At 35.9% G+C, this 141,850-nt stretch overlaps 15 protein-coding genes, 1 non-coding gene and 2 pseudogenes across 19 annotated transcripts in view; 8 read left to right on the top strand and 10 right to left on the bottom strand.

Moving 5' to 3' along the window:
* Positions 1-2,844, top strand: part of LOC132186918 (isoflavone 3'-O-methyltransferase 4) — a 4,115-nt gene extending 1,271 nt beyond the window's left edge. The window contains exons 2-4 of the mRNA XM_088517385.1: positions 165-475; positions 1,180-1,244; positions 2,304-2,844. Coding sequence (XP_088373511.1) covers positions 165-475; positions 1,180-1,244; positions 2,304-2,612 — 685 coding nt within the window. The 3' untranslated portion in view covers positions 2,613-2,844. The remainder of the gene's footprint in view (positions 1-164; positions 476-1,179; positions 1,245-2,303) is intronic.
* Positions 2,845-7,681: 4,837 nt separating this feature from the next.
* Positions 7,682-12,663, top strand: LOC132187765 (isoflavone 3'-O-methyltransferase 4-like; annotated as a pseudogene).
* A 4,456-nt stretch (positions 12,664-17,119) lies between these two features.
* On the top strand, positions 17,120-19,484 carry LOC132186624 (anthranilate N-methyltransferase pseudogene; annotated as a pseudogene).
* Positions 19,485-22,182: 2,698 nt separating this feature from the next.
* On the bottom strand, positions 22,183-23,753 carry PSI-P (photosystem I P subunit). The gene is made up of 6 exons (XM_059601603.2): positions 23,403-23,753; positions 23,073-23,176; positions 22,888-22,974; positions 22,723-22,785; positions 22,577-22,614; positions 22,183-22,456 (listed from the first exon to the last, which is right to left on the bottom strand). Exons 1-6 carry the CDS (start codon positions 23,569-23,571, stop codon positions 22,399-22,401), a joined length of 519 nt encoding a protein of 172 aa, XP_059457586.2. The 5' UTR covers positions 23,572-23,753; the 3' UTR covers positions 22,183-22,398.
* Positions 23,754-28,721: 4,968 nt separating this feature from the next.
* LOC132186892 (basic helix-loop-helix (bHLH) DNA-binding superfamily protein) lies at positions 28,722-31,216 on the bottom strand. The gene is made up of 4 exons (XM_059601004.2): positions 30,589-31,216; positions 29,724-30,269; positions 29,206-29,622; positions 28,722-29,041 (listed from the first exon to the last, which is right to left on the bottom strand). The coding sequence occupies exons 1-4, from the start codon at positions 30,688-30,690 to the stop codon at positions 28,958-28,960; spliced, it is 1,149 nt and encodes a 382-aa protein (XP_059456987.2). The 5' UTR covers positions 30,691-31,216; the 3' UTR covers positions 28,722-28,957.
* Positions 31,217-34,392: 3,176 nt separating this feature from the next.
* LOC132186931 (metal tolerance protein 1) lies at positions 34,393-39,131 on the bottom strand. 2 transcript variants are annotated; one of them, XM_059601052.2, is made up of 2 exons: positions 38,913-39,131; positions 34,393-35,890 (listed from the first exon to the last, which is right to left on the bottom strand). In XM_059601052.2, exon 2 carries the CDS (start codon positions 35,888-35,890, stop codon positions 34,586-34,588), a length of 1,305 nt encoding a protein of 434 aa, XP_059457035.2. In that variant the 5' UTR covers positions 38,913-39,131; the 3' UTR covers positions 34,393-34,585. The 2 variants fall into 2 exon arrangements, with proteins under 2 accessions (XP_059457035.2, XP_059457036.2); XM_059601053.2 differs by having other exon boundaries at positions 38,932-39,131.
* Positions 39,132-47,043: 7,912 nt separating this feature from the next.
* LOC132187537 (Late embryogenesis abundant (LEA) hydroxyproline-rich glycoprotein family) lies at positions 47,044-47,990 on the bottom strand. The gene has a single exon (XM_059601881.2). It carries the CDS (start codon positions 47,781-47,783, stop codon positions 47,175-47,177), a length of 609 nt encoding a protein of 202 aa, XP_059457864.1. The 5' UTR covers positions 47,784-47,990; the 3' UTR covers positions 47,044-47,174.
* A 3,560-nt stretch (positions 47,991-51,550) lies between these two features.
* On the bottom strand, positions 51,551-58,145 carry LOC132186708 (two-component response regulator-like APRR9). Its single transcript, XM_059600725.2, is given in 9 exon segments — positions 51,551-52,027; positions 52,030-52,098; positions 52,532-53,273; positions 54,098-54,503; positions 54,614-54,788; positions 55,140-55,292; positions 55,418-55,548; positions 55,648-55,809; positions 57,691-58,145. Coding segments are annotated over 9 exon segments (2,046 nt in total). The 5' UTR covers positions 57,854-58,145; the 3' UTR covers positions 51,551-51,982.
* Positions 58,146-63,762: 5,617 nt separating this feature from the next.
* Positions 63,763-65,787, bottom strand: LOC132186359 (RNA-binding (RRM/RBD/RNP motifs) family protein). Its single transcript, XM_059600293.2, has 4 exons — positions 65,291-65,787; positions 64,695-64,796; positions 64,300-64,605; positions 63,763-64,165 (listed from the first exon to the last, which is right to left on the bottom strand). The coding sequence occupies exons 1-4, from the start codon at positions 65,705-65,707 to the stop codon at positions 64,109-64,111; spliced, it is 882 nt and encodes a 293-aa protein (XP_059456276.2). The 5' UTR covers positions 65,708-65,787; the 3' UTR covers positions 63,763-64,108.
* Positions 65,788-65,841: 54 nt separating this feature from the next.
* On the top strand, positions 65,842-69,065 carry LOC132186358 (conserved oligomeric Golgi complex subunit 4). The gene is made up of 2 exons (XM_059600292.2): positions 65,842-67,545; positions 68,366-69,065. The coding sequence occupies exons 1-2, from the start codon at positions 65,914-65,916 to the stop codon at positions 68,993-68,995; spliced, it is 2,262 nt and encodes a 753-aa protein (XP_059456275.1). The 5' UTR covers positions 65,842-65,913; the 3' UTR covers positions 68,996-69,065.
* A 4,994-nt stretch (positions 69,066-74,059) lies between these two features.
* LOC132188266 (pyruvate dehydrogenase E1 alpha) lies at positions 74,060-76,995 on the bottom strand. Its single transcript, XM_059602686.2, has 3 exons — positions 76,537-76,995; positions 75,317-76,097; positions 74,060-74,592 (listed from the first exon to the last, which is right to left on the bottom strand). The coding sequence occupies exons 1-3, from the start codon at positions 76,777-76,779 to the stop codon at positions 74,315-74,317; spliced, it is 1,302 nt and encodes a 433-aa protein (XP_059458669.2). The 5' UTR covers positions 76,780-76,995; the 3' UTR covers positions 74,060-74,314.
* Positions 76,996-77,781: 786 nt separating this feature from the next.
* Positions 77,782-77,853, top strand: TRNAC-GCA (transfer RNA cysteine (anticodon GCA)). The gene has a single exon. It is a non-coding gene; the product is annotated as a tRNA-Cys (tRNA).
* Positions 77,854-78,205: 352 nt separating this feature from the next.
* SETH5 (transducin family protein / WD-40 repeat family protein) lies at positions 78,206-95,409 on the bottom strand. Of its 2 annotated transcripts, XM_059600208.2 has the most exons (19): positions 93,912-95,407; positions 91,376-91,687; positions 91,024-91,263; positions 90,807-90,927; positions 90,577-90,734; positions 89,771-90,404; positions 89,068-89,132; positions 88,882-88,983; positions 88,646-88,788; positions 84,455-84,510; positions 82,926-83,584; positions 82,626-82,816; positions 82,204-82,510; positions 81,056-81,343; positions 80,843-80,952; positions 79,943-80,276; positions 78,917-79,327; positions 78,578-78,815; positions 78,206-78,493 (listed from the first exon to the last, which is right to left on the bottom strand). In XM_059600208.2, exons 1-19 carry the CDS (start codon positions 95,337-95,339, stop codon positions 78,468-78,470), a joined length of 5,823 nt encoding a protein of 1,940 aa, XP_059456191.2. In that variant the 5' UTR covers positions 95,340-95,407; the 3' UTR covers positions 78,206-78,467. The 2 variants fall into 2 exon arrangements, with proteins under 2 accessions (XP_059456191.2, XP_059456192.2); XM_059600209.2 differs by lacking the exons at positions 78,206-78,493; positions 78,578-78,815; positions 79,943-80,276 and having other exon boundaries at positions 79,207-79,327; positions 93,912-95,409.
* A 1,382-nt stretch (positions 95,410-96,791) lies between these two features.
* LOC132186901 (granule-bound starch synthase 1, chloroplastic/amyloplastic) lies at positions 96,792-101,539 on the top strand. The gene is made up of 14 exons (XM_088517329.1): positions 96,792-97,081; positions 97,324-97,680; positions 97,790-97,870; positions 98,601-98,699; positions 98,906-98,995; positions 99,131-99,194; positions 99,364-99,464; positions 99,563-99,672; positions 99,764-100,007; positions 100,106-100,282; positions 100,375-100,566; positions 100,664-100,750; positions 100,862-100,990; positions 101,125-101,539. The coding sequence occupies exons 2-14, from the start codon at positions 97,342-97,344 to the stop codon at positions 101,239-101,241; spliced, it is 1,830 nt and encodes a 609-aa protein (XP_088373455.1). The 5' UTR covers positions 96,792-97,081; positions 97,324-97,341; the 3' UTR covers positions 101,242-101,539.
* Positions 101,540-101,779: 240 nt separating this feature from the next.
* Positions 101,780-103,183, bottom strand: LOC132186902 (uncharacterized). Its single transcript, XM_059601016.2, has 4 exons — positions 103,097-103,183; positions 102,856-102,933; positions 102,130-102,342; positions 101,780-102,032 (listed from the first exon to the last, which is right to left on the bottom strand). The coding sequence occupies exons 2-4, from the start codon at positions 102,922-102,924 to the stop codon at positions 101,979-101,981; spliced, it is 336 nt and encodes a 111-aa protein (XP_059456999.1). The 5' UTR covers positions 102,925-102,933; positions 103,097-103,183; the 3' UTR covers positions 101,780-101,978.
* Positions 103,184-104,438: 1,255 nt separating this feature from the next.
* EMB3101 (Tetratricopeptide repeat (TPR)-like superfamily protein) lies at positions 104,439-109,409 on the top strand. Its single transcript, XM_059602858.2, has 2 exons — positions 104,439-104,783; positions 107,772-109,409. The coding sequence occupies exon 2, from the start codon at positions 107,795-107,797 to the stop codon at positions 109,289-109,291; it is 1,497 nt and encodes a 498-aa protein (XP_059458841.1). The 5' UTR covers positions 104,439-104,783; positions 107,772-107,794; the 3' UTR covers positions 109,292-109,409.
* A 1,246-nt stretch (positions 109,410-110,655) lies between these two features.
* Positions 110,656-113,887, bottom strand: LOC132187507 (RNA-binding (RRM/RBD/RNP motifs) family protein). Of its 2 annotated transcripts, XM_059601843.2 has the most exons (7): positions 113,539-113,887; positions 112,701-112,883; positions 112,446-112,578; positions 111,930-112,038; positions 111,797-111,833; positions 111,453-111,705; positions 110,656-111,374 (listed from the first exon to the last, which is right to left on the bottom strand). In XM_059601843.2, exons 2-7 carry the CDS (start codon positions 112,881-112,883, stop codon positions 111,313-111,315), a joined length of 777 nt encoding a protein of 258 aa, XP_059457826.1. In that variant the 5' UTR covers positions 113,539-113,887; the 3' UTR covers positions 110,656-111,312. The 2 variants fall into 2 exon arrangements, with proteins under 2 accessions (XP_059457826.1, XP_059457825.1); XM_059601842.2 differs by lacking the exon at positions 113,539-113,887 and having other exon boundaries at positions 112,701-113,406.
* Positions 113,888-132,792: 18,905 nt separating this feature from the next.
* Positions 132,793-133,599, top strand: LOC132188564 (UvrABC system protein C). Its single transcript, XM_059603057.2, has one exon. The coding sequence runs from the start codon at positions 132,924-132,926 to the stop codon at positions 133,527-133,529; it is 606 nt and encodes a 201-aa protein (XP_059459040.1). The 5' UTR covers positions 132,793-132,923; the 3' UTR covers positions 133,530-133,599.
* Positions 133,600-141,850: the final 8,251 nt, after the last annotated feature.

Below are 141,850 nucleotides of genomic sequence, written 5' to 3'. Positions count from 1 at the left end.
AAGAAAAATTACTTGAATCCACAACACATTTGCCTCTATTAAGGGAAAACCCACGAACGAAATCATCATCTTCAGAGGACTTTGTCAGGAAACCAAACATTTATTAATTTTCCTTGATTTTACTCTAATAGTATTATGATATTATTCTCTAAATTGAATGTTAGGTCTCAAGTGAAGGATGCAGTTCTTGAAGGCGGAGTTCCATTTAACAGGGTCCATGGAATGCACGGCTATGAATACGCTAGCAGGGACCCTAGGTTCAGTCAAGTTTTCAACACAGCGATGTTCAACCACACTACCTTACTCGTTAAGAAGATGCTCGAGTCCTATGATGGTTTTGAGAATCTCAAGCAGATCGTTGACGTTGGTGGTGGAATAGGAGTGGCCCTTAGCTTAATCATTTCAAAATACCCCAAAATTAAGGGCATTAATTTCGACATGCCTCATGTTATACAACATGCCCCACCCTATCCTGGTATGTTGTCTGTTCATTAAGTACATTTTTTTTTTAAATAATATTGTTTAAGATATTGTGTTGTTTCTCCCAATGGTAATTTCTGAATTCGTTAAATTGCCTTATCAGATTTTGGGATTAAAATGATAAAAAAAATCGTTGGATATGCAATGAATCAAATGTTTTCCCACTTCAGCTGTTTTAAGTGCAGTTTGCCACATCTCTATTGTTCTGATGATATCTGCAGCCTTCATATTCTCAACGCCCATGTATGATTCAATTCCCCCCCCCCCCCCCCCCCCCAAAAGAAAAAAAAAACCTGTTTCTAAGTTAAAGTAGATGATCTCTTCAACCTTCATAATGTTAATTTCCAAGCAAGAAACAATGTTTTTATGTTGAAGTAGATAGGAGAGAGTGAGAGGGAGGGAGAGATGCCACAAAAAAACTTTTCTAAGTTTAAAGTAGATGGTCTCTGTAACCTTCATATTATCACTTCCCATGTACCATGTCATGCCACAAAAAAATAAAATGTTTTAAGTTATTAGAGAGAAGGCTAAAATCTTGTGGAGACTAATACTATGGAGGTTGATTAGCTAGATCCAGTTAACCAAATCTTACCATACATGAATTGCTAATGAATGGTTGTACTTTTGGGAGTCTAAACAGCTGTTCGCGATTGTTTGACAGAATCTGTAGATTAAAGGGGGTGTTAATTTATCTTGCAGGTGTAAAACATGTAGCTGGAGATATGTTCGAAAGTGTTCCAAAAGGAGATGCCATAATTTTGAAGGTAATTTTTCAATTTTGTATCTTTCTGGCATTGTTCCTTACATTTATTTTTGACTTGAGGTTCATTTTTTTCTTTCGCTTAGAAACATTTAGCAAATAAATTTGTAGCATGGAAAATGATTGTTTGACTGCCCATCTGATTGATGTTCTAATGGCATTACTGCAACAATGCAATAACGACGTCCTGTGTCTTTTAAGCACTATCAACAATTTCTGTAAACTTTGTTGAAACTACGCTTTTCAATATTGGTGATTGGCCCCATAATTTGAGAAAATTGTTTCACTTTTGTCTCTCACCATCTAAATTGGATCTTAAATACTGGAAATGAAAAAAATTATTGAAATCCTCGTTAACAGATTGGAAGGCATTGTTATAAAATTGGTGTTTGCATCTCTTATGGGTTTACCAGAATACTTTGGCAAGATTATTTATTGTTAGTAGGACTACCATTCGATTGTCAGGAACCAAAATGTCTCCCAAATACAATGTCTCCAGGATGTTTTCTCCTATCCTTGAGCTTGAAGAATGACTAATAACTACGTCACTTCTTTTTGTTACCCACATTTGAAGCTGAGAAAGATACGGAAGAGATATAAGAAACTTGGTTAATTTTTGCAAGCTGTTTAATCTTTTTTATTTTTTATTTTTCTACATACATGATGTTTATACTAAAGAAAAAAAAAAAAAAAAAAAAAAAAAAAAAAAAACTCTGCCTGTTTATCTCAAGGGTGGCATTCATGGGATTTGTTGTTTTGACATGATGGTATTTGGTTTGCTAGAATGGGGGAATGTGTGATAAAGGGGTATATTTATTCATCTTTCTCATTTTTGTAACATTTGAGCCTAATTTAGAGGTTGCACAAATTGAAAGTTCGGTGGAGACGTTGCTACAAAGTTGATACTCTAGGTGGTAAAGTATAATTTGCCTTTGATTTTTAACATTATTTTAATGCTTCTCAGCATTATATGCTTTGTCAATAATACTCTGTGCTTAAGAAAGGCGATAAATCTATTTTTTAGAATTCAAATACTAACCGTGAGATTATTTATCTTTGATAGTGGATACTCAATGATTGGGGCGACGATGACTGCGTGAAGATATTGAAGAACTGCTATAGCGCTCTTCCATATGATGGAAAGGTTCTTGCTATGGTGCAAGTTCTTCCAATTTATCCAGAGATTACCACTTATGCAAAGGTTAAATCCCTACTTGATATGCATATGATGATTCAAAAACCGGGAGGAAGGGAGCGACAGCAACATGAATTATTTGAATTGATATATGCAGCTGGATTTAAGAGCATTGGTTTCAATTGTCAAGTCTATAATACGTTTATTATGGAGTTCAACAAGAATGGTATCATATGATGAACACCCATATAGTAGTAAGGTGGTGTAGGGAATATACTTACACACTCTAGTAGCTCTTTTGCCTAATTACTGAGATAAGGCAGCCAATGCAGCTTCTGATGGCATTGTAATATCAGTATGCAGTTTCTGAAGGATTCCTCTTGTTTTTCAAATGGAAGTTGTGTTTAATTACGACTAAATATTACATGGGCTGGTTGAATTCTTTGCCAAGTTCAATTCGGCTTTCACACATTAGCAACTCAGCCGTATAAGTGGTTCAACATGTCATGGGCTTTGTTCCCACGTGAGAAATGTTTAAAGTGATTTATGATCCAATTTTATTATCAAATCTTGAATTTATTTTTTTAGCTCTGTTTCACACTCAATTTTGGCTTTCAATACTTTAAAATTTGGTATTTAATAACAAATTGTTCTTTTTTGAGTAATCTTTCCAAAGCATTCGGCATTGCCTTAATCCGAATTTTGAGCAAGTTATAGCCAAAACATTACGCACAATAAATTTTATTGCGGAGTTGTAGATCTAACTTCACCAATTTTTCTTCTTTATTTGCCAAACTCCTGGGGTACCTACAAAACATGAAAATCACATAATAAGATTAAATAAAATATAAAATAATCCTAACAAAGTATGAATTAAACATATAAAATACATACTGTGACGCGCACATCAGCAAGTACCGAGCTATATAGAACCTGTTCTTAAATGAACAACTTTGAGTTGTTGGATTTTTTTTTTTTTTTTTTTTTTGTGGAAGTCCACATGATGTTTTCAAAACTAGACGTTAACCCCATTTAAATGAAGTTAAAAGACGACGTCATCATCAATTTTTTAACAGTACATTATTAGAATTAATCTTCTATCAGGAGACTTAAGGTGGCCCACATGTCACATATATTATATGTATATAGTATATTATATATAGCTTTTATTAAACAAAAAACTTTGGATAATTAAAGTACTGTTAACTACTAAAGGTGAAAATGTGTTTTATTTTCACCAAGTGTTATCTCCCTTAATGGAACGAAGCAACGTAAGATAAATGGATAGGGGTATTCTTGGCCTATATAAAAGACAAGCCTGTGATATCCATTGATCACATCTTTAACGTGAAAAACATATAAGCCAAAAATCCTTATCTATAACTCTCCAACAAAGTGAGGGTTCTAGGATTGCGAATTGAGGGTTCTGGGATTGTGAATTCAGCAAACATTCAACAAGTATTCAATTCAAGTGTTTAAACAACAATGGCCAGAGGTTAGTATTTCTTTTATGTTTATATAATTTTCTCCCAAATTCTTACATACATATTATGTAGTTTTATTTTACAACTACATAATCTTATCTTATCTTATCTTATCTTATATATATAGTGGACCAATAATTAATAATCTAATGGAACAATAATTAAGCTTTGTCGGCTAAGTTAAGGTTGAAAAGAAGACGTACAACAAAGGAATAGAAAACTTGTGTCAAATCGAGAAGAATTATTTGAATCTACAGATTTTATTTTGTTTTATTACAGAAATAAATTGTTATATGGTTTAATTTTTTTTTTAATTTAAAAGTATAAATAGTATTATGTCATTTTAAACTTTTAAATAAAGTGACAATTAATACACTTATCTCTTTTTTAAAAAAAATCAAATCACTGATATTGCATTAGAAAAAATCAACTGGTCTGATGCTCTTCGTCATTCATTATTCATTTCAATTAAATATTTCACATGTTGAGTCTCGCTTATCAAAAATGGAGTTTGAGAAAGAGCTTTTGTGCTCTTGATCTTTTATCAATGAATTCCGAAAGATTCCCGTTTCAAAAAAAAAAAAAAAATTTGAGTCCATACATGAGAGTGAGTGTTAAAGTGTTGATTAAATTATTAAATAATTTCTTCCTATTAGCTTAAATTTTTAGGACAAATGACGATTTAACATATGTAAGAATTTAATGTCTCATACGACATAAAAAGACTATTAAACTCCAATGTTATAAGGTTATTTAACCATAATCCTATTAAAAGTTTAAAATGATTAATCACAAGTTCAATAGAGATTTTAATAGTTATATCATTATTAAAGGGACTAAAAAAAAATATAAGAGAGACTTATAGCATTACTCGGATGAATGGTGAATTCAAACTGATTTTTTTATATCGCATAGAAAATAAATAAATACTCCAAGCAGGAACACGTGAACCAAGTTGAAAAGGTTTGCTTTTTGTTGTTGTAATGTTTGTCATGAATCCTTGTGGGTCCTACGTAAAGATGAGAGAAAGACTTTCTTTTTTTCTTCTTTCTCTGGTTTTTTTTTGTTTTTTCGCATGGGCTGGTTGAATTCTTTGCCAAGTTCAATTCGGCTTTCACACATTAGCAACTCAGCCGTATAAGTGGTTCAACATGTCATGGGCTTTGTTCCCACGTGAGAAATGTATAAAGTGATTTATGATCCAATTTTATTATCAAATCTTGAATTTATATTTTAGCTCTGTTTCACACTCAATTTTGGCTTTCAATACATCAAAATTTGGTATTCAATGTGAAATAACAAATTGTTCTTCTTTGAGTAATCTTTCCAACGCATTCGGCATTGCCTTAATCCAAATTTTGAGCAACAAGTTATAGCCAAATCAGTACAATAAATTTTACTGCAGAGTTGTAGGATCTAATTTCACCAATTTTTCTTCTTTATTTGCCAAACTCTTGGGGTACCTACAAAAAATAAAAATCACATAATAAGATTAAATAAAATATAAAATAATCCTAACAAAGTATGAATTAAACATATAAAATACATACTATAATAATGCGCACATCAGCAAGAACCGAGCTATATAGAACCTGTGCTTAAATGACCAACTTTGAGTTGTTGGATTGTTTTTTTTTTTTTTTGTGGAAGTCCGCATGATGTTTTCAGAACTAGACGTTAACCCGTTAAACGAAGTTAAAATACGACGTCATCATCAATTTTTTAACAGTACATATTATGGGTTTTATTTTAGAGAAAAATATAAAATGGTCGCTCAAACTATCAGTCATTTGCAATTTAATCTCTCAATGTTCAAAATGTAATAAAGTAGCCCACCAAACTACCAATCAGTTGCAATTTGACCATTCCATTAGTCTGCACCGTTAAAATGGATGAAAAATGTAAAACGACGTCGTTTTAATGATGCTAAGTTACTAAAATGTCCTTTTTAGAAGAAAAAAAAAAGCCCACTGTTTTGCTTTCAAAAAAATCTCTTCCACGACAACCATATCAGACTTCCGTCCATACTGTTTCTCACTTCTTCGTTAGAATCCACTTCGTCTTCTTCATTACTTTAACAATGATTTACTTGCATGAACCGACCGTGGAAGCCCCTCTTCTTGAGTGCCTAGTGCGACGGTGAGAGCCACCACCATTGGAATAGTCTTGCGGCACATGTTGTCAGCCTCACAGGTTAGTTCACGAGCAAAAGTTGAGATTTTTGGGATCATAAATGGCTGGAAATTGTAGGGCACGTCCATCTGGGAAAGCAGGTGAAGAACAGCCTTATGCTAGGGAACCTTGCAATCCATTGGCATGGAATCCGATAGCTAAATACAGCTTAATTTTCATTTTCCTTCTTGAAACAGATTCATATCCATGTATTCATGTATTATAACTTACTTCAACGCATACTCCTTTGTTTGATTTGCTGCAGATTGGAACAGAGGGGGTGACCCAATGTCCAGTATTGCGTGGGGATACCTTCAAATACGAGTTTAAAGTTGATAGGGTAGGTGTTAGAGCCCTTGCAATTGGCTCTGTTTTTCCATTTTTGTTTGTTCCTTTGAATGTCACAGTTTCTGTCTTTGTTTCTCAATCTATGTTTTGGTCATGGGCAGCCTGAAACTTACCTGTACCACGCGCTCTATGGAATGCAAAGAGAAGCAGGGCTTTATGGATCAATCCGTGTTTCTGTTGCCGATGGAAAGACAGAATCATTTTCGTATGATTAGTTAGCACCGTTAGCATCCTTACATTTTGTCGTGGGATTTTGAAGTGGGTCCTGACGAAGAAGACGAAGTGAGGAACAGTTTGGATGGAAGTCTAATATGGTTGTCGTGGATTTTTTTAAAAGCAAAACGACAACGTTTAGTGGACCTTTTTTTAATTTAATTTTTTGTTTTTTTTAAAAAAAATGGCATTTTAGTAACTTAACCTCAACAAAACGACGTCGTTTTGCATTTTTCATCCATTTTGACGATGCTAACTAACGGAGTGGTCAAATTGCAACTAGTTGATAGTTTATGAGGCTACTTTATTACATTTTGAACATTAAGGGACTAAATTACAAATAACTGGTAGTTTGGAGGGCCATTTTATATTTTTCCCTTTATTTTACAACTGCATAATCTAATCTTATCTTATATATATAAGATAAGATTAGTGGACCCATGTCAAACTCAAACTTAAAGATTAGTGGATGCTAAAGATTTTCAAGCTCACCATTGTCCATGGGTATTAAACTTCTATTTTTATAAAAATTTATGATCCATTCAATGAAAAAATATTGATACAAAATTAAGAGATCTATTAATAGAAAAAGAAAATCAAATTAGAGATAATGAGTTAAATTTACGTAAAATGAAAGCAAATATATAATTAATGGAACAATAATTAAGCATTGTCGGCTAAGTTAAGGTTGAAAAAAAGACGTACAACAAAGGAATAGAAAACTTGTGTCAAATCGAGAAGAATTATTTGAATCTACAGATTTTATTTTGTTTTATTACAGAAATAAATTGTTATATGGTTTAATTTTTTTTTTTTTTTTAATTTAACAGTATAAATAGTATTACGTCATTTTAAACTTTTAAATAAAGTGACAATTAATAATACACTTATCTTTGTTTTTTGAAATCAAATCACTGATATTGCATTAATTAGAAAAAATCAACTGGTCTGATGCTCATTGCGTGGCAGAATTAGAACCACCTTCATACGTACGGCTTATAAATCGATAAATATTTGATTAAACTTGCAAATATCTAAACAAATATATATAGAGCAGACTAGCTTCCATCGTCACTCCAAGTTTCTATAATGGCTACCTCTCTAAAGAAATCGACTCCAAAAATTAATGAGAATGAAGATGAGAGCCTCACGTATGCACTACAGGTGGCGGGCTCCCTTGTGGTGCCCATGACCTTGCGATCGGCCTTGGAGCTTGGCGTTTTTGAAATTCTAGCAAAAGCGGGTCCGGGAGCCAAGCTCTCCCCTACACAAATTGTTCAACAGATGCCAACCAAGAACCCCGAGGCACCCACGATGTTGGACCGTATTCTGAGGATGCTGGCCACCCCACTCTCTGCTTGGTTGCTCTGTGGCTACTGATGACTCTGAATCTTTGCAGAGGCTTTATTTGTTTAGGGATGTGTCTAAACACTTCGTCTGCAACGAAGATGGTGTCTCTTTGGGACCTCTCATGGCCTTGATTCACGACAAGGTCGTCTTAGATAGCTGGTCTGTTTTCTATTTTCACCTCCACTTTTTCTTCTTTTCCCATCTTTTTCTGTTCATAATTAGTTTGTTTTCTTCTTTTGTTTATTTTTTTACCAAAAAAATAAAACTAACTAGTCGACGATCTTTCATCATATTGGTATAATGGACATGTGAATCCATCATTGAATTGGTAAAAGGTATGATTAGAAAATTGTTAGGAGAAAGATGTGTAACATGACTTTTCTTTAAAATAGGTGGACCAAATAAATTCAACATATATACTAACTATCCTTCCTAGTAGGTGAGATAAATTAACCGGGTCCTTCTCAATAAATTTTTTTTTTTTTTTTTTTTTCGGATAATGATACTGATCTCATTAAAAGATGAAAGTCAAAAGCATGACGTTTATACAACACAGAGCAACATAAAACTATGTCAAATCTTAACCAAAGCCAAGACTGCGACTTCACCAACCTGCTAACCTATGTCTAATGTTAAATCTTTCGATACTAGATCAGATCTGCTCCAAGCAGATTCTAACAAATACATAGGTGTAGCCCATAACTAAACCCCCACAACACAAGGCCAGGGGACTAACTCATATCCACAACCCAATAGGCCAAGACGCCTTATTAAAAGAAAAAAAAAAAAAAAAATTACCGCTAACCGATGTACAAATACATTTAAGTAATAGATTAACTTCGAGCAAACTAGATTTAGGGCATGGGTAGCTAAAAAACAATAACAAAATAGAAAAATAAATAAATAAAAACAAAATAAAATAAAATAAAATAAAATAAAAAACATCACAAGCAGCAGCGGAGGAGCACGGCATCGTAAACATCCCCAAGAAGATGCACCAAGGCTAATGAAGACAATCAGATCTAAGAAAGAGAAAATTAGATTTGGATCTAGATTTAGATTTACAACTTAGATCTAAAAATACACCCGCCAAAAACAGAAACCAGAGAAGACACCGAGCACTGCTGCCAAAGAAGGGGGAGGAGGGAAGATCTAGATCTAAATCTAGATCTTATCTCCTTAAAGCTTTCATTTTTTGTTGCTTGAAGGAAGAGAGGAGGAGATGGTTTCTAGAGAGAAGGCAGAGTCTCTCTCCGTTGAAACGGTTTTCTGAAAGATAACAATTTCAATTATAATTTCTCAATATTCGTCCTAATTAAGTGCCTTTCTCTCTCTCTCTCTCTCTCTCTCTATCTTTACTATAAGAAGTTAGTCTCGCCTAGAAAAAAAAAAAAAAAAAAAAAAAGTAGTTTATGGATAAATTAATGACAAAGTTTTCTTCCAAAATTGATTGGATAGGAATGACATAATTGGAATAAATTTTATTAAAATAGTATGTGGTCATCCAACTTTGCATTTGTTTCTTACATACAAAATAGACACATAGCATTTTTATAGATTGAGTTGGAAAAAATCTTTGTCCATGTATAAATATGCTGTTAAATTACCATTTGCCCCCCAAAAGCTTAAAATGATAGGAAAAAAGTAAATTTAATAATTTAATGAATACTTTACATCCCTTACGCGTGGGCTTAAAACCTCTTTTAATAGATGAGACTCAACACATGGAATATTTAATTTAAATGGGGTGAATTGATTGAATCAAGATTCGAACTCATGACCTCTAACTCTGATACCATGTTAAGCTTTTGGAACAAATGGTAATTTAAAATGATATCAGAGCCAGAAGTTCTAACTTCGAACGTTGTCTTCGTCATTTATTACTCATTTCAATTAAATATTCCACATATCTTCAAAAAAAAAAAAAAATTAAATATTCCACATGTTGAGTCTCACTTATCAAAAATGGAGTTTGAGTAAGAGCTTTTGTGCTCTTGATCTTTTATCAATGAATTCCGAAAGATTTTCGTCCAAACAAAAAAATGAATTTGAGTCCACACATGAGAGTGAGTGTTAAAGTGTTAATTAAATTATTAAATGATTTATTCCTATTAGCTTAAATTTTTAGGACAAGTGGCGATTTAACATATGTAAGAATTTAATGTCTCATACGACATAAAAAGACTATTAAACTCCAATGTTATAAGGTTATTTAATCCTAATCCTATTAAACTTATTAGGTTATTTAATCTATTTGTCAAATAAGAGAAGCGGTTTTTTTTTATCTATACCCTATAAATTTACACAAAATATATCCATAAGTTTGGTGTAACTAATTAAGATGGTTAAGTGAAAGAACCTGTTTTGTGGTGTTTATACTTTCAAAATATAATAAATCATGATAATTAAGATGTTAGAATCTATAGAATATTAAGTTTACATGTATCAGAGACTAAGTTGTAACTTTCATGAATTTCTATTGTACCAATATATTATTTTATACGTTCGTATATTCTTATGCAAATCTGTTATAGAATTTATTTGTAATTAATTATGGTATGACCTTTTGAATTTTTCAATTGTCACTGAGCCGATGTTCATGATTTTTGTGCGAACTGTAACATCTGTATACCCTATGATTTTAACGTGTTTGAAACTTATTACTATATAGAACTATTATTTTTATACCCTATAAAACATAAAGGTGAAAGATTTTTTATTTTTATTTTTTTTTTTTTGAGTGTTTTGTTTTTGTTTTTTGTTTTTTGTTTTTTTTTTTTAATTGGTGTTGCAAGTTTTTTTTTTAATTAATTAATTAGTGTTGCAAGTTGTTTGTTAATGTTTTGACTTTTTTAGTAGAAAGAAAAACAAAAAAAAAAAAAAAAATTAAGAGTGGATTATCAAACAATTTTTTTAAGCTAGTCCACTTGTTTCTGAAAATATTGCACAGTTATGCCTAAAGTACTGCTTTTGGTGTGTAAAGTTATCGGGGTGGGTTTTTTTTTTTTTTTTTTTTTTTGACATATCCGCACAAGAAAAGGATGAGAGGGGATTTGAACTAGTGACCTCCGCTTCATGAGGCATGGTCCACAGTCGATTAAGCTATCCATTGGGGACAGCAGTATGGTTATTAACCACTAATAATCATATAATCACATAGGCCAATTGCAGTTAGTGATTTTAATGGTAGGCAAAAGTAGTTAATAACTGTAAACCTATATATATATATATATATATATATATATATATAATAACAAACTACAATTATTTGTTCCGCCATTTAATGATTCAATAGATATTTTTGAGTTTAAATGTTTAAATCCATCACATATTTGAAATAACAATATCGTTAAACCCAACCCCCTTATATTACAATATTAATGTTTTCGAGTTTAAACTGTGAATTGGGATAAACAAATTAATTAGATCATAATTCGAACATGTAGGCTACCTCTTCCACTACCTAATCTCTCTATCATTCATGTGAGCTTTGCTTGTCCTACAATTTGCGTTGGGGGATTGCTCTTGTGTCTGTTTATAATTAAGTGATTTTGACAAAATTAACCTAATACTAAATAAATAAATATAACTATATATTGCAAGATTTTTGTTTTACTTATAGTAGTTGTCGTCATTGTTGAGAAACATCATGTGGTGCATGGAATAGATAGTGTAGCGAATTCCAAACTACTCAAGTTTAATTGTTCTAGATTCTGGTACATTCTTTTATGAATTTATTGTGAAACTCATGATATATATATAGTTAAGATCTTGGAATTTATATAATATTTGTAGATTTATTTAAAAAGTATTGCTCGTACAATCTAGTACTTGTGCTGATTCTGGTCCAAATTCATTGATAGGTCCCAAATGAAAGATGCAATTCTTGAGGGAGGAGGAATTGCGTTCAACAGAGCTCATGGCATGCAGGCCTTCGAGTACGCCAGGTTGGAGCCCAGGTTCAACCAGGTTCTTAACGCAGCCATGGCCAACCACTCAGCCATTGTTATTAAGTACATCCTTGACTCCTACAAAGGCTTCCAGCAACTCAAGCAATTGGTTGATGTCGGCGGCGGTCTAGGAGTCACTCTCAACGTGATCACTTCCAGATACCCCCATATCAAGGCCATTAATTTCGACTTGCCCCATGTCATACAACATGCCCCACATTATCCTGGTTAATTTGCTCTTCTTTTATATATATATATAATGTTCTTCATAAGCTATATATATTTGTGTGTGGGGGGATAAAGAGAGGTGTTAATTAATTGGTGTTGCAGGTGTGGAACATGTCGGGGGAGACATGTTCGAAAGCGTTCCTAAGGGGGATGCCATTTTTATGAAGGTGGGTTTGATTGATTTGTGTACTTTTTGTATATGAGTTGAAGAGAAATGGTGTTATAATTTGGATACATTTTGTAGTGGATACTCCATGATTGGAATGATGAAAAGTGCTTGAAGCTGTTGAAGAACTGCTACGAGGCTACACCAATGATGGAAAGGTGATTGTTGTGGATGCAGTTCTTCCAATTATGCCTGAGAATAGCACTTCTATGAAGTGCAACTGTCAATTGGATGTGAACGTGATGACTCATGTTACCCCAGGAGGGAAGGAAAGGACGGAAGCAGAATTCATTGCCTTGGCAACCAAAGCAGGGTTTAGTGGCATCAGATTTGAATCTTTTGTCTGTAATTATTGGGTTATGGAGTTCTTCAAGTAGATTGCTTGCTTGTAATATTAATTTGGAAATCTATCGTTTCTTGTCCAAACACTTTAAATAAAAATGCTTATGAAAAGTTGAAATAAGAATTGCGACTTCAAATTAGCTGCAGTTGATATATATATATATACATAGCTTATAGATCTAGTATAATGTAGGCATGACATATCAGTCTAATGAAATGATAATAAAGCCATCAATTTAGAGATTAACCTGAAATGAGTGATTCATGCTGCTTGACTGCCAACCTCTTTCATGCCCAAGTCAAGCAAAGGGTCTCTTCGCGCGCCGCTTGTTAAAATTGGATGAGATAAGAGTTGAGTATTTAAAATTACTTGTCAACATCGTAAAAGAAAAATAAAATCTTTGACAAATCTCTCGTATAACAAAGTGCCTATTAAAGTAGTTTGAAATTTCAAACTACTTTAACAGGCACTTTGTAAATCATCGTTGACACCTCTTAAGGGTGTTGGTTTACTGTTCAACAGACACCCTTATTATAGGGGTGTTGGTTCCACTAAATGAGACGCCTTGAAATGTCGTTTTCTTACAAGGCGTCACTAAATCTGAAATTTTTTGTAGTGAAATTAACCAAACGCCAGCAATAAGGGATGCATCCATATAAGTGGAAATATTATTATGAATTGTTTTTAAAAAAAAAAATGTTATACATACTTTAAAGTGTTTACTCTCAAGTGCTCACTTCCTGAAATACTGAAAATCACTATTAAATGAAATAATAAACAAAAGTACATCTAGTATTTATCGTTAAAAAAAAAATTATAGTTTTTTCACGAAAAATACGAGGAAAGAGAGAAAAACTGAAAGAGAGCGGCAAAAGTGGGGAGAAGTCATGAGGGACGACATAGTAAACACAAATTTTCAAAAGTTGTTAATTATTAAGTTATTATGATAACTATACAAAATTAATTTCTTTATAACGATAAATGTTGAGGTAGGTCATTTTACCATTATTTGGTGAAAAATTGATCAACGAAAACTACCTGAGAATTTTCTTAATTACTTGTAGAGATTATTAATAAAAAATTATTTAAGCAAACGAAACTAGAAAAAAAAATAATAAAAAAAAAATTTACATCTAGAAAGTCGTTTGATTTGAATTCACCCAACATAAATTCTTCATTTCTCAAAATCAAATAGACACCATTAAAAAAAAAAAAAAAAAAAACTGCTACTAGAATTTTCAGGTGTTCATCCCTTAGCATTTTCTTTGTTCATTTGCTATTTTTTTTGTTTAAAAAAAACAAGTGGATGTGAATGTGCCACATAAACAATAATGCTAAGAGATTAACATTTGAAAATGCTGAGTAATATTTCTCTTTCTTTTTTTTTTTTCTTTTTTTTTTTTGGAATTTGCTCTTCCTCCTTCAACCACGGCTCATTTCTTGGCTTTTGGCCCAAGATACAAAGAATTGGGCCATTTTTTACCCAAAGGAATTTGACCCAAGATAGCAAAGGAATTGGGCCATTTTGTACCCAAACATTTCTTGGCTTTTGGCCCAAGATACAAAGGAATTTGCTCTTCCTCCTTCAAGCCACATCTCTATTGTTCTGATATCTGCAACCTTCCTATTCTCAATGCCCATGTATGATGCCCAAAAAAAAAAAAAAAAAAAAAAAAAAACTGTTTCTAAGTTAAAGTAGATGATCTTTGCAACCTTCATAATGTTAATTTCCATGTGCCCTGTCAGGCTACCAACAAACAATGTTTTTATGTTAAAGTAGATAGGAGAGAGTGAGAGGGAGTGAGAGATGCCACAAACAAACTTTTCTAAGTTTAAAGTAGATGGTCTCTGTAACCTTCATATTATCAATTCCCATGTACCATGTCATGCCACAAAAAAATAAAATGTTTCTAAGTTATTAGAGAGATGGCTAAAATCTTGTGGAGACTAATACTATGGAGATTGATTAGCTAGATCCAGTTAACCAAATTTTACAATACATGAATTGCTAATGAATGGTTGTACTTTTGGTTTTGGGAGTCTAGACAACTGTTTGCGATTGTTTGACAGAATCTGTAGATTAAAGGGGGTGTTAATTTATCTTGCAGGTGTAAAACATGTAGCTAGAGATATGTTCGAAAGTGTTCCAAAAGGAGATGCCATAATTTTGAAGGTAAATTTTCTAATTTTGTATCTTTCTGGCATTGTTCCTTACTTTTATTGTTGACTTAAAGACTCATTTTTCTCTTTCGCTTAGAAACATTTAGCAAATAAATTTGTAGCATGGAAAATGATTGTTTGACTACCCATCTGATTGATGTTGTAATGGCATTACTGCAATAATGCAATAACGATGTCCTGTGTCTTTTAAGCGTTATCAACAATTTCTGTAAACTTTGTTGAAATTAAGCTTTTCAATATTGGTGATTGGCCCCATAATTTGAGAAAATTGTTTCACTTTGTCTCTCACCATCCAAATTGGATCTTAAATACTGGAAATGAAAAAATGATTGAAATCCTCGTTAACAGATTGGAAGGCATTGTTATAAAATTGGTGTTTGCATCTCTTATGGGTTTACCAGAATACTTTTGCAAGATTATTTATTGTTAGTAGGGCTACCATGCGATTGGCAAGAACCAAAATGTCTCCCAAATACAATGTCTCTAGGATGTTTTCTCCTATCCTCAACTTGAAGAATGACTAATAACTACGTCACTTCTTTTTGTTACCCACATTTGAAGCTCAGAAAGATACGGATGAGATATAAGAAACTTGGTTAATTTTTGCAAGCCGTTTAATCTTTTTTATTTTTTATTTTTCTACATACGTGATGTTTATACTAAGGAAAAAAAATAACTCTCCTGTTTATCTCAAGGGTGGCATTCATGGGATTTGTTGTTTTGACATGATGGTATTTGGTTTGCTAGAATGGGGGAATGTGTGATAAAGGGGTATACTTATTCATCTTTCTCATTTTTGTAACATTCAAGTCTAATTTAGAGGGTGCACAAATTGAAAGTTCGGTGGAGACGTTGCCACAAAGTTGATACTCTAGGGTGGTAAAGTATAATTTGCCTTTGATTTTTAACATTCTTTTAATATATGCTTCTCAGCATTATATGCTTTGTCAATAATACTCTGTGCTTAAGAAAGGTAATAATCTAATTTTCAGAATTCAAATACTAACCATGAGATTATTTATCTTTGATAGTGGATACTCAATGATTGGGGCAACGATGACTGCGTGAAGATATTGAAGAACTGCTACAGCGCTCTTCCATACGATGGAAAGGTTCTTGCTATGGTGCAAGTTCTTCCAATTTTTCCAGAGATTACCACTTATGCAAAGGTTAAATCCCTACTTGATATGCATGTGATGATTCAAAAACTGGGAGGAAGGGAGCGGCAGCAACATGAATTATTTCCATTGGCATATGCAGCTGGATTTAAGAGCATTGGTTTGAGATGTCATGTCTATAATACCTGGATTATGGAGTTCAATAAGAATGATATGATATGATGACATCCATATAGTAGTAAGGTGGTGTAGGGAATATACCTTTTGTAGGAGCTTACACACTCTAGTAGCTCTTTTGCCTAATTAGTGAGATAAAGCCAACCAATACAGCTTCTGATGGTAACATTGTAAGTAATATCGATCAGTATGCAGTTTCTGAAGGCTTCCTTTAGTTTTTTCAATTAATGAAACTTGTGGTACGCCTGAATATTTCTATTAGATTTGCATTGTAGGGATAATGTCATAATGACATAGAAGCGGTAATTTATAGGAGTAGATTGTCATTTATCAAAAAAACAACAAAAAAAACCGTATTTAATCAACATGCATGCAGCAGATATAATCATGCAACGCGTAAGTTTTTTTTATTACGAGATGAATATATATATATATATATATTGACATGTCTCAACTATTGACTATCACTTTATGAGGTGTGGCTCCCAGTCGATGGACTTCCACTTTAAATAGTATTGTTGTGTTTCAACAAGTTAAATTATTGTGTATTTTGATATATAGTGAGATAATAAAAGAAGTTTCGTTTTGAGGGGGGAGGGGGAATTCAAATTTTATTTCTATGTTTTTACACGTTATTTCAATTTAATAAGAGCTGATTTTTATTGTCACGATAGTTATATTGTAATTCTTTGGGAAATAAAAAATAAATAAAAAATAAAAAAATAAAAATCTGAAAGGGAGTCATGATAAAAGTGGGAAGAGAAGTGATGAAGATAGTGAGTAAAATAGTTAAAAGAAAAACAAATTAACTGATTCATCAAGATTTATAATGTTTAACTAATTCATCTTTGTTACCTAAAACCAAATTAACTGATCTTTTTTATAACGCATAGGAAAAAAAAAAGAGATTTTTTAAATAAGCCAAGAACGTACAGACGCCAGAAGGCAAATTAGCAAAAGCAAGAGCAAATTCGGGGCAGTGCATCGTCTTGTTCAGCTGAACAACAAAAATCAATGGGGAGCAGAAGCCCCGCACAACTCCAACCAAAACAAGAAGAAGATGAAAATGAAGTCTTCTCCCATGCCATGGAACTAGCGTGCGGATCAGTGCTGCCTCGAGCTCGGCGTTTTCGACATCTTGGCCAATGCGGGCCCTGGTGCCGAGCTCTCCGCTGCGGAGATCACGGCCCAGATGCCCACCAAGAACCCCGATGCACCCGACATGCTGGAACGCATCTGCGGCCTACTGGTGTACCACTGCGCGCTTGGTTGCTCTGTGACTGTGGATGTTAACGCTGGCGGTGATGGGTTCCGTAGGCTCTACTCTCTGCTTCCGGTGTCCAACTACTTCGTGCCCAATCAAGATGGGGTTTCCTTGGCGCCCTTGATGTCCTTGAATCATGACAAGGTTTACTTCGATAGTTGGTTAGTCTTATTATTTCATTCCTCTTAATTTCTTTTCTTTTCATTTTTCATTCTGTTTTTAATGATTCCCTGTACTTGTTTAATTTAGTCTTAACAATTCTTTTGCAATCTTTATATATGGAATATTGCATTCTGTTTCCTTCTTGAATCCACATTAATACATTTGCCTCTATTAAAGAAAAACCAAATAATATTTCGATCTTCATTTTCCGAAGAACGAAATCATCATCATCTTCACATTAGAGGACTTTGTCAGGAAACCAAATATTTCTTCATTTTCCTTGATTTTGCTCTCATATTATTACGATATTATTCTCATTATTAGCATCATAATCTATTTTAATTTTTCATTAATAGCAGCATTTCCATTATAAGTTGTAATCTCTTCTATATAAGCATGTAGTTGTGGTATTGCCAATTAGAAGATCGAGAAATACAAAAATTACTAAGTCATTTGGAGATTAATCCCTTTGAAAGTCCAATCCCCACCAAGTGATTAATTCATGGCTTATTTTCCTTTATTTTCTATCAAACTTCCTTTCAGAAAGCTAGCTTGTTGATTAGTTAAGATATTCGCATTTGCCTCAAATCGCTGTTTAATTTGAATTATTGAATGTAATCCCTTCGGCCTCTTTTCCCCGCCTCGTTATCACCATTGTTACTTATTAGCAATGTATAGTTGGGGTCGATTGTTTGGCATATTGTGCAAGTTATGCAAATGTGTAAAGAATGGGGATTTTTTAAAGTCATGCATACTAGTATGTATTATCAATCTAGTGAAGGAATGCTCGTCAAATGTCCTACTATAGTGGTCCAACACCTACCTCAAAGGCATAACTTGGATGCTCCATGCTAGTCCCATGTCAGAAATTGTTCCTAGAATTTATTAAATTTTGTGATGGCGGCCAACTTCATTGTTAAATTGAATGCTAGGTCTCAACTGGAGGATGCAATTCTTGAAGGCGGAGTTCCGTCTAACAGGGTTCATGGAATGCACAGCTATGAATATGCTAGCACGAACCCTTTGTCCAGTCAAGCTTTCAACACAGCTATGTTTAACCACATGACTACCTTACTTGTTAAGAAGATGCTCGAGTTCTATGACGGTTTCAAGGACCTCAAGCAGATCGTCGATGTTGGTGGTGGATTCGGAGTGGCCATTCGCTTAATCATTTCAAAATACCCCATATTAAGGTCATTAATTTCGACATGCCTTATGTCATATAACATGCCCCACCCTATCCTGGTATGTTGTCTGTTCATCAAGTACGTTTGTTTTTTCAAATAATATTGTTTAGGATATTGTGTTGTTTCTCCCAATGGTAATTTCTGAATTCAATGATCAAAAAATCGTTGAAGATTTAATGAATCCAATGTTCAATTGTTTTAACTGCAGTTCGCCACATCTCTGTTGTTCTGATGTCTGCAACCTACATATTCTCAATGCCCATGTATAATGCCAAAAAAAAAAACAACTGTTTCTAAGTTAAAGTAGGTGATCTATGCAACCTTCATAATGTTAATTTCCATGTGCCCTGTCAGGCTACCAACAAACAATGTTTTTATGTTAAAGTAGAAGGAGAGAGTGAGAGGGAGGGAGAGATGCCACAAAAAAAAACGTTTCTAAGTTTAAAGTAGATGGTCTCTGTAAGTTTCATATTATCAATTCCCATATACCATGCCGTGCCACAAAAAAATAAAATGTTTCTAATTTATTAAAGAGATGGCTAAAATCTTGTGGAGACTGTGGAGATTGATTAGCTAGATCCAGTTAACTAAATTTCACTATACATGAATTGCTAATAATGGCTGTTCGCGATTATTTGACAGAGTCTCTAGATTAAAGGGGGTGTTAATTTATCTTGCAGGTGTGAAATATGTAGCCGGAGATATGTTCGAAAATGTTCCGAAAGGAGATGCCATACTTTTGAAGGTGAATTTTGTATCTTTCTAGCATTGTTCCTTAATTTTACTGGTGACTTGAGGCTCATTTTTCTCTTTCGCTTAGAAACATTTAGCAAATCAATTCGTAGCATGGAAAATGATTGTCTTGACTACCCATCTGATTAATTGATGTTGTAATGACATTACTGCAACTAGGCAATAACAATGTCCTCGATCTATATATTCAGGGATGAGGTACAACACATTTTATGATTCTTTAAGCACTATTAACAATTTCTGTAAACTTTGTTCAAATTACACTTTTCAATATAGATTGGCACCATAATTTGAGAAAAATTGTTTCAATTTGTCTCTCACGATCCACTTTAGATCTTAAATAACGGAAATGAAAAAATTATTGAAATACCCTTTAACACAAATTATCCAATCCTGCAAACCACAAAGCAGACTTCGGTTTTTATAACCCATCACTTTTGGCTTCCCTTCTGCCATTGCTGCCACCACTGGGTTTTTCATCGCCAGATCAATCCAGTGACCTTCTCATCCCCAACCCAGTAAAGTTAAGTTCAAATTCAAGCGGTTGAAAATGATTTATGGTAGTTTAGTTCATTTTAAAATTGGTTGATAGAGTTACACATTTTCCCTTAGATCTCAATGACTAGTTACTTCGCAGCTAACTCTTCAAAAGGCTTTGCCAACCAAATGGAACTGAGAACCACCTTTGTGAATGATGATTGGGGGTGGGGGTGTTATCTTACGTGGAAGCAGATTGTGACTCAGAAGGCATAGTTAAAAATAAATAAATAAAAGTTCTTGCACCTCTTTCTTGCTTTAACGGATAACTTTGGCATGAATATTGTCAGTAGGGGCTACCATGTGATTGGCTGGAACCAAAATGTCTCCCAAATCCCATATCTATAGGATGTTTTCTCCTATCCTTGAGATTGAAGAATGACTAATAACTTTTAATATGTGACGCGCCACTTTTCTTTATCACCCACTAGTTCAGAAAGATACGGGTGAGATATAGGAAGCATAACTAATTTTTCCTAGCAGTATAGTATGTTTATTATTTTTCTACATAACATGATGTTTCAATTAAAGGAAAAAAGAACTGTGTCTGCTTATCTCAAGGGTTGGCATTCATGGGGTTTATTGTTTTGACATGATGGTATTTGGTTTGCTAGAATGGGGAACGTGTGATGACAAAGTATTTAGTCATCTTTCTCATTTTTGTTACATTCAAGCCTAATTTAGAGGGTGGGGGACACATTACATCAACTTTTTTGAAAGAGTGTCAATTATGTAAATTGAAAGTTCGGTGAGAACATTGCCAAAAATATGATAATCTAGGGTGGTAAATTATAATTTGCCTTTGATTTTTTTAATATTCTTTTAATGCTTTTCAGCATTATATGCTTAAGAAAAGGTGATAATCTATTTCATAATTCAATAACTAACCACGAGATTATTTATATTTGGTACGTAGTTGATACTTAATGGAAAAGTAATTGTTATGGCGCAAGTTCTTCCCCATTTTCCAGATATTACCAGTTCTTACGCAAAGGTAAAATCCCTACTTGATATGCTTATGGTGACTCGAAAACCGTGAGGAAGGGAGCGGATGGAACATGTACCACTGGCAGTTGCAGCTGGATTTGAGAGCATTAGTTGGACATGGCATGTCTCTGATACCTGGATTATGGTGTTCAATAAGAAATGGTTTTGACATCCATAGGGAATATACCTTTTGTTGGAGCTTACACTCTAGTACGTAGCTGTTTTGCCTAATTTCTGCGTTAAGGCAATTAAGGAATGCAGTTTCTGATGGTATTGTGATATCAGTATGGAATAGTTCATTTGTAAACATCAGATCATGAAAATATTCTTAGTAAACAAGCTTATTACACCCTGGCATCTTCCATTAAATTATGCAGCACCTGCATCCTACGATGTGAATGGAATTTCCAATGCCCAGATTTGTTATGGGAACCTGTTTGTGGTTCTTTTTAATGAAATGAGTTTTAGCTTTCTCTGTTTTTATTGTAACTGTGGCATTTTGTTCTAAACTCTCTAATCAGCCATTACGTAGTGCAATTACGCTACATACCTAGAAAGTGAGTCTTTTACAACTATTAAGTGCACATGTTTGGAAGTGTTTGATCAGGTAAAAGTCAGATTGTGGTAGGAAATGAGTCACTCGTTGATGAGAGGGTTTGAATGACCATAAGCTTTCATTCAAGAACTCGTCTGCATTTATTATAACTTGGGTGGTTTTCAAGTATCATAAACGCCCAGATCTTCAGAGCTTGCTATTAGTGAAGCTTCTGTTGACATCATCAACTGTGATTGATCAGCCTAGATCTTGTTTATTTTATACATAAAATTCTTGGGTTTTGCGCTGAAATCAGGTGGCAAACTTTATTTGTTCAATACTTTGCTCGGTATGCACAATGATTGACATGTTTTCCAGCTGCAGACAGCAGTATAAAACTTCATAGATGCTCAAAATCCTCTCAACTTACTACATTTACTCTAATTATTCTTGAGGAATTGTTGCAGCTTATCATAGTGACTTTATAATATCTCCAGCTCCTTCAGCTTCTCTCATTCTCCCTTGCTTTCTCTTGAAATGAAGTGAATTATTTCTTGAGCTTATATCTCTAAGCCAGCAAATAAAAAAAAGTTGAAAGAAAGTTCGTGTGAATCTGTGCATTATTCCAGTAAATAGTTCTAGCTCTTCCAAGTAACATGAGAAAGGAATTGATTGGCACTAAAGGGGGAAATGTAATATAATAGTTACATGCATATTCAAGAGAAGGTACATATTACATGGGTTAGAAGCTTATGCCAACAGAAGGATCCATGGTCTTAACGACAATGCTGCAAGATATATATATATATATATGCTTCGAAGCCCAAACGTTCACCTCATCTCAGCAGCATTCCCTATTGGTGTTCCTCTAGCTGCTCCCAATTATATCCTTATAAGTATCTTTTACCTTCTGTATCAAAACTTCCCTGAAATTCAAAGAAGTACAGTGAAAAATCTCTCATGAAAAAATTCTTAGAGAGGATAGAATAGCATGCTTTAGAACCGAGTTTTTGGTGGTAGAGTCCAAAGGGCAAATAGAAACTTACCTGTCTGGTTTGAAAATCAGGTTCTTGTATGCAAACCACTGCAACGAAAGACATGAAAGGTGGATGCATAAGAAACAGAGGAAAATCACAGAAATTCAAGGTTAAACACTCTGTATGATGCATAAACAGCAGCGTATTCAACTTACCCCAGAATAGCCAATGCCTACAAGCTCAAGAACCCCAGGAACAAGAGGAAGCCTATCAATTGCCTGTTACAAGTGATCCACATCTCTCAGAAACCTTTTCACAAACACAATAACAACAAGTGAAAATGATGATAAGGTAGAAATGGCCAATTTGGAGAACCTCACCGAGATCAGCCCAGTGGATCCCCAGAGCGCAACCACCCCAGCTACTGCAAGTGAACTCACTGCATATTTATCTTCAACTTTGTCCCACTGTGCATGCAACAGATCAGCGATTCATGAATTCAGGTTAACAAAACATACCCCAAAATTCCTTTACTACAAAAAGAGAATGATAGCTCAATCCTTACAGCTTCTTGAACTGTTTTGACAATCTCTGGCAGCTCAGCTGCTGCAACTTCTGCTGGTGCCTCTCCAGTGGCCATGGCCATCACATTGCGAGCAATCTTACGGCCTGAAAGCATGTTGGCCAGTAACTTAATTAGCGCATGACCATCCTACCTATAAATTCTAAGATGTAGTATTTGAAAGATGGGTTCTGACCCCAATGCACAAAAGCTCAATTATGCAGAAAATTATACCAAAACCAAATTGCTGGTTAAGTAGAAACCCTTCAAAGATAACCTAATAGTATGCATAATGGTAGTAGCAACATCGATAAAGCATGAATATTGACTCACAATAAGCAGTGCTCTTCCATGGTCGGTTCTGTGACTGCATAGGTGGTGGAGGCAGAGTGGGAAGGGTCACACATTGTGGCGATGCAGCAGCCGATTGGCGAGGAGCCTTGGCATCGACAAGGGTGGATGAGGAGGAGAGTGCAAGTGTGGAGGAGGAAGTTGAGGCCATGATTACCGAACCCCTTACAGGTTGTACAGTTTTTGTCCTGTGAGAGAGTTTCTGAGGCCACTAGGGAGGAAAATGGAGAAAGGAAGCAATTAATCTAGTGAGTTTTTGTTTGTTTTTTTGTGGGTTGTGATAATATTTGCAAGGAAAAGTGGAGATACGTCCTCCTACGTTGGAGCTGGAGAACCACTCATTTCCATTTTCATGTGGATAGTGTGCTGACATGGGCGCAGGATAGGCAATTTATGGTGTTGTTCCAAAAGCCTTTGATCATGTTATCTCTCTGGGTAGGCCCAAAATATCTCTACAACACCCTGCCCCCATGGAATTACCAATTGTAGCACTGCATTTTCTGATAAATTACTTCCCCTGCATCCCAACTTGCTTGGTAAACACTCCCAAAAAGGCATCTCATTTTTGGATCAATCTCTTACCCACTATGTGTGGCACTCAGTGGCAGTGTCGCCCCTCGTGGTTGTTTCTATGAGATGAGATATTTAGTCCCTACACGCTCGTCGCGTTATATTCGTTCGTTTGTTTTTTCGAGAAGTAAGAATTCACACCTACTAGATCTCGTTAAAATTTTGGACAGAAATATCAATTTAGCAAGAGGCCTTTAATTGGCGAAATTAAAAATTTTATATATATCAAGTCCATGGCATAGGGAATATTTTTGAGTTTTCCATTTCAATCTTAATAGGCCCACAAGATTCAAAACTCGGTTTCTCGATTAGGGTTTGAGAGATCCTTTGAAAACACATCACGAGATAATTCTTTACTTTTCAGATGTATTCTAATTTCATATTGACGACATGGCCAGCAGTCCACCATCCTTAGTCCCTTTAGAGCACTTCCACCATCCTTAGTCCCTTTAGAGTATTATCGGTAGACTCCTTAAACTTTGTTCCCTTTTTTTAAATAGTTGAGTGTAAGAAAATTTTTCAAAAACCTACCCAAAGCAAATTCTCATTTCCTTCCCTAAGCCAAGGGAAAGTTACAATGCTACACAAGATTTAGAGAAGCACTTTAGCTTCTTTTATTCAAAAGAAGGTTTTCTGTTTCCTCTTTCCTTTCTCTACCATTGATTTGAAATGATATTTAAATGGTATAGGAAAAGAAAAATATAAGCTATTATGGAATGTACTGTGAACTACGTGTCATGAAGTGGAGGTCACTAGTTCGAATTCACATCTCCCTTCCTTTGTGTAGACATATCAAAAAAAAAAAAAGCTTAAATCTCTAAATTTAAGGAAAATTTAAAGGAAGCTATTGAGAATACTTTAAGTGTGATAGGGTCACAATTCACGATGACAAGTTTATATGACATATTAGTCCCTACACGCACATTGAATTATTGGTTTGATATAAATCACATTTTTATATCACAAATATCCTATAATGTTGGCCTATCAATCTTAATCAACCCTTGAATCAATCATTAAAAATAAAATAAAAAAAAATCAAGGATTGATTGTCACTGTCACATTAATATTGTGAACTAAAAATGTGGTTTATAGCATTTTTCAAATAAGAATTAACACCTAACTTGAAAATGAGTAATATTACAAACCACATAAATATCTAACAAAGTTGATGTGGCAAGTTATTATGGTCTATAACAACCCTTGGATCCCGTTAAAGAAAAAAAAAAACTTCAATAGCTACTAAACTTTGCAACATATGCAGTATGAACCTCCTTCGGCTGTGAAATTCATACTGTACTGGGCCGTGTCTTGGGCCGGCCCATACAGGATGTGTGGTCCACTTATACCGCATCCCCCACAAGCGGACTAGCGAGAGGTTCACGTGCTCTTCAATTCGCACCACCTCACGACAGTTGATGGGTTAGGCTGAGGGTGTGGGTTCATGAAAATTTCTGGAATTAAATTAAACTTATTTTTGAAAAAAAAAAAATTAATAATTTGGAGAAATTATATTTTCCATTGATGAAAAGGAAGCAAGCAGATGCAGTAGTACGAAATGTTCGTTTGGGTTAAGCTATTTATTTTAAAAAAATATATATTAATATAATAATTAGTTCGTTAGTTGAGATTGTCACGTCAACATTATGTTATAAATGTATAATTTTAGCATTATATATATATATAAAGAAACCTAGCATTGGCAGCAGATCATACGCCAAAAGCTGGCAAAGTAGAGGAGGATTAGAGCTTTGTTTAGAAATACTGCTGTCTCCTGTCTCTGACCAATCCCTCCGTCCACCTAAACTTTGACCTTTTTTTCTTTGACTGGTTAAAGCCTAAAGGGCAAGGGGAATATTGAAAAAAAAAAAAAAAAGAGATGAAAAAGAGAGATGAAAGTTATATATATATATATATAGAAAGTCTAATTGAGTAGTAGAGCTGAGAGTTGGTCAAACTTCAAATGATGGTTGGTAATGGTATGTGTTTCTGATCAATATAGGATTCTGATCCCTTTGATCGCGTTGATTGTACGGTACTCAGGTGATGGAGTGTGGGCTGAGAAGAAGATCTGGGGGGGGGACCCATCACCCATGAGCGAGCTGCTTAACCCAGAAGATCTCTGGAGCACTCTACCCTGTTAAAGATCCGGATGCCCTACGATTGGAATCTCTGACCACTAATATATATTGCTCTCACCATGTCAGCTTTATTTGGACCAAAACCCCATATATATATATATATATATATATAAAATTACCCATCTCCATTTTACTCAATCCAACTGAAAAGAGATTGTTTGGTTGTTTTAATTTGGGATTAGGGTCCTGTTTTTTGTAACATTTTTTTTAGTTATGGTGGAAACTTGAAAGAAAGACAAAGGGAGTCAGATATTTGTCTTTGGAATTTGAAGCTTAAGAATAAGATAAAGACTCTCTGTGGTTGTACTAGTACTATATATATAATACCATCTGAATCATACCCCCATTCCTTCTTTGGAACTTGAAAGACTTTGGTTAGTTTTTTTTCTTTGAAATGCTTTACCCATGAAGCCAAAACCTGTTCAGACGACCGGTCAGTGTCTTTCATGTTTTAGGGTTTAGGTATATATCAACGACAACAACCAAACATGTCGTTGTGTGAAAATACAATGTATTAACCATGGACCTTTATTTTTGTGCATTAATATCCTTAGTTGGTTACAGAAAAGAAAAAAAGAAAAAAGGTTAGATACCCATATGCATTATGCAGGGTCCAGGCAGGAGGGACGTAGACATAGTCATATAGTCACATCACCTCCCCAATAAAAGTTAGCAAAAAAAACCTAAGAATAAAACAAAGCAACTGTTCACCCTGGCCTTCTGCTAAAGTCATCACTACACAGCTGACGGCGTTTTCGTTGATAAACGCTCCACCGTTGGGACTTCCAAGTTCCCCACTTACACCTGCCAATGTGTTATATATATAAAATTCAGCTAATTAATGTTTCTCCAGGGAAATAAACTAATGCTATTATATATGCTTCGTGATAGCATGGAAATGAGAGATTAAAATAAGCATTTGCTAATTAATGATTTGGTGTGAAATTACAAGAGAGAAAAAAAAAAAAAAAAAAAAAAAAAAAAAGGCTAATAAACCAAACACTTTCTAGAGATCACTACAATGCTATCAAGCTTGCGAAATTGAATCTTGATGAAATAGAAGGAGGGAGGTAATTCTGATTCATCAAAGCTGGAAGAACAGTTACTGAGAAAGTAGCAGCAACAAAGACAAAAAAGGTTGTTATCATGAAGGTTGTAGCAGAGGAAAATATATATATATATATATATATGATGAAAAAAAAAAGTAAAAAAGAAAAGCTGTAAAAAGGAAATCCCGAAGACCAAAAAATGACTAGGAGGGTCATTTTTTGTGTCAGACTCTTTTGCACATGGGGATATGCGTTTCTTCTGCGCAACTCTGCACCTCTCCCTCCGCCTCCCTCCCTCTGCTCCACCCTTTGACTTTCGCCGTTCCCGTCAAGGTTCTGTTTCTGCCACCCCCCTCAGCAAATCTTCTGCCTGCCATTACCATTAAGCTGTGAGTCTGTGAACAAAGTCCATTTTCGACTATATGCTTTCTTGTTGGCAGAGGGTGGCATGCGTGTCTCACCTGATCTGAGATATGTTTTTCTTTCTGCGTTTACTTTAATCTCTCCTCTGATCAACGACTAGTAGAAAACGGTCTCCATATCAGTCGTACTTGCGTTGAACAGAATCGTAATAAAATATAAATCAAACATTTCTCTTTTATCAACTGGATTCCTTCAATCTTATTCATCCCAATCCAATCTTTTGCCTCCTCTCTCTCCTTACATTGGGACAATTAATTTAAATATTTAAATAGGAGTATTTAAAATGCACAAAAAAAAAAAATATATATATATATATAGTAAAATGTGAATTTAAAATCCTCTAGCGTTTTTTAAGTGATCAACATGGTAAGTCATTTAAAATACGTCACATCAATTGGTGTAAAATGAATATAAAAATTTACATTACTCTCGACTCTTTTACAATAATTTTATAACTTAATGATACGTATTAACATGAAACCACATTCACATAATAATGCATGTTACTAAGTTGTAAAAGAGTTGTATAGGTTTAGTATTTTTCTTCTTCAAATTTTAAACCATTGTTTTAAAAATAATTTTTCATATTTTACCATATCAACATTTATTACCGTATTTACTGTGAGCAACACAGTCTTTCAAAATTCGGTATTTATCTTTTCTTTTTTTTTAACTGAATTTTCATATGATAACAAATGCTAATATGATAAAATTTAAATCATTTAAAGATTTATCTGTCAATTATGACAAGGGTTGATAATTTATTTTGGAACCCAGGAGCAGGATAGAGATGAGCTGCTGCACCCAAGTAAATCCCAAAGAGGGCAAGAAAGAGAAAAGGGGTGTAGCTGAAGGACAGGCAGATAATGATGAAACATTTATATAGTGTACTTTTACCCCAAAAAAATTTGTGTACGGCTTCTCCCAAAGTCAATATTAAAAAAAAAAAAAAAAAAAATGCATGATTCGTCGCAATATGTAATGATGGGAATTAGATAATGTTTCAAACCAAGCCTTCTGTTCTATCCCCAAGCATGCTGGGCCGGTGGGCCCCCTAACCCATCTCCATTCTCAATCCACCCACCCAGAAATGAGAAACCACATGAAGAGCAGGAAAATAAAATAAATATATATATATATATACATATAAATAAAAATAAAAATAGACATTTATTTGTAATTAGTTAAAATTAAAAACATGGAAGCTTTTCGAGTTATGGCAGTAAACATCAAAATAGGCATGTGTTCTGTCCTGCGCCTTCCTTCCCCTATGATACAACTCACTCACAGCCTAGGAGATGAGGACAATGGAATTGGAGGTGCCTCTCTTTTCGTGAGGAATCTCTTTGAACAATCAGCTGCCGTTGATGAAGCTTAATATTTGATGAACGGTGGATGCTATCTCGTCAGCGGATCCTAGCTTACACTCGTCCTCTATCTGCGTAAACAAAAAAAAAAAAAAACACATCTAAACCCACCCAAAATAGTAATATAAAATACCCGTAAAATGGAGGAAAAAAAAAAAAAAATGCAGTTTGCTTGAGCTTCAAGTCAGAATGGTTGACTGGGTAAAAGGACAAAGCAAGAGAGACAGAATAATACCTTGAGATTGAAAGAGTAAAGAACTGAGGAATCTGAGGAGGTGATGTTGAGGTGCAAAACTGTGAGCCGAAGATCCTCCAGTGCAACGATGGCTTTCAGCAACAGCCCCGGCCTCCGCCGGCATTCAATTTTCAAGTTCACATGGGTTTGAATCACAGTCACCTCTATCTCAGCCACGTCGGACTTGTTCTCCGCCTTCACCTCCTCCCCGTAGTTGCCTTCCTCCGATCCAATTCTACATTGCGGAGACATAAACAGAGTACCGTCGGAGGAAACATCCACGGCGGAGCGGACGCCGTCGCCGTCGCCCGCTTCTTGATTTTTTCTCATTCTCTTTTTCGCTTCAAGGGAATGGAGTAGCTGCTCCAGTTCCTTCACAAAGTCTATTGCACCTCCGATGACAGACGCTTGGTCACCCTTTTCATGAAAAATAAAACATAAAAAATAAAATGCTTCAATCTTTTGAAAAAGAATGGAACTTAATAATAGAATGGCTTCAAACTGTTCGTCATAATTACCCTTTGAATATAGGACGCGGGCATGAGGGACTTGAGGACGTTGAGATGGTCGTTCATTTGCCGTCGCCGGTTGCGTTCGACCGCAATGTGGGTCATGCGCTGGCTCTCTACTTCTTCCTTGTTCTTGGTCGGCCTTGTCCGCTTTCTCTTTCTTCGTTCCCGGCCGGTGACCGGTACACATGAAGCCGAAGGTGGGTTTTGAAGGTCCATGGTTTCGGATTTGACTGGTGAATATTGCTGCTCCACTATGTCATGGGTGACGCAGCTCTCAAGCTCTATGGCCTGAATTTGGGTTTCCATTTCAGGCATGTGAGTGTAATTCTCCCAAGGCTTCTTAAGGTGCTGCAATCTCAACAGTGTCTGAAAGCTGGGCTCTTTGAAGGGCAAAAAGTGTGGGGATCCCACGCTTTGCAGCATCTGAAGAAATGGAATCGTGTCCTCTAACATCGGGGTTGAGAAGTGTGCTTCTTCCTCAAATTTCAAGGTTTCTGTAGTGATGACAAATTCTTGCTCCAAACAAGCCACGCCCGAATGTTCCCCAAAGAACTGCAAGAAAGAAGAAAAAGAAAGAGAAAAATTAAAGTTTTGTTTTGTTTTCTGGGTTTCAAACCCAACCCCCAAAGGAAGCAAGAAAAAACAATTTCATGGACTCATGATGGACGAGGATATATAGAATATTGTTGAAGAGGAAAACAGCATGTCACATGTTTGTATTTGCTGGAAAATAAGACAATGCATTAAATACAGGCAATTTTAGAGAAGTAAACGCAGCTGGTTTCTTGATTGTAGGGAAGGATTCAGGAAAAGGGAATTAAAGAGAAGAGAAAGACAGAGTACGAATGGACGGAGGTTAGTAAAAACATACAGAGGGAGTAACAGGTCCTTGGAGCCCCTCCATTTGAGCTGAACAGTTGTTGAAGATTGCCTTAAATTCTCTCTCTTTCTCCCTCGGTGACCAACATTCCATAGTTATTATACTAAGGAAACAATTGCAATAAATGTAACCCCCAAGAAGCAGAAGGAGACCCCATATCTACCGCACAATATATTCCTTTGTTCCTGCTGCTACCGAGATACTCTCATATGGAATATATTAAATGCTTTTGCTTTGAAGAACTCACACATCCACACACACACACACAGAGGGTAACAAGAACTAGAAATAGGGCTCAGAGAGGTACTGAAGATGGGGTAATCCGTAATCCAATGGTAAAGAAAATGGAAACAGAAAAAGGATGTGGTAAGAAACGAAGGGTGGAAATTACTCAAATGAGTTTGAAGATATAATATCAGCTATACTTGAAACTGAGAGAGTTGGTGAGACTTTGCAGGGAAGAGAGAGAGAGAGAGAGAAAGAGGGTTGTCTGGTTTACAAGGTCCCAAGCATTATTGGCGGTGGCAGTTTTGTCCGGCAGCGGGGACAGACAGTTGTGGGGACTCCCTTTTTCTTTCTCTTTCTCTTTCTCTCACTCTCTCTCTCTCTTTCTCTCTCTCAAGGCGTACCAGCAAAGAAGAAAAGGTTTTGGAAAGTCCTTCTATGGACTGTGTCACTACTCCCCAGTCTGATGATGAGTCATTCCCGTTTCCCACAGATCCCCATCCCCATTACCCTTTTTTTTTTCTTTATCATTTCTTTACTGTTACCTCTCTAATCACACTGAAGAAATTGCACATGGGTTACGATTCTACTTATAAAATTACCTCTCATTATTCGGGTATAAATATTGAAAATGAGAATACTTGTTGTCCATTGAGAATACTTGTTGTCCATTTTCGTCCCAACCAAACAAAGATTAAATCATAGAGCATTTAATTGCATCAAATTGGTCTATGTCAGCACTTATAGTAGCACTTTACCAAAGTGTATTTTGCATCAAATTTTATATAGCATTCCATGTACTGAGTATACGTTGACATTCTCCCATTGAGGTGCAAAGAATGATGGTGTTTGATGAATTATATATATTTTTAAAGAGGAATATTTGGTGTGATATGAGGCAAAGGTAAAATGAGTTTTTTTTTTTTTTTAAGTGTTTTGTGCAAAAAGCTATTTGTTAATGTTTTGACTTTTCGAATATATAAAAAAAAAAAAAACAAAAAATGATAAGATGCAGTTAAACCTAGTTGATGTATTCATTTTATTCAATTATAAATGACCGTCCATGGTGTGTCATGAAAATAGATCGGAATCCTCTACAATTGAGAATTTCAAGAACTTTTCTTGTCTTTAGAAAAGGTTGTTAGAGGGCTCCCTTTTAGGCGATCAACAATGGTTACTCTACCTTGGCATGACCATGGTAGATATATTCGCTAAAAATTGTTTAGAAGAGATTTAGATGGTAGGAATCATAGGCGTTCCCTCAAGACCAATTAAGTCATCGCTTGACTCATTCCAACCAAAACATCAGTGAAATCCAAGATTACTAATACTAATCAGGCTTGTATGGGTAATTCTTTATTCGAAAAGTTGAACACACACCATAATATATGTCCAACCTCATAGAAATTTTCTTGAAACCATTGAACCACCATCATTGATAGTAAAACTCTCTTTTACTTGAGTAAAGAGTTTTCTATTAGAACAAAAAACCCACCCACTCGAATAAATTGTTCAGAAGCCCCTTTCGGGTCCATATAGTTTTCAGCTCAAAGTAGGAATACAAATTCCATGAAATATATATATATATGGGGCCTATAACAGCTAGTTGTGGGCATGGTACATGCAATAAGTGCGTCGGGGGACAGAAATTTTGTTTGGAAAGGGAGCACATGAAGGGATTTGAATCATAGATCCGATGTCTATTTTCCAATATTTGATCTCTTCATAATCAATCCTAAGTTCTTTTATTATGATGGTTGACCTTTGAAGTATGCCAGTAAAGTCGCATGACACTGAAAGTAAGCACAAAGGGAAAGGACAAAATACATATTCTGTCAATTTTGTTTTTTCGATTTGTAAAATTGGCCTTTTCTGCCTTAAAAAAACTTTCTTACATGTTCACTCTACTCTGCTTCTTGCTCTTATAACCAGGCCAAGTGCCTAACCTAACTAACAAACCCTTTCAGAACCCATATACATACACACACATACAAACATCACATATAAACTTCTATATATATATATTGTTCTTTTATAGGGAAAATCACTAGCTAGCCTTTTTAATCCAACAATCGACAATTTTTGACACAACTCGCGAATTTAACATGAATTGAATATAAAATTAGCGAATTAAGATTGATAAATTTGACCTGTTTAATTAAACGAGTTAGGATAAGATTAACTTATATAGTCTTATCCTCATGCTATGACACACAACTCAAACCCAATATGCAATATTAAGATTTATAATTTTTGACGTGATTTGCTAACTCGAAACAAACCAACCCGTGGTAATTAAATGTACTTTGACACGACCAAACCCTTCACACCTACATGAATTGTCACCATTACATGTTACTGCGCGGTATCTCTTTAACTCTCAATTTCTGAGAGGCCTAACAAAGACAACCCTATGAAGGGGCCACCTCTTACTGTGTCTCTCGGGTTGCCATCAGACCAATCTCTCTGTCACCTGCTTTATATGCATGTACCCTGTCCTGTAAGGCAATTTTCTTTCTCTCGTTTTTTTCTCTCTTTTCCTTTCCTCTGCTGATCATCTAAATTCTCACACGTAGTAGGAAGATCATTCTTCCATTCATATTCATAATTTAGAACCAGCAAGGATGTGTATTTGTCTTGTGTTTACAACTACTCAATGTAGAAGAAACAGATATATATGATATTATGAGACACACATCTTACAGAGAAGACAAATTCAATCCAATAAAATCCCCTGCTGCTTGAAAACACCAAAACTCACTTGATGATGTCTACGAATCTTATCTCTTGGAACTGTGGCCTCCATACCTCTAAAACACAATTGCACACCTCTAGCCACACAACCAGAGCCATTTCTCTTTCTCAAGACAAATTCCGAAACTTGGACTTGTCTTCTTGCGCATGTGAACACTGTAATAAAATTACACCGAGTCTTACCATTACGCTTTACCCCTACAGTCATTCGCCAAGGAATCTCTTTCACAACTTTCCAATAACAACGAAACCTAATCCTCAACTTACAGGCTTTCTTCTGGCCTGTCAACCGCCACGTAAAATATTTACTGAGGATGCTGTTGCCATTTTGCGGAACAAAGCAGGCCGATAGTACTTCACAAGCTGCATATATGCTGAGGTTACCTACCGTATATGCACCAACATGGAGAGCAACTGAACCCCATCTCACATGCGTGACGCTTTGAAACTTGTTTGTAGTAGACCCCAATGCTCTGCTGATGCTCCATGCATACCAGAAGAGTGAATTCTTTAGGGAAATAACCATTGTTTTGTTTATAATGTGTTCTTATTTGTTGAAGTTGTTTCAGAATATATTTCACGCTTTGGCGGGCACAGCTGGATGCTGTTTGTGTCACTCTGAAAATGGTGGTAGGGCCATATCTGTGTCTGCTTATGCATTACCTGCGGTGCATGGAAGTAAAGAGTGCGTTTTTACTTCACTCGCTTGATGAATCCTTTCCAGTTAACAACTAAATATACACCGACCCTACAACCAAAAATCCACCATTTCAAGTAATACCACAACAGAGAGAGAGAGAGAGAGAGAGAGAGAGAGATACCAATCTGCTGCTAAAAATTCAATTGGAGTGCGCAAAACCTGAAGAACTACATATAAGAAGACTGTTAAGTCTGCTACTAGGAAGAGCATATGCAGCCATATGATGAAATAATTGGGGACTTCGGGAATTGTGAGACACAGATACATGTAAATCTTCCCCCTATAATCATTTTCCAGGTGAAGAGCCCACTAACGCTCTATCTGTACGGTTACATGACTTATGTTATACTCCCTTCTGATGTAATTTACCACATTGTCCAGCACCAAGTCTGCATTTGCTTCTGGCCTGATTTTGACATGACAAGCCAACAGGACCTTCCCCACCGTTATAGCCCATATATGCAGCTCATGAATGGCCACCACTTCATCCATTTCTAATAGCCCCCTTTCGAGCTTTGTTGCATCGATCTCTCTTGGTGTGCTCTCCATCAGGACATCAAGTATGTTCCGGATCATTTTGATAGTAGTCCCTAAAACGATAACAGAAAAAATTAGGGTGCAAATCACATCAACTATTTTCCACTCGGGCTTATACCATATGATTGCTCCTCCAATCATTACCCCAATACTCTGGATGGAGTCCCCAAGTACATGGAGATACGCTCCCTGTACATTTATATTCCTCTTCTTCTGTTCATGTCCATTTTTTGGTTTATCCAGCAGTGGTTCAGCAGGATTTCCATCATGGTGTGCATGATCTTCATGTCCATGATGGTCTTCAGGATCTTCATGACCTTGATGGTCTGCAGGATCTTCGTGACCTTGATGGTCTGCGGGATCTTCATGATCTTCATGACCATGATGGTCTGCAGGATCTTCATGACCATGGCAATGTTCATCTTCTGGGTGTTCCTCATGATGATGATGATGATGAGCAGAAATTGTCACTCCGTGGCTGTGGCTAATACCATGACCATGGTCATCATGTCCATGTCCATGGCCATGATCATGGCCCAATAACAGAACCATGACGATATTAACCACTAGACCAAATGTAGCAACAATGAACATTAAAAGGCCATTCACCTCACCTGTGTCATGAATAAGTCTAAGAATGGCTTCATATACCAAAATCCCTGCAAGCAACCATATGAGTTGGATAGAAACCAAAGCACCAAGAATCTCAACCCTAAAAAATCCGTAGGACTGCCGGGGGGTGGCTTCCCAGCCAGCAGCCCATAAGGAGAGCAAGGAGATGGCAAAAGATGCAACATCTGAAAGCAAATGTGCTGCATCAGTCAATATTGCTAGACTATTGGCTTTGATGCCACCAGCTACTTCAACACTCATGAAGATAACGCACAGTGTCACTGCCATTAAAAGCTTGCGCATCGAAGCTGATCGCTCTTTAGCATCCTTAGAGTAGGATTCAGTATCAGAGAATCCACAAGTTGCTTCCCCACAAAACTTACTCCCACCTGTGCTCCCCTCTCCAGTAGGGATATCTACACTGATTTCAATAATCTGCCCACTATGAGAAGTTTGCTCTTCCATCTGAAAATTCACAGTGATGAGAAGCGGTATCAAAGAAACATATCCTGAATGCTTTTTTTATTTTTGATGTAACTAAATTATCTGAAATTGGTCAAACAGCAAGTTAGTGCCTTTTCTACCACTCTTTGACAAGCAAAAGTGCTTGTTTTAAATTGAGCACAGTACAGAGAACAATATGACTTATTATATCACTGATAACTTAATTACTCATGTTAGATTAGAATAATTGTATTTTATCTGTTGCTATTTGATTTAGAAGATAGGGTTAAGTTTATCTTCTTAGTAGATGTAGTTGAATTGAAGTGTGTAACTCTCCTCTATAAATAATAACAATGTGTGTGTAGGGCTATAAGGAAAAATATACCCTACCACTTTTTTAAGTTACAACACACATGTTTCTGCAGAAGCAGAACAGGGCTTAATGTACTCAAAGCAGAACATCAGCAAGGGATTTCTAAATTGATAAAAGAGCTGGTTATAACCACAACCATTGAACAATATTGTCAAATATTTTCTAAGGAGATAAACAAAGAATGTGACCAAGATTATGCACAAAGTGCTTGAATCTTATACATTTCCAAAACCCACCAAGAAAAAAGTGAATTAAAACTTATTAAATGCAAAATTGCTTTCCCCAAAGACCTACCTATTTCATACTTTTTCATTTGAAGTGATTTGACCATTTGGTGAAACCCATAAAATCCAAACTGCTAGCATTACCACCTTACCATTGTAGGCTAACTCAGAGGATGACAGACCTCGGACAGGTGTTTTAGAAAACATTCTGCAGCCAACTATGCTAGTCCAATAATATTTCCGGTCTAAGTGACAAAAAAAATACTGACTCAAACAAATATCACAGGGGAATTAAGGCCTGCAAATTTCTTGTTGAGCGACTCATCTATACAGCCAACCCAAATAGCTGGGGATGACACTTTGTTGAGTTGTCATGAGATAGTACCCATTTAATTAGAAACATAATCTCAAATACATTAGGAAATCAGTCTTACGATGTTAGGGTCTCATATTAAATCTATAAATACCAACCAAAATACCAATTTAGGTTCCCCTGTTCATTACCCATGACCAGTTCACCAGAGGCAGTTTTTCACTTGTACACAATAATCGATTCAAAGAAGTATGATGAGAAGCAAGTTCCATTCCCTACTTCCCACTCAAATTCTTAAAGACCAGATTGAATCATCCTCATCAGCCTAAACAGGCAATAAATCTGTCACAGTTTCTTAACTATTACTTCAAGTGGAGAATGTTAATGGAGAGATGGAAGTATAAACTCATTTCAGCAAGTTATTTACGAAACAAATTTTCAGAGGGAAAGGTGCATTATCTAAAGCAACAGAGAAAAAAAGCAGGTCCAATATCATTCTATCAACCGTCCTCCTCTCATTGATCGTTCATGCGAACCTCATGAACAAAAGCTTTAGGCTACATTTGGTACATGGAACCGCTATTCCATTCAAAAAAAAAAAAAAAAAAAAAATTATTAGAAATGGAATAAGGTGGAATGGAATATCCTTGAAATAGTCATTCCCTTATGGGTCATGGGAATGACTATTTTAGGTGTACTTTAACACCAAAGGTATTTTATTATAGTTCTTCCATCCTTAATAAAGGTTATTCATTTTTCCTAATGGAATAGTCATTCTGTATACCAAACGTATCCTTAGTATTTTCTAATTTGAGAGGAATAACTATTCCTCACTTTAAGTAATAGTCATTTCCTCATGGGTCATGGGAATGACTACTCCGAGTGTTAAGAGTATATGTGTACTTTAACACCAAGGCTACTTTATTATATTTCTTCCATCCTTAATAAAGGCTTTTTCTTTTTTCCTAATGGAATAGCACTTCTGCCTACCAAAAGCACCCTTAGTGTTTTCTAATTTACCTACTTAAATTTCAGGATGCATTTTTTGGTTGGTAAAAGTTTCAGGATCCACTACCGAACCATAAGATTCCTCTTTGCCTACACTTACGGAAGAAAAATATCCGGCGATTGCCTTGAATCCTGTGTATGAGAATTCACAGAGAAGAAAGAATCCCTGGCTGAGTGTTTCAGTAAAATGAAGCCAGGTATATATCTTTGGACAGTAGAATTTCAAAATATAAAAGGATAGAAGAAGATATAGGTCTAAGCTTAGGTGAAGTCTAACGACCAGTTCAAAACTGAATAGGCTTTGCTAAAAATTAGTAGCAAATTATTCAATAAAGTCACAACCAGAACAGATATCAAAGCAAATTTTGTAGGGGCAACGAGTTTTTAAATATTCAAATACACATTTTTATAGACACGAGAAGGTTAAATTAGCATTCATCCAAAAAGAAAAGACCAAAAAAAAAAAAAAAGTATATTTAGTGGCACGAAATCCTCCCATACATGGAAAAGTATCAGCATCAAAACTAGAAAATCTAGGACCCAGAGAAGTTGAGAAGCAGCAGAGCAAAACGGAGAATAGCGAGATAATGGGGGAACAGGTGTAAACAAAAAAAGGAAGAATGTTTAGAGAAATGGCAATTACCCTGGAGGGCCAGGCAATCAATGCAAGTCTAAAAGATGCTCCTACTTTGATTGAAAATTTGAAACACTTTCACAACTTTTCACAACTAGATAAGGGAAAAGATTAGCCCAGAGTCGAAAAGGCAAGCACCAGCTCATTCAGTATCTCCTTTCAATTTCTAATCACCAGATTCACCAGTATATGATAACTACAACACACAAAACACTTGAACAAAATACATGACAAAAGCCTAACACCAGGGTAAACTAAAGACCACAATCCACAAAGAGACTCAATATGCAATAAAATCTCAAGCCTTGGATTAAACACAAAATGTGTAAGCAGGCACCGATCAAATAGACGAGTAAGAGAGAGAGAGAGAGAGAGAGAAGCATTTCAAAGGAAACATTGGAAACAAGCGTAGCCCATATCCAATTTTAAAAATTTAAATACAGGATTTAAAAAACATATAGAATGTTCACAAACAAGAACAATATTCATACCAGACGACTAGAGGGATACCTTCCTTCCTTTTGAGCTTCTTCTCGTATCGAATATGAGGGTCTCCCTCTGCCTCTGCCTCTCCCTCTCTCCCTCTCCCTGTGTCTCTGTCTTGACTTTAATAGAAGAAATCCTGCAGCAAAACTAATGGGCTTACCATTTTAACCCTACCAGCCAGTCCTAGATGGTTGATTCTTGCTAAACAAATGTGTTTGGTCAAAACATTATGGGCAATAACGGGACAAAACCTGTCTTTGTAAACCAAATATCTTAAATCCCCAAGCCGGCCACGCGGGTATCACGAACCTCATCAAGTTTATCTGTTTATGTTTAGTAGGAGTGGAACGGAATAAAAAGCTGTTGATTAATTAATTGAGTTTAAATAAATTAGGGCAGTTGAAATTGACTAACAGCTGCATATATATATATGTACAGTTGTGTCCTGGTTATCTTTTGTTAATTAGGCTTATCTGTAACTCCCTAATTTTGTTTAATAATAATCATTATCTGTCTTAGGCTGGCAAAACGTGTTATTGTGTCGGGTTCGTGTCCGACCCGATTACGACCCGACACGTTTAAGTCCAACCTGAACACGATACATTTAATTAAACGTGTAGAACCTCTAGCTCGAACACAACACGGTTTATAAACGGGTAACACAACATGAACCCGTTTATAAACGGGTCATAATCGTGTTGTGTTACCCGTTTATAAACCGACCCAACCCAACATGAATGTAAACTCATTATAGTTTTTAACCTTTTATAGCCATACCAAAATGATTTTTTTTTTTTTTAATCAACTCTTTCATCTGCTTCCTAAACAAGGAGGCAGAATTGGAATTTTTTTTTGTTAGGATTAACTTTTAGGTTTAGACATTTAATAAATAAAATAAAATAAAATAGAAAACGTGTCAACCTGCCGGGTTCGCAGGTTGACACGACACGACATGTTTACTAAACGTGTCGTAAACGAGTGAGCTGTTTACGACGAGAACTCGTTTAAGCCCAACCCTAACTTAAATTTTAGGTATCGAATTCGAGTGTCACGAGTTAAATTGCCAATCCTATATGTCTATCACATGCACGCTCAATACTTATTTTCATTTACATGGAAAATTCATGCATTTATGGGACAATGACAATCCATGCATTTATTCTTTTTTATTTATGGGATATTTATTACTTTCTACAACATATCTTTAATTGTAGTACTACATATATATTCCCAAACACCACCATATTGGAAGCACAACTGGGGTCTCGGCCATCTTTGGCCTGGAGAAGTATTCTGGCCTCCAAGGATTTAATTCAAAACGGTAGCATTTGGAGGATCGGTGACGGAAGAGATGTAAGGGTGTGGGGGGACAGATGGTTGGCCAACCCCATATCTTATTCGATTCAAACTCCAAAACCAGCCCATGTGGACAATATGACCGTGAGTGATCTCATTGATATGACGGACAAGAAATGGAAGACGCAAATGATTGCTACCATGTTTCAACCAGAGGAAGCTACAATAATCCTTAACATACCTCTAAGCCCCTTTCTACCCAGAGATAGGCTCATCTGGCGAGGTACGAACAATGGCATTTTTTCTGTTAGGAGTGCCTATCATCTTGGAATGGAGATGAAAGCACAGAATCTTCCGGGGAGCTCAACGAAGCATCAACCCAATGAGGAATGGCGAACCTGCTGGAGGTTAAATATTCCTAATGCTGTGAAAATGTTCCTGTGGAGAGCATGCCATAATTTGCTACCAACAAAGGCTAATCTTTTCCGCCGTGGAATATGCGATAATAATCTCTGCCCAATCTGCCAAAGGGAGGAAGAAACAGTAGGACATGCTTGCTGGGACTGCCCGGCAGCTAATGATGTTTGGGGAGAAGGCAGTATTAAACTACAGAAGTGTGGAACTGGAGGGCGAGAATTCATGGAGATTTTTCAGATGGTGAAGACCCGCTGCGAGACGGCTGAGGTAGAGCTTTTTGCGATAACGGCTCGTCGCATCTGGATACGTCGAAATGAATACATCCATGAAGGTAGCTTCACACATCCCTCGCATATCATGAGGGAGGCCAACAACGCTCTGGCTTATTTCCAGAAGATTAACGACAAGACTGTGCAGCAAGGACGACCAGCACCAGAGCCTGAAAGGATCAAATGGCAACCCCCACCTCAAGGAAGGGTCAAAATAAATTGGGATGCAGCTGTAGATGGGAACAACAAAATTATTGGGCTGGGGATCATAGTTCGAAATGACAAAGGATGGTTTCTGGCAGCCCTTAGCAAACGACTTCCGTTGGGGGTCACACCGGTGGTAGCTGAATCAATGGCAGCCTTATATGCTGTGACGTTCTGCAAAGAAGAAGGCTACAGGTCGACAATTTTCGAGGGTGATGCTTTGCAAGTAGTAAACGATGTGAACTCAACGAACCAATGTCAAAGTATGCATGGTCATCTAATAGAGGATATCAAGGCAGCTCTCCAAGCCCTGAACCAAGCATCCTTTACTCATGCCAAACGGGAGGCAAATGCGGCGGCCCATGCACTAGCTGCTGGAGCTAGAAACCATGTCATAGACACGATTAGGTGGTCTTCCATACCTTCTTGTATCTATGGTATTGTACGGAGAGAGGAATCCTTTCCCTCTTCTTGATTTTTGCTCATTTAGAGCCTGAATGAAATTCCAAAAATTATTCTTCAAAAAAAAAAAAAACATATATATATAGCCTTTAATGTGGCCAGATGCTCATTCCTATAATTGAGAATGTTTGGTCTTTCTTGAAAGAAAATGGTAAGTTGACCAGCTCTGCATGTAATCTTTTCCAATTAATTTTGTCAACTACTTGTAGCTATTTCTCACTCACAAAAATATCTTGGTTGATTTGAGCTCATGTTCGATAATTTAGCCAAGGAAAAAGTACTTATTTGATTCATAGGTTCGCAATTGTACTAAACTCCAAACTAATTCTTGAGGTATTAAAAGTATCTTAAAAGATTCATGGGATGACTTATATATTGATCTAAAATGGTCCATACCGTTAGCTAGTTGTTTTATCAAAATCATTAGATGTTGATGTGGATTCATGTCTCAATCAATCACTAATTGACACATAGCATGATAGGTAAGGTGTGACATCTCCTCACCATATCGGGGTGGTCAGCCGCACAAATCGACCTTACTCCCTTATTACGCTTTTTACTCAGTTACTTGAGTAAGACTTGATCTCTTATTTTGTTTTGAAGAATATTACTACAACAACTACGGTACATTTTTTTTTTTAAGTAGAAACAAGCAAAGCGCAGTGATTCATGATGTAATTTTACAGAAGTCATCCACTATGTCACTTGTCAATCGGTGATTAGTTGACGGTTTTCATCATTAATTGAAGGCCCGCATGAACTATTTTAGACAAATAGCATACACATCTTTACTATACTTAATACCCCATGCATTATTTTGGTACAACTGTAAACCCTCACGGATCACATAAGCAATTGTGCCTTTTATCTAAAACCACATGGACAACTCATGAGTAGACTAGAGAGAGTTTTCCCTTTATCTAAAACTACAGGAACAACCCATGAGAGAGAGAGAGAGAGAGAGAAAGTCAAATGTTGTAAGGTAACCGAAATGATGGATCAGCGACAGAAACTATAACATGGACATTTAATGATCATTTAGGTTTCTTTATTTTGTCACAATTAAATTATGAGCTTCATAATTGGCCTGGTGGTGCAGAGGCCTTGTGGATTGGGCCAAAACTTCCAGATAATCCCTCAATAACTTAATTACATTTTGACTAGCTAGCACTGTTTTTCATGACCCACAAAATTAGGATCAGCCCACATGCATCATGACACTATAACGTGTTTGGTTCTCTTGAAAATTTATTGGACGACCGAGAAACTTTGGTTTAGTAGTTGGTGCGGGTAGTACTTTTGAAGAGCAAGGAGGAGACACTCTTTAGCAGTAACAGGAAAGGTGGACCTAGAGGACAAAGAGACACCGGAAGAAAAAAAGAAGATAAGGAAAAATATCAGTATAGAAATCATCTAAAGAGTAATCCCATTTGGTTTGCAGAATGAGTATTCCATTAAGAAAATTAATAGGTATTACTGAGAATAAAAGATGTTGGAATTGAATAATTATTCAAATTCTTTAGTTTGGTAATTAACGACACACATGGTCTAACTAGAATTGAATCAAAATTACTAAAAACTCTCACATTATTATTATTATTATTATTATTTTCAATTCATATTAGAAAATAAAAATAAAAAATAAAAAACCTAAAAAATCGTGGGGTGGTCGGCCACCCACAGAACCTGCCGGGGGTGGTGCGACCACCCTTGGAGCGCCTCATGATGGACCCACGAGGCATTCCGAGGGTGGTCGCACTACCCTCGGTGCCATCGGGGGTGACCGCGACCACCCCTAGAGCAAATTTGGGGTGGCTACGACCACCCTCGATGAGCATCAGGGGTGGCCGTAGCCACCCCAAGATGCCACGGGGGTGGTCGCACCACCCCTGGACGCCTCGGAGGTGGTCTCACGAGGTGTACGGGGTGGTGTGACCACCCTCGCCTCTTGGGGTGGTCGGCCACCCACTTTAATTTCCATCTTATACTCTTTTTTCTTTAGTTTAAAATTCATATATATATATATATATATATATATATATATATATATATATATTAATTTTAAAACTAAGGGTGTTTGTGTAAAATGTATTCTTCAAAGAATAGTTATTACTCTAATTTTTTAGAGGAATACTTATTTTTGTGTATAGGGATTAATGATTCCTACAGAAATAACTATTCCCACGAATATACCCTTACCAAACAAAATTATTATTATTTCATAAGAATAATCATTCCATTCGAAATGGTCTATTCTGCAAACCAAACGGGCCCAACATTATTTATTCAAAGAGGTACGGTTTCTAGCTAGTAGCATATATATATACTCAAAATTCACAAACAATTAATGAGATGAAGAATACCGAAGAATATATATTCTGAATTTTACGTTTCAAATGGCTCAAGAAATTTGTGTTATTTGTTTTTAATTGTGTTTTTGCCCATGGGAGTTTTGCATTATGATTTTCATTAGAGGGTAAACATGGTTGAAGCGAATTTGTGATGTAATCTCGATAAACCATTAGAGCTAATGGCTAGCCTATTATGATTGTCCTTAAGGACATAGTCCTAATTGCTTACCTAAATGAATTCAAAAGTTAGTTAGTTTTGGTTTATGTGTGTGGAGTTGACCCCATATGATATGTTCTCTCCCTTAGATGATGATGTTACTTGCTGTTCACATGATAGTGATGTATTCTATATTCATTGTGGCATGATTATGAACATCTGGAGAGCACATGCACATGCAAGTATATATTAACCATGTATTCAGTGTCATGATGAAAAGGTATGTCGACAAGCTAAGGTTGGCTCATTGACAAGGGTAACCGCCTCTAATGCTTAGCTAGCGATGATGAAACATTGTGTCCCTTGGTGCTTATGTAACACACACTACAAAAAAAAAAAAAAAGGCATTTTCTGACGTGGCTACAGTACCTGGTTTATTGTCACGTCAGAAAATTTCTGACGTGCAAATTTTACAAAGTCAGAAATTTTTTTTCTAACATGTAAATAGTGACACGTCAGAAAATTCTGACGTTTTATATGTTGGAGCGTCAAAAAAAATGTTACAAATTTGGGAAATTAAAAAATTATATAATTTCTGAAGTGGTAAATTTTGCCACATCAGAATTTTCTGACGTGGCAGGTTGTCACATCATAAATTCTCTGACGTGGCAAACCGGCACGTCAAAATGCTATATATATATATATATATATATATATATATATATGATTATAAATATATTTATATTAGTTTTTTGACGTGCCAGGTGTTGCACGTCAGAAATTTCTGACGTGCGACACCTGGCACGTCAGAAAACTACTCTAAAAAAAATATCTAATGTATATATATATATATATATATATATATATATATATATATTTAATTTTATATTTATTTCTGACGTGCTAGGTGTCACACGTCAGAAATTTCTAACGTGCAACACTTGGCACGTCAAGAAATTACCTCGACGGTGCCCGGGATTTTGAATTTTTTTCCCTCTTTTTATTTACCCCCTCAACTTTTTCCCTCTTCTTATTCTTTACCTCTTCATATTTTTTTTTTCCCAGCACATTCTCTCTCCTGTCTCAATCTCCCTGCAGTCTGCACCTGCACCTCTGCAGTTTCATTTTCCCAGTTGCTTCTCTGCAGTCTGCACCTCTAGAGGAAGAAGAAAAACAGCAGGTGAAGGGAAAAAATTGGGAAGCATGCAGCAGATCGAAGAAAGCAGAAGACGAAGAAAAAGAAAAGGAGAAGAGAAGAAGAAGAAAAAAGAAAAAGAAAAAAAGGAGAAGAGAAGAAGAAGAAGAAGAAGAGGAGAAGATCGATAAGAAGATTTTTTGGGTTTTTCAGTTTGATTTCTTGATGGTTGGTTTTAATTTTTTGAAGATTTTTTCGGTTTGAGTTTTTGAAAATATTTTCAAAAACTCAAACCATGGTGCAGATCTGAACCATGGAGATCAAAAAGAAGAGGGAGAGAGTGAGAAAATGGAGAAATAGGAGAGCTGGAGAAAAGAAGAGAGAGAGAGAGAGAATTGAGCAAAGAAGAAATTAAGGGAGTGGCCGGCCATGGTGCAGATCTGCACCATGGCCGGTGCAGAGAAATGTGTTTCTCTGCACGGCAGTGAGGAAGCTGCCGTGCAGAGGAATTCCCAAAATTAATTTTAATTAATAAATTTTTTAATTAAAAAAAAATTCCAGAAAAAATTAAAAAAAGGAAAATTAATTTTTTCTAACGTGGGAGTTTTACCACGTCAGAAAATTTTATGACGTGGTATTTCTCCCACGTCAGAAAATTTTCTGACGTGGCATCTCTACCACGTCATAAAATGTTTCTAACGTGTGAGATAGTAAAATGTTAGAATTTTTTGACGTTCTACACACTGACGCGTTAGGAAAATTTTTTTCCTGACACCTATGTTTCTGACAATAGACACGCGTCAGAAACGACCCGTCAGAAAAATTTTCTGACACGTCAGACACTAGAAAACATCAGAAATCTCCAGTCATAAAAAAATTGTTTTTTTGTAGTGACATAATTAAAGATGGTTGACATAAACATTTGTAACCTTAGCTAGGATTAAGATGAGGTTAATATTTTTGTTAAGACCATGCATGCATGGATCAATAGCCCATAATCCATGTGTAGCGTGAGATTAGGCAAATGTGAGACCTTAATTTGACGACTAAGGTGATGAGCAAATGATTAGAATTCAATTAGCTAGGCACTTGAGTAGGTATTGAGTTTAGACATATGCTCTTTTAGACTGAAACCGACTGAGATAAGAATCTTTAGAAGATTGCTTCACAAGCTTACTTCTTGTTCCCAAAGCATCTCCATATAATTAATTAATTAATTAGCAGAGTAATTGACCACTATATATCAATTAATCAAGGCCGGCCTGTGAATCTGATACCTTCTCTATCCACTCGACACTGGGAATCAAGAGCGGATAGTGAAACACTTGATAGATGCGATGCCCATTATCGGGCCTCGATCTCCATCGTACACCACTCATTTTTCTTACTGTTTATTCTAAATCTACTGCATTTTTTTTCTTTCTTTTTTCTTTTTCTGAGCTGATTTTAAACCTACCATTTGAAATCATTGGAGTGCTCTTTCTACTGTACGTATAACTGTCTTAAGGCACGTAAATTTATTTTTTAAAAAAAATGAAGTTTCTAGGGAAGGTAATTCAAGAGTCCTTTACTTCGTGGGGGAAAGAAAACAGAGTGTATTACTTTTCAAGTGATGCATAAAAGAGTGAAAAGTGGAGGCAAAAGTTGTTTTTATGTTGCCCCAACCCCATGTGGTCTTAATTACCATTTACCCCCCACCGGGACCTAATTCGCTGCATGGATAGCCATGCGTCCAAAGTTTTTGGTGCCTTGTGGCCATGCACATGACTACCAGCAAAACGCCAAACCCGATCCTAATCTTAAAGCAATCAGTTGCAGAGATCGATGAAGAGAAAGAAGAAGAAGAAGTAGAAAGCTTCTACTACGCTTCATACATACATAGAAGAAAATTAAAAGAAAAGAGAAACCAAAAAAAAAAGAAGAAGAAAATTAAAAGCCCAAGCTATAACATATATATATATATATATAATTGATCTTCAAATATCCACTTTGCAGCCGGGAGATCCAAGCAACGGCACCTGACCGACAAAACCCTTCTTCAAGCCCACCAAGACATCACATTTGACATAAACCCCATAATGCCCTGTCCTTATAGCGCCAGCCTTCCACCTCAGCCTCCCCAACAAAACAAGCCTCAATCCCACCACCCCATACGCCTCATCCTCCACCAGCCCATTCGCCACCTCCACCGACATCGGAACGGCCCCGCCGCCGACCAACGGAGAAACTACGACGGTGCTGTGCCTCTTGTGATACAGCGGAGGCAGCATCACCTGGGGCGTGATGGCTTGGTCTCTGTAGGACACGAAAGCCGAAAGCCTGTCGTAGTAGATGGACACGCGCTTGTTGGGGTTTCTCGTGACAAGTGTGAACTGCATGGTGATGGAGATGAGCGGGGGTGCGGAGGTGTTAATCTCGTAGATGGCGGCGCCGACGACCTTGAACTGCGGCTTGTGGGGGCGGTAGACTAGCCAAAGGGTGAGCGCTGTTACACCGATTAGGAGGAGAAAGACTGTGATGCATGAGCAGACAGCTTGGCGCGGGTCTTTCGGTGTAACGCCTGACATGCGTCCTTTTGCTGGCATCTGTGAATTTGCAGAACACTCAGAAACGAGAGAGAGAGAGCAGAAAGAAGGTGAAAGGGAAAGTTGGCGATGGGGGGAGGGGGAGATGGTGGCGAGTGAATAAGGGAAAAAGTTGAGAGAAGTAGAAGAATCTGTGGGACAAACAAAAAAGGAAGAGAGAATTGGTTACTTGAAACTAAAGCTGTATTTTTCTCATTTAATTACATCAATGGTCGACAACGGCCGTTTGCTTTTTATCTTTTTCTTTTTTGCTTAAAAATAAGTGTTTCTCTATTTTTATTATTTCCTTTTTCTTTTTTGCTTTTTATCTTCAATTTTTTTTTTTTTTTTTTTTTTTTTTCCCTTTGCTTTTTAGTTGTTTTGTCAGCTGGTGTAAAGATTGGAAAACCAATGCAAACAACAACAAAAAGAGATTGAAAAAGGGCAACCCATTGTAAGCCGTCCATGGCTTTACCCAATTATATATGCATCTAAAAATTAGGCAACCACAAAAGTTTCAGAGATTGCCACGTTCATTTCTTGTGTTTTTTCTTCTTCAATGACCTTACTCTCCAATTATGGATTTTGGACTTGATTATTGATTTTCCCTCAGTTTTCATATATCAATCTACTAACTAATACTAATTGCTCCATCATCTTGTTGTAATTAAGTATAATGATCTATTATAGTACTATCATATTATTATAGGACTGTCATATAATTGGATGATGTGGATAGTGAAAATCAGCTCTTATAAAAAAATCTACATACTCTTCTCAATTAAACTATTACTTAATTAAACTATCACTCAATTGAGAGTATTCCTCCCAAACTTTTAATTGATATAATATCTATCTAAACTATCAAAAATTATCAATGTTCCCATTTTACGAAGAAAATACCCTTACCAAAGAATTTACAAAGCATTTCTATGACTAAATTGAGAAGGAAAAAGTGAAACAGGGTGAGCAATCTGAGAAGGAAGAGACGTAGTTGAGAAGGGAATGCTTTCTTGTGTGTGTGTGTGGATAAAGAGTGAAGGCAGTGTAGTGAGGTTCACTCACCGACATGTATTGGATAAGCCCGGCCTAGACCACCACCCAACAGTCACCGCATGAGAGAATAGAATAGAATAGTATAGGTGGGTCTTTTAATTACACATGCTTTTTCCCCTGTTTGGACTATATATGTCTCGTCACCATCCCACGGCTTATTCAACCATGGGCGGGCCCCCAAGTTGCCAAGCACGCGTTGGATACATGCTTTTACACGTCCGACTTCCATGCATCTCTTGCTTTCTGTGTGAAAAAACTTCTCTGTACTTTTTGTTCGCCTGGCCTCAGTGAAAATGATTTCGTCACGAGTCCAGAGCCACCTACTAAGGAACCAAGAAAGAAAAAAATAAACTCCTCTGTTGTTTCTGTCCCTGTTGTTTGCTTCACAGAAAAGTAGTTAATGGGGGACATATATATATATATATATATACACAGAAAGATTTTGCTTGCAGAAGCCAGAAAGTGCGAACTTTGTTTAATAGACGTTTCTCCAACAACATTTGTCCCTTTGAGGGGGGATTTCATATTCTAATTTTTTTTTTTTTAAAAAAAGGCAAATACAAAATATATTTTTAAGTAAATACGCCATTACATATCATTTCCTTGGTTTTTAATTTTGTGTTTTAAATCCTTCAATTGGTAATGATGTATATGGACTATGCTCACTATACTATGAGAATGCTACTTAGAATTAAATCTTTTTATGTTCTAAGGGGAAAACAATGCACTTTAACTACGAAAAAAGGATTTGTAAAGAAAATGAATTTATTTCTTTATGTAAGTGTTGAGAAGTGATAAATATGTTTTTATGTTAGAGGTACTTGAGGAATGTGACCCGGATTTAGGTTGACTTATATATTCACACGATCCAAACCCGACATGCAATCTTATCTTATACCTTTTATATATATATATATATATATATATATATAATAGGAGAGTTTTCTACAGGAGTTTTAAATAGGAGGGCATAACATTGCGACAAATGGCATCCTTAATTTGTGACATGTGTCCCCTAAGTTAAAAACAATCAAAAGTTGCGTTTAATGCACCATGTTACACACATTCACTTAAACACTGCTTTCCCTTCCATTTAAAGGTGGTAAAATAACCATCTTCACAGTTTTATAAAATATAGACTACAACAAACGAAAGGAAAATCATCTTCAACAAGGTTCGGTTCTCTTTATTTTTCTTTTTGTGCTTATTGAGAAAAAAAAAAAAAAAAGATCGATTTGTACAATTTTTTTTCTCTTCAAATGTTTTTTAGTTTGTTTTGATTTCAATATTTTGTTTATAGATCGTCCTTCTGTTCAAACTATTTCAAAAATTAGATTTGATTCCGTTTATATGATTTTTTTTTTTCTCTCCAAACGCTTTGCAGTTTGTTTTGATTTCAATATTTTGTTTCTAAATCGCCCTCTTGTTCAAACTATTTCAAAAATCAGATTTGATTTCGTTTGTACAATTTTGTTTTCTCTCCAGTGTTTTGATTTCAAAATTTTGTTTCTAGATCGTCCTCATATTCAAACTATTTCAAAAATCAGATTTGATTCCGTTTATACGATTTTTTTTTTTCTCTCCAAACGCTATTCAATTTGTTTTGATTTCAATATTTTGTTTCTAAATTGCCCTCTTATTCAAACTATTTCAAAAATCAGATTTGATTTCGTTTGTACAATTTTGTTTTCTCTCCAAATGTTTTTCAATTTGTTTTGATTTCAAAATTTTGTTTCTAAATCGTCCTCCTTTTCAAACTATTTCAAAAATTAGATTTGATTCCGTTTAAGTTTGTTTTGGTTTCAATATTTTGTTTCTAGATCAAACTATTTCAAAAATCAGATTTGATTGCAATGGACTGCAATCCTGTTGAACGTCCATTGTAGTGTTTGCAGTTTGGAGTACTTTTTTAAAAGCATTTTCATTCATTTACTTCTTCCCTCTGAAGCGACTATTTAAACCGTTTGGACCCATATAAAAAGTATTTGCGGTTATTTCGTAGCCACAGGTTTCATACTACAGGAAACAAATTGAGATTTCTGCTAATTTTCTATTGATCGATGCTTTGATAATCAGAATGCATGTTTTCTTATTGCTATTTTTTTCTTTGAGAACAAATATTTATGTGTTTAATTTACTTAGATTAAACTAATTAGAGTAATGTTATTCATCAACCACCATCATAGATTTTTTTTTTTTATCATGTCTATTGAAAAAGACAGATAGAATTTTTTACTCATTTTTCAATTTACAATAAAAAAATACAATAACAAAAAATCCTATGTGCGGGTTATAAGCTCGTATGTATAATAGTAAATAATTTTTGGGATGACCCGCAAACTCGATACGAACCCAATAACAAAATTAGAAAGTTAAAATTAAAAAATTTGATCAATTTAATTAAATAAGTTGAGTTAAAATTAACTTATATAGTCTAATACACATGTCTTAATATATTCAAACCCAATATGCAAACACAAATTTTCACCCATAACTTTTTCCCCGCTTCCCTTCCTTTGTCTCCTTCTCCCTTATTCAACCAACGATGAGAAATGTACGCCAAGGAAGATATAAATTAAATAATAATTGAGTTACAGCACATTTCCTTCTTTCCTTATTTTGCTACAACAAATGGAAAGAACTCAAACGCTAGAGGGAGCAGCAATGAACAGGGCAAAAAAAAAAAACACCTTTTTTTCCGTTAAAGCAGCTGAGAAGATGCAAGGCAAAGATGAATGCAAAGATCTTTTCATAGCAAACTGCACTATACCTCAAATATCAACTAGCATAACCTGTCGATACAAATTATAGTACAATTAAACCTGTCTTCTCTACACCACTCCGTTGTCTGGTAAGCATGCAAACATATTTACAGGAGGAGATATCAAAAACTTGGGAAACCCCACTGCAAGATTACAAAACTACCTTTTTCAGTTAATGTAAAGTTACAGTCAAAACCCTGTGAACACTAAAAGAGACTAACAATTCAGCTCCCTCCATATCATCCCCCGCTTCTCTTTGGCTAGCCAAAGAGAATCAAGTACAGGAGACACCACCTCAGACAATCAAGTGCTCTTTTGTAGCTACAATTTAATCAATGTTTTCATCGGGAAAGTGTGAGAACTCAGATTGAACAAGCAATAATGAACACCGATCGATGAATTTCATAAACGATCATTGGCGTCACCAACTGGAGGATCAGACTCTACACCTGGCGTACAAACTGTCCTTTCACCCGAGGACGTTGCTCTGCCAATCTCTTCCGGCTCTGATATCGGACCTGTACAAGAATATCGATGTTTAAGAAAAGAGAACACCTTTTATAAAGATTAGTGTGATTTTGATATTCTCATCACCACACACAACTAAAGTTGTGTATCATTCTAAGCGGATCAGGCATGATTGGTCTCTGAATCTAGGTTCATGGGATCTACAGAATGACTTAGAACTGGAGTTTCAGAGCTATTTCAAACTACTGATGCAGCTTAGTGCAGGACCAAGAATCATTGGAATAACAACTGTCCGAAAACAACATTAACAACTTTGTCCGGACAACAGAAAAAGAATTAGGGTAGTAGCACAGATTGTGGAAGAGCTAGCTCACATTTAGTTGTAATAAAGCAGCCATTAATGTCATCAACATAAAACCAGAATTTCTATAGATGGGGTCATGAATCCAAACTAGAGGAACAAAATATAAGCAGTTTGTATACCTTTTTCTCAAAGCATCGATCTTTCCGCTTTAGTCGGAACTTTGTGAGAGCTGCTTCCCTCTGGGTAGAGCGAAGTGAGTCCATCCCTCGAGATCCATCATGAACAGAAAGACCACTTTCATTCCAACTCTCAGGGGCAGTGGCAGTCTCATCTCTCCTAGTGGAACTGCTCCCATATGCATTAGTGTGATCTACAGCACCATAGCATACGCTACTAGTAGTATTCTGACCAGCAGCGGGAAAACCATCTTTAATTTCCTCCACATGCTCCAAATCGTTCTCCTCATGCACAGCTTGATGAATGGAATTGTTGGTAGTCTCATCAGATTGGTGATAACCTAGTTCTGAGTTGGGAATTTCAGCATTGGATTGAACTGAGGCACTTGAAGGAAAGGGAGAGTGATCTTGCTCACAGGCAGGTTTGGGACTCCATACAGGGGGTAGACCAGATTGAGTATAAAACATGGATGGGAAAAAAGGACTGTTTCCTGGGACAGGTATCGTCCCAAGCTGATGACTTGGAAACTGTAGTTCACCTTGTCCGGATTGACCAATGACCAAAGAGGGCATATTTTCCTGACTATTACTCAATGTGGCACTACCTTGGAGAAAAGTGCCATTGGTACTTCCAGAGAGCTGATTTGACGACAGTTCATAGGATTTACTTGCACCCTCCTTCAACTTAGAACAATTGCCAGACAGTGTTGGTAGAAGGGGCTGCAGCGTCTTACAACTGTTATACCTGCAGACAGGAGCTTTGGTTTGATCAGAAATTCAATGATCTAATCTTACAACTACCTTTCACTCAAAATTCATGCAACTTGGAAAGGAGATTTATATACAGTGATTGACATTGATTTTGTCTTTCACATGGATGAACATATCTTGTTTTAAAGGTCTGGCATAACTCAGATACTTGGTCTACAAGAAGCTGAAAAACAGCTTTGTCAAGATCATCACTGACAAAAATTCAGTGACTTCAATAATATTTATATGGGTTTCTTTAGCTTGTTATTAAATGTTTAAAAAGTATGTGAAAGGCTTCCATTAACACTAGTCCTGTTGAAGTACGCCCACCAGAAACCAGATGTCAGTAATTAGTCTTTAGCATGTATCTACTGTATATCTAATAGAAACAGAATAAATACAATTAAAAACACAACTCTTTATCTAGAAAAGTCTCCATAGGTTCTTCTAGGTGTTAAATACAATCCCGTGATCCTTCCAGTGCAAGTGTTAGGAGGGTCTTCTAGTAATCTATGTCACTACTGCCACTCACCACAATCACAACCATCTCTATCATACCTCCTTTGCTGCTGCCGTAAACACTACACCAACAGCTAATTTCTAACTTTGGAGAACATTATCGTAATTCATTAGTACTCGACAGAAATTGTTTTAACCAAAAGAGAAAAAGGAAAAAATAAAATAAAACCAGAAAATGGAAAATAATTGAAAAAAGGGGAGGAAGAAGATAAACTGGGTCTTTTCTTGCCTCCCGATTGATATTTGAGGGAAAAAAAAAATCAACTTGTATTAAGTTTTGTTTTAACCCCAATAACTCACCATGAAAATGCAGATGCGTTAGAATGGATCAGGGTATGCCTTTCATCAGTCCCTTGGTAATTTGAGCTGCTTGGGCAAGTTCTTCTCAATGAAAGTTCCAAATGTGGAACAAATTCGAACTTTTTTGTGCCGCCATCTTTATAACTAGAGTTCCCATCAGTGCACCTTGGGTGATTATCAAATGTGCCAATCAAGTCAATAGCTCCATTAGAAGGTTCAACCACTTCATCATCACAGCTGTGAATCTCACTAGCAGTATTAGCATTGCCTCTATTAGTTTCTGCTTGCACACCCTCAATTTGACTCATTGTTTCAGCACAAGCGTGGTCTTCTTCCAATCTCAAAAGAGTTGAGTTATTGGCCTCTCTGTAGGGTGCAACCTCTGATCCCAACCTTTTTGATTTCTCTGCAGTAATTAGCTTGTCAGATTTCCCCATTTTTTATTCTAACCATAGGGGAGAAAGAAAAAAAATCTAGAAAAGAAAGAACGCAGCCAAACAAGATAATATGACAGACCTCCATTTTCATTCTCAGGCAAAACTGATTCCTGATCCAACTTAGTACACTCTCCATGCTTCTCCATGTCAGTATTGCTCAAATTTGAAGCACTCCCACACTTCATCTGAGAAAGACCCTGCATATTTTGCATGTCTGCACTCTCAGCTTCCATGTAAGGTGTTGTACAAGAGCTCTGCACAAGTGGCAAAACATGCAGTCTCTAAGTGAAACTTCATGTTTACATATGCATTGTTCCATGAATCCTGTATACACTATTCTAATAACTTGTTTCTTTTCATGTCAACCATACAATCCATGGGCCAGATAAAGGGAAGGGGGGAAAACATGGTTAGCAATTCAAAAGGGAAATTCTCAATCTGTTTTTACTTTCTTTAGGTACCACATTCAGAGGAGACTGACTTCTGAGAAAGTTATAGAAGCTAGCATAAATATGCATATGAAAATGATACTTCTCTCACAAGTCACAACATACATATTATTTGACATTTTTATGAGAATGGGTACAAGATGAAAAGGTACATACTTGGGCATCACTCCCTTTCTCACTGCATTCGTTTTTTCTGTGTGTAGAAGCCACACATTCACTTGAATGACTGCTTGATGCATTATTTTCAGAAGTGCCTTCAACTTTTTGTTGTGGAACAGCTATGTTTTGAGGAACATGTCGACCAGCCAACTGTTTTAAAAAACATTAACAGAAAAAAGGTTGCATTTACATGTGATCTCTATGCTCTAATGAAACAAAGAAACAGAACAAATCCAACAAATAAGCAGAAGAAAAGTTAAAGGATAGAAACATACAGTGTGCCTTCTCCATACATGCTGCCAAAGGTTCCTCAACTCATTCTTCCTAACAGGCTTTATGAGAAAGTCAGCTGCACCCTTTAACATGCATTTCAATACCATTCCAATTGAATCATGCGAAGACATCACTGTATGGCCATGAGAATAAATGTTAGCACCTTTAGCTTCACACCCAGTTTAAGATCAAGAGAATCAAATGAGGAAACAGCTTGTTCAATCTGACGTACTTATAACAGGAATATTTTTGCAAACGTCATGCTCCATAACTAAAGAAAGAAGTGCAAATCCAGATATTGACGGCAATTCCACTTCAGTCAATACAAGATCTATGCTATGAGGTCTCCCCTTTAACGTCTCCCATGCCTTTAGTCCATCAGCAACTGCTGCAACTGTTTAATACATAAGAGTATACGTTGAGTTCCAAAACTCTGATTTGCCAAAAGTGAAGATGTAATACCTACCATCGACTTGGTTGAAGGATAAGTATATAAAATAAAATTTGATGTTCCAAAGAAATTAGAAATCAAGTGAGATACAATTTTCACAGAGAAAGAGGAACTGCAATAAGCTGAGGCAAATTTCTGAACTCCACGTAAGTTGGCTCACTGAAGCCTCAGCAGTAGGTAAAAACATGTGATGAGCAAAAGCCCAATTTTGCAGAATTGGGAACAAATTTTTGTTTTAAAAAAAAAAAAAAAAAACATAGACAAAAGGCACAAATTTTAACCTCCCACATATGTAACACAAACACCTGAAGAGGGGAGCGCTTTGTTTTATATATACACACCATGGGTGACCTTGAAAATGTGCAAAAATGTGTTTCCATCATTGACAATAATAATAAATAAAATCACACATGTCACGACCTAGGAAAAAGCGCTAGCCATATCTCCGTTATCACCCCCAAAAATATTAGTCCATTTGGAACTTTTCTAAAATCACTTATAAATGTCGGTTTCATCTAGTAAGTAAGTAATATGAGACTTAGCACCCATGATTGTCTTTATAATCACCCACTCTATGTGGGCTACTAATTTTCACAATATAGGACCAAGATGTTACAACACCAAGGCCTACTCATAAAACTGATGCACTGACAGCGAGGCAACTTGAACTTTAGTGACCCATGGAGAAAAGTAGATCAACAAGAGAACTTACAACAATCACCTTAATATGAGCTCTGGAGGTGTCTGACATCATAACAACCCTCACTTATGTGATGCAGCTATTAAAATTGGCCAAATCGATGATGCTATAGCCACCATTGATTATTGATGCCTTGTTCCCATAGAAATTAGACACAATGATAATGAGGTAGATGATATTGTTCCTATGAGACTGACCCATATCTTGTTAGGGCAAGCCATAATTATAAGATAATGAAGCTTCTATGTGGACATGCAGAAAACCTGTGTTTCTCTCTATTGTAGCCTTCTAGAGCTTAATCCCCTATATATAGCAGCTGGATGTGCCAAGTAGGTGGAAGCAGGCAATATTTCCAAGGGGATGGTAAGTGAAGAGGGGGTTGAGTTAGTAAAACAAAGGATGTAGAAAAATTTTCTTTCTCGACCTTTTCATATCTAAACCAGCCCTCCATTAACTCTAGAGTTGCTCCTTCCTAAACCATAAGAGGTAATTCTTTGAATTTTTAGTGTACTGTAATGGTGTTGAAAAGAAGGTCAAGGCAGTGTTTAATCTACCTATCCATACATCAAATTAAAATTATCCTACAGGTGTTGCATTCGAAAATCCTGTACTGCTACTAGTCTGCTACTACACCCTTCACTTAGTGCATGACGAAGGGTCAATTAACCTATACAGAGGCCACTGGACCTTCGAAAAGATGGAAACGCAAAAATCCCCCGAAATGTGTATATAATAAGTTTACTACCAACACCGTGACAGAACTTCTTCCCAAAAAAAAAAAAAAAAAAAAAAAATCTCGCCCAATCTTTGATCATACTGTCACTCCAAGCCATCAGTGAAGTCATCGCTTAAGCAGGATAAAGACTAGTCATCTCTTGAACCAAAAAATGCCATCAAATAATAAAAATCTAATACAATACACCACCAACTTCAAAAACAAAAACAAAAACAAAAAAACAAAATTCCCATCACAAAAATAATAAAATAAAAAACTTTTTTTTTTCTCTGTTATCTTTTGAAAAAATACCATTTTAAATGAAATAAAAAATACCGTGGAAAATGCGCAAAAACCAATCAAACGAATCAAAGAAAGAGATATTAGAGTCAGAGGCAGAAGAACTGACCTCTGTAACTGCATTTCCGGAGAAGCGCGGCGATGATCTGACGAGTGGAATAGTCAGCTTCGACCAGCAGAACCCTCAACCTCTCCCACCTCACCACCTCCTCTGCCCCGTCCTTCTTGTCCAGCTCCATGCCCTCCCCACCGCTCAACACCGCTTCACCCATTCTCGTACACCCTAAGGACCACCAAACAAAGCAAATCGAAACGCAGAAAGCACAAACAAAACCCTAATTTGAATTTCTCACAGCTTCCAGCAAGCAACAGTGGCACTGTAACAGTATGTGCAAGCAAAGGTGAAGCAACAAAAAAAATGCTACGGCGGTTACGGTTACAAAATCTATCCCGCTGACAAATATCTGACGCTCTGCCGAGTTTTAGTTTTAGAGCAAACTAAATCCGCCTTTGAAATTTCTAATAATCACCATTTACTCACAGCCGCGAAAGCCGGGAAAAATATCTTGGGGAGGGTGATCAAAAGGTAGGCCGTCATTGGCTTCTGGTTGGTGAGCGTGACGTGGATGGATTTGGGCCACTGTTTTTGATTTTTTTGCTTTCTGAGATAAGTGGTGGTGGTGATGAGATTGTCTTCTTGGGGCCCACCGGAGGGACACGTGGTGGGGAAGCGTGGGTTTTGGCCTTTCGAGGGAGGATATTTTTCCTCCTGCCGAGAGTGCCACGACAGCGTTGCGAGACAGCGCGATCGTTATCTTGTGGTTGAAAGATTGACACGTGGAAACTCTTAGGGATCTTTGGTTTGTTTCTTCTTTATGCCTTTCAATTTGTAGCATTATTATATTATATATATATATATATATATATGATATGCCAAGACTTTTTTTCTTCTTCTTATTTTTTACTTTTCTTTCTATCGGTGCGTTCGCGTGTAATCCGTTTAACTTTCGCCCTTTTTTTTTTTTTTTTTTTTTTTTTTTAGGTCCTTTGGCTTATTTTTGACTCCCAATTTATTCTTGAATTCCTATATTACCATTTTTTTTTAGAAATAATAAAAAGTGTTCTTCATTTTATCTTTTACTTATAAAAAAAATGATTAGGAAAATGATACATAACATAAATTTTGTTTTTATTTTTTAGCCAAGATTGATTTAAAAATAAATTAATAATGTTCCATTAACATAATAAAATAGGGACAAAGTTTTCCTTCGTACCGGGTTGGATGAGTTTCTTTCAACTTAGTCTATAAAAGTGACATGTGTCTTTTGAACATGTGAGATGTACATATTTTTTTAGTAATAGGAATAAAGTTGAAATAAATTTTATTAAAAATTAATGTCTATCTCACATGTTAATAATAAAAAAAAAAGTCACATATCACTTTTATAAATTAAATTAAAAGAAATTCTTCCAACTCAGTTTGAAGAGAAATTTTATCCATAAAATAGTGATATAATATATTATCATTAATCTATGTATATCTGTCTAGGTAGTTAATTGGCTATTGATCGCATGGGCCCCCTGTGTTCCCAAGTTAAAGCCATTATTGCTTGCACAGCCAGAAAAACAAGCATTCTGAAAAGACAAAAAAATAGTAAATAAAATGGTTATGCTGTTCTTAATCATCACGAGTCAAATACACGCCACCCTTAATTCATGTTTCAATCTACGCAATCATTTCAAAATCAAGTATATATCTTAAAAGTAAAACTGAAGAGTTTTAATTTGGTCCGGATGAGCCTTAAAACGCAACATTTACAGCATCTAATCAAAAGCTTACACATTAGCAAAAATTAAAAAAATGTACAAACTCAAGAAGAAATACAATACACTGGATTTTTTCTTTCTTCTTCTCTCTTCTTCACCGGATCTTCTTCTCTCTTCCTCTGGTTCACCGAAAATTTTCTTTCCTCCTCTCTCTCCCACTTTCTCTTCTTCTCTCTTCTTCCCCTTTCTCTCCCACAGTGGTCACCTCTCTCCAGCTCTGGTTTCCGGCTTTTATCGTGATAAAATCCCTAAAGAGTTAACCTTCCCCTTTTAAGTTTTAGTTTTGAATCTAAAATCGAGTTTTGAGGCATTAAAAATGGGTTTTGAGGCATTAAAAGCATAATTTGGGCATTAGAAGCAGATTTTGGGCGAATTTGAGGTGGGTTAGACCCGTGGGTCTCGTCATGGCGTGTGTCTTCTTGGGTTTGCCGGGTATTTCTCATTTTGATTTGGTATGGGTGAGCTCATTTTCATTTTTTGCATGTTTGTTAAATGGATGATGTGGCAAATGGTAATTGAATGCTGTAAAAGGCGTGGTTTGCAGAGCGACCGGACCACAGGGGCTCTCAAAATTGAATGTATATAATCATAATCATAGGTTTAAGAATAATAAGAAGCAAACCTTAATTTACTGAATTACTTTTATAGATTACAATTCAAATGAATTAAGTGTAAAGTTTAGTCATTTTTATTAGGGTTGTACACCGACTTCGACAGAGTCAAAAAGACCTTTTTTCTTTTGTCGTTTTTAGAGTTGGAAACATTTGAAAAAACCTTTAACACACCTCTAATAGAGACGATTTTCAAGATGCTTATACTTCTGAAAAGTAAGAGTCAGTCAGAATAACCAAAAATGATCGCGGGTTAGATCAAGATTGAGACAAAGATGCCTTATTTTTGTCAAAAATAAAGACGTGAAGACCAAAGGATCAATGCGATGCTTAGAGACTAATTTCATGAAAGGATTTCAAAGAAACTCAAGGAAGATGAATCTTGCAATTGATTTGTTTAAATATAAAACTAGAAGGGCTGGTAGGACTTCATTGGAAATCCACCTGAGTTTTCAATTTGATTTAAGTCGAAAATTCAAAATTTCATCCAACTTGTTTTTGTCATAAACCAACCTACATGGATCGAAAACAGGCCAGTGTCGGGTCGAATTATCAAGTGGGCAGGTTTTTGCCCATCTCTAAAATCTACTACTTCCCCATTCTTTAACTGAACAAAAAATTTCACTTGAATTGAGTGAAGCAATTATATTATTTGTCTTGTATCAATTTATTGGTCTACTTATAAATGGCCTTTCTAAGTAAAACAATTTAATATTCCAGTTAAAGATAAACATAAAACAAAGTGATATTCGTATCACTAGGAGACTTTCATTGTCTATGCATGAGTAATATCGCTAAAGCCCAACTTTTTTGTTCAACAAAAGTTAAACTTTTGCCTTATTTTTTTTTTAAAAAAAAACAAAATAAAAAATGAAAAAAATGTCTGAAATAACCCTATCTATTTTTTACCTTTCTTTTATTTAGTATTTTTTTAAAAATGAAAAATAGTATTTTTCTTCATAATAATGACATTTTCTTTTAAAAAAAATGACATTATTAGGAAAAAAAATACCATTTTTCATTTTTTTTAAAATACCAAATAAAATAAAGACAAAAAATAGATAGGGTTGCTTTAGACATTTTTTCCATTTTTTATTTTTTTTATTATTTTTTTAAAAAAAAAAAAAAACAAAAGTTAGACTTTTGTTGAGCAAAAAAGTTGGGTCCCTATCATCCCTATCTCTGAAATGGCCAGCAAAAGCACTTATTGATGGCCCATACCCAACTTAAAAGTTTGGAGAGGTCAAATCATATTCATCAAAAAATTCAACTTTCAACATTCTTACTTTTTATAATATATCAATCATTTTTTATTACTATTTGAATAAAAAAATTACTATAATACAATTTTTTTTTTTTTTTTTTTTCATACAAAACATTCTCACTTTTTTCCACGTCAATCAATTTTTACTTAAAAAAAATGCCAAGAAAAGGTCATCTACCCAAAAAGGCAGACACATGGCTTTCTTTTACCTAGACATGTGACTCATATTTCGAGATTCATTAACACACATGCAGAGGGACGAAGCCAAGAAATTTTTTAGGACAAGGCCAACAATTTTTTTTTTTTCTTCGGTTCTTTTAATTTTTTATTTTAAAAAAATATTTTGCTTGTTTTTTATTAACTAAAGACTACTCCAAACTATAATTATCGAATAAAAAATTTAAAACTATTGCAATTTACAATTAAATAACTATACTTATTAAATAACAATTAAATAACTATAATTCTCACAGTCCCCACTTGCCTTGGTGCGCCCATTCTCGCACTTAAATTTTCACACCTCCCCACACAAAATGCATGGCAAGTTTGGCAGGAGATAAGAAAATTGAAACTTTAAAAAAATAAGCAATAAAAAGTCATTGCCTACTCTTGTCTCTTGTTATGTGTGTGCCCATTTACTCTCATTTTCCAAACCACAAAACAAGGGAATCGCGGTCTCTTAAGTGGGTGACTACTAACAGCTAATTAATGGGTATAGTCCAAAAATTTTAAGAATAGGGCCAGAAAATTTAAAAATAGGGACAACATTCCTTTTTTTTCCTTTTGATCATTTTTTTTTTCTAGAATATTATGGAGTGGATCGTACCTATAATCGCATATTCAACTACATTAAACGATTATCACTTTTAAATATTTTTATTCGCCCCTTAAGTGGGTGACTACTAACAGCTAACCGCGTGGTTATTAAAGGCAAAATTGTACCACTAACCGTCTATTAGGTGATGAGCCTTTTGAGCCTATTTTAATGTTTTTAACTTTCTTTATGCCTCTTTTTATGGCCTATTTTAAACGATTTTGAAACTGTTTTATGCATGTTTTAGTGTGTTGCTTTAGTGTTTTAGATGAAATCTATATCTTTGATTCTACATTCCAACTTAAAAATAACAAAGAAAATACGAACACCCCATGGTAGGTTAATCCTTTCCTGCGTCTCTTGATATAAGGAACTCATTCTTATCATGGACTGCAAATCTTAATGGTAGGAAAATGCAATAATAGAGACAAGCCACACAAAAGGAATTAGTTTATGTAGAAGCAATCAAACTCACACAGACAATCGCCAAAAATTAAAGAAAATATTTCTTAGCTTGGACTGCAAATCTTAATTGTAAGGAAATGATATCATAGAGACAAGCCACACAAAAGGAATTGGTTTGATAACAACAAATTGATGTTTGCATTGTTGGAAGCATACATTCTTTTCAGTAACAAGGTTATGTCGAAGCAATCAAACTCACACATACAATCACCAAAAATTAAAGAAAATCTTTCTTATCTTGGACTGCAAATCTTAAGTGTAAGGAAATGATGTCATAGAGACAAGCCACACAAAAGGAATTGGTTTAATAACAACAAATTGATGTGTGCATTGTTGGAAGCATACATTCTTTTCAGTATCAAGGTTATGTAGAAGCAATCAAACTCACACAGACAATCACCAAAAAATAAAGAAAATCATTCACACTTGATGCCAACATCATGTCATCATCTACAGCCAACCTATCTAACACAAAAAGATTCTCAGCACTTTGTTTATTCAGCTAAATTTCTAGAACCATGTTGGGGAGATAAACGGTTTGGAAGTTTTTAAAAAGAGTACATTATATATATATATACACCACTCTAGCCAAAAGCCTAAGTTAATAGGCTTTGGTCCACTTAAGTATATTAACTATTCTTTCTCTTCATACTTTCTCAATGTGGGGCTCAATACTCATAAGTGCACTCACAACAAACTGTAGTATAAGTAACAAGCAAAGATTACAGTCCATGTTTAAGATCAAGTTAATCCTAAACTTTATCCTAGTTTTTGTCTAATTTTAAGAATGCCAAATTGAACAACAAAGAATTTAGACTACTATTTTGGTCATTTTTAGGAAAAGTTGAGCAGCCGAGATTCATTTAACCTCACAAACAAAAATCAAGAATTTTGAAATCAATATCAGGTAGCACTAACTGTTCTGTTATGTGATGCATCTATGGTCCATCGGCAATTAAAATCAACTTCAAGAGTGAGATAATCCTGCCTAAACTAAGTCATTAAATATGGAAAATAGTCATGATTTGAATACGTTTGCCTTTTTAAGTTTGTAGGTTGAACTAAACCAATAACCAGTAGACTCATATAAATATAATAACAACTAGCGATACTCACATTTCTGTGACACTATCTACATACTAGGGCCAAAAGTCCACTTCAAACATTGAAACTGCCGTTAAGTAGCACATAAGAAAAAAGTTGCCGAAAAAAAAAAGGGATGCATTGAGCTCAGAATCAGTGGCAGTCCAGTAACCAAACCATCGACTGACAACATGATATCCCATACACCACTAGTCAAGCTAGTTCGGGGGCTAAAATTCACTTAAATAGACCAACCACTATCACCAGAATAACCCATTGGCATCGCCAATGTGAAGATGACATACAACAAAACTTTAAAGAGTATTGAAACTTTGAATTTTGTGCGCATTTGGAAACTTACCTGTTCTGCCTAAAAATCTCACCGACAAAGGGTGCTCCAAACTATCTGATTTCTATCAGAAGAATCCTCAATATAGCATGTATGCAGCAAGCAAAACTTCAGTTAGGGCTTGGTCCTTTCCACGCCTTCTCTAACTACTATTGTTCTACCAAGGAACTCCTACAAGTGAGATGAAGTATGTAAGATACATTTACACACATCCAAAAAAGCAAAAAGAGATGAAGTAGGTAAGAGAGACACAAAATGACATGAAAAATGAAACAGGATTCAGTCGTGGTCGAAGAGGACTCAACTGTTCCATTTAAAGATATAGCTGCATCACGTTCTGCAGCTGAAGAAAAGGAGAGAAACCCATAACAACGGTTTTTTCCTGCTTTTTGATCATGCAACACTCTTGCGCTAAGCAAAGTCCCAAATTGGCTAAAATGATCCCTCAAATATTCAGGTTTAACATCTCGGGGAAGATTGCCCACATATAACTTGTGAGGACTTTCATATACTATCTCTTTCTTGGGCGCTGAATTCAATGCCTCAGGATTCCTCCTCCTAGGATTCATATCAACCGAAAATCTAACCCGCATTTCTCGGCCGCCGATATCCTTCACATAAAAGGAGTGATCAATTTCAAAGGAAATACAAAGAGAAGAATGAAATCAATATAGAGTAACTAGTTCCAATTCACACTGACAGATCCATCCAAAGCAGCAATTGCAAGTTTTGCTTCATTTACTGAACTCATTGTCACAAAACCGCATCCCCGACTTACACCGGTCTCAGCATTCCGAGAAATCTGCAACCAAATCAAATCAGCACTGCGTAAAATATCCAGTGCATTTCCATGCCTCCTATTCTCTAAAATGAATTTTCTTTCTTCTTTTTTTTTTAAGCAATAGACATCTCACTTATCTCCAAATTCTCAAATAATTCAACATTAAAGATCATTTACTCTGAATTTTAGCTGAACTGCTAAGAAATTACTAAGAAAAATCATCCTCTCCATGCATCAGGGTCAATTTTTCCGAATTTCTGCTGAATTATTCCAAGTATTTATGTATTTGTCTAACCTAAAGTCTACTTTAAATTATAGTATGAACCAATTGATACGTATTGAGAGGATAATGTTGATAAAACAAAATCAACTCAACAAGATAATGATGCAATCGGATATAGAAGATCAAGATAATCCATATATAAATAATACACAAAAGCCTCAATCAAGGCAGAGAGGAAATTTCCTCAAATCATCTTTCATTATCTGTTCACACAGTATGAAGCAAGTCGTACCTCGACAGACAGTACAGTTCCAAAAGGCTTAAGCATTTCAAGCAGCTCTACAATGCCGCAACTCGTGGGGAGATTACACACGTAGAGCTCACACGGTCTGGTCCGCTTCTTCCATTCCTGCACCAAGACGTCGTCGTTCTCGTAGTCCACATTACCATTACTTCCCTTCGCGACCACTGTTTCGGCTTCGCTTACAACGCCCAAAACTCCCGAAACCCTAGCTCTGGCAATAGGCTCCAACGCCGAAGAGCACGAGATCCTCGGGTAGCCGAACTCGTTGGAGGAAGGGAAAAAAGAGCACGAACACGAACACGAAACGAACCGTTTCACTGTGCCGCCACTAGCTCCGGCTCTGTTGGAAACGAAAGACGTAGAGGATGAGGGGGTTAATAAACCAACGATGCAAGTGCTCGCCATGGCTTTGTCACAGTGATACCCAGCCGTTCAATTTGGATCAGATTAGCAAATACAGAGAGTAGCACTATTGTAGTTTTTTTAACCGGGTCGGAGCTCCAAAACACAAGCGGGTCGATATAAATAGCACAATTTTCTTCGAGGTCTCTAACCGAAACACCAGCGTTGTGGTGGTTTCCTAAGAAGAGAGACAGGGAGATCACGAGGAAATGGGGTCAGCGCCGAACGGATCGACCGGTGCCGTTATCGAATCGGACGACGACGACGTAACGAACTCCTCGATGTCGATGAATTTCGGGTCTGTGGAGGCGCTGGAGCGCATTCGGAGCCTCACGGACGTCGGGACCATGACCCGGCTCCTCCACGAGTGCATAGCCTACCAGCGGGCCATGGACCTGGACCTGGACAACCTCCTCTCGCAACGCTCTGACCTCGACAAGCAGCTTGTCCACCTCCAGAAGTCCGCCGAGGTTCTCGACATCGTGGCCGCGGACGCCGAGCACATGCTGGCCAACGTGTCGTCCACCTGTGACCTAGCCGACCAGGTCAGCCGCAAGGTCCGCGAGCTTGACCTTGCGCAGTCCCGCGTCAACTCCACCCTCCTCCGCATTGACGCCATCGTCGACCGCTCCAACTGCATCGACGGCGTCAGGAAGGCCCTAGAGACCGAGGACTTCGAGTCGGCCGCCAAGTACGTCCAGACCTTCCTCCAGATCGATGCCAAGTACAAGGACTCCGGATCCGATCAGAGGGACCAGATGTTCGCCGCCAAGCACCAACTAGAAGGCATCGTGCGCAAGAAGCTGTCGGCAGCCGTGGATCAACGCGACCACAAGACGATCTTGCGCTTCATACAGATCTATTCGCCGCTGGGATTGGAGGAAGAGGGACTGCAGGTCTACGTTGGTTACCTGAAGAAGGTGATCGCAATGAGGGCGAGGCTGGAGTTCGAGCACATGGTGGAGTTAATGGAGCAAAAAAGCAAGAATCATAACGACCAGAGCAGCCAAGTGAATTTCATCGCCTGCTTGACGAATCTGTTCAAGGACGTAGTCTTAGCAATCGAAGAGAACGACGAAATTCTGAGAGGTCTCTGCGGCGAGGACGGGATCGTTTACGGGATTTGTGAGCTGCAGGAGGAGTGCGACTCGCGAGGTTCGTTGATCGTGAAGAAGTACATGGAGTTCCGGAAGTTGGGCCGCTTGTCGTCGGAGATCAATGCGCAAAACAAGAATTTGCTCGCTGTGGGAGGAGGATCAGAAGGTCCGGACCCGAGGGAGATCGAATTGTACTTGGAAGAGATACTATCCTTGATGCAATTGGGCGAGGATTATACCCAATTCATGGTGTCGAAGATTAAGGGCCTGAGCTCCGTTGATCCAGAGTTGCTTCCGCGGGCCACAAAGGCCTTCAGGAGTGGAAGTCTTAGCAAGGTTCTGCAAGAGATTACCGGGTTCTACGTGATTCTGGAGGGCTTCTTTATGGTGGAGAATGTGAGGAAGGCAATCAGGATCGACGAGCACGTGCCGGACAGCTTGACCACTTCCATGGTCGACGACGTCTTCTATGTTTTGCAGAGTTGCTTGCGGAGGGCCATATCCACATCCAATATCAGCTCCGTGGTGGCGGTGTTGAGCGGTGCGAGTAGTTTGTTGAGCAACGAGTATCATGAAGCTTTGCAGCAGAAGCTGAGAGAGCCCAACCTCGGCGCCAGGCTGTTCTTGGGTGGTGTCGGCGTGCAGAAGACCGGCACAGAGATCGCTACGGCTTTGAATAACATGGATGTTAGCAGCGAGTATGTTCTGAAGCTTAAACACGAGATCGAAGAGCAATGTGCTGAGGTGAGTGGCATACTCAGTTACCTTGTGGTTTTGTTTGAACGATTGAAAAAGGACTATTCTTTTACTCTATGCCTCGTCTTTCTCAACTTGATTGCATATCACCTTTCGCACCCATGCAATTCCAGTTGCTCTCCCTGTACAATGGGATATTTTCTGTAATATATCAGTAGAAGAAACAAATTAGATGGTAGAAAAAGAGATGAATCAAAGATTTAGGAAATTCAGTCTTGTTTTGGCACAACAGAGCAATATTTTACTAATTCACTACATGATTTGCACATCCAAATGATAACCTTCATGAACATGTCTGGAGCTGTAATCAAACATTGAACAGTTCGAAATTTACAAACAAGGCTAGATATTATTTTGATAATAAAAAAATAATGATTTTCCTCTCTTTTTCTTTTTTTTGCCAAAACTGTGACAATCAGTTGAACTAGAACTTGATGCATTCTATACCTGCAATGTCTGGCATGGGATGAGTTCAGGTTTATATTGCTGTCTTATGAGAGCAATTGTTTCATTGCTCCATGGTAATCATTCAGGTTTCCTGTTAAATGTCATCCTTTTTTTCTTTATATTGGACGGATGACATATCATAGGAGAAATATTCTAGATGATTCTACTGATAGGTAATCAGACCCCAAGGGAAAATTCTTTATATTATACTTCTCTCATGCTTCCTTCTTGACATTTTTATATATTTATGTGATAGTCATGACTCATTATCCAGTGTGACCATACACCTGATTAGCTTCTTAACTTGTTGGTATAAATTATTCCTGTTTCATGCATTATAGACTTGAATCATTCCTTTCAGATATTCCCTGCACCAGCTGATAGAGAAAAAGTGAAATCGTGTTTGTCTGAATTGAGTGATATGTGCAACACTTTCAAGCAAGCTCTGAATGCTGGTATGGAACAGCTTGTGGCAACTGTAACACCCCGAATCCGTCCGGTATTAGATACTGTAGCAACGATCAGCTATGAGTTGTCAGAGGCTGAATATGCAGATAATGAGGTGAATGACCCGTGGGTGCAGAGACTTCTTCATGCTGTTGAGACTAATGTGGCATGGCTTCAGCCATTAATGACTGCCAACAACTATGACTCATTTGTTCATTTGGTCATTGACTTCATTGTTAAGAGGCTGGAAGTGATAATGATGCAGAAAAGGTTCAGTCAACTTGGAGGCCTTCAACTCGACAGAGATGCAAGGGCATTGGTAAGCCACTTTTCTGGGATGACTCAGAGGACTGTTAGGGATAAGTTCGCCCGTCTTACTCAAATGGCAACAATCCTCAACTTGGAGAAGGTCTCTGAGATTCTTGATTTCTGGGGTGAGAACTCAGGACCTATGACCTGGAGATTAACCCCAGCTGAGGTTAGGCGAGTGTTGGGTCTCAGGGTTGATTTTAAACCTGAAGCAATTGGTGCTCTTAAGTTGTAATTCTCATCTGTCTAGTCCCCACTCTCCCTTCTTATTCTTTTATTCTTCGGGCATGTTAGAAATTGAATAGCAATTACTGAGAATGGAAGAAGGTAAAATAGAATAGCTATTCCTATTCTTATTCTTGAGTTTGGTTGTAATGGTTGTAATGTTAAAATAGAACACGGAATATGTATTACTTTGTTTGTTACACTGCAATACATTGGTAAATGAAATCATATTATAACCAAATTTCATAAAATAGCCTTATAATACAATTTTAATTACTATTTTTAATGAATTCATATTATAATTTTATTTTTTTTATTTTTTTTATGCCCGAAGATTTCTATCCTATTATGTGGTATCTGTCTTCTTGCACACACACTACATATATTTAGTGGAAATTCACCCGCACCGTTTACTGTGGGCCGCTATAACCAATTTGGCTTGACAGTTTTTCTCGATTACCTTTTCCGCCTTCATTCAAGGATTCCCTTCAAAGCTGTCAATATTAGATTTTCTTTTTAGTCTTTTGTATTTTGAATTCTATAAGTTTCAATATTTTATATTTGTGATATTTGTTTGTATTTGTTCTTACTCGCTAAGAAGAAGATCAGCATGAGAATAAAAGCATGCTGTTTGTATTCTTCAGTGAGACTGGTTCTTAGTTCTTACCTTTCTTTGATGGGACTGATTGTGATCTGAGTGTGAGTTTAATAACACTTACTCTTTGCCTTTTTGGCTTCGTCTGCGAGTAGTGGCGTGAAGAGGAGCCCTTGATTGTTCTTGAAATTGGTCCCGTCTATCCAATCCTATGATCCTATCTCAAGTTACCATTAAAAAGAGTTGTATACAATATGCAGGAAAAATGTAAAATGTTCCTTCTTATCAATAAAGATCGATAACAAAAACAGTAGTATTCATTTCGGGTGTCGTTTTCTCCTCAACTCATTACTCTTTTTTTTTTCTTTTTTTTTTTTTTTCTAGAGACCCTTTCTCTGCCAGACACCACCCCCTCAAATTCTAAAGTCTCCGCTACTTCCAATGACTACCCCTGCCCCACACGTGCTCATCACATGCTGCCCTAGCATGCATGTGATGTACGTGCCACCGCTACCACTACATTTTTGCTTGCACAGTGAATCCTTAGCTTCTCCTCTCCTTCCTCGTTAGATCTCTATAGATAGTACACTCTTGTTGCCTATGCAGAGTCCCAGATCCTGTTGTAGATACATATATGGTATCCACCAAGCCTACTTCGACAAGTACCTCTCTCACCGGACGCAATGGTGGTGCTCCTCTTTGGTGGCTTCGGTTCAGCCACCACCCATGCTCATCTTCCTGATGTTGTCTTCAAGGCTATTTGTTGTTGCAGTATGTGCTATTTCTGACAGATCCGTTTCTAGACTACCCTTTAAATGACAATTTAAAGTGTCCCCTCTCTTGGCTTGTAGACCCTAGGTAGGGTGTCAATTGGTTATTGGGTCTACTAACCGTAACCGCTAACCACCTTTTTATATAATATATTTTTATAATTATAATTATAAAAATATTTATACATATAACATAATTACTTGATCATTAAATCATAATTTGAGTATTAATTTATTATCACTATAATTTATATGATTATATCATATAATCACTTGATCATTAAATCACAATTTTTTTAAAAAATAATTAAATCGTAATTTGAGTATTAATATATTATCACTATAATTTATATGATTATATCACATGATCAATTGATAATTAAATCATTTGATTATATAATAATAAATTATACATATATAATATGACATAACTCATAAGTATACTAATTCATACTAATACAACAATTAAATATCTAGAGACTTATTTCCAATGTGTATTATAAACTTATATGTCTATATATGTTATATGTCTATATAAGTCTACATATGCATATGAATAATATAAATGTATAATATCAATACTTAATCATATGATTCAATGACAATTCAAATACTTTATTCAAGACTTCAAGTGAATCATATTATTAATATAAAAGGATGACATGATTCGTATAATATCAAATTAAGTATTTGACATTGGATTAAACAATGACCAAGGTGTTACTTATAAACAAAATTTAAGTATTAATGTATTATCATTATAATTTTAGTAATTTATATATTATCACTATAATTGATATGATTATATCACATGATGACTTGATCATTATATCATATGATTATTAAGTTCAATTCAAAGAAAAAAGATTAAAAGTAAATATGATAATAATTTAAATAATTAATCATATGATATAATTTAATGAGATTATATGATTATATAATATCAAATTAAGTAATTGACATTAGATTCAACAATGTGTTACTTATAATCACAATTGAAATATTAAGGTATTTTTTGAACATTTTTTAGAAAAAGAAATTTAACCATTTTTGAAAAAAAAAAGAAAAGAAAATTAACCATTTTTTGAACAATTTTGAATTTTTTGAACCATTTGTAACAATTTTATACATTATAATCACAATTTACGGTAAGTAAAAACTTAACAATTTGAATTTAAATTATATATCATGAATCGTGATAATAAGAACATATAATATAAGTATATAAGTCATAACAATTAACATTGACCCATATAAATTAGATAATGATACAATCATATAACTATATAAGTATATAAATGTTTACATATAAGATACAATATATATTAATATTGACATTATATACTTGACCCGTGTTAAGCATTAACATTTTAACATATTGACAAAATAATACTATATATAATATGATAATAGTGATTAGTGTGTGTGAGTGTGTGACATAAAGCATTTTACGTTGTGATTTGAAAAATACTTAATCTAAAATAAGAAGAAAAAAAAATACTCGATTGAAAAAAAAAACACAATTTTTAAAATCCTAATTATTGAAATTGAAATAACAAATTGACCCTAAATAATACTATATAACACAATTTTTATTCCTAATTCCTAAATTTTGAATTTTGAATTTAATCATAGCTGAATTTGAATTTGATCTATGGTATATAAGTGTAATCGTAGCCGTCCAAAATGTTTTGATGATCTAATAGCCGTTGGATGATATTAATGGAGAACAGTTATCAAGCATTTACTAAGAAGTATGTATATGGTGTAACAGAGACACCGTAAGCTTGCCTTGTTTGATCTAATCTGACGAGTAATATTAAATGTTGAAAACATATATTTTGGGTCAAATATTTTTTATTTTTCAATATGGGCTCTTTTTATAGCAATTGGGCTCAAGAAGACACTAAAAATACAAAAAATAAAAAAATAAAAAAAAATGAAGGTAAAAAAAAGCCTAAAAAACAAAAAAAGCAAAAAAAAAAAAAATCTCAAAAAGGCCCAAAAAGCCCTAAAGAAAGCCCAAAAAAGCCCAATTTTGAAAAAGTGGTTAGCGAGCGGTTATTTATTTCATTAACCGCCAACCGGTGGTTAGCAGTTGCGGTTAGTGAAATTTACTAACCGCTAAGGCAGTTACGATTAGCGGTTATTACCAATAACCGCTAACCGTAACCGCCTTGACACCCCTACTTGTAGATAAATAACTCAATGGGCTTAATAGATTTCAACATTGTGCTAACTCAACAAAAGCTGTTCCACCCTAGGTTTTTGATTTTGTTTTTATTTATTTATTATTATTATTAGGGATAAATGTAAAATTGGTCCATGTGATTTGCCTAATTTACAAATCACTCCCTGTGGTTTAAAAAATAATTTATAGGTCTCTAGGGTAGGCCAAAATAACGTTTTACTTCCTGAACTCATTTTCCGTTAAATGATTTAACGGAAACCGTTACATTGCCACATCACACCCAATAAAAATAAGACACGTGTTCTTTTTATTTATGCTTTTAAAAAATGACAAATAAGTTTTTTCACGTCATTTTGAGACTCCAACACACACTCCATGTCAAATTAAATAAACATAATCCCTCTATATCCCCTATGCCACCATCGTCTTCATATTCCCCAACGATTCTTGCCGTCTTCTTCATCCTCTGATGGGTGTGATCTTCGATCTGTGAGTTACTCTGAGATTTTTGGGCATTTGCATTTTTGGATTAGTGCATTTTTGGACAGTCTTTCTATGGAAATTCGGATTTGTTTTTGGGCATTAAAGCATATTCAAAAATTGTTTCCAGGCATCGAAAACAATCTATTCATTTCTCTCTGTGTCCTTTTTTTTGGGGAAGAGGAAGACGACGGCATGAAGACCAAGATAAATACAACGGCAAGAATCGTTGGGGAAGATGAAGACGACGGCAAGAATCGTAGGGGAAGATAAAGATAACGGCAGCACAGGAGATATAGAGAGATTATGTTTATTTGATTTGACGTGGAGTGTGTTGGAGTCTCAAATGACGTGAAAGAGCTTATTTGTCATTTTTTTTAAAAAAAAAACGTGTCTTATTTTTATTGAGTGTGATGTGACAATGTAACGGTTTTCGTTAAGTCATTTAATAGAAAATGAATTCAATGAGTAAAATGTTATTTTGGCCTACCTTGAGAACCTATAAATTATTTTTTAAATCAATTTTTTAATAAGATAAATGAAGAATTTTTTTTTAATGTAAATAAATGAATTTGATTTTTTTAGGATAAGCGAGAATAAATATTTGGCAAACAGGGCCTAATATTCTCTATATTCATCTGTCAATCTGTCAGTGACTCAGTATCCTAGTTAAACAATTAAAAGCCAGAAAACTCTGGTTGAATCCTATGGGACCAGTCTCTTGAGGGATCATGATAGCAGGCCACACATTTTATTTATTTATATTGTATAGAAATAGAATACAGGTGGCAACAGTTTGGTAGGGGCCTAAGAGACATTAACTTCTGCTGGATAGGAAATGCTGGATAACTTCTATGTTGGAAATTCGTAGTGGATTCAAATATTAATAGAGACGTTGGATGACGATGTGGATAATTATAAAATAAAACTATGAATAAATTAGGAGTGCCAATATGTGTTACTCAGGAGCACATCCAACTTTGGTCCATGTGGTGGTCCGCATGGTATATAACAAACGGATCTTCACCCACACAGTCCTGATCAACATAATGCTCCAGAAGCTTTTATCATCCTTTAGACTTCATACAGGTTAAAAAATAAAAAATAAAAACACCAACTAAAACAAAATAACATATAAACGGGACCCTGATGTGCAAAATTTGAGAACATAATGCAACCTAAAGAGGAAATCCTGCTTACAATAGAAAAGCTGACACATTATCATAAGTTGAGTAGAGGTAAATATAAACCACGCATCCATGAACTGAAAAGTCACAAGTAGAGATTGAAAAGTTACACATGAGCAGTGCCTTCGGTGAATTTGGGATCCTCACATCTATATCGCCCATCAGGTCCAATTCCAAAACCTTTTGGATCTGCAAACACATTCTCCAATAGCTGACTGCGACCTGGATGAGGGCTCTCATCTGCAAACTCAACAGCTTCCTCAACCACCTCATCTATCTTCTTCTCTATGGCCTTTAACTCTGCTTCACTCGATAAATTATTCTCAATCATATATTTCTTCAACGCTGTCACAGGATCTCTAGCAGCATAGCGCGCCTTCTCAGCTGCCAAAATAGAACCACAAAGAAATTAGAGGTCATCTCTGGGTAATCATCCAGTTTATATTAACATATAACATGTACTCTGGAAATCAAAAGGCCTAATAGGCTAATATGCAAAAGTAATTCAACATAAACTATAATAGTCTGCAACTCATGACAACCGAAACTATAAGGTTATGTATAGCAATAAAGAAAACAATGCAAAAGCCACAGGGCCTATATTATCATCAACTCCAAAGGTTTCTTCTTTTCAGGAAAAAAATGTTCTTAATAAAATGATATCAGCTCATGCCCTAAGAATCCAAAAACTCGATCCTCTAACATTTGACCAAAAAAATAAAAATTGCACTTGACATGGTTCTTCTATCAAAGTGAATGACTGCCTATAGCCCATTCAGCTAAAGAACTAGCTTCTCTATCTAGCATTTAAACAGCCACACTAAAAATCCTTACATCTGTAATCCAACACAGGTGATTTAATATCAGAATATAGAAAATTTCCAACACAATGTCACATACAACCAAGGATTGGGTGGCATCATTTCTAAAAAAAACTAAGAAACACAGAAGTCAAACAATGGAAAAGAGTCGATAACTGAAACTAGCTATTAAATCGGAGACTTTGCAAAAGCATAATCACATTCTAGAATAAATGAAAGTAAATATGCTACTCACCAAAAAGGGAAAGCAAATATGAAAAAGAGGAAAACAAAAGTCAAATTCTCACCAGGGTCACGAAGCTCATCAGGATCAGCCAATGAGTGTCCTCTAAACCTATATGTTTCACATTCCACCAACGTCGGCCCTTCTCCTCTCCTAGCCCTTCCAACTGCCTCCTTTGCAACATCCCTAACTTTCAAAACATCCATGCCATCAACATGAACACCGGGCATCCCAAATGCGGGTCCCTTCTTCCAAATCTCTGGATCCGAAGTAGCCCTCAAATGTGACATCCCAATAGCCCACAGGTTGTTCTCCACGACAAACACAATCGGCAATTTCCACAAAGCCGCCATGTTCAAACACTCAAAGAACTGGCCATTGTTACAAGTCCCATCTCCGAAAAATGCCACTGTCACATGATCACAATCTGCCTCTTGCAATACCTCCCTCCTATACTTGCTGGTGAACGCTGCACCCGTGGCCACCGGAATCCCTTCACCAATGAAGGCGAACCCACCAAGCACATTATGCTCTTTCGAGAACATGTGCATCGAACCACCCTGGCCTCGGCAGCATCCGGTGGTCTTTCCAAAGAGCTCACTCATCACGGCACGAGCAGGGACCCCTTTGCTCAGGGCATGTACGTGATCCCGGTATGTACTGACCACAGAATCTTCCTTCTTCAAAAGCTTGATAAACCCAGTTGACACGGCCTCTTGGCCATTGTAGAGGTGAACGAAACCAAACATTTTCCCCCTGTAATACATCTGGGCACACATGTCTTCAAAAGCTCTGCCTAATATCATATCTTCATAGAGCACCAAGCCTTCGTCTTTAGTGATCAGCTGAAGACCCAATTAAGCAAAAGCAAGAAATCAGAGATATTTTTAGTCTCACAAGAAAATACGTGCACGAAAAAGCATTCCAGTAAAAGAGAACGACTCATATGTTAAGCCTATTTAGCTGTTAAAATCTAATGCGAAGGATAGATTACAAAAATTTCTCAAATACTATCAGGTTAAGACACAAATCAGTGTCAGTCAAAAACAAAAACAAAAAAAAATTAAAAAAATAGTAAGGAAAATTCAATAACATGATCTCAGTTCTTTTGGTTCGAAAATATGAAATTAGTCTCCCCCAAATTAATCAAATGGTTCCAATTGGGCATTCTCAGCTAGCGAATACTAATAAAACTCAGCTGGAACCCCTTCAAAACTAATACTTAAAAAATTATTTTCCTTCACTCAGATTGAATTTCATATGATTGCAGCATTGAATTCTCACCAGATTGGTGCTGGATTTGGGCTTCTTCTCCTTGACTACCTCGGATACGGCGACCACAGCGGATCGACGGTGGAGATTAGCCTGATGGGACTTGGCAAGAGAAGTGAAGCGAAGCTTGTTTGTGGATCCGAGAAAAGAGGTGGGCTTGAATGGGTCGAGGAAAGGCTTGTGGTCATTGGATCTGGCGGAGGTGGTGTTCAGATGGAGGGGCTGCACGAACTTGGTCGTCGACGTGAACGACATTATCGTTTCCTTTCCGCTACGAGTTAGGATTTGTTTGAGAGCAGAGAAAATGGAGAGGAAGCCGATGGAAAGTGAGGGAAGATAGTGGGAGAGAGGAGGAGAATAAAAAGGGAAGCGAAGGATTGAAGGGGGCGGAGGAAACGAGGGACGGAAGTGTGGAAATAACCGCCTGGAGCGTTGCGGAGGATTTTTGTTTGTAATTTTTTTTTTTTTTTTTTTTATCTTTTTTTCCAACGATGGAAAATATAAAGGGAAAGGGGAAGGGGAAGGCAGTAAGCCAACAAACTCCAACCAACCAACAACTACTACTTGTGTTCTAATTATGCTCCTGCGAAGCCAACGAAGCCCTACCCAACTGTTGTTTGTGAAGTCAGATATGTCTCTCGGCACATTTGTGAATTGTGACTGCAGTATTTGTCTCTTTACATTTTTTAGGGATGAGAATTTATGTTCGTTTATCGGATTCAGGTCGTATTAAACATAAGAATACTTGCCCTATAATATTGGGAACCAAAATATTAGGTGAATTAGGAGATTTAAGGAATTCAAACATCAACCAGCTAGTTAATACATTATATATATTCTTTTTAATGATGAGAAATCCTATGAGGCAAAAGGCATGTACTTCGTATGCCCACTTTTGAAGGGCAAATTTAAGACCGTATGTTGTATATATTGTTCAAATATGTTGGTGTACGGCATAATCAGCAAACTATTTTTTGATATCTATGGGTGAATTTTAAATTGCTAAAAAAGATAAGAGGATGATTGATTGTTTATAAACAGTTTAAATTATTATCCGGGAGTTAAAAAAAGTACTTATTTTGAAGTGGCCTTAAATTTACAATTTGTTTATATATATAAATAAAAGTGTTTGTGATCGTGTGGACAGATGAGCTTCAGGCTTGGCACTGGGCCTGTGGGCCACCAGATAGGATCAAGGTCGCTATCAATTTTATAATATGTTTCAACTATATAAATATAAACCATTAACAGCAACTGGGGTCCTTAGCTCAGTGGTAGAGCATTTGACTGCAGATCAAGAGGTCACCGGTTCGAACCCGGTAGGGCCCTTTCTAAGTGTTTTGATTTTATTTTGTGTCTGAGTCACAGTTTTATGTAATTTTCTGCTTGCTTTTTTCGTAGATTTCTTTCAACCCTTTCCCCTTCCTTTCTGTATCCTTTTCTCTACTAATTTGGCACCCATTCCAATTGCTGTTTTGTAGTTCAAAATGACCCCTTTCCCTCTTATTGATTGATATCTTCATCTTCTACGGTTCCCGATGCTTCTCAGATTCATTTTTCTCCTCTTTTACAAATTCGTTAAACTCACTCGCACGTTAAAACTCTAATCTCAGAGCTTCTACCTATTTGGATTTTCATACAAATCTACAGATTTTGCAATCCCAAAAGAAAACACCAGGAATTCAATAAAAGATTCTAAAGAAAATGTTCCTTCATTAATCGCTTGAATCTATTTCAATTTCGTTATAAATACCTTCCAATTATTCGACCTACGTACAAGTTATTCTACTTACATAAGTTAATAATATCAACACCGATCAAATATGAAAATATACAACAAAAAAAGAAAAGAAAGAAAGAATAAAGAGAAGTCAAAAACTCAGCCAACATGGTTTTTATCATCTCCAGTATTGTTAGTTCTCTATAAATACACGACGCTCGCATTACCGCTTGCTGCTCTTCTGCTTGCCTAAAGAAGTGTTTCCCATGTGTTAGAATTGAACAGCATCACAAAAATTTAGCAACACTTAATAGAATTAATAACAAAACTCACCAAATATACTTGATTTTAAAGGGAACCGAGATGATCCCTTTACTCTTAGCTCCCTCAGTTGCCTGATTTTGCCTGGTTTCTCTATTTTTGTAAGGCCATTGCTACTTTCCCCAGTAAAAATATCCGTTCCTTTCTTCACTCTTTCATGATACACAGCCGGTGGTGCAAGCCTCAACTGAGGCATGTTTTCTATCAGGGCTAATCTCTGGTCTTTCTGCAAACTAGCCAAGATCTCAAACTGCAGAGCATTCAGTTCACCTTTGATTACTTTTCAATGTCTGTGAAGTCCAGGAAACAGAAATGATAACCATAACTATAAGAAAATATAATGTACTTTACCCGTGAAATTGGCTGAAGCCCATAGGGATTCTCTGACGCATCACTTTCATGCGGGTGTAGAATATTAGTTCCACGTGCTTGTTGAGGTCTGGACGAAAATTTACTCACTAAACCATTGTCGGGAAGAATCGATTTATTTTTTGCTTTCTGAGATTTCTTCTTCGGCATACAAATCGGGCATCCAGATGAGGTGCCTCTACTTGTTGCCTCATTTTCTGGAACTTCGCATTGGAGATGAGTTGCATGGCCACAGTTAAAAACTCGAATGCTAAAGCTAGAAGAGTCCTTCATGAGCAGGCAATTACATATACAACATATAAAACTCCGGGGTGCATATGCATGAGAGGCCCCCTTCTTGAGTAAGCTCATGGTATAGAATGTATCATCCTCTATTAAGGATTTGGCAGTATCCTAAAAGAACAACATAAGTAATTTAAATCAATAAGAAAAATACCACTTTGGAATAAATCATAATCACAGTTGACTAAAACACCGTTACATCTAACTTAAGGAAAAACAAAAATCATTCATCCACTAGAAGGTCAAGAATTGATAATGCAGATGTTGATTAGATATTCCAGTTGAGTTAAAATGTCACTAATTTGAGGAGCAGGGTGAATGAGCATGGCTACAAGCTAGCTTTACTTGTATCTAAAACCCGATGCATTGATGCAAACTTTGCTGCTTGCTTCTGCATGGCAGAAATACTAAGTGTAACATGCCATCCAACCCTTGGTCAGAATTAGATACAAGACTTCCAAATTCATAGCATTAACTATGAGGAGACGCTAAATTCCCATAGGTGGAATGCAAATTTATTCATGGATCTTAAACTAAAACTCCTTTACAGGATCATAGTAAAGAACTCAAAATTCACATGAACCCTTTTAACTTTATGCTTGTTGGCATGCTTAAACCTCAACAAAGATGCAAAAATAATTCATAATACATGAATTCATGCCACACAAGGATAAATAAGCTAGACCATATGACTAAAGCACATCTTGAGCTCAAAACACAAATTACCAGAATTCGTCTTTCAAAGCCATATATTCCAAGCATGCCCAATATGGTAAGTTTAAAATCACCAAACTCCTGGCTGCCATTATCAGAGAGGAGTTTCGACATGATAGTTGGGAGGCGAACATATCCTATCATTCCCTCGACAATCTCTTTGATGAACCGAGAGAACAATTTTCTCAAGATATGAGCCCCTCTATGGGATTTTGAGATTCTCCACTTAACTATACCTGCCTCTTCATCCTCGTGTGAGGCTGATGATTCAGGTAGCATTTGAACATGATTTTCTCCTCCAGACACCATTTCATCACCATATGAATCCATTAGAGGGTCACAAAACCTGCAATGAATTTGAGTGAACAACTAGCACTGAAACAAAATTGCACAGGTATGAATATTAATTCTTCAGAATATAATAACTTCCTCCTAAGACAAATTACACATACAGCAACTTTCAAGGAGCAGAAAAGTTGTTAGCGTGAGAACAAACAAGTGAAACTACTGAGCGCTTAGGCATTAAGAGAAAAGCAATTAAATCCAGGAAGAAAGAGAGAGGAACCGAAGCCTACTAGGAGTTTCTGCCGCTTTTGAACCACATGAAAAGAGAAATAACAGTTTATAGAACTTTTATGTCCCCCAAATCTATATGATCATGAAAAAATGTGATTTTTTCTCTATCTTTTGTTCTTAAAGAAAATAATAAGTGCACTGTCATGGAATGAATGTGCTTCATTATATCCTACAAATGGATGTCTATCATTTAATCATGACAATCAAGTAATTGGTATAAGACAAACCGCTATAATGGATGATTACATACTGATCTGAAGATCTTGCAATGAAAAACACATATAGAAAGATCTAACATAAACAAGAAAGCAAAAGAAAGATTGACGTTAAACTTACGAGTCGAGTAATCTGAACCAAAGTGTCTCTGACTCCTCAGGGTTCAAACGAGGGGTGTTCCGCTGACACAATCCAATACAGGTATTCAATATATTGTGTATAGCATTCACCTGTAAGAGAAATACCAGAATCAATATGAAGGTTTACAAGAATCATACATGCATACACAAGAAGCTTAAAGATATTATCTGATTAAAAGCCATATCTACAGACCTCCTTCATATATAATACGGTGCAGAAATCCTCTGTACCAGCAGCAGAACTCGAAGTACCATTAGAAACTAAACCTCCCAAGGCAGTATCAAGCTCAACAAATTTGCTATCAAGGCCTGAAAGTGTAAGTAAAAGAGCACTCCCCACATCACCAACCCTTTCTAATAAGAATGCGGCAGCATCTATAATCCCATATTCCTGGCACAGGCGTAAACAGTGTTCCACACGATAGCTATCAAATGTCTCCAGGAATTTGAGAACTGAATCAGGTTCATATTGACATAATAGCTGCAAAAATGCAAAACATGTAGTGTCTGAGGGGCTATCACCCAAATAGTGCTACCAGAAAATCTATGAGAATTAACTAAAAGGAAAGTAAGAACATTAAGAGGGCCATAACAATGACCATGCTTTCTGGCACAGAGTCAGCATAGTCTAGAAAAATGTATGTAAGAATGAGCAGAGTGATAAAAACAAGATTTTTATTGCCACCCCAATCACTGAAAAAGAAAGGGAACAGCTGAGCAAATAATATCTTTTGTGGTGGTGGGAGTGCGGGAGTATGAAAGAGCACTTCACTAAATTAGCGTGGCTCTTCACTCCTGAATCTCTCTCTTTCTCCAACCCAAACCCCAAAGCCAAACCATAACACTTACATCAATCAGTTCCGTATGTATGCTAGATTTATCTCATTAGGGTTGTCTGGAGAGCAAGAAAATCAGAGTGGCAAAAGGAAATGAAACCAATACATGTTTTGGTTTTGCCCTCAAAACCCTTTTCATTAATTTGAGAAATCCCTTTTTTTGCCTGATTATTATCAGTGACTATTGAACCAAGCCACCAACGAGTGCACAGAGCAATACCTTCTTCAGGAAATTTTTATTTTTAAATAAATTAGTTACTTATGTTAAATATTCACTGGTGCAAGTTAGAAGGAAGAGATTTCAAATTCAAATTCATAGCATGTAAAGTATCCAAATAAGAAACTTAAAATTCTGGATTTGAAATACTTCTATCTATACAATGGGTTTCCAAATGCTTTTGAATCTCTGCATTCCAAATGCAAACCATAAATCCAAATGCAAATTCCAAACACAACCTCAATCATTTCATACTTGAATTTCAGATACAGTTTTACAAATGCTCACCTCCAGATAAAGCTCAATCATATCATCAGTCACTTCAACCGGATTATTACGCAGGAACTTGGGGAAATCAGAGATTTTCTCCATGTAGAACTCAAGTCCTCTAGACTGATCCTTTACCCTTCTTCCATCAGAAGAATCCATAAAATCATCTTGTCTTAAATAAGAAAAATTGAGGGTGCCAGATAAGTGAACCTCAATGACTGTTTTTAAATAGAGGAAAAGGCTTCGTGGATGAGAGTGAAGTTCAGACAGGATATGTGAAGCTTCTTTGTTGAAATGATCAATGACCAAGAAGAACGAACCCTCTCTGCAAAGGATCAGGAATGCATGAGATCAAATGCAGAATAAATAAATTCCTGAGCAACAAAAGATCCTGGTTACCATTTAGACCCACAGATAACTTGAACAATAAAAAGCACTACCTGCTTAAGTCAACCAGCTCGGGTATCCGAGAGATGACTGCTGACTGAAAAACGGCAAGTTCACTGTCACTCAGCTGTAATAATGTTTTGTTGATAAAGGAGAATGCGTGAATGGGTTCATCTACATCTTTCATGTAGCTATCCAATGCAGCAAGATACCGGTGTCTGATACTATGAATAAAGCCACAAACCTGCAAAATTACAATAGAGCTGATATTACAGGTAACAGAAACAAAGAATTTCCAGATTGTGGCAATATGCTTCCAGGCAAAACATCATAAGAAGTATGTGTAAACATACCTGGTAAAATTGTGCTTTCTCACATAGATCTAACACATGAGAATCATTCCAGTCAGTCTCAGGAACTACTTCTAGAAGGGCAAGCACCTGCTTCTCTCTTCTTTTTGAAATTATACGATGTGTGGAAACACTAGGTGGAAAAGTATTCTGTGATGTTAAATACTCTAAAATCTGACTCAGTACACTTTTTGAGACATTAGCTCTTCTACATGCAACATAGTATGCTATAAACTCATATATATGACCTATGTCTTTCTTTGAAGGCCACTCTTCAACTGATCCCATGACATCTTTGCTACCAGACCTCTCAGTTTGGAAGATGTCCCTACTAAGAATATGAACAAGAGCATTCAATGTATCTTGAACCAATAAATTTTTACATCCACTATCATCTTCTTTTTTCACCTCCATATTTTCATCTGCTGAATCATGCGATGAAAAGTTGGGTTTTGGGATTTCATCTTCTACAAACGCACATCTCAGAACATCTAAACTAGCTTCAGTATCTAACTGTAAAAGATGATACAGGTTCAGGTATGCTCCTCCAGATGATAAGCTTGAAACTGCTTGTGAATTCAGGGCATCAGATTTTTCTAGTAGAAATTGTAGAAGTTCGGTCCTAAGTGATGGCAAGCGTGTAGTGGGCAGAGTTCCTTGTCCTGCAAAAGGCAAACTTTTGGCTTCAATGTTTCTAAATCAGTTCGATCCCAAAAGCATGGAAATGAAGGTGTACAAGTGCTACAGCTTCAAAACACGTACATTATAGAAAGAAGCAAGATACTCCTGCTTGACTGCCTCATACCTATTCCATAACACTTAAATCCAGTGCAAAATCTAGAGACCAGGCACTACAGTTAACAGTTTCACAAGAGAAACAGGTCACTTTTCAACACTCAAATGCTCACTGTCTCATAACAATGATAAGCTTCACAGTTAATCATATCCTGGGAATTAGGGCTGGAATATTAACAACACCATTTTGAAGTAATGGAAGGTCCTATGCATACAGAATGAAGAAAGAAGACAGGTCCCCCTTTTATGAATGTTAAGTTGCAACAAAAACATTTGCAAATGAAGTCATAATACTGGTACCAGGCTGTACCCTGGCTATTACTAGCATGATGAACATTGACACTGATATTAGTACTTAAAAACCACACATTTTGAAAACAATAAAAGAAAAGAACACTAGGCCAGCTTGCTAAACACTCTAAACTCAATATTCCATTATCGCAATTTTTCAATTCTTTAAGTATGATAAAGCATAGTTATGTATACTCATCGACAATTTAACCTATTATGACTAAGACTCCTAATTTGACTAGTAAACAAAAGACCTACTAAAACCCAATAAACGACTACTTTAAATTCAAAGAAGATAAACCCAAGACACTTAAAAAACATCTAGAAAGTTTTAGACTAAACTCAATTACCAACCCTTATTTGTAGGAAAATGAAATATCCATAGAGCCTTTTTCACATTTACTTGCAGAACAGATTGAAAAATCCCAACAACAATAAATACTCACCTGGTGGAAAAGCAAGACCTGAAAAGCAGTATTTCAGATAAACAAGCATCCTATACCTGTTAGCAAGAACAAAAGGAAAAGGTGACTACTTCAAAGCGGCAATAGAAAACTAATCCTGAGAAGTCAAAAATCTAATTATAAGAAGCCAAAAACATAAATAACACTACAAATATGAATATAGTTATATTTCAATCAATCCATCCAATTCCATAACAGTCTGAATAAGCAAAACAATAAGGGGTCAAGGGCAGCTCTTCTTATATTTCAATCAATCAATCCATCCAATTCCATAACTCTCTGAAGATATTTTCTGCAATTCTATTACTACCATACTAGAATAAAGTAACATCTCTCCAAGATATGCTATCATAGTCCTATGCCACATGTTTTATTCAATCAAAAGTTAAACTACCTTTTCCTCAATTTTTTCATAGTATTTTTTTAATTCCCAGTAAATGTTTACACTACCAACCACTACTAAAACACTCATGTTTTGATACCCTATTTGACAGTTTTTGTTCATGGTCTAGAAAATAAAAACAAAACAAAAAGGAATTTCTTTAAATGTAACCTCTGAATAGCATGTTGCACACATGAATAAAACTTTACTAAGGCACAGTTGAGATACAAACAAGCCAGAATGAGTTTTTACATGTTTTCTCAACAAACAAGTTTCCACGGAGGACTGCACATACTATAAGAATTTTTTTTTAATAAGTAATCGAAATATATCATTCAAAAAGCGAAAAAGCACAACCCAAGTACACAAGAAGTATACATGAGAAACACCTAACTCAAAAGAGAAAGAGATGAAAAAAAATCGTGAAAACTACGCTAATAATGATAGAGAAACGCAGCTGTCCAAAGGTAAATAATATTGAATAAAAAAGACTTGACTCCCCCACCGTTCTATCACAGTTTTCAAAACTTATATCATTTCACGTACTATAACAAATTAGAATTAGGAAATTAATTTCAGGGAGATAAGGTGAATGGAAGAGGAAGAAGCAAGCTTGCACACTGATTGATGAAGCAACTCCATGCCACAAAGGCCCAGCAGCTGCAGCCCTAATTCAAACCAGCTGTTTGGAAGCTTCTTAAGATTAGGATTATTTGCAGTTCCTCGAATACTATATTCGTAACATGATGTTATACTAGCACACTGTTTAGATTTCCTTAGAAGTGTTTTTCTTGGGGGGGAAAATACAGTTACAATACCTAGGGTTTGACCTTTTATCAAATCACTCACTGGGATTCATACTTGATCAAATCAATCTTTAAAGTTTAATCCGTTATCAAATCACTCAACTCTGTCACACTTCGTGAAATTTCTTGACAAATGTCACATTATACCCAATGGTATTGCAACACATTTAAAAGGTCTCATTAGGGGTGTCAATGTGGGCGGTTTCTAACCGCTAACCGTGTAACCGCGTAACCGTATTAACCGCTAACCACCTAACCGCTATAACCGCCTAGCGGTTAGAGGTTATTGGGTTTACTAACCGTAACCGCTAACCGCCAACCGCCTTTTTATATAATATATTTTTATAATTCTAATTATAATAATATTTATACATATAACATAATCACTTGATCATTAAATCACAATTTTTTTTTAGATAATTAAATCACAATTTGAGTATTAATATATTATCACTATAATTTATATGATTATATCACATAATCAATTGATCATTAAATCATTTGATTATATAATAACAAATTATACATATATAATTTGACATAACTCATAAGTATACCAATTCATACTAATACAACAATTAAGTATCTAGAGACTTAGTTCCAATGTATGTTATAAACTTATAAGTGTATCTATGTTATAAATTATAATTATACATATATGCATATGAATAATATAAATGTATAAGATCAATACTAAATCATATGATTCAATGACAATTCAAATATTTTATTCAAGTTAATCATATTATTAATGTACAATGATAATTTGATTCGTATAATATCAAATTAAGTAATTGACATTAGATTCAATAATGTGTTACTTATAACCACAATTGAAGTATTAATGTATTATCATTTTAATTTATATGATTATATAATAACAAAATATACATATATAATATGACATAAGTCATAAGTATACCAATTCATACTAATACAACAATTAAGTACCTAAAGACTTAGTTCCAATGTATGTTATAAACTTATAAGTCTATATATGTTATAAATTATAATTATACATATATGCATATGAATAATATAAATGTATAATATCAATACTTAATCATATGATTCAATGACAATTCAAATACTTTATTCAAGTGAATCATATTATTAATGTACAATGATAATGTGATTCGTATAATATCAAATTAAGTAATTGACATTGGATTAAACAATGTGTTATTTATAAACACAATTGAAGTATTAATATATTATCATTCTAATTTTAGTAATATTATCACTATTATTGATATGATTATATCACATGATGAATTGATTATTAAATCATATGATTATATAATAACAAATAATACATATAATCATATATAATATGACATATAATCATATACATCATACGTTTTATTTGAACTTCTTTTATATGTTGCGTTGAACTTTTTTTTTTTTATATTTTTTATATGTTGTGACAGTTGTGTTGAACTTTTTTTATATGTTGTGTGTGTGTGTGTGTTTTATTATTATTATTATTATTATTTTTTTAAAGTTAACCCGTTATGATTTAATATTTAAGGAATTTTTTTAAAGTACAAGTAAATGTAAATTTGGGGTCAAATATTTTTTATTTTTCAATATGGATTATTTTTATAAAAATTGGGCCTAAGAAGACACTAAAAATACAAAAAACAAATGAGGGTAAAAAATACTACAGTAATAAAAAAAGTCCAAAAACGCCCAAAAAAAGCCCAATTTTAAAAAAGCAGTTAGCGGGCGGTTACCTATTTCACTAACCGCTAACCGGCGGTCAGTAGCTAACCGCTAAACTCTAGGCGGTTAGCGGTTGCGGTTAGTGAAATCTACTAACCGCTTAGGCGGTTATGGTTAGCAGTTATTGCCAATAACCGCTAACTGTAACCGTATTGACACCCCTAAGTCTCATCAGCAATGGTGAAAAGAAAAAATCTAAGGGCAGACCGTGGGATCTGTTGTAGGCAAGGAAACCTCTCAATAATGCCCTCTTGGTCAAATCCTCGTAGGCAGCCTTGAAGGCCTCCTCCCAGAATCTCGGTAATCTGATCCAACAACTGCTGGTGTACACATCCAGCATGTGCCTCACCACCTTCTACCTCTCCTCCATTTCATGTACCCCCAATCAAATCCCTCTCAAAGATCCAAATCCAGAAACACACACAAAAAAGAAATACAAATGCTTACGAGGATGTCAAGATCATCATGAATGGGGCTATTGAAGTTGTCGGAGTGCCGGTTGAGGTTACCGGCAGACCAATGGAATGTGACGGTGCCGGTGAACCTGGACCAAAATGCCAGCAACAAAATGGCCGCCAATGCCCAGTACTTATACTGACCTTTACCAACTAGACTTGAATCCGAGCTTTCTTTCATGGTTTTAGTTGTCATTGTTGGAAGGGCATCGCCATCCTTCATTTCGGTCAGGTAAAGAGCATTGAAGATTTTGGCGTTGGCTGCATGGCCACCCCTCTCCCACAGCAAACCTTCAGTTTTTTTTTTTTTTTTTTTTAATCGTCAATGCTGATGAGGCTTTTTTTAGTGACATGGCATTTTATGATATGCATTTTATGATGTAGCATTTTACACGTGTCGCAATAATATTGGATATGATGCGACATTCCATCAGAAAATTTAACATAAGCGTGATAGAGGGAGTGATTTGATAACGGATTACACCTTAAGGATCGATTTTGAACCCTAGAGACTGATTTGATAAAAGGTCAAACCCTTAGACTGGAACAGTTTTTCCCCCCCTTTTTTTTCTTAAATAATGATTCTACTGTATAAATCTAAAATAAGGAAATCCTCCCGAGTCATGATGTCCCCCCACCCCAACAAAGACAAGGATAAGGTTATAAAGTCAGTCAACTTTTTGAATATTGATATGACAGCATTTATTATAAAAGGAAAGCAAACTAATATAAGAAGCCATGATACTAGTAAACCTTCCATATTCAATAAATTAGAATATACATGAAACATATCAACACAACATACCCAAGGGCAGCAGCACTTTCCTTTAGACTATTTCGCAACACCACAAACAGCTCCTCTAAAGGAGCCCTAAAATCATTCAATCCTTTATTGAAGAGATAAACCAGAGCACCATATAATCCGTGCTCCCTACATAACCTGACAACCTAATGATAACAAAATAATTCAAGTCAATACATCATAACAAATGAATTTAGTTCAACAAGGAAAACAATTAACAAAGATTTTGAGAGTAAGACCTGATTGAAATCCAAGGAAGAGATATCCATGTGAAGGACACATTGTTCAACTCGCTGTAACCACCCCTTGCTGCTATAATGCTCTACGAGTGCTTGCATAATCTTACCAAAGAGAAGGAAAAAGAAATATCACAATGTATGATTAAGCTTGCCAATGTGGCTAAACAATTGGATATCAAGCAATACCTCAGGTGGTAGAGATCCAAGCATATCCCTCAAAATATATGGCTCCAAAAGCTCCAAAAATGTGTCTAAAAGTTGTAATGAAAGGCAAATCAGTGCAAGAGTAGCTTTTAAAGGTAGCTTTTAAAGGCTGCTAAATGGATAAATTACTGTATGCGACAACAAAAATATGGAAGAATACGCAAAGGAATTTAGGAAATCGGTATTCTATCTCTGTTCATTCCGTTTGAAGAAAGGAAGGATCCCAAAGAGAAGGAAATACCATTCCCACAACCTAGTCCCGTACTATCAAAAAGTTATGGATTCAATCACTCTCAAGGTACTAGAAGAGAACTTAATATCCTGGTCATCCCTTTAAATAACAAACTCAAACTTAAAAATGCAAATGTAAAATATAAATAACGTTAGAAAAAGTTCCATTACAAGGAAAGCTTGCTAAGCATTATCTCGCAATTGATCATCTTCCCCCAAACATCCAAACATGTATTGTTGCCACCCTACAGTAATCTGACTGTCCAAACAGTCGGAACCCATTCAAGTTAAAAGAATTCCTAAAAAAAACGTTCTATGCTAGGAGTTTAGTGTTATGATTATCACAGATCGAGTTACCATAATATTGCACTTAAAATTGGATACCAACCCAGATATCAAAACTTCATTCTAATTGAAGCATTTAATGCAAGAAGAAATATAGGTGTGATTATACCTATCTGTTGAACAGCCACAAACTTGGAGAAAATTTCATCAAAAAGAATGTCAGTCCTCTTGATATGAACACAGAATTCAACAGCAACTCCACCCACGCGAGTGTATTGCTCTTTTATTTCAGAGTGCACAGAACTGCTTCTACTATTTGGGTTTTCCAGCTGTTCCACTTTTTCAATTTGGTTGCAAAATGCCACCGAAATATAGGAAAATACTTCATCTACATATGACAAAAGCAACTCTACCAGGTACGGCATTATGGCCTCCTGTACAGCATCCAAGCTTCTAGGGAGGTCAATAACGCCATGAGCTTGGCCATCATAAAGTGTCATTGCCATGTTAAGGGCACCCATCCAGTCACCTGCTTTCTTCAGAACCTGAATCCGTTCCTTCCATGGGAGAAGGCGAGAAATAACAAGATGCATAGGTCCAAGTACATATACAGAAGCTCCTCTTACAGCTATACAATTGTGATAAGCAATCTCAGGGTTTCCAAAGGAATTGACGAAGTGAGTATGATATGCAACAAGATCATCTCCTCCAGAGCCATCCACAGAAAATCTTGTTTGGTGAATCACAGTTCCTTCCTTAGTGAACAAACAGAGTTGTCCAGTTAATGTGAGCACCACCAGCATCTGGACAAGCATAAAACCCTTATCTTCATATTTATATGGAGAAAACTAATCAAATACTAAGTACAGAGAACGCACAATTATTTACTAGGAAAAGAATCACTGAACCAAAACAAGTAGCCTGAATTATGTTGTCGATATACAAAACAAGACAAATGAACATAAAAAAATGTACCTGATCATCCAACCAAGCCAGACCTACAACTGGACTGTCAACAGACCATTTCCCATATACTTTTAGCTCTGATTTGACTAACTTTGCAACCTGAACTTTCCGATCCCAAGCAATTGCGAGCAAGGAAACTCTCTCTGCTGCTTCCACAGGCATATTTTCTGTAACAAATTCAAATATTAGAAAGATCAAAGATCTCAATATGAAGCTCAAGAGACTCGGTCAATGCATACCAGTAGGTGAACCACGTGACTGTGTCATGCATTTCCATGCAGTATAAGGCATAGCACCCTCACGAACCCCATCCGGCTTAGAAAGTTGAGCATAGACTTCCAAAGTTGGAGTGAGCCTTACCTGTAATAAAGAAAAGATATACCCACAACGAAGAAGAGATCAATTCACAAGACAAAAGGTACATGGAATTTGCGCAATCATCTGAGGGCTTCATACCACTAGAGCAGTTTGTTGGGTGACAAATATGACCACACCTTCTTCAACTAAAGAAGAGGTTTCATTAAAGAGTTTCCAGCCTGCATCTCCGCCAACTACGCCTCCCACCATACTACCAAGACTACTGGAAGAAACTGCATTGTTTCCCTGAGAGGACAGGGAAGCAACTCCAGAGAATTCGTCAAAAAGGAGTGGTGAAGCTGATAGCACAAGTCCGGTTTTTAGTCCATCAAGGAGACACTATTTCATGCAATAATATGATCATTGGTTTGGGTAGGATATCAACTCATAAGCATATAATACATGATGGTAGAAATCATAAATCACATATTAAAGCAGACTAACGTGTTACCTGGGTTTTGATGGAGAACCTATTGAGTAAGGGAACCACTGAGAAAGCATGCAACAGAACTAGACCCTTACTATCACCAGTAACTGCTTTAAATTGACGAGTAACCTGAGAATCCTGACCCAGAAACAATGTATGTACTATTGGTAATGTATGCTCTCCAGTAATAACCTTTGCAGCTGATGATCTCTGTATGTCCCAAACAGTAATATGACCATCACCATAACCAGCTAAGAGCAGGTCTCCCTGGTGGTTGAAGCACATGGAAGTTACAGGGGCATGTGATCGATCCCCTTGCACGCCAAGCATCAATGTCTGGAACATAAACATCATAGTTTGTTGAGTCAAGTTAACTATTTCTATCATAACTAATCCAACAAATGAAATAGCAAGCACAAATGTACTAGCAAGCTTCATAATTTCACTACACAGGCAGATGTTCCGCATACTGAAATTCCCATAAATAGGAAGATTCCTCGCATAACATGTTCGATTTCTGGAATAGAAGAAACTTTAATACTGCCAACCAATGATATCCTAAAGGATGACTATAAACTAAGGGCATGTCTAAATAGCAATGGGGAAGTACCTACCTTTTCAACAAAGGCATTCCGGCCTGTTAGTCTTGTGAGTGGGGTATATAAGATCATTGCCAAAGTTCTTGCCAATCAGTTGAGAATGGTTGTTGTGAAGATTATTTCGAAGCCCCTGAATGTCTTTGTTAAAGGTAGCAAATCCTTGATTCAGTGCTTTTAGCAAAAGAATGTCTGGATAGTAGAATCAGATCTGGTGAAACAGGGGTGCTTTGCAAGCTAGATATGGAGAAGGTCTATGATCATGTCAACTAGGAGTTCTTACTATATTTGTTGAGAAGGTACGGATTTGGGTAGAAATGGTGCTCTTGGATAGCGCATTGTATGTATCTCTTCGATGTGCTATCAGTGTGCTTTATTCTTATGTTCTGAAGCTGTCTCTGGCTTGAAGAATAACCTAAGTCAGAATTGGTTCCTATGGGTACTGTAGACAATGTAAAGGTGTTGGCTGGCATTTTGGACTGTGGGGTTTCTTTTTTGCCTTTGAAATATCTTGGTCTTCCACTTGGGGCCTCTTAAAAGGTCAAGTTTATTTGGGATGGTGTAGTTGAAAAGATTGAACGTCGATTGGCTAGTTGGAAGAAGATATATTGAGAGGGTGGGAGGGTTACCGAGCACCATTTCCAATTTACCTACTTACATCACGTCTCTCCTCCCTCTTACTGTTGGTGTGGCAAATTGCATAGAGAAGCTCTAGCAAGATTTATTACGGGGTGGGATAAGTGAAAAGTTCAAACATCACTAGGTTAGTTGGTCCAAGGTTGGCTCTCCAATTTCTGATGGAAGGTTGGAGATTCGGATTTTGAGGTTGTTCAATTGTACTCTTTTAGAGAAGTCGTTGTGGCACTATGTGCATGAGAGAGAGACATGGTGGAGAGTTATGGAGTCTAAATTTGGCAGTTATATGGGGTTGGTGGTGTTTTATTGAGCCTCCCGGGCCATACGAGGTGGGCTATGAAAGAATATTAGGAAGGGTTGGAGGATGTTTTATAGTCACACCAGATTTGAGCTAGTGAATGACTCCAAGATCAAATTTTGGATGATGTGTGGTGTGGAGAGAGGGCCTTTAAGGAAGCTTTTTCTGGATTTATATAGCATTGCTTATGTAAAGGATGCTTCGGTTGTAGTTCATTTGGATATTTCTAGTAGTGCCCTTCACTAGACCGTAAGCTTTATTAGAGTAGCTCAAGATTGGGAGATGGATGTCTTGGCTTCGTTCTTCAATTTGTTGTATTCTTATAGAATAAAACGGGAAGGAGAAGACAAGCTTTGATGGGCCCCTTCAAACAAAGGGGTGTTCGATGTTAGATTCTTTTACATGGTTTAGATAGGGGTTTTTCATGTATACTTCTTGTGTAACTCGGTTACGCTTTTAATGATATTTTGATTATTTACGTAAAAATTAAAAAAATAAAAATAAAAAAGAGTATGAACTCCAAAAAAATTTCTCATACCACTACATGATGTTCCTTTTGTAATATCAACCTATTTATGCATTGAAGTCATCCTTACAGAATACACTCATGCTAAGTACACATATCAAAGTTTTTTTTTTCAAGCTGCTACATTATGTTTCCTTTTAGAAATATGAAGCTATCTATGCATTGAGGTCATCCTGTACAGAATCAAGTATGCACATTCTTTCGTGTGAAATTAATGGGAGCATTTTGGAAAGAGAAGCAACCAATTCAGTTGATATTAAATAGCATTTTAGCATTTTCTCCAATTTTGTAAATATGACACCAAGAATTGGCTACTTAATATCATTTTAAAGGGGGCAACAGCTCATTCTTCCTCGATTCCAATTACACCCAAAATATATTTCACGAAATCTATTCAAGTTTCAACCAGAGCAAGAACCAATAGCACAAAGAAACACAGAATCCTAAAGGAACATTAAAGACTAATAAGTAAGAGCAATATAAATGAATTGAGGTAAAAGTAACCTTTGCGTCCATGTGATCAGGATTATAACAGGAATATTTACTGGGCACGACTAAAATGACCCCTTTTGACATTCCCACTGCAATATAACTCGTATGAACAGCCAAGACTTGAGGAGAACCATAATCTCTCCTGCATAGATGAGAAGAAATGGTCCGTGTGATAGTATTGTCCGACTCAATATCAAAGTATCCCAACGTGGTCGACCCCCTCCGTACGCCCTCAAGCCTCATTGGTTGAGCAGCTGCACCCTCTTCCCAATGCAAACCAGTGGAAGCATTCTTCTTTTCAAGCTCCTCAGCTAATTCCAGCGGCTTCATCGAAGCCCGTGATTTCTGTTCCGCTCTTTTACTAATTCTCCTACTCTCCAACTGCCCAATTCTCTCCTCCACAAGCTCAGTGATATCAGATAATGAACTCGTATCCTCGTCATCTTTCAAGCCATGGATGTCTTTCCCCAAATCCCGTGTTTCCAAGGCCTCCATTGTCGAGTCCTCCTCAACCTTCCGTTTCTCATGAAATTCGTCCAAAGAATGACCGCCCTTGTCTTCTGAACCATCAGCATCCAAAACTTCAGAATTGTTCTCGTCCACCACACAAGCATCCTCATCTGGATTTGCATTGCTCGCGTCCTCCTCAACATTCACCGGTTCAACATTGGAATTTGAAATTGGAGTGCTTGTTTCCGCCAATTCTTCGTCGTTATCACTAACCCTTAATCCATCCACTTGAGCCACATTTTCCGCTTCGCTTTCGACCTCTTTACCATGAGAAAGCTCGCCAAAACCCTCATCTTTTACACCCTCCAAAACCTCATTCCCTCTCGAAACCTCAGCAGACTGGAAGTCGCCCATTTTCTCATCACGAATTCCATTCGCAGAGTCCAACCCATCCGAAACCAATTGGGAATTCGCGGCCCTCCTCGACTTTATCGCCGCTGCGTGCGGGGTCGGCAGAGCCCTCGACGCCGCCGCCGCCGCAGCCAGCGCTGCCCCAGGCTTCGCGTTCGGTCTGACCCCGCCAAACAGCGACGGCAGCGCCCTCCGAAGCGTGTCGTCCGAGAACCCACCGCCGGGCCTGACCCGAGCGAAGGAGCCTGGTTTGGACTGAACCGTTTGGGTTTCGGAGATTGAAGACTCCGAGGGGGCTTTAGGAAGGGAGACTGAGACGGCGTCGTTAACGGACTGAGAGACTTCTTGTTTGGGATTTAAGGCGCGTATATGAATGGACAGCGGGGAGGTAGGGGGCGAAGATGACGTGGAGGAATCGGAGGCGTTGAGGATTTCGTCGATTGTGCGGTGAAGTACAGAGTTGGGGTTCTCGGGGTCGTCATCGTCGCCATCGCTAGTGAGGGGAGAGTTAAGGAAGGCGTCGAGGTCGAGTTCCATTGTCGGAGGTGGAAATTCGGTAGTTGCGAGGCTCTTGGTCATGTGTATTGTTTTCTTTTTTTTTTTTTTTCTTTTTTTTTTTTTGTCAGTTGATGTATTGTTGTTGCTTTTTTTTTCAGTTCAGGAATGTGTTTCACCTCCATTAGATAGCCACCATGTTTCACGAAGAAGGCGAACCTATTGGGTCTTTTCTCCAACCGGGTCAACTGGTTCGGTAGTTGTTTTTAATGGGCCCTAACGAAAATCATTTTATTTTGATTTGAAATCGAAAAACACAAACATATGGGCCGAGGCCCATATGTACGAAAAGTTGGTCCGGACATTTCGACAACTATTCTTTGAATTTTTTTTTTTTTTGGGAGGAACTTCATAAATGACTCTTGAATTTTTCCATGTTTTGAGAATATTTTTTCAAAGTTTAAAAACTATCAATTTTACTCATCTACCATCTCTGTTAGGGTTTTGTATTAAACAAACGTTAAAATAGATAAAATAATCTTTTTATACCTTGAAACTTTTATAAAATTTTAAATTTACTCTTACGTCAGTTTTTTTTAATATATATATATATATGAAAATGTTGAGGATATTTGGTATTTTTCATAACCTCTGTTAGGATTTAACGTCAAATCTTAATAGATAGGTAGATTGCATTAAATTAGAAGTTTGATGAATGAAATTAAGAATTTTGAAACTTTGGGAAGTCTTCTCGAAACACATAAAAGTTCAGGAGGCGTTTGTGAAATTAACCCTTTTTTTTATGTTTAAAAGTAAATTTTGCCAAACACCCTCATAATTTATCCGTAAAATAAAAAACAATATGTCGTTGGGATAGTAGCTCCTGAATTATATAGTAAATAATTTATAAAATATTGGATAATATATTCTAATCCAGTGCTATATTAGGTTACATATAAGGTTAATATAATTTTCATATATATGAATTTAATATTTCAAAAAATAATAAAATAAATGAAAATTTTATTTTTCTCTACACATTGCCATTCATATATATATGCTTTGATTTTGTGAGAGCAATATATAGACTAACTTGTCAGATTAGCATTATAAACTATGGAGGCCTGCTATTCTTTTATCTCTCATTCATTTCTATTTTAAATTTACTATTAGATCTCTAGCATGTACGTCTTACGTATCCAACGGTAAATTTAAAAAATATATGAATGGAGATGAGTGGAAAAAAAAAGCATTTCTCTAAACTATATGTCCAAAAAAATATGTTTTCAAAGATTAATGTTATATGCAGGTCTTTTATCCTATAAATTAGGGGGAAAGTCCAACGAAAGCTATGTTCTGTGGTGGGGTACTGGGGTTCCATCATAGCTAGAAATGATAATAGCCACGAGAATTATCCTTGTCATTAGCGTTTTATCCTTTTCACATGTTTGTAGTGTATATATATTAGAGTTTGTAATTTTATGTCTGTGACTCTTAAGGCATGCAAAATCCTGAGGACACAATTGAAAATTTGAAGAGAGAGAGAGAGCTAATAGAAATTCCTTCAAGCTCAATAATTCAAGTAATCTTGGGCATCACTCTGTGGACTCTGGTCTATAGAAAGGACAGTAACCGAATGCAAACAAGTGCTTTCAGCATATTCCACCACCAGACTGTCCCATGGCTCTCATCTCTTGCGATTTGTAAGCCGCAAACAAATCCTGAGGTGGGAAAGTGGCACTACAAATGGCAGCTCTCGGGCATCTGCAGAATTCATTCTTGGTGGCCAGTACTCCAGTGCAGCTTATAGGAGTCTGATAAGTCAAGTAAGCATCTCTCAACTCAACTCATTGCTTTTCTACTATAATTAACCTGCTCCTTCAGCATTTCATTTGATATCCTAGCTTCCAATGTCACCAATTTTTCATCTATCTTCCCAAGAAATTTACATTTGGTAGAATATAGAACAGCCCTATTGTGCCTACACTTGAGCTCCTTCATAGTTATGTACGTCTCTATGTATGAGCATCAATGGGTTACATCTATATTTCTGTTGTCATTCTTTTAGCAGAAGGAAATATCAGCAATGGCAACTGTGGCTGCAGCTTCAAACTTTGCATCAACAAGTTCACTAGTCAACTATGGAGTAACTTCTGGAGCAGAGTCTAAAGCAAAACTGGGACGAATGTTGAAGTGTACCACGGCTCACGAAGGGTTAAGACCCTTGAACCAAGTAGATGAGCTGCGTGTCAAAATCTGGCAGGCTAGAAGTTATAAAACATTTAAGAGTAGGTATGCGAGGAGTTCAGGAATCATTGTTTGTGGAAGTGGGATGAATTTGGTATTTGTTGGAACAGAAGTAGGTCCCTGGAGCAAAACTGGTGGACTTGGAGATGTTCTTGGAGGTCTGCCACCTGCAATGGCGGTCAGCTTAATTTGTGTTCTCATTCTTTCTCTTGACTGATAAAATGCATTGAATGATATGATTAATTAATTGGCATGTATTGATCTCACTTCAATCAATCCTTGATTAGGCCAATGGGCATCGTGTGATGACTGTCTCTCCTCGTTATGATCAGTACAAAGATGCCTGGGATACAGATGTTATAGTTGAGGTATATTCCAGTCTACATGCACACTTTCATTAGATTTCATTTCTTTCCAGGAGATTTTTGTTACAGAATTTTCAAAATTAGGATTTATATATATTTACCTACTTTGTGGTGTGGGGATGTTTTAAATAAAAGGTTTTAGAGAACTTTGAAATAAGAGAATTATGATCATGCGTTGCTTTTTGGATAGTCGTGATCATACGATATGGTGGTTTGATCTAGATCGTAGGATGTTGATAGAGTAGATCCAACAGTTAAATTTACGTGACGGTTAGTAAAGTCCATTGTTAGATCATTAACTAATACTCAAGATTAAAGCGTTTGTTGATATCTGATAGTTGGATTTTAATGACAGCTTGATTAGCCGTTAATCACTATTAATTGCGAAATTACATGTTTGTCGTTGAGCATACATTAAAACTGTTGACTTAACACTATAAAGAGTTCATTGCAGACCAATTCTATAATACAGAAAATTCTCTCTTCCTGTGTCTCTTAAAACCTTATGTATTCTAAAAAATTTGTCTTTCTATCTAGCTCGAATAAAAACTCTGAGGGTGTTCCGATTTTGTTTTGTTTTGTGCAAAATACAACCAAACTATGTACGTAAGAAAAGTGACTAAATAACGCATTTTATGAACATTTCAATTTCTGTTTTCTTTTCTGTTCTTACAGATTTCACTGTAATAGCAATTTTCTATGTTTAAGAGCTTAAAAACCATTTGACATGTAGCTTAAAGTGGGAGATCAAAAGGAAAAGGTCCGCTTTTACCATTGCTACAAAAGAGGAGTTGATCGCGTTTTTGTGGATCACCCATTGTTTCTTGAAAAGGTTGGTTCATTCATTCCATGATCACTTCTCTCATCTTACTTCAGTAAATTTGTGAGTCTAACTCATCTCATAAAATCGGTTAAATAAGAATGGGTTGTCTATTTCTTATAAATATACTCAAGATCTTATCCAAAGACAATATGAGATTATTCCTCAACAGACTCATAGAGAGTCAAACTAATTAACATGCGCTGGATGACATACAGGTGTGGGGGAAAACTAAATCCAAAATTTATGGGCCCATTGCTGGAGACGATTACAAGGACAATCAAGTTCGATTCAGCCTGCTATGCCAGGTCCATAGTCTCTATATTGATTGCTTTCCCTTTCTTTAGTTTATCAATTATCATGTTCAAGTGTATCCAATTAACCTTAGTATATTATATATTTACTCCCAAATTTATGACTTTTTTCTTTTTTTGGTCTTTTAGGCAGCTCTAGAAGCACCAAGGGTTCTAAATCTTAACAGCAGCAAATATTTCTCTGGACCATATGGTACGTAGAATATAAATTAAATGATTACATTCATTATTTTTTATTAGCTTGTACTTTTAGGATAAATGATAATTTAACATGGCATTAAAGCAAGATCTTGAGTTTGAACTTTGTATCCATCATTTAGCTCCTATTTCAATCAAATATTTACCGACATTCATGGATGCAGGTGAAGATGTTGTGTTCATTGCCAACGACTGGCACACTGCCCTGATCCCTTGTTACCTGAAAACAATTTACAAGCCCAAAGGCATATATAAAAGTGCTAGAGTAGGTACCTTGTTTGCCTGTCTGGAACTATCTAACATAAGAATTATGTCAGCCAACTTTTACTCAAAAGCATGGATTTCTGCATTGTCAATTTCCAGGTTGCCTTCTGCATTCACAACATTGCTTACCAGGGCAGATTTGGCTTCACAGATTTCTCACTTCTCAATCTCCCAGATGAATTCAAAAGCTCTTTTGAATTTGTTGATGGGTAACGATTTTGATGATCTGCTGATCAGTATGGCATGCATAATTGTATATGATTAATTTCTGTATAACAATAACAACAATTTTGATTGCAGGTATGAAAAACCAGTTAAGGGAAGGAAAATTAATTGGATGAAAGCTGGAATTTTAGAATCAGACAAGGTTTTTACTGTCAGCCCATACTATGCCCAAGAACTCGTCTCTGGCGTTGAAAAAGGAGTGGAATTGGATAACATCCTTCGCAAAACTGGCATTACAGGAATTGTGAATGGCATGGATGTCCAAGAATGGAATCCGTTGACTGACAAATATGTAGGCGTCAAATATGATGCTTCAACCGTAAGAATCTTCCAACTATGCTCATGATATCTGCCATTGTTTAAACCTCCCTGCTGCTTTATTTGCCAATATTTCTCAAATTTGGCATTCCTTCACAGGTGACGGATGCCAAGCCTCTGTTGAAGGAAGCCCTCCAAGCAGAAGTGGGATTGCCGGTGGATAGAAACATCCCCGTTATAGGCTTTATTGGTAGGCTTGAAGAGCAGAAAGGTTCAGATATTCTTGTAGCAGCTATTCCCCATTTTATCAAAGAGAATGTTCAAATAATTGTCCTTGTAAGTATCAGGCTACGAATTTGTTTTTCTCACATACATAAAAACGGGTCTGTACATTATTGTGAGCTGCTTCCTGGTATATATTCTTTTAGGGGACTGGTAAGAAACCGATGGAGAAGCAGCTTGAACAGCTGGAGACAATATATCCTGACAAGGCCCGAGGAGTGGCAAAATTCAATGTTCCCCTGGCTCATATGATCATTGCCGGTGCTGATTTTATATTGGTTCCTAGCAGATTTGAGCCCTGCGGTCTGATTCAATTACACGCCATGCGTTACGGAACTGTAAGATCAAAACTTATCCTTAGTTTGTTTTAAACTCAATAGAAAATAATAAATTTAATCAATTAATCAAAACTTTATAATTGACCATCTTGTCCAGGTACCTATTGTCGCCTCAACTGGTGGATTGGTTGATACTGTTAAAGAAGGTTTCACTGGATTTCAGATGGGAGGCTTCAATGTTGAAGTAATATATATATAAACTCATTTCTTTCCTGTGCTTCTAGACGGCAACATCAAAAGTCTTATTTGAATTTTGGTGCCCGTTGAACATAAATTCTAACCAATGATCTTCCAGTGTGATGCTGTGGACCCTGCGGATGTGACTGCTGTGGCTACAACTGTGAAAAGAGCCCTCACAGCCTATGGAACTCCAGCTTTCACTGAGATTATAAAGAATGTCATGGCTCAAGAGCTCTCCTGGAAGGTGGGTTGCAGGGGTGAAAAACCTCAATGCAGGAGGCTGCTGCAATGAAGACTTTCATTTTCTTTTTTTTTTGTTGATTCAAGGCCTAAAGAAAATATGCTTCTCAATCTGTTAATTATGTTGTATTGGCGCAGGAACCCGCTAAAAAGTGGGAGAAAGAGCTGCTGAGTTTGGGGGTCGATGGAAGTGAATCTGGCATAGAAGGCGAGGAAATAGCTCCCCTCGCCAAGGAAAACGTTGCAACCCCCTGAGATTATCGATCTATAATAAATCGAACTTGTGTTCCCTTAATAAACCTTGGACGACAGCAGAAGGCATAATCCAAATCCTAACACACAAGATGTTCTACTGCTCGTCTAAAAGAGCTGCCAGATTCGTTGTTATTCTCACCAAAAATTGTTTTGGGGGTATATATCAAAGTTGTTTTGGAACGTAATGCTTGGCCAAACAATGTGAAATAACATGTCTTATGACAGACTTCAATAGGCGAAGCCTGAACAAATTCCTGTAACTTGGAGAATAAATATAGCAATTCCTAAAACCATTGCTCATTTCCATTCCACCTCATTGAGCCTTCCAGGCGGAGAACTCTCACATTTGCAGTACGTTGTGTAAATTTTTTTTTTTAAAAGAAGCCAAGGCAAGCATGCATATCACACCCCATAAAGTATAAGCCTTCTAAAACATATTGTAACAAGTCAAATACCAGTAATACAGCTTAGAGCATGCAGCAACTTGTTAGAGATATCGCATACTTGAAAACACAAAATTCAAGAAATGACAGCAGAGGAACCAAATATTGTCTGAAAAGACTTAGCAATATATCCGATAGCACAATCACACAATTAGCAAAAACCAGACTTCCAATTACTTCATCCTTCATGAATACAAATATATCAAATTAAAACAAGTTCTACTAGATCCATAAGGTAACCACCCTTGAAAAGTACTACTCCAGCATAGGACAAAATCATACTGAAAGGAGCTCCTAATCGAACAAGCTGAACCCCATATCATCATCACTCTCTTCCTTTGCTTCTTCCTGTATATCACAAAACAGACACAACAATCAGATAACCCAAAAGCCCAGAGCACCAATCTTGACAACATCAAAAACCAACTCAAAGGGAATTATTCACCTTCTTCTCCTCAGGTGGAGGAGCGGCAGCAGCAGCAGCACCGCCTCCAGCTGATGGCGCAACAGCAACTGCAGCACCACCACCACCACCAGATGCAGCATTCAATATGAGATCCTCAATGTTTCTCTTCTCAGCAAGCTTAGCAAACAAGCTTGGCCAATAAGATTCAACAGTCACATTTGCTGCTTTCACCAAGGTGGCAATCTTTTCCGCCTATGACCAATGACTCAAGGAAAGACACATCTTCCCAAAACATACATGCCATATTACCCATTAAAAGAGGAAATTGAATGAAAATGTTATGCTTCATTTGGTTACAGAGAAATTAACAAATCGGGTAACTTTCCAATCACAACTTTTCTTATAAATGGAACTAAGATAATGAAACCACAACTCAACATAAAACAATTAATTTGGCTTAAGGTGACTCATAAATCACTTTTCCATTCTTATCAATGAAAAGAAAATACTTGTCTATATTCAAAGTATTATTACGTTTTTCATTTCCACCCCCAACTAACGGGCAACACACAACTTTTTCCCCCATTTCTTCATCAGCTCCTAAAAAGAGCAATCAAACCTATTCCTCTCAAGTTTGAGAGAGGAAAAAAGACTTATAAAACGCAGAAAATCACATTTCTTAGAGATCCATTAAGCGTCAGGCTAATAAAATCATCCACTATAGCTTAAAAAACAGAGAAAATTAAGATTCAATGGAAAGGATACGGTGATGGGAATACCATCGTCTTGGAGGATCAAAAGAGCGTAACTGCAAGCTTGCTCTGAAATCGACATCTTTTCTCACTATAACAACAGAGCAGATTACTACTGTTATCCAAGTAAACCAAACGGAAAGAAACAACACGAATACGATAGAAGCCTACGATTCAATCAACTGCAATTCTAGGAAAACAATCAAAATGATATCTCTAATTTGAGAAGCGAGGAAAGATTGAGAATTTCTAACCTGAGGGTAGATGCGCTCTAAGACTCTCGGAGCACTTCGCTTCTTCGGCGCCTCCAAAGCGATTCTAGGGTTTCAAATTTAAAGATAGAAGAGAAGGGGTTTTATTCAAGTGGGGAGAGCGAATGGGCTGTAGTGATTCCTTAGGCGGCCCATTACGATTTGTGTGGGCTAGGCCCAGAGAAATTGAACCATGCTCGGAAGTCGTCGGAACCATCAGCGCTGACGCCTACTTTAGAATTATTTTTCCATATAATCTTAAAAAAAAAAATCATAAGGGTGCGTTTGGGAGTGCGTTTTTAAAAAAATAATCTGCAATTTTAAACTAAATCGTAATTTTAAGGTGTTTGGGATTGCGATTTTAAAAACGCAAATTTTAAAATCGCAAAAAAATCTGCGATTTTCATAAGCTGATTAGAGGGTGCTTATTTGAAAAGGTGCGAATTTAAAACAAAATCATGATTTATATTAAAAAGATATTTGGCGCAATAGTTACCTTTTTTAGAACGGGAATGAAAAAAATACCAAGAATACCCACTTAAAATATATTAAAACCCTTCTTTTCTCTTTTTTTTTTTTTTTTCATCATCCTCTCTGTCTTGTTCATCCTTATTGGTAATTTGGTCATGAAACCGAAATTATATGCTAATGTTATCCAAACACTCAATTGATAAAAAAAGTACTTTTTAGTATGTTTTACCAAACGCTTGTGCGATTTTAAAAACGCAATTTTTAAATAACTTATTTCAAATTAAATAGTTAAGTTTTGAGAAAATTACAGTTTATCCCTAAAAGTTGACATAATTTTTCAATTCGATCATTAAAGTTTTAATTTTTGTAATTTACCTCACAAAGTTTCAATTTTTTTTTTCAATTTAACTAATATTATTTCAAAATTTTCATATTACCCATAATTTTATTTTTTATTTTTATTTTTTATTAAGAAAAAAAAAACAAAACAAATTTAGGAGTGCAAAAATGGCCAGATGGCTAAAGGGATGGCTACAGCCACCCCAAATTTTTTTTATTTATTTTTTTTATAAAAAATTAAAAATTATGGGTAATATGAAAAGTTTTGAATACAATTGATCAAATTGCAAAAATTTGGAACTTTAAGGTGGTAAATTGCAAAAATTAAAATTTTAATGTTCGAATTGAAAAACGCTATCAACTTTAAGGGGATAAACTGTAATTTTCCCCAAAGTTTTTTTGCATTAGCATATCACCTCTTTCAGCTTAATATTTTTATCGTCTTTTTTTTATTATTATTATTTTTTTTTCGAGCTAATACTTTTATCGCCTTAATATCTAGCTTCGTTGCCATTTTAATCGGTGAGTAGTATTGTCTTACAATTATCTAGCTTTGTTGGGTCTGCGCGTTAACTGTTTGATATTTTGCCAACATGCGAAATTTGGCCTAGCACAGCACTTGGGTATGCTGTGAACGAAGGGCAATGCCCTTCTTTCTAACAGAATGAGAGAGAGAGAGAGAGAGTTGAAAACCGAGAAAGAGACAAGCTGGGAAAAGAGACGATTGAGAGAGAATCGCGTGAGGGGTCCAGTCCTACCCGTCTCCCGTCCTGCGCTGCCGTGGAGCCACCGGCGTGTTATGGGTGGTAGTCTGCCTTGTGACCCACCGGAATCACCGTGTGTGGCTTGAAGATGGCGATTTGAGGCTTACGCATCAAGGGTAAGGTTGTTTTCAGTTGCTTTAGTTTTCAATAAGTGGATTTCTGCTGTTAGGCTTGTTGGTTGTTTGGGGTTTATGTTGATGATTTGGAGTTCTTGATTTGGGGATTTCTGTTATGGATTCTTTAGGTGTTTCTATTGGTTAACCTTACTGTGATGGACGAATTGGGGAATTTCTTTAGTGATGATTAATTGGGTATTTGGTTGAGATTGTTGGCTCTCCCTTGCTGCCATAGCCGAATGTGATGAGGACTAAAACAAAATAAATAAGTATAAAATGTAATAGTGGAATGTACAAATAAAGAAATAAGATAGATAAAGGGTTAAAGTGAACTAGTGAGTGAATAAATAGTTATGGTAAAATGAGCAAATAGTCAAAGAGGTTAGAATAAAGTTTAAAGAGTTCAAGGTTTACAATCACGCTCAAGCTAATTAGTAAGGTAAGCAAGTGAATAAATAAATTGACAAAAGAAATACAAGAACCAATAAATGATTTAGTCAAATAAACAGAGCTAACAATTTGAGAGAGAATTTATAAGAGGTATGGACCGATGGCAAATTAATCCCAAGTATAATGTCTAGTTTAGAACCCATTGTGTAATCCAAGCTGTAGTAATTGAATATATTATAGTATGCCATTATAGTCCAATGTAAAAGGGATTATTAAATTAACTTTAACAGTATCAAATCAAATGATTTAAAGTGAACCTTACCTTAAAATTATAATTTACCCTATATGACTAAGGCATTAGAGAGTAATAACCATAGATAAGTAATGTTATAAAAATATATAAATATGCTTCGAATCCACTTGGAGAAGTGATTAAATGGTTATGGATTTGTTAGGCGGACTAAAGCGATTAAGTATTTTAAGGGATTAAGTTCAATGGAGATAGTATTTTGAGTATATAAGTCTAAGAATGTTGTAAAAAGGGAAACCCTGACTATATAAACTTAGAGAAATTGTGAATGGCCATGTATCTTACCAAGCGGGAAGTTGTAGCCCTAAGTCGTAAATGAGGTTTCTCCCTAGGAATAGGAGATGAAATTTCAATGACAAAATGATAAGGGTAAAGTTGTGATGCATTGCTAGCATATGGGAGGACGACAATACCTAGTTAGTTTTTAGGAAAGTGAGAGCACACATGTAGCTATATGTGTAATAGGGTCTAGGGTTTGGTGGTTTAACCAGGTCTAATGATGCGGTTAATTGCAAGCACAACATAGAATTGGAGGCTTAGGACTGAAACTAGTCTTCCAATGTAGAGTACAAGGTAAATGGATCGATGGAGGATTCTGAGGTGAACAAACTTGTGAGTATGAGAATCAAGAGTCCTTCGCAGTTTACAAGAGTAAGTATATTACTTACGGAGCTATAAATAAATAATAAAGATTTGAGTGAAGTACAAGCCTGATTACTTTATTTAAGAAATATGATTATATGCTTATGCGGTTATTTATTGTGTTAAAGAAATGTTGTTGATTGATAGATTATGAAAGCAAAGGCTGATTGGTTTATGTGCACAACATGATTAGATTACTATGTGTCATGAGACTTGTTATATATATTGTTTGTGACTAAATGTGCATAAAATATAATTATATAGGGAACATCACCCCAGCACGGTGGAACAGTCCTAATGTTGATAACAAGTAATAAGTAGTATCAAGGAACAGTCCCGAGAGGTACAGTTCTCAAAACACTAATAGGGAACAATCCCTTCTAAAGAGGAATAGATCTCATATGTCAGTACGAAGGGAACAATCCCTTGCGATTGTAAACGGGGGAATACTTCCTCTATTAAGCCGTCGGGAACAGTCCCAGAACGAAATGAGATGCATTAAGACTAGAATGGATAATTGATCATGAAAATGAACATTGCATTGCATATCATGAGATTTATGTGATTCAAACATGTTTATGAACTGCTTGTTGCTTAGGTATGCACATATGCATGCATTCCGCTTGTTGGGCAGGTAGAATGCATATATAGTTGTGTAACTGGGTTATATTATATATGACTAATTCCAATGGAAAAGATAAAAAGAAAAATCTTATGTGCTAGCTATCATGTCTTCTAAGTTTATTTTACTAGCTGTGAATTTTATGTATATTTTTTTTATAGGTAATCATAGAAGTTTTATAAAAACTGTAGGCATCCCTAAGCATATAGGAAGTATACAAGGACACAAAAAGCAAGAAAAAAAAAAAAAAAAAAAAAAAAGAAAAGAAAAGAAAAGAGAGAGAGAGAGAGAGAGAGCACCCGCAAAAACCCCAAACACCCCAGCCCTAGGCTCCTAGGCAATTACATCACAGCAAGAGCCTTCTTGCTTTGAATTTTATGTATTAAACTCTACTTTTGGAAACCCGGACATAGCCGATACTGTAAATGCTTGGGGATACCTTTAAAATATAAAAAAGATGGCTCAATTATAAATGCTCAGTGGCTCTTAGACCTGATGAGAAATTTGGACTCATACATCCACATGTGTTATTGTGGTGACCCCACAATCGCATAGACGTTGCTTTTGATTGCAGCAGGTAATTGACGCCTGTTTTCATAGATCGCATGCAAGTTAGATGTTGTCAAAGGGAATACTTCGAGTTGTTAGATATTGAGGCACTGACTTAAACTGAGTCAGTCTCTCTGTGTTGTTTAGATGCCAAGTGCGGCATGTTGTTGTCTTCTACTTAGTGATTGTATTTTGTGATATAATGTTATTGAATAATGATATAGAAGTTCTGGTTAGTTTTATTGATATGTTTATAAGGTCAATTTAAAAGTAAAAAATTATTGCAGGTTTGTTAATTGTTTAATGATATAGTGGTAGCGTCTTGTGGTTAATTGTGAAAAAATTTTACTTTCGCTCTTGCATTTTAGGGCCAGGCATTACATTGGCTTTTGTATATAATGTCTGTTTCGGGCAGCTGATTATATTTGTTGTTCATGCGAGCTTATTTTCTTATACTCAGGACTTATTGTTTCAGTTATGTGCGAATGTTGAGACACCATGACTGTGAGATGGCCGAGGCTTTTGACACCCACACAACTTTCTCAGATTATACGGAACCAGAAAAACCCCTTAACAGCACTCCAAATCTTCAAGGAAGCCAAACGCAAGTACCCCACATACTGTCACAATGGTCCAGTCTATGCCACCATGATTGGCATCCTCGGAAACGCAGGCAAAATCAGTGAGATGAAAGAGGTGATTGATAAAATGAAAGAAGACTCGTGTGAGTGCAAGGATTCAGTCTTTGCTAATGCAATAAAAACCTATGCGAAAGCTGGATTGCTAGATGAAGCGGTTTCTCTTTTTAAAAGCATTCCTCAGTTCAACTGCATGAATAAGACAAATTCTTTCAACACCCTTCTGCAGATAATGGTGAATGAAACTAACCTTGAAGCTGCTCACCGCTTGTTCTTAGAGAGCTCTTATGGGTGGGAAGTGAAGTCTCGGATTCAGTCCTTGAACTTGCTCATGGATGCTCTATGCAGGCAGAGTCGTTCTGATCTTGCATTGCATATTTTCCTAGAGATGAATAATCAAGGTTGCTGTCCTAATAGGGAAAGCCATCGAATTCTAATGAAAGGGTTGTGTGAAGATGGGAGGCTGAATGATGCTACTCATTTGTTGTATTCAATGTTTTGGAGGATCTCTCAAAAAGGTAGCGGTGAGGATATTGTAATCTACAGAATCTTGTTAGATGCTTTATGTGATGATGGGCAAGTTGAAAGGGCTGTGGAAATTCTCAGTAAGATTTTAAGGAAGGGGCTGAAGGCTCCTAGCCGGTTTTGTCACCATCTTGATCTCAATCGGTGTAGTACTGGTGAAGATATGGAAGGCGCCAAGCGTTTGATTAATGAAGCTTTGGTCAGAGGTGGGATTCCCAGTTTGGCTAGTTATAGTGCTATGGCTATTGATCTTTACAATGAAGGTAAGATTGATGAGGCCAACAAAGTGCTTACTGAAATGCAAGAAAGAGGCTTTAGGCCATCATACTTGATTTATGAAGCAAAAGTAGGAGCATTATGTAGGGAAGGGAATGCTGATGAAGCAGTAAAGGTAATTGAAGAGGAAATGGTCAAGGGTAATTGTGTACCCAATGCTAAAGTTTATAATATTGTCCTAAGAGGACTGTGTAATGAAAGGAAATCAGCCCATGCTGTTAGGTATTTGAAGAATATGGCTAACCAGGTTGGTTGCATTGCAGACAAGGAAACCTATGGCATTTTAGTTGATGGGCTATGTCGTGAAAGAAGATATCTTGAAGCAAGTAAAGTTTTGGAGAAGATGTTAATTAAATCATATTGGCCTTGTGCTGACACTTACAATATACTTATCAGAGGTCTTTGCTCTGTGGGCAGGCAATACGAAGCTGTTATGTGGTTGGAGGAGATGATTAGCCAGGGTATGCAGCCAGAACTTTGTGTATGGAACTCGTTGGTAGCAACTATATGCTCCAACATGGCTGACATTGATCTGTGCTTTGAGAGATTTAATTAGCTTATCACTTCTTGGTTGTTCATGTTGTAGTAGTTATGACGGTGGAAACATTTGTACTCATATTATTCTTCCTTTTCAATTGGTCTAAAAAGTTGTAATTAGGTTCTTCTTTTCGTGAGATGTGACTCAAAATATTGACAAAGCAAATTTGACTAACTTGGCATGTGTCACATGGAAATTTATATGTGTTCATGGCCATGTTAATTAAAAAATTCTTAAATTTTTAGATGATGTTATTGATTATTACAACAAAATTTGTAACAAATATATGTAACATAAGAAATTATAAATGTTTTGTCACCAATTTCTGTTGGTCTTTTAACAAAATTACTTTATTATGATTTTTTTTATATTGTTTGGGATTTGATTGTAATTTCTTTAAACTTCAGAGATCAAATTGAGGCTTTGAATATTTTTCAAAGAGTAAAACAGCTTTATTGACCTATATACTTGTTATGAAATAGCGGCCAAAGTGATAAAATCCAAAGATTGAGAGAAGTTTGTTTTAGGATTCAAAGCTAAGATAAGCCAAACTCTATCCGAAATTTATCTTAAAAATCTAGAGGGTATCTTCTCACTATTTTGATGCTGCTCTTATATATGTGGGGTAACAAATTAATGATAGTAAAACTTAAAGTTAACATCACTCCCATTCTATTCCATAACCATGTCCATGGTGGCGAGAATCTTTACGATAATGGGATATTGTCATTATCAAAGAATGAGGATTTAGGCTTTAGAAGGTAAAAGTTGAATACCTTTGAATTAGCAGAGGCGGTGGTAGCATGAAAGTCGGCAGAATTTTATAGAAGAGATTTGGGGGATCCAATAAGTAATAGTAGAGGAAGATGCAATGACAATTGTGCATGCTTTGCGGCAAGAAGGTTGTTGTTAGAGCCGGTATGAACAATTGATTTAACTCATAAAAATTATGTTGAATGGTTTTCAATCATGATTTATAAGACATATTAGAAGAAAAGTTAATGAAGTAGCTCACTGCCTAGCAAAAGCAGCTCTTCACCAAACTGGATGAAAAAATATAATGTTTTTTTTATAAAGTATTATAGTTACTGAGCAAGAAGTTTCTTATTGAGTTAAATAAAAGCCTAAAAGTTTTCTTTAAAAAAATATTGTAAGTGTCCTTTCATAAGCAACTTGGAGCAAAAGTGTTGCAAATTTTGATATAATATATCTCCCACCATATCACATTGAATTTCAGCAAGATCCGCATGCCCAACTTTTTAGCAGAAAAAGGAGAGCGGCCATATATTGACCCCGTTGGGAGATCCCCTTGGATTCTAAGCACATTCTACAGTGCTCCACCGATGTGACTATGCAAAAGAAGAATCACAACAAGTAAAGAATGGCGACTGAAAGCGAAAGATGAATTGTTTGTAAGAAAAAGAAACATGATAAATCTTCTTGTCCCAACTAATCCTATCTTAAAAAGTAGCAATCATGAAATTAAAAAAAGAAAAAAAATTACAAGTTAAATGGCTGAGCTATCCCGGCTCGCCTTTTCATCTTGACCAACCAATCGGGGTTCAAAGATATGAAATAAATCTTTTGAACCCATTGAGCTGCCAATATAAACAAAAAAGAAAAGAAAAGTTTTATGTCATCGGATGCTCTCTGCGTCCGAGACATTGCCATCTAGCAATTAGTCTGATAAGGTAGAATCCAAAGCCATTTTTCAGTTTCTACCTTATGCCAATGCATGAAATGAATATGGAATTCTTCTCCTAATTAATCTATTGTCCTAAACCCAAACTGGGCGTGAATTTGACAAAGAAACAAAGACTGTTGTTAGTGGAACAAGCTTTTCAACATGTCCCTCTATGCCTGTTCCATGAATGAATCATCTCATGCTGCAGGATTCTTGGATTCCTTTTCCTTCAGGCATCCTCTTTTGAATAAGTAACTTGATATTCTTCTTTTCTTATTCACTTTTTCTCTCTTTTTTCTGCTTGTGACGATGCTTTTAACCCTTTTGTCCATATTGTTAGTCTTGTAAGAAGACATTAAGTTGATGAATTCTGTTCAGAAGCTGCTCCTGAGGCTTGTGAAGCTGTTGCTGTTGCACCTGTTGCATTTTGCATGTCATCAATTCTCTGCTTATCATTCACTCTAATGTATTCCAAGCTATGAATTACTTAATTACCTGCGCTTGAAGTTTGCATTGGCATTGAAGAAGGAAGAGAAAGTATTCCAGTGGAGCCATAGGGCTGAGGCAAATATGGGTACTGCACCACTTGGCCGGGATATTGAACTCCAAAACCATGAGCCTGCTGGCTAGTTTGAGCATATTGTGCATAGTATGGGTACAAATTGTGGAACATCCCCGGCGGCCCTGCTGCCCCGGTGGTGGTGTAGTAAGGAGAGGATTGCTGACCCCCATAAACACTGTAATAGTTCTGGGATAATGCCATCAAACTCAAAAATCAACCAATGCAATAGAATTAGTACTATATAGCTTTGTCATATATGCATACACATTGTACTAACCGTGGGATACATTGCATCATGGGAATAGCCAGTGTACCTGAAAAGAGTGAAAGAGACAAGGAAATGAGGAACAGATGAAAAGAACAAAGCATTAGCCTAAGATTTGTCCCTGTGTTCCTCCTTTCTGGCTTACCCATAAGCTGAATAAGGAAATGTGTATTGACCAGTTGGTTGATGGTAATATGCGCCATGGTAAGCAGGTGGAGCAACCAAGCCAGTTGCTGGTCTAAACCGGCCTGAACCTGAAAGTCCATTGCATAATGAAATTATATTTTCATTGTATCCTATGCCATTTAGAGTCATATATAAAAAATTAAAAAAATTAAAAAAATTAAAAAAATTAAAAAAATTAAAAAAAATTAAAAAAATAAAAAAGTGAAAAAATAAAATAATAAAGTTGCTTGGGTTGAAACAGAGACTAGAATAAAAAATGAGCAGGATTAAAGGAAACCACATTTTGGAGAATGGAAAATGCATGTGGAGAGTTGAAGCCTATAATCCAACCTTGTTCATTTTCGAAATGTTTCATCATTCCATGTCAGATGAATACTTAAGGATCATTAACCTTAACATAAAAACTGTATATATATTGGAAATGCCTATTTGATTATAACAGAGCAGGGAAAAAAACAAAGAGAAAGATGGAGACCATGTTGAGGAGTTGGTGGACGAGTCTTCTGAGCACCAAGAGATGCAAGATTGCAGTTTGCTCTCCTTCCATCAATCACGGGAGATGGGTTTTGGCATGCTCTCATGGCTGCCTCTGGATCCTTAAATGTAACCTAGGAAACCCAAAAAAAAAAAAAAAAACATGCTTTTTGAAATCTTAGAAACAAATGAAAGAAACAAAAGGAAAATGGCATTGGAAAACTAAGGAATCTAAATGAAAGGAAAATGGGCTTACAAAACCGTAACCCTTGGATCTCCCAGTGTTTTTATCTGTGATAACAACAGCCTCCAGGATGTCTCCAAACTGCTCAAAATATCTTCTCATTGTATCCCTTTGAGTCTCCCAAGCCAACCCTCCAACAAAGATTTTGGTTAAAGTTGTGTCATTGTACTGCCCCGGATTGTTACCACCCACCATCTGAAATTGTCTTTGTTGAGACATGGAAAATATCACACAGAAAAGAAGCGAAGCAAAAGTGGCAACCCCCACCCTGAACAAAACCAAACAATCCCCACAACCCAAATATATATATATATATATATATATAGAGAGAGAGAGAGAGAGAGAGAGAGAGAGAGAGAGAGGGTTAAAATGAAAAGGAAGAAGATTTTGGTAAATAAGGGCAGAAAGAGAGAATTTGTTTTCTGGAGATCACATCAATGAAATCACAAACACTCGTGCACTTGTGATACTGCTTGTTCTTCTTCTTCTTTCTTCTAACGTCATGTTCTTTTAGAGGCTATAACTGCCACTTTTTTTTTCCACACAGCCACAACAACAACTCCTCAGATTCCTCAACAACGATACCCGTAACGAGAAAATCATTACTGTTGAGGGTGGAAAGGAAGGGAATGACAAAAGAGAAAGAAAAAGAAAACCCCCAAAGAAAACATTTATATACGCAATTAATATTACTCACAGATTGAGAGAGAGAGAGAGAGAGAGAGAGAGAGACTATAAACAAAGAGAAGAGGAAAAGGAGAAGACAAAAAAGATGCTAGTGGGCACCCACGAAAACGGTAGGCATAGAGAGGGTGTCCATTGAAATGTATATTAAAGACCGAAGACCAACCTTTTTTGCTGTATCACCACTTTCTCTCCGATACTAAATTATTCATGTTAATAATAATAATAATATATTCTTTTGGGAGGTGGGTCTGCTCCATAGATCATCTGCTTCGCTGTATTCAACCTTCCATTTCCTCTCCTCTCCTGATATTGCTTGCCTCCTCTGTTTATGGCGTCTGGTGGGGCTCTGAGATATGATCCTTTATACACACCACTCATGCACACGCTCTCTGTTTGGTTCCGTTCAACTTCCTTCTTCCCGCAGGCTGCAGCTGCAGCAATTCCCCTAACCGAAACAGTACAGGGAAACAGGGTACACAATGGTTATGTTTGGTGGGCCAGAACTTTCTGGCACAACCTTCTAAATCCTCATTTTTCAAAAAAAATGTGGGTAAAAGGATTAGGAGAGCAATTCTAGGCGCACCCCAGGTTTCGATTATTAACCCAAGGCGGGTCATCCTTTGATTTAGGGTCCTCAAAATCCCCAAATTGCCCTTTCTTTTATGTGGTCCATTTAATGCTATTATAATCGAGTCTAGTCAAGCCGAGCGTTCAATTTTTAGATTTGGTTTGGATGCATCGAATATGAGCTCGAACTTGAGCTGGGTTTTGAAGCCTAATTCGAACCCAACTCACGAAGACCCTTATTGAGCTTGCAGGGGTCTCAAGCTGAGTCTATATCGAGTACTTGATCAACTCGAGGTCAATAGGGCCATTTTTTAATTTTTCAATAGAAAATTTAAATATAAATAATACAAAATAATAAATAAGACTCTATGTAAACAACAAATTGTGAATACTACAAGTAAATTCAAAGGGCTTTACATAAATATCAAATACAATATGTAGAATCAAAGGCCTTAACATTTAACAATATGAGCTTAATTCACAGACCGAAACAGCTAACAAGACAAACAACTTGTATCACACTAAAAAAAAAAATTGTTATTTTTTACTCAAGTTCTCTTAGCCTGATAAATATATTAAAGGAGGTTTGATAATAATACAAAGTTTATTAACGAGCCTTAATGGTGAGTCAGTATACATTACCTCAAATATAAAATCACAGCAAGATTGTCCAACAAAAACCTCCCAACTCAATAACATTGTCCAACAAAATCCCCCAAACAAAATATGCTAAGGTAACAATTAAGAATACATTATCAAAGACTAATGCTAGAAGGAGGACTAGAGTCTTTCTTGTATCCTCTCAAATGTGATTTAGTTTTTAAAATTATCATTGAATTTGAGATGATCATTATTAAATTTTAATTTATTAGTGATTTTAAAATACACGTCACATTTTGAAGGACTAAAAGAGGACTCTAATATTTCTTCTAGCATTACTGATCATTATCAAATTACTACACTTTTACTTACTGCAAAACTTGAAACTGTTGGGGGTAACATAATCTCCACCAAAGTTAGATCCTCCTTCTATGGAAGGAAAGAATAAAAGTTAATATTTTTTAAATGACAAGCACAAAAAACAATAAAATATTACATAAAAGTAATATATACTGTCGAATTTTGAAATGACTTACGAACTTGACTCGAAATTAAAGGGTTAGGATTTAGTAAAATAAAATTATAGGTTGTCAACTGGGGTCAACCTAATTAGACATTAGTAATAAACGGATCAATTGCAAGCCAACCCGCTTAACCCATGGATAACCTGCGTAACCCATAAAAATTAGTTTTTTTTTTTAATCATTAAAAGATTAGTACCCTAAAATCTAAGACAACAAAAAATTACTTTCAATCTCATCTCTAGTTGTAAAAGATATAACTTTAGTAGTGTTATTCATTTTCATGTAAAATAACTGGGAATTATTGTGCCAATTAATATCCATTTTGCAATTACTCTTCTAAACTTTAAAAAGTGACATCAAAACCCTACATACTATCATTGTGTATCAAATTAGACACTTTTGCATTTTTCTTCCAAAAACACCCTTGAAGTTATTAAAAATAAAATTAAAAAATATATACAAATAACAGTTTGAAATATATATATATATATATATATATATGGGGGCTACTATTATGAAAAGGGCCGTCCATTTTTGGTGTTTTCAGTTTTTTTAATAGTTTTAATTTTTCAAATGCTTATTTTTAACAACTTTAAAGGTATTTTAGGAAGAAAAATACAAAAATGTCTAATTTGACACACAAAGATAGTATAGGAGGCACTTATGTCACTTTTTAAAGTTTTAAGATGTAAGTGCAAAATGAGTAATAGTTCACGGATCTAATGTATACATACATATTATAAATAAGCTATATAACATATATATTAATATATATACATGCTTATATTTATATAACTTATTTCTGTGCGCATATATATATATATATATATATATATATGTATATAAACGATCTAACGAGATAGACTGTTAGGTTTTAAGATAATCTATATCTCACTTAGATTATGAGAAAACCTAAACCATTTACAAACAAAATATCTGAGATTGATTCTTTTTAATTTTATTAATCACTCACTCGTTTAAATAGAAAAATTACAACGTACAACATAAAAAGGAGATAAACTCCTACAATTCTTTGGAGATAACACCTAGTTGGAGTAAACATCTTATTGACACCCACAACTAACTTAAACTCAAACTCTTAACTAAAATAGATAACTATGAACATGTCATTATCATAACATAATTTAATAATTTATACTAATCTTGTTTAATAATTTTATCTTGGGGACCAACTCATTCATGAAATAAATAGATATCATAACTTCAACCGGAGCACTGCCACTGTCCTCCAACGTCAACATCGGACCTTCACCAACTCATCATCCATCGGCTTTCCAAATTTGTCAAAACGGGTCCCTGGCCTCCTATTCTCTCCGGTGTTTTCCTTGCTGGTCCCAATACGTGTCTCAGATAAGAAGAGACACGAGGGGTAACGTCGTCTTTCGGAGATCCTGGTGGGTGGTGAGTCTGGTGACTTGGTTTACGGGGCATCCATTTGATGTTTTTTTATATAATTGTTTTTTTGGTAAGAAAAATAATAAGAAAAGCAGAACAATATTTTATTGATTAAACTGAAATAGGAAAACAAGTGGGAAGCGTGGTAAGCGGCATCGATAATGGTCAAAAGGGATGTGGAGGAGAGAGAGAGAGAGAGAAAGAGAGGGTAATTACTAATTAGATCTCCATTCTCCACCACTACCAGACATAAATTTAAACACTGAAACCAAATCATGACTGTCGCTACCACACAACGGAAGAGATCGGTCAAACGTCTCCCTTTTTTTTCTTTTTTTTTTTCTTTTTTTTAATCATCATCTTCCCTCTTTTTTTGAGTTTTTTTGTTTAAAAATATTGTAGTAATTCTCTCTCTCTCTCTATATATATATTTTACCACTTTCTCTTCTGGTTTTGCTTGTTTGTTTGTTTATTCAGATCCTTTTTCCACTTCGTTCGTCGGCTCCATTGGCGGCTATTGCCACTGCAGCCACTAGGCTGGGCTTCAGATAGTGGATGTGGGAAAATGTTTCCTGTATGAAAAAAAGTTAATCTCCTTCAACCTTTTCAAAAAGAGCTGACAGTGACAGCTGATCATGTACCTTATCTGTTACCGCCTTACCGGATCCAGATTGGGTTCAATGTCTAGGCTATATATATATATATATATAAAATTCATTTTAAATTAACAGCTCAGGTTATGAAAATAAGATCATCTTCATTTCAAATGAAATTGAGAGTATTTATTTAATGTAAAATGAGAGGTAATATTATAAATTTTGCCTTTCAACTGAAATTGAGAGGATCATGTTCTCATATTATGCCACATCGTCCTATATATTTAAAGCCTACAAATTTTTAATTTCCTCAGTCTTAGCACCAACTTCTATCATCAGCTTGACCACATTTCCCGGCCACGTATTTAACTATTGTGAGGGTGGTCGAATCATTCTATAACTAAAGAGAGAGTTTAGTCACTCTTAAGTTACTCTTAGAAGTTAGATTAAGATTGCCTAATCATCCTAATGGTCAAGAAAAATGATTTGCCACCTTTTCGATACAATCTATTATTTTCTCTTTTTCTTACATGTTTTTGCGATATGTAACGTTCATTTTTAATTATGAACAACGTCCCATATAAGATGTATTGAACCGAATCTCAATCCATGTAACCTTCTTCTTATTTTATCATGTGATGTGTATGAAATTGAACCCTAATTTATTTTGTTGTTTAATAAATGGATGGAGTGAGCACATTGGCTAGAAGCTGAACCGAAATATGCGAAGATCTACAAGCTTATATAAGTTCCCTTTCGGTGATATGTCAGAGTAGGAGATTTTGAGGATATTAAAATGAAAGCACCTGAAGTGTCTATTATCACAAGTCTTGGTGGCTTCAACCTCCATGGCCAGCCTCAATATCTGAGGCCAACAGAATGGCAATAGATTAATTAATTAATTAATAGGTATATGGACAATCATTAACATCCTCCTAATTATCTGCCTGTATATGAGTGCCTTGTGGAGCTCCAACTAAGAAAGATTAGGCTAATAATTTATAAATCGGCTTTAAGTATATTTTTCTTGTTTATCAGGGAAAAAACAAGTATGTTTTGCTGGCAAAGAGAATATAGAATATGCGTGCGTGTGTATTTGTTTTATGGGCATATGCTGCAAAGAGCAAAGTTTTCATCTTGTTCTAATGGTCCTTTCGTTTGTTGTAGTAAAACAATTGCTATGTGGAGTGGATGTCATGTTGTAATTCAAGTTTTACCATTTATAATTCCAAGGGTAATTTATTCTTTTCCCCTTCCTCCTAAACTATTTCACTGTTAAATTACGGCTCAATGCAACTTGAACCTATAAATTATTATCCTTCGTCTTAAATTCGACATCTAAATTAGATGATGAAAAACATCCCACTTAATTAGCACGTGCACCCAAACCGTTTTTACATAACTAATTTACCCACTTTTTATATGAAAACACACTGGTTTAGTAATGAGGATAAAAATAAAATGACAACAAAGGAGTGGACAAGTCAATTTTTTTGTTTAGTCGAATCACAAAAAATGGTGTGTTTCCCTACAAAACATGGGCAAATTAGTCATGCAAAAAGGGTTCACGTTCACGTGTTGATGATTACGTGTGATGATTTAATTACAATAAAATGTAGTTTAGAGGTGTAAATGCAATCGATTACGCATATTTCTCTTATATCTTGGTGTTATAGTAAGTAAGTTTTATATGTAAATTACGTTATAATTGAGTTAGAAATTAAAGCTAATTAAGTATATTCAGGGCTATATTAGTCTATGCTCATTTGTCATGCATAAAGGACGACAAATGTCTTTCAGGAAGCTTAAGTTCAATTAATGTCTTCTCATATCGATTAAAATGTTTCATCTGCTGTTGTCTTTTAGGAAAGGGTGACACTTGGATAAATTTATGTCGGGTTAAACCATTGAAGTAAAATGTGGTCACTTTGCTTGGTAATTGCTATCCACGTGCGGAAAGCAAGTTTAATTTGCTTGTACGAGTTTCCTGTCTGCAGTTAAGTATTAACCCATGATAGATGCACAGGCTGTCCATGTGTCCAAGTAAAATTAATTAGGTGAAACTTTCCTTTTTAAAAAGAAATTAAAAAGATGCAAAAATCCTAATAGCCTAGAACTCTAGAAGCAGTTAAAGAAAGAAGGCCATGGAGTTGGCCGGATTTGCAGCTTTAGACTAAGGAATTAATGTGTCAAATCAGGTCCCAAGGAGATACGGCTTGCCAATTGCCATGGAAGATTGGAAGGGAGGTGGGTGGAGCTTCAAAACTTTTTGACTGCACTTTTGCTGATTCCACTCTTTTTCTTACTAGCATTTCTTGCATTAAAAAGAGAAGTGAAAATTTGTTTGGGAAGCCTATCTTCTTTTTATCTTTTTTTTTTTTAAGGTTGATTTGACGCCACTACCTCAACTCAACTCAGAATTATTCAACTTTACCAAAAACATGCTCAACTTAACTAATAAAAAAAAGGGTTAAATACTAGATACTCTCATTCGGTTTGATAACTTTATTTTTACTCTTTGGAATTTTATTTTTATCACAGGATCCCCCTAAGGTTTTAATAAAGGACCAAGTTAGTCCATTCGTTAGTTGACCGTTATGACTGACATGTGGACCAATCAGATGTTGACACGTGGCACATATTTAATTTTTTTAAAATTCAAAAAAATGTATTTAAAAAATAAATAAATAAATAAAAAGGAAAAAAATTGGGGGTGGCTCGGCCATTTGGGGGTGGTTTCGGCCACCCCCTGGTGCCTCCATGGGGGTGGTTTCGGCCACCCCCTTGGAGCCCAAGGCCACCCCTTGGTGCCCAAGGGGTGGCTCGGCCACCCCAATTTTTTTTTTTTTTTTTTTTTTAAAATTTTAAAAAAAAATTAAATAGGTACCACGTGTCAATATCTGATTGGTACACGTGTCAGTCCTAACGGTCAACTAAGGGATAGACTAACTTGGTTCTTTATTAAAACCCCAAGGGGTTCTGTGATAAAAATGAAACCCCAAGGGGGTAAAAATAAAGTTACCAAACCCCAGGGGGGTATTTGGTATTTAACCCTAAAAAAAATTAAAAATCAAAAAAATTAGGAGTGGTGGCCGGACCACCTTTAAGAGACTCGGGGTGGCTTGGCCACTCCCAAACACCTTGAGGGTGGCCTGGCCACCCTTGGGGTGGTTTTGAACCACCCCAATTTATATATATATATATATAATTTTTAATTTGATTTATTATTATTATATATTATATTTTTCAAACAACCTAAACATAGTCTTAACTCTTTTTTCTTATTGATATTCACAATTTTGAGTTCAATTTAGTAAAATAGAAAAGAATCGCACAATTATCTAATTTTTTAGATTTGCAGTTGTACCAAATTGATTTTTGGGGCACTGAAATTATCCTAAAGCCTAAGATAATCTGTCCAAAATGATCTCTTTGTCCAATCGTTTGATTTGAAGCGTGCCTCGCTTATAGCTTTCGTTGTTATATTTGATAGTAATCCAATGTACTAGTTTGTTGATGTAAAAGGTTGTAACTACAATATTAACGGTGAGTAGTTTGGTGACATTAATTAATAGGTAATTACAACTCTATACATCAATCTACCCTAATTTTTCTAAGAGTGACAATATATTCAATATCATTGGCTTTATTTGTAGGCAATGCAGCCAAGCAAGGGAGACCATATCATAGACGACAATCACTAGTTTTTCTTCATTATTTCTTTGGATTGCAACTTGCAAGGGTGCTTATGCTTCACATGCAGCGCCATATACCTCTGCATTTTGCTAATTAGCTTCCTATAGAAAGTGTTACAATGTAGTTGGGATTAGTCTGCCACTTTGTCTTATATATAGGGATTAGGGGCCAATTGGCCTTTTAAGTTTTTAATGGCTAGGGCCCAACTACCCAAATACTACCGATTACCTCTTTTTAAAAAAATATTTCAAACCATGGTGGCTTGCAACTGATTCCATGTATCAAGTCTTACTTCTTTTCATTGAAATCGTCCCTCTTTAATGATAAATTTGTCATCTTTATCCACAAAACCCGGATTTGATTGACGGTGACAACTACTAGCAACGCTCATAGCGGCAAATTGGTCAAATAGTGCTATGATTTGTGCACCAACTTGTTATTCAAATTGCTCAAATCGACCATCAATATGCTCAAATTGATCAACAAATTGCTCATCCATTTTGCACACGTATAGTCAATTGTTCCTCACTTGTTGTTTCTTTGCGTTCTTGCATAACATCAAGACTTACATATCTAATTAAAAGATATAAATTTAATAATGAATACAAAAATTTGAACTCACATATTTTCTCTAATACCATGTTAATATGAAACATGAACCATGTTTTATAAAATAATATAAAAGAATTCCAGATGATGATGTTAGAATATATTATTTCCTTTGTTAGAATATTTTATATTTCCGTTGTTTAATTTGTAATGTAGGGTTTATTTCTTTCCTTACGTATTTTAGGATTTAATTTGGGTTTCTTAGTCACTACTCATTGTCTCTCTATAAATAGAGAGTTATGTAATATTGATTGATACGGTGAATATACAAGATGTAGCCCATACGTCTCTCTCCGCTTCCGCTCTCTTTTCTTTCTCTTTTATATTTTAGTATTTTATATATTTTATATATATAGATTTCGACATGGTATCAGAGCTATATATATTTCAACATGGTATCAGAGCCACGTTTCTGTTTCTGTGGCTTTCAATAAAAGTCTTATGATGTTTCTATGGTGTTTTCTAGCATTCTCTTCTGATGATCTCTTAATTCTGTTGTGATCCACGGCGCACAATGCGGTTTTGGCCCTTCACGGGAATTTTAACGGCTAGTTTTCGTTCTCCGGCCTCATTGTCAGTTGCGGCTTGGCCCTTCACCGGATTCTTTTAGTGGCTTGTCTACGTTCTCCGGTATTTCTGCGGCCGTCACTTTCAGCCTTTCTCGTCTTTGTTATTGGCGAACCCTGGCACAATGTGGTTTGGCCCTTCAAGGGATTTAATGACTAATTTTCGTTCTTCGACCGTCATTGTCAGTTGCGGCTTGGCTCTTAACCGGATTCTTTTAGCAGCTTGTCTCTATTCTCCGGTATTTCTCTGACCGTCACTTTCAGCCTTTCTCGCCGGCATTGTCTTGATCCAACCATCGACTTCAGATGCCTTCAATTTATTCTCTTTTCCAAACTCAAGCTTACACCTTGAGTTTGAAGGGGGATGTTAGAATATATTATTTCCTTTGTTAGAATATTTTATATTTCCGTTATTTAATTTGTAATGTAGGGTTTATTTCTTTCCTTACGTATTTTAGGATTTAATTTGGGTTTCTTGGTCACTACTCATTGTCTCTCTATAAATAGAGAGTTATGTAATATTGATTGATATGGTGAATATACAAGATGTAGCCCATACGTCTCTCTCCGTTTCCGCTCTCTTTTCTTTCTCTTTTATATTTTAGTATTTTATATATTTTATATATATAGATTTCGACATGGTATCAGAGCTATATTTCAACGGATGAGATGGAGATGGGTCCATGAAAACTCGTGTCAAACCTTAAAAATAAAAGAAGAAGAAAAAAATGGTGAGCAAAGTTGATGAGAGGGGGGGGGGGGGGGGGGGGGGGGGCGGGTGGCGGCTTGAAGTTGAGGAGGAGGAAGCCGAGCTGAGAGAGAAGGAGAGTGATGAGAAAGTCCAGGAAAGGGGAAAAAGCAAAGTTTGGAGAGTGGAGGAGTGTGTCGTACTATCCACATGAAGGCTGCAAAAACAGGAACCGGTCAGAACCAGCACATGCCCGGCCCCTTCCCCATTCTCTTCCATTATTACCCTCACAACCCCGTTTTTACTACCCCGTTTTACACTAGGCGCACTCCTCAAAACTAACACCATCCATTGGATTGCATCCAACGGCGTAGTAAAAAGGATATTCTATGTGATTTGGTGTGGAGTGGTCGGCCATGCATGTGATCCTATCAGTGACACAGAGACTCAGGGAGAGAGAGAGAGAGAGATATTGCCTGTTTGAGCAACACCAACGTGGGCCGACATGTTTCCTTGGACTTGCATTAACCGTTGTATTCCCTTTTAATTACATATCCCAGTCCCATCCACATTGTGCAATTTCGACTAATCACTAAAATCAGTGCCACTAGTACGCTGCCGGAGGCACCTCTTTTCGGTTCTGCCACTATTCTCTGCCTGCTTCCTCACAATTCCATACGTACCCTTTGACTCGCTTTTCCTCAACACACGTGCCCAGACAGTGCTCTTCTGCCATATATACCCCAAAATTACAAAAGTTTAAAATATATATATTAGAAAAAGTTGGATAATCTTTTAAACTACCATATTCAATTGTTAAAGTCTTTAGTAAATTTTTAATTGAGAAAATATCCTTTAAACGGGTAAAACTTATCGATGTCCCTTTCAAAAAAAATGTCCTTATTTTTTTAAAATTTATAAGTAAAAAATATCTCTATAAATTCGATATATTTTTTTTTTTTTTAAAAAAGACAATTTTTTTTTTTTTAAAAGAAAAAGAAAAAGCAGGGTGGTTTTGGCCAAGTGGTGCTGTTGGTGTCTTCTGTTGCGTAACGTGTTTGTTGGGTTCGTGAAACACATCACATCTTGTCTTCTCTCTTCCTTCTCTTGATGGATTATGTGTTTATTAGTTACTGGAAAAGAGAGGCACGTGGGATTGGCAGAGACCATTGGCACAATACGTAGGTAGGGAGTTATGATACACAGCACACGGCGTGTCACACACGTTAGTGCAAATTTTTTTTTTTTTTTTTTTTAATTAAAAAAAAAAATTTGCACTGGCATGCATGAAACGCCGTGTATTCTTTTACTTCACCCACGTGGGACATGATACAAATTACGCTGGCGTGCTTAACACGCTAGGCTATTTTCATTTTATTTTTATTTTTTAATATTAAAAAAAAAAAAAAAAAATTTGCCAGCATGCATTCTCTTTTACTTCACCCTACGTAGAAGGATGATGACGGCCTCAGTTTTTTCTTCTTTTCTGTTTTTTAGTTTTAGTTTTTTTTTTAATAATATTTTAATTATATAATTTTATAAAGGATATTTTCATTATTGGGAGACATTTACAAAAATTTGAGCAAGAACATTATCAATAAATATTAGTTTAAAATGAGTATGTATGTTAACTTTTCTCATATATATTTTAGAGATATGCTATAGTGTAATAAAAAAATTATTTTTTACCCATAAAAGTTCAAGGTAGCAAGAGGTCATTGGCCCATCAGTAGGTGGGGTCACAACAACTACGGATAGAGCTTATGACCTCTTGTCACCTAAAACTTTTATGAGTCAAAAATGATATTTTTATTGCTCTATAACATTTCTCTATATTTTACCCCGGGTTTCATAATTTGATAGCCCCGGCCCAAAAAAAAAAAAAGAAAAGAAAAAAATAGTGTCTTTAATGCTTTCATTTTTTTTCAACTATTTTTTATTGTTATTTTAAAGAGAATATCTTTCTTATAAAAAGTCCGACAAATTTCAGTGAAGAATAATATATATATATATATATATATATATATATATATATATATAAGAGCCCATATGAGGATATGTTTAAGAGAAATGCACACCACAATCAATGTGGTATGAGTTAACTAGTAGTTCAAATCAGTTCTTGTTAAATCAATTCTCGCTAAAAAAAATTACAAAAAAAAAAAAAAAAAATTCAAGGCTAGGCTCATGCCACGTCAACATAATATGATTATGGTTATAGTATATAATTACTTTATGTTTAATATCCTATTAATGTCACGTCAGCATAATATAATTACTTTATGTTTGTATGTTTCAAATGAGTTTAGTTTTTCATAGGTTGTCAATTGTCATGTGCCAAAACTTAATAATGAATAAATAATAAACAAACAAACAAACATGTATTATAGAGCCCACCCAACGTGATCCAAATAATGTAGAGATGTCTCATAGGCCGATTTATGCACACAGACAACCAAAATAATACATGAAAGATTTTAGTGGACCTCGATCATATTGAAAACATCCCTCAAGTTGGGCCAATGAAAGCCCAATCATATTCCTCCTCCTCCTCCCCCATATAATTTCACAATCAGCAATGTCATGTTTCTACGCTTTCATTTATTTTCTTATTTTAAATAATAAAATGATAGAATAGCATCCATTTCATTGTTAGAATTTAAAATTAATTGGTGCAACTAATAGTGTACGTAATATTATATTATTTTTAAGTTTTTTAAAAGATATGTTAATATTAACTTCATATACACCATTAGATGTATTAACTTTAAATCGTAACAATAAAATAGATACTATCAATTTCATTTGAAATGGACGATGTCTTATTCTTATTTTATAATGTCCATCAGTTCTTGAATCAACTCTCGTTAAACTTTTTTTTTTAGAAGAACCGATAGATACTAATACATCAACTCAATGGCAATTAAGAACACAATTGAGACGTGGAATCGGGTTAAAAAAAACATTACAAAAAATTTTCAAAAATTTTTCTTAAGGCACATAAGCCAAATCCGAGCGAGTGGATGTTACAAGCTTTGCAATACAAATTATATCCAATAAAATTTTCCTTCAAACTTTGGCACGAAGAGCCTTCTGTTTTCTACTTTCCTTTTCTGAAACCAGCAGAGAGGAAATTACGAAAAAGACCACCATAGGAACATAGTTACATAAGTCCATATATAGCCTTCTGCAAGCTTCATTAATATTACAAACTTTTTTTCTGTAATACAATCAACACAAAACACATATAATCACGATCAACATAGAATTGAAATACTACTTTTTCGTCTTTCCCGGTTTTGCCGATGCTAAATCTCACTACACAAACATAAATGAAGAAAAACGTTGAACAAATCTTATATATTTTGATACCTTCCAATATTTATCATCACTATCTTCGCCGGGGATTAAACCTCTCCTGCGGCCAAACACGAGCACTTAACCTGCCCTCCATGCATTCCTGCAGGATCAAGCGGCCGAGCTCGGAGTCGCCTTTGCTCAAATCCATCAGCTCCCGGAGTTGCCTTTTGGTCATTCGCACCTTGACTCTCAAACAACTTGAAGACTCCTGTGGGAGTGGGTGCACCAACTTTTTCCTCCCAAACCAATTCCCCATTAATTATTTCTCTGATCTCCGCTCTCCTGAATCTCTCCGGCTAAAAATAAGTGGATCTGGGTCTCCTCAGGTCATAGAAAAAACCGCTGAAATCCAACGTCTGCATTAAATACAGAAGCGGCCCACAATTAATAAAGACACAGTTTAGCATTAAAGGTGACGTATAGCAGTTGCAAAGAAAAATCTGTCAATCAATTAAGTACAAATTAATATCTTTAGTTCAAATAAATTGAAAAATATTCAATTAATTATATTATAGGAGTATTTCTGTTTTCTTAAAAAGTAAAAAAATAAAAATATTTTTTTTTTAAAAAAAGAAAACTGGATACTCTTCATTCATAGATGAAAAAAGAATACAAAAGCATTCATTAGCTCTATAAAGAAAGAGCATTAAGCTCTAAAAGAACAATATTGGAAATACATGTAGGAGTCTCCTTAATCCACAAATTATCCCTTGATACCCTCGATGCCTCCTTCGCCAAGCCATGAGCCGCTTCATTAGCCTCTCACTTAATATGGCTAATCTTCCATTGGCAGAGGGATCTTAGAACTAGCTTGATATCTTCCACTAAATGCCCATATCGAAGCCAATTTTGTTCTGTCTCCCCAATGGCCTTGACAACCAATAATGAATCGCCTTCCAAAATTACCCTTTTAATATAACTAACTCAATATTTTCTGAAGATGATCATGTTATATATGCTAGGTACATGAAATAGAATTAAGGCGTTAATTAATCCCCCCTAGCTCCCGGCCTCTCCCTTTCCCTGTGAATTGCTTAGACAAAATAAAAAATTAAAAAATTTACGTTAAATATTAATTAATTAACATAATAACATGCCTCATGCATTTGAAGGTGATTGCACGCACTTCCCTAGATTATACTAAAACTAATTGGTAAAATGATAATGTATATTTCTGCATATTTTCTTTTATAGGGTCCGTATCTGCCAAAAATTTGATGATGAAAAACTGGTTTAACGTTATGATATCAGTAGTCAGAGATGTTGTAAATTAAAGCACGATCCGACGGAGGGAAACGCCACGATTAATTTAATAATTAATTAAAGAATGGTAGGCAATATTTCGGGATGGGAATCGCCGTATGCTACTAATTAAAGAATTCGTCGAAAATATCATTTTGACTTCTTCTTCGTTTTGCCTTCTTGACATGCCTCCCTATTATTTTCAGTCTATGATTTAGGGAAATAGTGGCTATGAGCCTATGGACCATGCATGGTAATTAAGTCTTTTCCCTTTTGAAAACCAAAAAAACACTTTTTTTTTTTCAAAATATTTAATAAAAAAACCATCTTTTAAACACAAAAAGCAACACTTTTCAACAAAACACAATACACTTGCTAGACTTTTCTGTAGAAAACTTTTCAGTCTCTTATATATATATATATATATATATATTAAAAAGGATATATATATATATATATATATATATATATATATATTAAAAAGGCTTAATTTTTCACTTGTACATAGGGGTTGATAAGATTAAAAGTAAAAAATAAAAAGGAAGTTACACAATTACCCCAACAATAGAGAGATGACCACCCTAATAAGTCAAGAGTAATGACACGGTGCGGCCACTTTAGTAAGTCAGAGGTGGCCATGCGCCCACCCCTTTCATCCACTAACGAGTAGTTGCACGAACCAATTTTTTTTCTTTTTTTCTTTAATAAGTAAGAAACCAACTTTGCATATGTTTGTGTTTTCTCAAAATAGGTATTTGAAAACACAAAATCTTGTTAAAAAAAACCCTAATTTTATCTTCTTTGAACAACTTTAACTCGATCTCTTGAATAAAGAGCTGGTTCATCGGATCATATTCTGAGATACACTTACACGCTTTTCCCAACAATGAAGTAACATAATTTTTTAAACAGTCAACTCGCACTTGTCAGAGAAGGATAAATGTTTAAAGTGAGATAATTTTGTTCCAATTTTTTTGTTGAAATGGAGAGGATCCTATTCCAAATTACATCTTTCTTCAATTATCAAAGCTATGGCCTACCAAACATTAGTATTTTGAGTTATCAACAGCCAAACCATATTACATCATTGGTGATGAAAGCCCATTAATTAGCAGACAACACAAAATATGTCGCCACTCAAATTTAGAGGCGTTATATTCCGTATTCAACCTGTAATTAATGAGATAGCAAAAGGCCTCTTCGTCTTCGACATAAAATTGTTAAACGAGGATCTGGCTTATATGCTGTTATTAAAATAACAGCATGCACGCTGTAGTTGAATCAACGGTCAAGATTGAATTTTAAAGTTGACTTACTTTTAAAAGCATTTAATAGGAGAGAGAAAATGAAATTTTTTTTTGAGAAATTCAATCTTGACCGTTGATTCAACTACAGCATACATGCTATTATTTTAATAACAGCATGTAAGCCAAATCCGTCAAACGAAAGGATTAGAAAACACACACAGATATATGGACTACAATTGTCAAACCTCTTCAATTATATGGACTATAATTGGAAAAAACTAATTAATGGTTGAGTTAACGCAGCCACCTTGATACGGCCAACTCTTCTTTATTTTCTGATTGAAATTTGGGCTTTAATTTGGACCATAATTGCTAGCCCGTTTGCTATTTGATACATGCTTTATTTATATGCCAAAAAAAAAAAAAAAAAAACACTAAAAACTATATCCTAGTGGGATAAGATTTACAGTATCAGAAGGAGGAAATTAGGATCCACTACTCAATTATTGTAGAAAAGACTTACAATCGGAATTTCTATTCTTAAAAATAGATTCTAACACGCAACAAATTTCGAAGGTTCCGACACATCTAGTCCTGTTAATGTTCCCCAACCTTTTTGTTTTCCTTTTTTTTTTTTTTTTTTGTGGGGGGGTGGGGTGGGGGGCAAATCAACATTTTTCTGATCTTTTGGGGTGATTTTTATAATTTTTTTAGAATTTTTTTATTTATTTATTATTATTTTTTATTAGAGAACAATTGTTTTAAAGTTTGTGCTGCTATCAGAGTGTCTGGAATATTAACTGTTTATTTATTTCGGAGATGTATGAATTTTTTATTTTTAACAAATATTTTAAGGTCACGTTAATAGAATGACGAGGTATTGTCATTTTTTTTTTTTTTTTTTTCTTGACTTAGAAGTAATGTTTATTTGCTGAGTAATGTTATTTACTAAACTGTTATATTACTGTTATACAACTTGATGATATGACAATAAAATTTAACTATTCATTTTAAAAAAATAACTATTAGTCTATTATATAAGCACTTAAAAAAAAAAAAAAAACTAATATACTAAATAGCAGTAATCTTATTTATTGAAGAGAAAAAAGGGTGAGAATGTAAGGGATTAATTATCCGCCATCACCAATGAGAAGTGGTACGGAGCTAAACAAATGAACCCAGAAAAATTTTCAAATTGATGTGATAAGGGTTTTTAAATTAAAAAAAATGCAATTCTCTCTCCCTTGTCTGCCACTCACGATCTGCCACATCAATTTAAAACTTTTTCTAGGTTAATTTGTTTAGCTCCCTAGCACTTCCATCACCAATTACTTCAAAAATGAAGAACTACATATATACGGCGAGGCCAACTCTCAATCAATCCTATATATTTGTTTAGCTCCCTAGCACTTCCATCATCAATTACTTCAAAAATGAAGAACTACATATATACGGCGATGCCAACTCTCAATCAATCCTATATATATATATATATATATATCATCATTTGCCAATTGCCATGCCGTTATTGGGTAATGAACGCGAGAAAGGTGACTGTAATATGAAGAAATGAAGTATCACTCAAATTAAGCTATTTAGCAGATTCAAGCCAAGCCATTGTAGCCAAGATATAGAAAAGCTCTTCGCCAACTTAAATGGCCGGCCGGAAGCAACCGGTACTCCTTTTCTTTTGTCGTTTATTTTATTGGAGACCTATTACTCTTGTGAACTACATAATGATGAGAGGTAATATATTCTTTTTTCTTAGATTCCTCTGTTTTTATGTAATTGGGATTCAAACTTTCGTCTATCCTGCAAAAGATACAACCAAAAGATTTCACGAGTTGAACTAATTAACTACTAAGATCAAGAAACAATTGACTTTGACAAAAAGGACAAAAAAAAAAAAAAAAAAGAGCATGGATTAGTTTGTCATAGTTAGGCTTGCCTGAAAATTGAGTGAAAAATATTTTTAACAAAATCATTTTTTAAAAAATATATATATATACTTGAAAATATTTTTCGGTGTTTGGCTCCTACAGAAAAATAAGTAACGATGGAAAACTTCTGGCGACTTTCAACAGCTTCAACGAACACTATAACAGATTCTGGCAAACTCTGGTGGCTCCCAACAGTGGCCCAACGAATTGAACTCCTGGGATTTGAGAATGAAAAATTCAAACTCGAAAAAATGGTTTACATTTTAAAAAGGAAAACTATTTTAGGGTAGTCAAAGAAGGTTTTCCTCGTCAATAGAAAATATTTTCAGTTTAATCACGATTTTTTGTCATACCAAATATATATATAAAAAATTACATTCAACATTTTAGGTCAAAACAAACGAAAAACATGAATAAGTAGGACATACAAAAAGACCAGATTAACCCAGCAATATTTGTTGGTGTAATTCGACAATGATTTAGCATCAGAGGGCTTGGCTGAGCGGCTCCTCCCAATTCAACAAGCAAGCCATAGCCGAGCAGTAAATTTGAATCTAAAACAGGTATCATTAGTGTTGTCTAACTTTGTAGCTCCAAAGGACCATCTTGTAGGAAATGATCATGTCTTAAAAAGCACTTTTCATCATAGCAAACTCCTTTTAATCCTTTTTGTCATGCACTTAAACGGTAATCCGTCGTTGTAACAATTGTTAACAAACATCCTGAAACGTCTGTGGTAATTAGTATTATTCCCATGTCGGTCATGATTACCAAGGAAGAAGATTCAAAATGAATTGGAGTATATATCACCGAAAGTTATGAGTAGGGATATAAATATCAAGGGGACAGCAACATTTACTCGAACGGGCAAAGCCACCTCATCTAAATTCCAGCCAAGTAAACAATATTATAGTATAATAATAATAATAATAAAGTAACAAAACAATATTCTCGATAGATTTCTTTTATTCTAAAAGAGTTAAATGACTGTGATTTATGAGGTATTTTTATTTTTGATTGAATGAATTTTAATGTTTAATTACTTCAAAATTTCTCTTATTTGTCTGTCATTTTTACAAGGAAAGAAGAAAGAAGAGGAAGGATAAACAACATTAGCCCCTTCGCAATTTTTTAACATTGTTTTAAGGTTTCTAACGGTTGACTGGACTGGTAGGCCCATAAAAAAGTCCACCACCATAATCAGATTGGCGAACCAACAGGAAAGCTTGCTTCCACGAAAGAACCGATCGATTGGCGAATCTTCAAGCTAGGCAGGATGGAGGTGTGCGCCATAAAGCTAACCGTCCGTAGGTCATCCGCCCGAGCTCATTGTCACCAAGAAAACACCCGTGAGTAGGTGATATTCTGCATGCCGGCTCGTCCAACCGTAATCCCACACCTCACCAGCGTCCATAACATCCTGGAGAGAGAAGATGCCCACCCCACGTCAACATCTCCGATACTAGCCTATAAAAAAAAAAGTGGGAGGAAAATATTTCAAGTACGCACTTTATTAATTTGGTAGTTAAGTAGGATCGCCGGTCTACCATCGGTGACTCTCTCTAACCCTTTCTATTCCCCTTTGCATGGACGTGAGGTCATTGATGGGTTGTGCACCAAACATGTGGATTGATGATGTAGCAAAATTTTATCATTTTAATACAAAATGAACGACCATAATTTAAAGAATTGTACCCTTCTAAGTATTCGAGGGGATATGCAAAAGACTATTGCTTAATCCATGAACAATTGTACAGGATTTGGCATCCAAGAGATTGGAGATATGAATTTGGTCGGCTTTCATTGTCATTCATATTAATCAGAATCTCGGACTCTCCTTGTCCAGTATCATTTTCTATTGGGTTTCGAATTCCCCCCCGACCCCCCACAGGATCAATAAACGGGGTCGTATTCCACTGTAGTTCTGCCATATACAGATGCACCACGAAATCAATAGGCCCCATAAACCTCAAAATCCAAATTTTCTCTCCTTTTTAAGCCACAGCCCACCAAAAGTGGGTCCACTTTATAAAGCAAAGCTAAAAAGGCGCGGACGAAATGATGGTGTGATTGACCATCATCTCCATGATGATTATAATCCGCCGACTCGGTCAAATTCTCATCCACCCTCCCAAGTCGTTGACCTATGCATACTGTACCTAACAATTCCTACCGTTATATTATATCACCTCTGATTCCACCTGCCCACATCAACGGTGCTTAAACAACGTCATAATTATAAATGATCCCGAGTACCATCCTAGTACAGAATAGGTGGGTCCACAACCTTAAAAAACAAATATAAATCCCATACGTAAGATTTTTTTAGATTGCGAGGAAAGGAATACTTGTGTCGGCTGGTCAGAATGGGCTGAAGCTAACGAAACCCTCGAGAAACATCCTTCTCAACCCTATCGGCTGTCATCTCCTATTTATGTTTCTCATCACAATCTTGTAAATATTCCTTTTCCAGGAAAGATTGTTGGTTAGATTATCAATGGGGAATTGTATGTTTAAAGGGTTTGGAGGGATGGAAGAGATGGTGAAGGTGGTGACCTCCAGTGGCGGCATCATGGAGCTCTATGCACCCATCACCGCCGAGTGCATAACCAACGAGTTCCCCGGCCACGGCATATTCCGAAGCCGCGACCTCTTTGCACAGCCTCTCCTCCACAACGAAGACCTCCACATCGGACAGCTATACTATCTCCTCCCTCTCAACCCCTACAAATCCAACAACGTTAACAGTACCACCACGTCCAAGCAATCCGACACGGCCGCCGCCATTAACAGTAGCATGTCTTCTTTGTCGTCCATTAATGCAGCGACGCCGTACCGCATGTCGTGCGACAACCAAGGGATCATGAAGCGGTTCTCCGACCCGGAAGTTGTTCCGAGGTATAACAGCACCGGGGTGTGGAAGGTGAAGCTGGTGATTAGCCCTGAGCAGCTGTCGGAGATCTTGTCGCAGGAGGCTCGCACCGAGGCGTTGATAGAAAGCGTGAGGACAGTCGCCAAGTGCAGTAGTGGGGTCCCCTCGGCGGCTAATTCAGATCAGTGGAGCCTGTCCAGTAGTTGGAAGGGATCGTCGGATCGGATGTGAAGAAATTAATATATTTTTTTTTTCTTTTTCTATTTAGTTTCAATGTTAATTCATGTACGATAGCAAGCTGATGCAGTGTGAAGAAACTCTACCCTAGAAAATGAGTACTTTTAGCTAAATTTGATCATGACTTCACTTAATATATATGTTAATTGGTAGGGTTTTTTTTTTTTTTTTTCTAAATTAATTGGTAGTTAAATGAACTATCTTTCTCTCTTTCTTTTTTTTAGTTTAATAAATTAACTATCCTTTTTTTTTTTTTTTTTTTGACGATTAATGTACGATTGAACGTGAGATGAAATAATAGGAGGTAGGAAGTTTGGCCGGAACCATTAAGATTTTGTGAGACCACATTTCCCATTTACCGTCGCCCAACTATCTGCATGCCTCGATGCTAATTAACGTTCCCTTATTTAAATTCATTTCCTATTTGATTTTCGATGGTATATCTATGTTATGACTTTATTATCTTAAGTGTCCAACAAGGTTTAAGTATAATTTCAATTATGTGTATACAATTTTTTAGATCTTGATTTGTTGGAACTGGTTATTTATATTAATATCAATGGAAGGCCAAGTAGACGAGAGTATCGCGACGTTCACGGAGTGGGTGTATTTTGGGGATTTCCTTGATATGTCTGTAAAAGTAGGATTTATGGTTTTTCTATATATATGTATGATGTAACCCTGAATCATTAATAATAAAAATACAGTCGCCTCTCTGTGGACGTAGATAAATTGTCGAATCACATTAAATCTGTGTTTCGACTCTCTCTTAATCTCTTTTTTCGATTCTATATTATTCATCAATTATTGTGCACGATAACAATATGATTCACACATAGGTAAGTGAATGGAGCCACAAAAAAAACAAAAAAAAAAAACAAAGAGGGCGCTATCATCTTGTAGTATTGATAAATCACTTTACTCTTGGGCATGTTCTGTATAGGCGCACATATGGTTTTTAAGTCATTGTTGGGTCAGTAACGTACGTTCCTAAAACAACACATTTTTTATCATCAATATTTAAGCAACTACTTTGGAGGCATTAAGTTTGCTTTTACGTACAAATTATATGCACGCGCAATCATATACATATATATGTAGAAGCATTTAAAATGTTTAATTAGGCTTCAAATTGCTGGTCAAAGCCCAAGGCATGGTGTCATGATTCCCTAGCGGCTAGCCTAGTAATTTATACCTACACCCCTCGGGACAAGGCTTGCAAAATCATCCCTCAATCGGGATACAACTGGGATTTGAAGATCTATTTAACTGTTCTTGTTAGCAGTATCACCTATTTAATTTGAAGGGTCGGGTCATATATTTGATTTATTTTCAACCCTTCTCATGAAGGTTCTTTCGTTTTTATTTTTTATCTTATTGTAATATTTCTTTTTCCTTCTCCTGCATTGAATAAAAAAGATTAAAAAAGAAAAGAAAAAAAAGAGATAGATTATAGAAAGTTATTACTTTTTTTTATTATTATTATTATTATTATAAATGGATGAAAGTGGCAAAGTTACGTTGAGGGCTAATTTTAGTGGTGCCCCTTCAGAATCCTCCAAGAGTTATATACTAAATTCCGGTTAGAAAATTTGGTCATTTATGTGATATCATTAAACAAATGAATCAGAATGGTAATTTAATTCCCTCTTCTTTATATTCTTATTCGAAAAAAAAAAAAAAGAAAAAAAAAAAAAGAGAAGAGGTTATACTCATTTCTATTTTTAGAGAATCATCATTTCAGTATCCCAAACATACCCTTGTATTTTCTCCTCGTTCTTAGAGGATAGGGTATAAATATTTGCCAGGAAAATACTTGAAGGAGACCTTTCACAGGTGGTATACGATATTCAAATCTAACTGCTGACGCCTGCCGCCGGTTCAACCCAATATGGCAAAACATGGGCCTGTTTGGGCCTCCCTGTGAAGAAGGGAGAGGGAACAACACTCACTAGCCGTAGCCTCTTTATAATATGGCAAAACTTGGGCCTCTTTGAGCCCAATATGCAGTGTCCCTTTCTTTTTTTACTTTTCTCAGAAAGGGACACTACTATTCCCTACCTAACAGGCCACGAAAATAGTGAAAGGAAAACTATTTTTGAAAAGAGAATAAAAAAAGAGAGAAAAAGATCATATCCACAATTTAATGGGCCTCGTGAAAATGTTGAAAAGTCAATATCATACAAACGAATGAATGGCTTGCCAAATGGCCCAAATGTATGGAGATGGTCTTTGATTATTTATTAGGGAAAGTACATTTTGCCCCATGAACTACAACGTATTTTTATTTTGTTCCTCATGAACTATCAATTGTGACATTTGACTCCCACGAACTACCATTTTATGCTTAAAACCCTTATTCCGTCAGTCAAAGGTCCCTTCGGTCAGTTAAAGGCATCAATTCACACAGTCAAAGTGACATTGCGTTGTAGTTCATGGAGGCAAAGTGATAATGCGTTGTAATTCATGGAGGCAAAGTGACAATGCGTTGTAGTTCATGGGAGCAAAGGGACGGGTAGACTGTCTAATTTAATGCCTTTGACTGACAGAATGAGCCTTTGACTGACGAAATGAAAGCTTTGGGCACAAAATGGTAATTCATGGGGTCGGGTGTCACAGTTGGTAATTTATGAGGAGAAAGTGTCATGACGTCGTAGTTCATGAGGGCAAAAGGTACTTTCCCCTTATTTATATCATGATTAAAGAGTCTTATATCTTATATTTATATAAAACAAATGTTATATAAGATTCATTTGCCAAAAAAAAAAATTAAAGAAAATCTCTTGCAAAAAGTTAGCTGATCTCAAAATACTTTTTTTCTTCCCGAAGGGTGGAAAAGATTTTACGAATAAACCATGTTAGAGCATTAATCATCAAAGAAATTGGATACAACATATATAATTTCTCATTTCTGATCATCGTTAAAACATGATAAATGATAAATTTCGTAAAACTTATAAAAGGAGGCCCATCAATTGTTGCACCACAATTTAATCCAAAGCTCATATTTGTGCATATATAGAACTAGATCATGGCCTGCACGGTTACACGATTTCACCATCCAAAAATCTTGCTCCTAGTGAAAATATATTGCTGCCTGGTTAATTATTCTTTTCTTAAAGTTAAGGGCTTGATAGATTTTAAGGCTTAAGGAAATAAATTGAAGTAAAGTATTTTATTATATTTAAATATTAATTAAATAATTTTTTTTATTTAAATTCACTGATTTTACTTTTTAAGATGCAAAATACACGCACTACAAAAAAAAGGTCATTTCTTCACGTTGCAAACAGTATTATTTTTTTGCCACGTCAGTAAATGCTGACATGCCAAAAGTAGCACGTTAACAAATAATTTGCTGACGTGTTAAAAGTTGCACGTCAACATTTACTGACGTGTTGAAAACAACACGTAAGTATTTCCTGGTGTGTTATACTTGACACATCAGTAAATTTGAACCCAATTTAATTTGACATCATTTAAAAATTAATAACTAATTGATTAATTATTTACTGACGTGTCAAATACTGACACATCAGTAAATAATGACGTGTTATACTGACACGTCAGTAAATTTCTGATGTGTCAGTATACCACGTCAGGAGTTAGTGACGTGTCAAAGTGACATGTTAATAATTAAACTATAATATATATTTACATTTTATATATATATATATTGTACAATATTAAATTAACCTGATAATATTGGGATCATATATATATATATATATATATATGATCCCAATATTATCAGGTTAATTTAATATTGTACAATATGATCGATCCCAATTAACATTCAATCAATTTAATTTTTGGAAAACAAACACCGGCCAGTACTTTAATACTTTTCTTTTATAACACCGTAACCCATTTCAACATTCAAAACTTAAAAAAATAAAAAAAAATTAATTTCCGACTGTTAGCCATCTTTTACTCGAGATACCGTATATATATATAACATTAATTTAACGTGCATGCATGGTTCAAATTAACCTAAAGGATATATATATATATATAACATGCATTTTTCTCGATCTCGTTCATTTAATTATGAGATACGAAATTTGGTATCTCATTAATTAAAATAATTAAAGTAACAATATTGGTGATCGATGATATTAAAGTTTTGACACACACACACACACACACACACACAGATATATATATATATATATATATATATATATATATATATATATATATATATATATATATATATATATATATAAACCATGCACGCTATATATCATTTAGGTTTGAGCCATGCACGTTAAAATGAAATTGTTGTTTGTAAGATTAACTGCACTCTTCACGTACACAAAATAAAACCAAATACATGGAAACTCAAACGAAATACAAAACAGGAAAACATAAATTATATTAGTATTAATATAATTAATACTATATTATAAACATATAAACATGTAAACATGCATATATATATATATATATATATATATATTCCTGACGTGCCTATGTGGCACGTCAGGAGCGTGCCTTGGGAAGGCCAGCGCCTGCTGGCCGTCCCATCACACGCACCTACCCCCTGATATTTTTTTTTTTTTTTTTTTTTGATTTTCCCTTTCTCCCCTGCTTCATCATATCACTCGTCTCTTCTCTCCCGCCAGCCCCCCTGCAATTTTTTCTTCTTCATTTTCTTCTATCTCCTCCCTCACTCTTCCTCATTTTCTTCTAGCTCCTCCTTCATTTTCTTTGTTTTATTGCAAAATATATGCATTGTGTTGTTTTATTACTATTATTGCAGAATATATGCATTATATATAATATTATTTTATATATATTGCAGAATATATTATATATATACATTGTGTTGTTTTATCAATTTTATGTTTTATTTTGTCATATATTCGCATGATGTTTCAATAATGTACGGGATTGAGTATTTGTGAGCATCTAATTGAGGTGAAATTTTTTTTCTTTTTTGGAATATCTATTAATTAATTACTTATTGTACGTTGGATATGCACATGCATGCAAAATGATGTTTCTCATGTTAGGTAGGTTTTTGTTTGAAAATATAATTGCTTTTTAAATGTGGCTCTGTTTTTTTTTTTTGTTTTGGTAGGTTTGTTTAAATGAAAAGGTTGGCTTATTAGTAAGGAATTTATAACACATTACGTCAATTTTAATCTATCATTCATTTCAATATCGTTTGACCTTCTAATTAAGTACGTGTAGTGTGTGGTGACATATAATATTTATAGAGATTTAATTTAAGTCTTTGTTTAATTAATATTCAAAGTTAATGTGTTTTTTAATATTCTTTTAACCATAAACGTTATGGATTAATTTGTAAGTTATAAATTCACACACGAGGATTCAATCCGAATTACATGGATTTAACGGGAAAAAGAGTTGGCAAACGTGCAAACCTTGTCAAACTTAGAGAGACTTCAAATGAATAAGTAAAAAGTAATGACTTTGTTTTTTAGACTATTTTTTTTTCACACTTTTGTTTTGAGTTTTTTTAACAAGTCTAATCATAATTAAACACATAACCTAAAACACTTGCAAAATATATTCAATTCGATTCTTACTTCATTCTATCCCACATATATTATTTTTCAAACAAAAAAAACCATACAAAACGGTTTAAAGTTTTGGTTAATTTGAGGAACTTATAAGCTTGTTCAAGTTGAAATATAACGCATTAAAATTAATATTACCTAAAAACTAGTTGGAATTTTGTTAAAATTGTGATTAATATGAAAGAAATTAATCTAATGTGTCAATAACCCAAGAAACGTTCGGACCAAAAATATATATTACGAAAACATTTACCATATTTGCAAGACACTCAAAATTCTTTAAACCTTTATATATATCATATAAAAAATAAATAAATACACCAAACAAAAGAGTTGTATGACCCATGCATGTCATCACCTACTCATTAATGCCAAAGTCTAACGACATTTAAGCTATATTTATTGCATTTAGGGTCCTCATAACGAACCTAGCTCGGTAGATGTACTAGAACAACCTTATAAAATAACCTAGCTAGAGTTAATTTGTTTAGGGTCTTCACCAAAGAAAATGCTTAAATTTGGATCAAGTATTTTTTTTATTTGGTTTTTCTAGATTAATTATAATAGATAAGGGTTATAAATACACCCTTCGGTACGGATGAATGTAGACACGCATGAATATGTATATATTTTTGGACATAAACAATTTAAACCTATATGAGAATATATAGGTTTATATTTTTAATGTGGTTCAAATATTTAGGTTTCGGTTTATGTTTATATACATGCATGTGCTTGAACTTAGGTATACAATTTTTAAGTCTTATATATTTATTCCTAATTTATGTACATAGATAAAAATGGACAAGAGTTGGATGACAAAGTCTAGGGGTACGAGGGAATACAGAGACGGGTGTAGATTGTTTGTGGAGTTTGCAGTTAGTAACTGTAGAACCCCTGATGGATTCATCTATTGTCCTTGTAAGGTTTGTCGAAATAACTGGCGCCACCCGTCGGGTTTCGTATTCGACCACTTGACAGGGGGAAAATGAATGATGCCGGAATACACATTTTGGTTCTATCACGGTGAGAAGCATGTACAAGGTCTTCATACCGGGTCTAATTCCAATCGCCTGGCCTCAGATGCGGGTGCAAGCGCAAATCAGGGTGGAGACACGCACGGAATGTTGCGTGATTTATTCGGCATGCACGAAGTAGTCAGGGAAGACAATTGTGAGCCTTAGGCCGTGGTGCAAGGGGGTGAGGAAATTGTGACCGAAGAAGGCGCTGAAGGCGACGCACTAAAGTACTACAACCTATTTAAAAAGGCGAGGAAACCACTTCATACTGGGACAAAACATAGCAAACTAAGTGCGACTGTTCACCTGTACAACTTGAAGTGCGTTGGTGGACTTAGTAACTCGATTTTCTCGGCTTTCCTAGAGTTCATCAATCAGTTGCTGCCTGAGAGTAATGAAACTCTGCCAATTAATACGTATGAGGCGAAAAAGTTTTTACGAGACATGGGACTAGGGTATGAGAAGATTCCGGCGTGCCGTAATGACTATATGCTATTCTGGAAGGGCAATAAAGAGTTGGATTCATGTACCGTATGTGGAGAATTTAAATGGATGGAAGCAATCAATTTAGATGAGCACAGTCAACCCATATCGTCGGGCAAGAAACGTCCGGTGAAGGTGTTGCGGTGGTTTCCACTCATACCACGACTACAGAGGTTGTTTATGTCAGAACATACAGCACGCTTTATGAGGTGGCATGCAAAAGGCCGCACTAACGACGGCGTATTGAGGCATCCAGCTGACGGCGAAGCATGGAAGTCATTCGACAACTTACATCTGGAGTTTTCATCGGACAGTAGGAATGTAAGGCTCGGACTAACCTTGGATAGATTTAATCCATTTGGGAACATGACTACATCTCACAGCACTTGGCCTGTAATGGTTGTGCCCTACAACTTGCCTCCTTGGATGTGCATGAAACAGACATTTTTTATACTATCATTGATTATCCAGGGCCCAAGTTCACCTGGAATGGATATAGATGTCTACCTTCAACACTTAATTGAGGAGTTACAAGAACTATGGAATGTAGGGGTACGCACAAATGACGTCTCAAAGAAAAATAATTTTGTTATGCGAGCGCAGTTGATGTGGACAATTAATGACTTCCCAGCATACGCAGATTTGTCTGGATGGTCTACCAAGGGTGAGAAGGTATGTCCTTGCTGTATGAACTCGACAAGGTCAAAATGGTTAAAACATGGTCGTAAATGGTGTTATATGAGGCACAGGCGATACTTGCTCATGGATCATCCGTGGAGGCGGAACAAAGGAACATTTGACGGCAACGTAGAGCTAGAATGTGCCCCTGATGTGCCAAGTGGAGATGAAGTCATAAGCCAATTAGAAGGGATGGTATTTGGGGATGAGAACGCCGGTCAGGCAAGGCAGGCTGAGAAAGAAAAAGGAAAGAAGCAGAAAACGAATACTTCTAATGTAGTGTGGAAGAAGAAAAATATTTTCTTTAGGTTGCCGTATTGGAAAAATAATTTATTGGGGCATAATCTTAATGTTATGCACATAGAGAAAAACGTGATGGACAACATACTTGGTACAATACTGGACATTCTAGGGAAAACAAAGGACAACCTCGGCGCCCACTTAGATTTTCAAGAAATGGGTTTGAGACGTACACTTCATCCATTTGTGGACCCGTAGGATAGTAAGACCTATATTCAACAAGCTACCCACACGATGTCCAAGGATGATAAAACATATTTTTTGAAAGTGCTACGAAATGTAAAGG

This window comes from Corylus avellana, chromosome 6 (assembly GCF_965113065.1).
Source record: "Corylus avellana chromosome 6, dhCorAvel1.hap1.2, whole genome shotgun sequence".
Taxonomy (NCBI): Eukaryota; Viridiplantae; Streptophyta; class Magnoliopsida; order Fagales; family Betulaceae; genus Corylus; species Corylus avellana.
This window is presented reverse-complemented; position numbering and strand designations above follow the sequence as displayed.

What these genes read in the sequence shown, in the direction of transcription:
- PSI-P (XM_059601603.2), bottom strand. Translation starts at nt 23,571, where the DNA reads ATGGCCTCAACTTCCTCCTCCACACTTGCACTCTCCTCCTCATCCACC. An exon ending in GATCCACTGGGCTGATCTCG is followed by an intron (nt 22,786 to 22,887) that starts GTGAGGTTCTCC and finishes CACTTGTAACAG; the next exon opens with GCAATTGATAGGCTTCCTCT. An exon ending in TAGGCATTGGCTATTCTGGG is followed by an intron (nt 22,615 to 22,722) that starts GTAAGTTGAATA and finishes CTTTCGTTGCAG; the next exon opens with TGGTTTGCATACAAGAACCT.
- LOC132186892 (XM_059601004.2), bottom strand. Translation starts at nt 30,690, where the DNA reads ATGGAATGTTGGTCACCGAGGGAGAAAGAGAGAGAATTTAAGGCAATC. An exon ending in CCGCGTCCTATATTCAAAGG is followed by an intron (nt 29,623 to 29,723) that starts GTAATTATGACG and finishes TTTCATGAAAAG; the next exon opens with GGTGACCAAGCGTCTGTCAT. An exon ending in TTTACTCTTTCAATCTCAAG is followed by an intron (nt 29,042 to 29,205) that starts GTATTATTCTGT and finishes TTGTTTACGCAG; the next exon opens with ATAGAGGACGAGTGTAAGCT.
- LOC132186931 (XM_059601052.2), bottom strand. Translation starts at nt 35,890, where the DNA reads ATGGAAGAGCAAACTTCTCATAGTGGGCAGATTATTGAAATCAGTGTA.
- LOC132187537 (XM_059601881.2), bottom strand. Translation starts at nt 47,783, where the DNA reads ATGCCAGCAAAAGGACGCATGTCAGGCGTTACACCGAAAGACCCGCGC.
- LOC132186359 (XM_059600293.2), bottom strand. Translation starts at nt 65,707, where the DNA reads ATGGCGAGCACTTGCATCGTTGGTTTATTAACCCCCTCATCCTCTACG. An exon ending in TTGCTGCTTTGGATGGATCT is followed by an intron (nt 64,606 to 64,694) that starts GTCAGTGTGAAT and finishes TTTTATGTGAAG; the next exon opens with GATATCGGCGGCCGAGAAAT. An exon ending in CTATATCTTTAAATGGAACA is followed by an intron (nt 64,166 to 64,299) that starts GTTGAGTCCTCT and finishes TCTCACTTGTAG; the next exon opens with GAGTTCCTTGGTAGAACAAT.
- LOC132186358 (XM_059600292.2), top strand. Translation starts at nt 65,914, where the DNA reads ATGGGGTCAGCGCCGAACGGATCGACCGGTGCCGTTATCGAATCGGAC. An exon ending in TCGAAGAGCAATGTGCTGAG is followed by an intron (nt 67,546 to 68,365) that starts GTGAGTGGCATA and finishes CATTCCTTTCAG; the next exon opens with ATATTCCCTGCACCAGCTGA.
- LOC132188266 (XM_059602686.2), bottom strand. Translation starts at nt 76,779, where the DNA reads ATGTCGTTCACGTCGACGACCAAGTTCGTGCAGCCCCTCCATCTGAAC. An exon ending in CCAAATCCAGCACCAATCTG is followed by an intron (nt 76,098 to 76,536) that starts GTGAGAATTCAA and finishes TTGGGTCTTCAG; the next exon opens with CTGATCACTAAAGACGAAGG. An exon ending in TGATGAGCTTCGTGACCCTG is followed by an intron (nt 74,593 to 75,316) that starts GTGAGAATTTGA and finishes CTATTTTGGCAG; the next exon opens with CTGAGAAGGCGCGCTATGCT.
- SETH5 (XM_059600208.2), bottom strand. Translation starts at nt 95,339, where the DNA reads ATGACCAAGAGCCTCGCAACTACCGAATTTCCACCTCCGACAATGGAA. An exon ending in CTGATCACATGGACGCAAAG is followed by an intron (nt 91,688 to 93,911) that starts GTTACTTTTACC and finishes TTTATGTTCCAG; the next exon opens with ACATTGATGCTTGGCGTGCA. An exon ending in CCGTATTATATATGAAGGAG is followed by an intron (nt 80,953 to 81,055) that starts GTCTGTAGATAT and finishes TTTCTCTTACAG; the next exon opens with GTGAATGCTATACACAATAT.
- LOC132186901 (XM_088517329.1), top strand. Translation starts at nt 97,342, where the DNA reads ATGGCAACTGTGGCTGCAGCTTCAAACTTTGCATCAACAAGTTCACTA. An exon ending in ATATTTCTCTGGACCATATG is followed by an intron (nt 99,195 to 99,363) that starts GTACGTAGAATA and finishes TCATGGATGCAG; the next exon opens with GTGAAGATGTTGTGTTCATT. An exon ending in GCATATATAAAAGTGCTAGA is followed by an intron (nt 99,465 to 99,562) that starts GTAGGTACCTTG and finishes GTCAATTTCCAG; the next exon opens with GTTGCCTTCTGCATTCACAA.
- LOC132186902 (XM_059601016.2), bottom strand. Translation starts at nt 102,924, where the DNA reads ATGTCGATTTCAGAGCAAGCTTGCAGTTACGCTCTTTTGATCCTCCAA. An exon ending in ACGATGGTATTCCCATCACC is followed by an intron (nt 102,343 to 102,855) that starts GTATCCTTTCCA and finishes CATTGGTCATAG; the next exon opens with GCGGAAAAGATTGCCACCTT. An exon ending in CTCCACCTGAGGAGAAGAAG is followed by an intron (nt 102,033 to 102,129) that starts GTGAATAATTCC and finishes TGTGATATACAG; the next exon opens with GAAGAAGCAAAGGAAGAGAG.
- EMB3101 (XM_059602858.2), top strand. Translation starts at nt 107,795, where the DNA reads ATGACTGTGAGATGGCCGAGGCTTTTGACACCCACACAACTTTCTCAG.
- LOC132187507 (XM_059601842.2), bottom strand. Translation starts at nt 112,907, where the DNA reads ATGTCTCAACAAAGACAATTTCAGATGGTGGGTGGTAACAATCCGGGG. An exon ending in TCCACCAACTCCTCAACATG is followed by an intron (nt 112,039 to 112,445) that starts GTCTCCATCTTT and finishes ATGGACTTTCAG; the next exon opens with GTTCAGGCCGGTTTAGACCA. An exon ending in AATGCAAACTTCAAGCGCAG is followed by an intron (nt 111,375 to 111,452) that starts GTAATTAAGTAA and finishes AAAATGCAACAG; the next exon opens with GTGCAACAGCAACAGCTTCA.
- LOC132188564 (XM_059603057.2), top strand. Translation starts at nt 132,924, where the DNA reads ATGGGGAATTGTATGTTTAAAGGGTTTGGAGGGATGGAAGAGATGGTG.